Genomic DNA, 144,179 nt, shown 5'->3' with positions numbered 1-144,179 from the left:
CAACACTTCACAGTCTTCTACTGTCCAGTACTAGCTCTTTGGCAGATGTCAAGTTCAGGAGACTTGGACAAGAGGGACTATACAGCTCTAAAAACAAACTGCCATGTTCTACAAGCCCAAGATGCACTGATACAGCTTCTCTTTCCTCAGTGGGTTCATCCGTGGGATCAGATAGGCTGACATTGAGTGAGGAGCATGGTCCTAGTGTATGGGAGATGTGTGAGATAAGCAAGAGGTGACTGTGAGCTATTCCCCCACAAGGTTAATGGACAGATATAGCCCCTCCCATTTATCTTTCTGCCTCCGAGGCTCTAACCCTCATTCTGGATGAAGAGCTTTTGCCCAAAACGTCGATTCTCTGCTGCGCTTTTCTAGCACCACACTCTTGACTCCAGTTTCCAGCATCTGCAGTACTCACTTTTGCTGAGATATAGTCCTGCTCAGCTTGGCTCAGATACAGGATCACACAAGGCACAGGAAAGGAGATTCTACTTAGGACTGAGAGAGGTTCCTGTGATCGCTGAGGCCTGTGGCTCAATGGGGATTGGTTACGTTGCCTGTCAATCTAAATATTCAGTGTCTAAAGTAGCCAATCTGGTCTGTCAATCATTCTGACTGACTTATGCTTCCCCAATAGCACATATTGTCCTAGTAGGATATATCAGATTCCCTTGTTCATTTTTTTCTGGCCAAGGTCATGGACTGCTCAATATTGGCAACCTGGATGTTGTCAGGTGCTGCTACATCTGTTTGTAAGCTGTTCGAGAGAAAAACTCTCAGGACTTCACCTCTCCCTTTAATCTATCACGAGAAAGCCTTCCCTGATTATCTCCCTTAATGGTGTGCAGTGTGGCCATCTCACAAGCTGGTACATTTCAACTTGCAGCTCAGGCATAAAGCTGGTGATCCAGATTGGTAAATAAAAATCAGTGATTTTCATTACAGTTGACAAATAGTCTTATACTGGGCAGCAGGTTGAAAATCTAGAGTTCCATATGTATTTTTGTCACTCCATGCTAAATAAAAAAGCCTGTTTTCTGCAGAAATAGCATTGTTTTTTATTAGGTAGCTAATGTGATCAATCAGTTGTGAATACAAATGTCCATCCTTTTGGGGAGGATGTCAAATTTTGCAGAGTCCATCCGGTACAGGAAACTGTGTGACCTGCTGTTTTAAGCTGCTGTTGATGTTCAGAGTCTCAGCATCTACGCATCGTATGAAATTAACATTTTCTGAGTATGGGTGGGTTAGTGAAAGCGTGAGGCTTGTTGTTGAAGTCCCAGTTGCAGTCTGTAAAGTTTATAATAGAGTTTTTCCAGTTATTTTCTAATTTAATATACTACACAAAGGCCTTGCACACAGTTATTCAACTGAATCAAGTCTCTCTCAGAGGCCAAGCTTTGAGATTTTAAAATGGTGTCACTTTTATTTCATAACAATGGCTTCATCCATTGGGAAAGTACTTTGAATAAAAAAGAACTTCCATCAACGCTGTTGCTTTTCTTTTTTTTTAACAGGAAGGATTACTGGTGTATGGAGTTGAATAGCAATTTCTAATGAGTTTCAAAAAGGTTTGTAGCTCACTTGAGGTTCTGGATGTGAGTTTGCTCGCTGGGCTGGCAAGTTCGGTTTCAAACGTTTTGTCACCATACTAGGTGACATCATCAGCGAGCCTCCAGTGAAGTGCTGGTGTTATGTCCTGCTTTCTATTTATGTGTTTATGTGTAACTCATCGATTTGGACTCGACCTACCATCCTCTGGAAATTGGAAATGATATCACCAAACACCCGAAGAAACCTAAACACATAAATAGAAAGTGGGACATAACACCAGTGCTTTACTGGAGGTTCATTGATGGCATTACCTAGCATGGTGATGAAACTGAACCTTCCTGCTCAGCGAACAAACTCACAACCAGAGCAATTTCTAATATTTAAGGCTGAGAAAGGTAGACTTCTGGTCCCTCAGGAGCTGAGGGGGTGCATGAGAAATGGACAGGGAGGTGAAGCTGAAGGTCAAGATCAACAATCATCATATTGAATAGCCAAGCAGGTTTGATGGATTGTATCACCTATTATTCTTGTGTCGTGATAGTGAAAGATAATAGTGAGAAGAATTTAAACATGGATGTTGGGATTACTGTAATCCTGATGTGCTGATTTATTGGAAAATTTAACGAGGTTCCTCTTGCACTTATAATAAATGCAGATGTGATAAATGATGGGAAAAAAACATTGTAAAGAGGTACTTGACGACGGGATTAATGTTGCGCATCGCATTTTGCTAAGAAAACAAAAGCATTTGTGGCATTTTAATGGAGACATTTGGTGCAATTTTCCCCTCCTTGATGCAGTGAGAGTAGTGGTGAAGGTGGTGATGGCATAGGGTGAGACTGAAAAACACAGATTCTCAATGTCAAGAAAAATTCCTGCAATTTTCATCTCAAGCTTTAAATTGAGATTTAGTCTCATCCTTGAGTGGCGACCAACTTACATCCTGGTACTTGCATTTCATTAAAGCCCTAATTCACCTTACTTCCAACCCACTTCCACTTTCCCTCTCCAACATTCAGAAACTAGACATTACAAATTCCTGCTGGGTAGTTCAGGACAGGTATCTGGAGGCTGAACGGTCTTGGCTATCATCCTCCCCAACTCTTCAACCGTGCAAGTCCACTTCAGCAAACCACTAGCTTTGCCATGTCACTGAGCCTGCTCTCAGACCACCCAGGCACCAGTTCAGATTTCACTCTGGAGCTGATAGACATCTACAACGTATATCCTTCTGCTAATTCTTTTTATGTGCAGAGAGACCCATAAATCTCATGCATTGGATAGTTTTGCGTGGACATGAACATGCACACCTCATGGCTCATTTTTCTTAATGCCTATTCTCTTCGGCACAGGCTGTCAGCTGCTGACTAGTTCACTTTCTTACTTAACATGCAAGGTCTTAAGTACCCAGTTACAGGTTCCTAGCTTCTGTGGTTTCATCTGTTCTTTAGGACAGAGGGAGAGGCAGGCTGCCTGCTGCTTGCGACACTAGGGAGCACTGAACAGTCAATTTATCGATCAGACTTGTGTGTGAACATCAACATCTATAGTAGAGGCCAGCAGCTTACACAGCAAATACACCATTTATGCTGCAAATGTGTAAAAGTCAAAGGTGAAGAGTCTGCAATAGGGTGAAGGAGAACAATAATCAGTCACACAGATATTGCCTCAGCCAGTTAAGGGCCTCACCTGGTAACACCACTGAGGGTTGGTCACAGTCAGTCCTGCGGGTCAAGAGCAAACAGTCCAGGCATTTTGGGTAGGTCAGTTGAGAAACTGTTGATTCATCAGTCTGAGGGTTTGGCTGTTTTTCTCGACAAGGAAACAAAGAGGGAGGCTGAGTACGACGGGAGTGGATACAATAGCAGTTAGTGATGTTACATGAGCAGGAGAGGTGGTGAGATGCCTCCAATGAGCAAATAGGAAATGCAGAGGGCAGGAAATGTTAGCAGTTTGGGAGAAGAAGGTGGACATGATGCAGGCAAAACTGAGGGTGGTAGTCTGTGAGCCTTGGTGAGATGTGAGTGCAGTGGCAGATTTCGAGTGAGTGCTGGCCCTTTGAGTGGAAGGTAGGGGAGAGATCCTTGACCTTATTATAGAATTGCTGGGTGAGACATCAGTCCCACGCTGCAGTTTCTGTCAGTATAGTCTGAGTTTACTGATATGCCATGGTTGGCGATCAGCAGGATAAAGCAGGGAACTAACTTACTTTTCCTCTGTGACACTTTCAGTGTTAAACGCTGCTTTGTGAGGGGCTTTTGCTGGTATGTAGCTGTGTTTTACGCATGATGCAGAGGTGTGTAAGATAGAAGGTGCTTGCCAGTGGTGAGACAGTCATCTCTCTCATCACCCAATCACCTGTGAAATGTGCTTATTAACTTGGTTGCATAACTTACAAGGTGAAAAGTGGAAGATCATGTGAGACAATGACTCATGGTGAGCTGTTTGCCATGAAACTCCCCACACTTTAAGCTGAATTGTGCTGTTTGTTATTAAAATTTTCAAACTAAGATAAAAGCAAAGCCCTGGAAAAACTTACCAGGTCTGGCAGCAACTATGATTTAACATTTTGAGTCCAGTATGCCTGTTCTTCAGAGCTGAAAGTAGGGAATGATATTAATCTACCGTGTCTAAATTAACAGAAATTGTAATGAAATTCTATACAAATCTCAAATTTAGTGTAGATCTCTGCAAACTAAAATAAATGGCTAGAAACTGACATCCCTGTATTACACTGTGTTGCCACTAAAGATTTCAATAGAATTCATATATAGATATAGCTACGAATCTGCAAGATAGCTTTATATGTTTCAGTTACTGCATTGTGCAAGAGGAGGGTGTTCTAGGAAGCAGTAAATTCACCTCATGGTATAAACCATCAGGAGACATAGACAATGTAGGCTATATCAGAATGTTATGAATAATTCATAAAATTAGTGCTTGTTAAAAAACACACATCCCGAAGCTTGTCAAAATTGGCTTAATATTAAAATCTATTAACTTTAGATGTATTACCTTCAGGTTAAAATGTCAAACATAATTTGAATCAGTACAAAACAAATAATAGGTAAGATTGAGGAGGAATAGGGTGTAGTTAGGGATTTGGTTGAAGTGTGGCTAATGGAATAAAGAACCCAGGGAAGCACCTGAAATCATGACTTCTTTCTTGGCCTGTGGTTCTACTCGATCAAGCAGCAAACGTTATGTTCCTAAGCACAGCTTCAATCCAACTACCTGTAAAGCAGAGTTGTCTAAAAACAAGGCACTTTCTACATCAATTTTGATTGAGCAAAGTTTCTTAAAAGCTAGACAATGTGCTTATGCATTGGTGTGGTGTAACTCCAGACAAGCTATCTACTTTTCACATTGCTGTACTCCATGCTTCAAGTAACCTTTGAACTGACCCAATCTGATTTGATTTGAACGCAGTCAGAACTGACTAACCTGAAATCCATTAATATCTAAAATCCGGCATGGCTTTAGTCCTGAGGGCACGAGAGCTGAATTGGAGATCCCTGATGCAGTGAAGGTTTGTCGGCTGAGAATGGAGGTGTCAAAACATATGCAACATAATGGTTCATGACTTTGAATGGCTCAGGCTCCCTATTGAAAGCTTGGCTAATCTCATCAAGAACCATTTATGGCAACACTTGGAGTCCATGCAAGAAGATGCAGAAGTCGTAAGAAGTAACTGCTCAGTCATGCTGGTGACCCAGGGATATTTGAAGGGAAAGCTACCTGGTGGTTACCTCCAGTTATCCCGAGTGCCTGCCAAGGTCTAAGGATGTCACAGAAGAGTTAGAGAGTGCCGTCGCATATGAGGCATCATCTTCTTCATTGGCTTTACCAGAGGAGCTGGTTGTGCAACAGGGACCAGTGATGGATCCTAGCCCTGCATTCATGACAGAGACAAGTGCCAATGCATCTCAACTGCAAACTGTGTGAAGTAGCCAGGCTGCTTTCATCTCCTCTGAGGCCACAAGGGGGCACTCTATGTAAAAGTGGCCCAAGTGCAAACTGCTGAGTGGGTCACCGGAGTGTCTTCTTTGCGTCAGATAAATAATGGTGGATGAAGCAGAAAATGTGATGCTGTTTTTATTGATAATGGAACAAGGAAAGAAATACAGAAGATAATGGGATTTGCTGTGAAGTCTGGGACATTTGACTGAGATACATAGATTTTGAACTATAATCAAGAGTTATGGGGAACAGGCAGTTCAAGATCAGATCAGCAATGATCTTAATGAATGGAGCAGGTTCGAGCAACAGTATTCCTGCCCCTATTTCTTACGTCCTTATTTACAGGCGTCGGTGTGTCTCAGTTAGTCAGGTTCTTCCCTGAATCAGTGGCTTTTGAGTTCAAGTTGTATTTCAGAATTTTTAGTTCACAATACAGTCTGATATTGCAATGCTATACTGAGGGAGTGCTTTGCTTCACTCTCGGAAATGCATCTTGTGATAGCCCTTGAAACTGAGCTTCCACCTACTCCCCTCAAGTCGACGTAACAGCATCAATGGCACTTTTCAAAGAAGAGCTGAAGGAGACAATATTTAATACCCTAGCTACGTTGTCAAAAAAGACCACCTGATCAATATCACACTACTGCATCTCCAGTTTTTTGAAAATTATCGATAAATATCCATTTATCGTGTTTTTTTTCTTTATCCTTTCATGGCAATTTGTCAAGGCCAGCATGTTTTGTCCATCCCTAATTTCCCTTGAGCTGAGTAGCTTGCTCGGGCCATTTCAGAGGGCAGTTAAGAGCCCACTGTACTGCTGCAGGTAGAGTATATGTATTTAACGTAAGGTGGACACATTAACTTCTCTAAATGAACCAACTGGGTCTTTTCAACAATAAATAGTAGTTGTGTCCCTGAGTGAGTTGTCACTTTATCAGCCAACTGCATATATATTAAAGATAATTCTCTAATGCCCTTCTATCATTCCGTTTATATCCTTGTCTACAAAGCAAATAGCTCAGATCAGAAGTTTCACCTGTAGATATTTTAGCAAATTTGTTCAGACATGTTATAACACACGTTCGGAACAGGTAGGACTTGAACCTGGGACTTCTGGCCCAGAAATACGGACACTACTATTACATCATAAGTTCCCAGTTTTCAACTGTAAATTGGCAAGGACAGGCTTTTGAGGGAACAGAAATTGGCGTGGGACTTGGTTCACAAACTTTTATTGATTTCTGGTGAGACTGAATTAATAAATGGCTCTGGTAGTGTAAACTAAACTGCTATGGAATCTTATCACTCAAACTATTTCTCTCTTGCAACTGCAGTTAGGGTGTTTGGTTTGTTTTATTTTGTCAGCGAGATTACACTTTCTGCCTGATTTGTTTCTTCTATATCCCAATTTAAATTGCTTGGACTGTCTCCTTATATCGAGATTATGCTGTCTTAGTGTACAAGTGACAAATAACACCTTAACCTGAAAATCCTGAGAAGCACCAGTTTATTTTGTGACTTGGCTAATGAGATTCAGTCATTAAAATTTGTATTATCGTATCATACAATGTGTTAAGCAAGGTCTCCATTCTTTGTTCTCTCAGTTGAAATTTGTATAGCATTTGTGTTAGGTGTATAATACATTATATGACCCCATTGCTCATTATCATTTTTGCCTTAGCAACGCTAGTTGTAAAAGTCACTTATATGTCAGGTGTTGCTAAGGCCACAGAGAGTCTTTAAACTTTGAAAGGCAGTGTTTCCCAATTGCATTCAGTTTTGGATCTAGGGATATACAGGAAAATGACAACTGAGCTTTTTTTCCATGCAAAAAGCTTAGAGTATAGAAGGAAGCCATTCAACACATTGTACGAATGGATGCAACAGTCTATAGCCCAACAGTCTATAGTCGATAGAAAAGCATTTTATGCTGTAATAACCCCTTGAGAAAGAAACTTGCTCAACTAAACAACAATTTTAAATTTGTGATCACTTGACATTGATACCTCAAACTAGAGGAAACTGTGATGTGACATTCATTATAGCTTCATTTGATAGCATCCTATGTGTAAACCTGTGCTGTGCCCTCTCTAGCTGTAATATCCTTCCGATAAATGTGCACCCAATTATACCCATCATACTGTTAACTGTGGCCAAACTAACAGTTTGTACAAAGTCTTGATCTCTATTGGACACTATGGCACTCTCATAAATCTAAAATATTGTTAATTGGCTTATGATTTTATCTGCCAGCGCTCAAATCTTCAGGAAATTATGCATTTAGGGCTTTCTGATGAATTGCATCTTATGTGTCTCTTTATTGAGTGCGTGCTTTAATTCCTTGATTCTCCACCCAAAAATATACCAGCCTACAATTTTTCACATGAAATTCCATCTGAGGGCTGTCTAACTATTCCACTGAGTTAAAAATCACACAACACCAGGTTATAGTCCAACAGGTTTAATTGGAAGCACATAGCTTTTGGAGTACTGCTCCTTCATCAGATAATCGTCACTGAGCTAAGTCCACTGAGTTCACTTATTCCACTGAGCTAAGTCTTCCTGGTGCCTTGTACAGTTTTAAATTTCTATTTTTGCAAGGTCAGCAAATGTGGGAAGTGCTTGGAAGTGGGAAGGTGCTACACCTGAACTCTAACGCCACATTACCTCCACCAGATTTATAATTCAGGCAGAAGGGCCAGTGGTTGATATACCCAGACCATTGCCCAGTGAGGCCTTGGTCTATCTCCAGCTGCAGGCAAGTTATCACCATATGGCTTACATTCAGGGTGGGGTGGAAAGTAATTTTGATCAAATGTACTGATGGTTGGGACATTAAGGAGGGTATGGTGGGTAGATGCCGAGATCCACCCCTGTCCTTGTGACAAAGGCCCCTGCACCCGTCTCCCATGAACCTCACTTAATCACACACCATTTCCCGAATAACTCATTAGTCAGCGGATACTCACCAACAGATCAGCAGTCCTTGAGTCCCAGCATCTTTACTGCGCAACCAGATGAGCCTGGTTGATTGCCACCAGGACAGCTAACTGCCCTGTAGAAGCATTAAAGGAGTTAATTGCAGAGGAGGTCTACTAACCTTGAATGCATCTAGGAACAGGGGAGCAACAGCTGAGAAGAAGGCAAACTACAGACTGGAGATCTTCAGAAATGTAATTAATGTTAAGAATCTCAAGAATCTAAAGAATACCAATGATGTCACATCACTAACTTGAAAGAGAGTAAATTGTATAAGTATCCAACACCAGAACAAGTCAGGAGGAGAGCTTTGAAGGACAACACTATATAAGGATGGAATCGTGGACACTTCCAGAGCCAGACACTGTTGGTGGAATCTTGGCCAGATTCCATCATTAATCGAGTATTAGCCAAGTTGGGTTGTGAAGCTTAACTCGATTACTTGATGGGTCTTATTTTGGTTGCTACTTGCAAAAAAGTTTAAATAATTATTTCAGTACTCCACTGTCTATGAGATTTCTGAATAAGTAGCTGTATTAAAGGGGACTCGTGGTGATTTACTCACAACAGCATGGACCAGCCCATGCTTGTGCAATCCTCCCAAGAAAAGTCTACAGTTAGGTATGAGTCTGGGTAGCACTTACTGATCAGTCCTGCGTGCAATGATAGTAACACTAACAACTAATTTAAAATATCTAACTTACATACTCATCATCAACCTGAGCTACAAATCTTCTCAAAAATAGCTAATCTATCCATCTTGTAAACTGGCTTATTTGTGCTTGCTGGACACAATCATTTACAGGGACCCATTCTCTGCAACCAGAAAGATCCTGTTTGAGCCTTTTGTAACTTATCTGGGAAGTGTTTTTGTGTTTGACGTGCAAGATAAACACATTTTGCATCCTCTATTTGCTGCAAAGTTCAAGTTCTGCACTGCGAAGTGATTAAATATTGTATCCTTATCAAAAATCCTTATCATTCAAGTCCATATTACCAGCTCGTCTTTTTTGTTCTGCTTTTGTTTTTTTGGCCATTTTCTCCCCCCAGTACCTTCACTGCAATTTATGAATGACTTTTCCAAAGTGGAGTGATTGGAACTGCTCGCAAGACTCAAATTCAACTTTTCATCTTTAATGTCCCAATATATAATACCTAGCATCTTAGTCGCCTTTTTCATGGTTTATTAGACAGCAGTTCTCTGTTTGAAGATTTATTATCCGCACCCTCAGATCTATCTGGTCTTCCAGCCTTGTGAAGAATATTACCATTCAATGTATTCTTCCCTCAATGTATTACTTCACATTTCTCGCATTATTGAGTAGATTTATGAGCAGGCTTGCACAAATAATATGGACCTTGCCATAATTTAATACAAAGACATGTCATAGCTTTGAGTTACCAAATCATTATTTAACAATGACCTTTAAAATTGATCTCTGCAATTTGAATGTTTCTTTTACTCTGTTGGCAATGACCCGAATATACAGCTGTTGGAGAAGGAGAGGCAGGTAACCTATTTGTGCACAGATAGATACTTTGGGAGTGTTTTTTGAGAAACAGTGACAGATGGATCTATTTTGATCTTTCACCCTTGAAATTGCTTATTTTGATTTCTGAGAATTTCACTGCAGAATTGAGAGAAATAAACCATTTTATTGTACTGCTACAATAGACTGGGTAAAATCCCAAATGTGATAGGTTTAAATAGAATTTTATGAAGAGAAATCTTTTCAAAAGATTAAAGTCTCTTCTCGAAGCAATAGCCAGAGGGTACATATTACAGACGTAGTTCACACAACATCCATCAGACTGCTGATAGCATCCTGCAGGGAGAAAGACATTTGTAAAATGTTTTACCTCCAATCATCAAGTGTATTACTAACCAGATTGTTACTTATCTTAAAGCTTGTGATTACTGGTATCACAAGGCTGATTTGTACATTATTTTTAGCTAAGGGTCAGTTACATTGAATTCCACAGAGGGTTTCTCTCTGCAAGATCTCTTGCTGAATTCGCCTCATTCACTCCGTACAACACCCCTCTTATCTGATTCTAGCCCAATTCCAGCTTTCATTGTAGCTGGAAAAACTCAGCACTGCTAGGATCTCTTGAATGAAACTGGCATTCCTGGCACTTCTGAAGAAGGGCTCATGCCCGAAACGTCGATTCTCCTGCTCCTTGGATGCTGCCTGACCTGCTGCGCTTTTCCAGCAACACATTTTCATTCCTGGCACTTACACTATCTTGAAAAGACAGCTGTGCACTCAACACACACTGTTAGTCCAGAGCTGCCCAGCACGGTTCCTAATATTGTGCTGGACATGGCAGTGAGGGGGACGTTGTTGAACCTGGCAGATGGTCAGGCAGCATCGAAGGAACAGGAAATTGGACGTTTCGGGCATAAGCCCTTCATCAGGAATGAGGAAATTTTTCCTCATTCCTGATGAAGGGCTTATGCCTGAAACGTCAAATTTCCTGTTCCTTGGATGCTGCCTGACCTGCTGCGCTTTTCCAGCAACACATTTTCAGCTCTGATCTCCAGCATCTGCAGACCTCACTTTCTCCTCGAAGACCCTGGCAGATGGAATGGTACAGAGATGGGATATCCCCTTCCCCCAGGACTGGCAGAGGAAGGCACAACACTAACCAGACTGGTCTAAAGTTGCCACTTACGTCCATGTAATCTCAGGCACCTAGTGTAATGCACTGTAGGAAAACATCTATTCTTACTCCACTCTATCAACATAAATGCCACCAACGTCTCTCCAATACCATACACTCGATCTCTGCGATTATACCCACCACTCACAAAGGGTCGTGCTCTGCAACTCTTGTTATTGCCTGCGAGATCTACCCCTACTGCTTTCACTCAGTCCCAACCACTGACAGCAATAACCTTCCATGCTGTCTGTGCTAGGAAAAAGTGAGGACTGCAGATGCTGGAGATCAGAGTCGAGAGCGTGGTGCTGGAAAAGTACAATAGGTCGAGGAGCAGGACAGTTGACGCTTCAGGCATAAGTCCTTCAGCAAGAATTCCTGATGAACAGCTTATGCTTGAAACATCAATTCTCCTGCTCCTTGGATGCTGCCTGTCCTGCTGTGTTTTTCCAGTGGCAAACTTTTCGACTATGACCTCTGTGCTGTCTATCTAAATGGTGAAGTTCTAAATTGGAGAAAGGCTAATTTTGACAGTATTAGGTGAGAACTTTCAAAAGTTGATTGGATGCAGATGCTTGGGGGTAAAGGGATGGCTGAAAAATGGGAAGCCTTCAAAAATAAAAAAAAAACAAGAGTCCAGAGACAGTATATTTCCTGTTAGAGTGAAGTGTAAGGCTGTTAAGTGTAGCAAATGCTGGATGATTAGAGAAATTGAGGCTTTGGTCAAGAAAAAGAAGGAAGCATATGTCAGGTATAAACAGCAGAGATTGAGTGAATCCTTAGAAGAGTATAAAGGCAGTAGGAGTATACTGAAAAGGAAAATCAAGAGCGCAAAGAGGGTATTTGAGATAACTTTGGCAAATAGAGTTAAGGAGAATCCAAAGGAATTTTATAACTATGTTAAGGACAAAAGAGTAATTAGGCAGAGAATAGGGTCCCTCAAAGCTCAGCAAGGCAGTATATGTGGGGAACCACAGAGGATGAGAAGATATAATTGAGTATTTTGCAGTGTTTACTGTGGAGGAGGAAATGGGAGCTATAGAATATGGAGGAATACATGGTGACATCTTGAAAAATGTCCATATTATAGAGGAGGAGCTGCTCAATGTCTTAAAATGTATAAAGGTGGATAAGTCCCCAGGACCTGACAGGTGGACCCTAGACCTCTGGGAAGCTTAGGGAAGTGATAGCTGTGCCTCTTGCTGAGATATTTGTATCATTGATAGTCGTGGGTGAGGTTCTGGAACTGAAAGTTGGCTAACGTGGTGCCACTATTTAAGAAAGGTGTTAAGGAAAAGCCAGGGAACTATATACCGGTGAGCCTGACATCAGTGATAGGCATGTTGTTGGAGGGAATCCTAAGGGACAGCATTTACATGTATTTGGAAAGGCAAGGAGTGATTAGGGATAGTGAACATGGTTTTGTGTGTGGGAAATCTTGTTTCACAAACTTGACTGAGTTTTTTGAAGATGTAACAAAGAGAATTGAGGAGGGCAGAGAAGTGGATGTGATCCAAATGGACTTCAGTAGGCTATTCGGCAAGATTCCTCATGGTAGACTGATTAGCAAGGTTAGATCATGTGGAATACAGGAAGAACTTTTGGAATAATGTGTGCAATTCTGGTCTCCCTCCCACAGGAAAGATGTAAAACTTGAAAGGGTTCAGAAAAGATTCACAAATATGCTGCCAACATTGGAGGGTTTGAACTATAGGGAGAGGTTGAATATGCTGGAGCATCGGAGGCTGAGGGGGTGACCTTATAGGGGTTTATAAAATCAAGAAGGGCATGGATAGAGTAAAAAGACAAAGTTGTTTCCCTGAGATGGGGGAGTCCAGAACTGAAGGGCACAGCTTTAAGGGCAGAGGGGAAAGATTTAGAAGGGACCTAAAGGGCAACTTGTTCACGCAGAGGGTGGTGTACGGTCTGGAATGAGCTGCCAGAGGAAGTGGTGGAGGCTGGTACGATTACAACATTTAAAAGGCATCTGGATGGGTATATGAATAGGAAGGGTTTAGAAGGTCATGGTCCAAATGCTGGCAAATGGGACTAGATTAATTTAGGATATCTGGTCAGCATGGACAAGTTGGACCAAAGGGTCTTTTTCTATGCTGTACATTTCTATGACTACAACTCTACTCACTCACTCTAAAACTAATTGCTGTTATTCCAAGAGGACACCAGTTTAAAATAGGGGCAAGAAAGAGTCAAGGCAAGTTATGGGCCACCTGACATTTGGCTCCTTTACCCCTTACATGGAAAGCTTCTTGGCTCTAACCTTGCCAATGGGGATTACTGACCGTGACCAAGCTCCTGAATTGGTATCAGAGGCTGCTGATTATTGGAGGTCAATGTGCTGGGATCCTCCGACCGAAGGCTATCTCCTTTGAATTGACTGAGGACTGCTGACAATAATGGCAATTCTCTTGGCATTGTTTCTGAACTAAACAACAAGCAGTACAGCAGTGCTGAGTGCTTGGAGTCTCTGTCCGAGAGACATGGTGCAAAATATCAGGGCAAGGATATAGGCTCAGACAACATTCTGGGTAATAGTACCAAGGCCAACTGAAGACTTGTATTACAGGAACAGCAAAGCCTTTTGAAAAGTTGTTTGAGTACACTGAGAAAACTGGTGACCACCTACTGGATGTCAAATTCCCCGTGGATGTCATGTCCACAAACTCAGGACAATTCTAATTCAGCCAATTCCACTGCATCAGCTTACTTTCAATTATTAACCAAATGCTTGGAAAGGGTCATTGACAGTGCTAAGAAGCAACACTTACAACAACAGCCTACCTACCAGTCCTGAGATTAGAGACAGTCAACTCAAGAACACATTACAGCAGAAGTCCCAGAATTCCAGAGGTAAGTTGTGAGTAGCTGCCCTTGACAAAAGGGCAATGTTTGACTGTGTGAGGAATCAAGAAGCACTAGCAGAAATGAAGTCAATAGGTTTCGAGGGGCTAACTATCCTCTGGTTGGAGGCAGGCCTGGCACAAAGGAGGATGGCTATTGGAAGCCAATCATTGGAGTGATTTAGGAGTTTCTCAGGCTGGTTTTTCAGAGCAACAACCTTCAATTGCCTCATCAATGACCTTTCTTCCATCATAAGGTCAGACGTTAGGATGATGGCCAGTGTTTAGTATCAAATGAGACATGCACATATGCTGAGTCAATGTGTAGTCACCATTCAGTCATATTGAATTTGAAATGTTAGCTCTGTTTCTGACTTCACAGATTCTGCCTGACCTACTGAGTTTCTCCAGCACTTTCTGTTTGTATTTGGTCAACATTCAAGCTTGAGCTGGTAAAGCACAACTAACATTTGCACTACAAAAGGGCTGGACTATGGCCATCTTGAGCAACATCATTTGTTGATGTTTAATTCATTACCATCTCTAAATCACTCACTAGCAACCTGAGGACTATTATTAACCAGAAACTGAAATGGACCAACGACATAACGATAATGACATGAAGAGCTGGTCAGAGGTTGAGAATTTAGAAGTGTGTAATTTGTCTACTGACTCTCCAAATCTGTCCACCAAATGTCAAGTGCGCGATGGAATATTCTCCACTCAACTGAATAGGTACAGCTCCAAGGATTTGACACAGTCCAGGATAAAGCAGTTCACTGGTTCAGCATTCCATCTACTACTTCAAATATTTATCTCTCTGCTCATTTTGGCATGCAGCACCAACGATGCACACTGCGGAAAAACATCTAAAGCTCCATCGACAACACCTTCCAGACTCACAGCCTCTTCTGAATGACAAAAGCAGCAGACACACGGGAACATCATCTCCTGAAAACTGGCCTCCAAGCCACACAGCATCCTACCTTAACACCATATTGCTATTCCTTCACCGTCACTGGGTCAAAATGCTGGGACTCTTTTCCTCACAGTTTTGTAGATGTAACTGCACCTCATGGACTGCAGACATTGAAAAACATCACCACCTTCACAGGGGTAATTGGGATGGGAAACAAATGTGGTCTAGCTGACAATACACACATTCCAAGAAAAGAATAAGTAAGACCAATTTCCTGTAGCAAAATCTTTGAAAGGATGAAGCGATTTTAACTTTAACTGGATCCTTTTTAAATCATTAAGTGTAGAGAAGAGTTGTTTATAACCTATTTTGCTTGTAGCTAATTAACTTCATTTGCACTAAATTACAAATTGGGCCATACTATAGCTTGATTTATAGTTGAAACTCAAGAATTTAAATCACCATGGCACTGAATCACAAGTTTTGAGGAAACAACTAAATATTCCATGAATTATATGAGCCTTGCATAATCTTGTGGAAACACACTGCACGAAATGTGATCGAATAACACATAATAAGTAAATGATCAGTATAGATTGCATGCCCCTAGAAATATTACAGCTGAGGTTGGTAGTGCTGGAACACTTTTGCAGTGTATGTATTTAATAAAGTCCCTGAGCTTTTGAAAATGGTGGGGCCTAGGCATAAATTGACTCAATAGCACAGCTTTTACAGATCCATCAACAGAATGGCTTCAAACGCCGTGAAACCTTTAACTGTGGAGTCAGTGTTCCTTGGAAGCCATTCCCAGGGAAATGGGACCATATTCATTTGTGTTTTAGGGTATTGTTAAGCTTAGGGGAGGAGTGCCTTTGAGCCTTCAGGGTTAATTATCTTCACGGTGAAAATATATTTCATTGCAAGCATTTTAACGTTGAGGACTCTTTTAGCCACTTAACTCTGAAAAGCGATTCCCTAAAGAAGTTTTGCTTTTCACAGAAATCACAGCACGTCTGACTAATCAGCCACTCTTTGAATTGGGGGGAAAAGAAAGTTACCTAAAGCAAATAAAAACTGATGGGCAAAAATCTTGAATAAATTATCACTCAGTCTATTTATAGTGATCTGGCTGGAAGAAGAACTTGAGTCTGTTTAAGCCCCAAAAGCACAAAGTGCTGAAATACAAATGGACATGCCACTATATATTTAATAACACCCACATAGTTAGAAAGTATATTACATCATACAGGGGCAGCGACATTGTGAAAATGTCACTGGACTAGTAAACCAGAACCACTGGCTAACATTCAGTGGGCATGGATGGTTATGGTAACTGTGAATTTAAATTTGCTTAAAAGATCTAAAGTAAGAAACTAACTTAGCCTCATGACAAACATGTCCGATGTTCTAAAATCCAATCTACTACACTAATATTATTTAAAGAATGATTTCTGTCATCCTTACGTGGTCTGATATTAATGCCACTCTACACCCACAGCAACATGGACTTGATCTAAGCTCACCTCTGGGCACTTAACCATGATCAATAAGTGCTGGCCTCACCACCGACAGCCACATTCCATGACACAATGAAAAAAGCATAGAGAGATATTAGTGATATGACCTTCAACACTGCAGTAATGGTCATGCCAGACTGGTTTGCTCTGTTCACTTCACCAACAAAATACATAACAGACATTTGAACATCCATTGGAAATTTTTCAATTGCGTTCTACAACATGACAGTAGATCCATAGAAACTCTAGAAAAACAATGTAATAGACAGTGGTGGGTTAATCTTTTCATACCTTTTATTCTCAAACCCGTCTCCCTCTGTGTAGTTGAATGTTATCCTCACTGTTGCTGGAGCGTCTTCAAAGAAATATTCAATGTTTTGGTTATTGAGGCGCTGGTTAATGTTTGCTAATTCAAGGGGAGATGAAAACAGAATGTGAGGGAGCCAAGAATAGAAGTGGTGCTGATACATTTGCATTAAATAGGATGGGAAGATGAACACTGGCAAAAGCTAATTGGGTCAAAATGGCTACTGCTGTGCTGTTAATTTTTGCATAATTCATGAAATTTTATTGATGCCTGTGGTATTCCATTCCTGTGGGAATTGATTACTCCAATGTGCTATTCTGCCAAAGTGGGATACATACATCTGTTGTGCTGAGGTGTCGGAGAGTGAAGGTATCTCCAGTAAATCTCCAACTCAACCCAACATCCATTTCTAAATCCTTCCTCAAAGCAATTGTGACTAAAGAATTCCTTTGTGCCAGCAATGGTTCTGGGAGGCGGGGGGGGGGGGGGGGGGGGCGGTGCGGGAAATGGCCAGACCAAAGGCTAGTGATTGCCACAGATGAAAAGTGGTAAAACATCACAAACATGTAATTTTCTTCATTGTATTGAAGAGCATTGAACTAACATCGCTGAGTCTTCATTTTAAATGGTTGCGATTTATATTTGGTATCCTTTCTTTGGGTAACAGAGAAAAAATATGATCAAGATGGATACCCACTCCTCACCAATATTAGTCCTAAAATAAAACTGGCACTTCCTCCAGACTTCAATTTCTGCAATCTCAGTTCTTCCACTTCATTGTTTCCATTCTCCTTTTGATTGATCTGCTTAACAGATTAGCCCATCTTCCAGATCATTCCTCTCCTGGTCCCAACTCCTGATCTACCCCTCTACCCATTGTATTCCCAATTAGCTCTCTCTTCCAGTTGAACCCAGCTCCCTGCCTTTTCATGCATTGGCTCACCACCTGATTACCTTTTGATTAAATATTAGCCCAGGAGTTACTGATGCAGCGATCTGATATTGTAATCTGCCTGAGAGGGAAGATATCTCTGGATACCTAGCAGGTGTCTGCAGCTCAATCGAGACTACTAAATGAGACAGCAGCACCATGGGCTGCACTTCAAAATAAAATGTAGAGATTGTTGCATGTGTTCAGTTCATTCTAACTGTAGCATCAGCTCTGAGTAAATACTTGCTGATCTAAGTGAAGGTACTGGACATTTATCATCATTCTTTTATTGTCTCCGGGTCAAAACAGCACCATGTGATAGCTACATCATATGGAATACAGCAGCTCAAGAATGTGATTGTACACATACCTTTCAAGAGAATGACTAATAAGTGCAGTGATAGCAACATTACATAAATGGCTGGATGAAAAGAAACTGAGCAAAAAAGGAGACTTATAAGAGATGAAGGATACTATTCATGTTGACTTCAGCCAGTTGGAAGGCAATGTGAAAATGGCTAAGAAGCTTGTGCCAACTGATTAGATTGAGCTTCTAATTAACCTCATGTAAACAGTCTGTTTACACACTTGCTGCCTGGCGTAAGTATTCTCAAAATGTAAGCTTTGAGTTGCAGTACCCTCTGTATTTGGATTGCATCATGACTGTGTTGATTGGGAAGGCAACAATGAAGTTATTCAAAGAATTCTATCCCTTTTCCTAAAGTGCATTCAGTAAGTGGCCAAGTAATTTCAACTGTGTGGCTTCACATTCCTCATATTCTCAGCATCACTTTGTAGAACTGTTTTGGGTTTAATTCATAAGTGCCCCTCATCGCCCAAGAGCTGGTGGCCTTTGGGTTGATGAGACTGTGGAGGAGAGAACATTTATTATTAATGAGGAAGAATTCATAATCCTATTCTGCGCAAAACCTGAACAGCAACCCCCGCATTGGCATTCCTTTTCACTGACACACATGGTTAGTTTTTAACAAGGCTTTTTTGAAGGATGTGAATTAAGGAATTTCTGTATCATTAGAAATGTAGCAGTAGAATAGAATTCCTAATGCTTGACAGGTGTTATTTTTAGGGTAAAATAAATGAAATATCAAAGCTTCGATATCTTGCTGAGAATATTCCCCTCTCCTGTGTCAGCATGGTCTTCCTAATGGCTTGATAAGACACATTGTGAATAAATTCTGTAGCTGTTCTGACCTTCATCTTGACAAGAAGGACAGTAGGATTAGCAGAAATGTCCAAACCTAAAATTAGCAAATTAAATATCCTTTTCATGATTTCCTCCTCCCCTCCTTAATCAGAATTTCTTTACTCGTGGATAAACTAAGATAATTCATCCTTGGTCTGTAAATCCTCTTATCAGGGTAAGTTCTACTGAGTTATCTTGTCTCATTACTTGAACATGTTATATCTCCTGCTTGTCCTCAGAGAGGACAAAGTGTGCAGCTCTCCGGGATAAAACATTTCACAAAATGGTAAAGAGAAGAGCTGTGTAGCATTCAAACCTGGTTTGTCTGAGACCTAATTTTACATGTGGCATAACGTTAAATCATAATGTCAGTTCCCGGAGTTGATGTGATATGGCCTTCTGGGTTTCAAGATATGGGATCTAGTAAAAATTCCCCAGGCATCTTTGGTGAAAGGACAACATAGTGAACCAAGTGATCTTTACCTGCATGTCATTTTTGCCTTTTGGTAGGGCCAGCATGGTCACTGAGAAGGACTCATTTTCTACCTGATCAATGGAGGAGTTCTCCCTGTGAATTTCCACAGCAGGAGGTCCACTCGCCTGAGACAGCCCAGTACAATCCTGGATTCTACGTAGCCAGAAACAAACTTTATTGGGATTGAAACCACACCCTTTTTGCAGGGCGAGTCTTGCCCCATTCCAGGGTTTTAAAGACCTGTATCCACTTTCAGAACACTAACAGGAACGGTAAGTGAGCAGGTAAGGTGCAGCTGGTACCAGGTGGATAAAGTGGTTCGCAGGCCAGTTAAGTGAAACGTTGAGATACCACGCAGGTGAAGGAGTGCAGATGTGATGTGGGTGAGAGGATAGACAGCAGAGTAAAATGGGTGAGTGATTAGAGGAAGTTGGGGGAGCGGTGGTGGAGGAGTCAGGTCAGAGGCATTGGGTGCATAGTCAGTCAGGGAGTTTATGTTTTGAGAGGATGATGGGTAAAGGAGGGAGTTTGAGGCTATTGAGGGAGTTTGGAGATAGTTTGAGATTGCAGGAAGTTGGATTTTGGATGGGGGGATGATTAGGAGGGCGAGTTTGGTACCCATGGGATGTGAAAATGGGATGACTGGGTGACAGATGATTGTCCATTAGAAGTTCTCAGGAATCTCTTGCAAAGTTAGCTGCTTTGGGAATTCTCAAATGTCTTAATTAATCAAAGCTGCAGTGATAATTACCTTCTCAGCAGAAGATGTGGGCTGAGACATAAAGTTCCATGTACCAGCTAACTGGCCAAAAAGATCTCCAAACCAAAATCCATTGTTTCTCCATGCAATTTGGACCTAGAATGTTAAATGTTACCAGTTAACAAGTGGTTCCCATCTTGAGTTGTTATAATAAGAGGCATTCAAGACTGGATGCTTTCTCAAGAGGAATTGTTAGAGTTGGATTTCTGACAATTACTACAGCCCTGCTATATTTCACCTCTAATTTCTTGGTTAGGAGTGACCTCACATGCAGTGTGGGATGGTGTGATTCAGTTTTCACTAAGAGAAGTCCTTTACTCTCACTCAATCAACTTCAGGGGTTTACCGCCGTTCTCCCAAATCCTACTTTCCTGTTAATGGCCCTTGGGTTCAGAGGGAACAGTTGTGATTAAAAAAGGGAACCCAGTGGGAATAGGGAAGTTTCTGCCGGCATTTACTTAGGCAGACAGTTGTCTTCTTGTTGTAGTTGGTTAAAAGAGCGCATGATCTATGTAGGAGCCCAGTGGCATTCATCACCTTTTTGAAGCCGTTTAGAGTCATCGAGCTTCTCAGCATGAAAACAGACCTTTAGTCGAACTCATCCATACCAACCAGATATCCTAAATTAATCTGGTCCCATTTGCCAATATTTGGCCCATATTCCTCCAAACCCAATCTTATTCATGTACTCATCCAGGTGCTTTTAAATGTTGTAATTGTACCAGCCTCAACCACTTCCTCTGGCAGCTCATTCCATACATGCATCACCCTCTGTGTGAAAAGGTTACCCCTTAGGTCCCTTTTAAATCTTTCCCCTCTCACTTTAAACCTATGCCTTCTAAATTTAGAATCCCTGATCCTGGGAAAAAGACCTTGGCCTTTATTGTCACTATACACACAAATTTCAGGCAGGATGGTGGTGGAAAAATTAATCCTTGATATTGAACAAAAAGCATTTTATTTCATTTCGGGAGATTATTGTGGACAAACCTATTTACAGATATAAAAGTAGAGAATGTTTGTATGTTTTTGTTACAAATACTTTTATTGAAGTGGAAATTAGCTGTGATAATAAATGGAACAATGATGACATCAATTACTTTCATGTTAGGCTTGGTACAGTTCAAGTCCAAAGGGGAGATTCTCCCTCTGTGTTTGAGCAATGCCTTTTGACCTTGTCCTCAGAAAAGATTTCTGTGTTGTGCCAGTGTGATATTTTCCCTCCTTACATCCATTACTCTGATGGTCTCTGCAGGAGAGAGATTTCCAATCAATTCCCTTGCACAGAAAATCTTTGGCCATCTGTGTCAAGTTGGATTCATGCCTACTTCTTGAGGGGAATAGAGAGCATTTTGATATACCAGGGCTGACTTCCAGCAACTATGGACTATCCACAGTATTTTATGGAGAGAATGCAATGGCTCTACTGATTCACATCAGCATAACAACTCCCAGTCAGCTTGGTTAATGGTGAAGGGAATCTTTACTTAAAACATGTGAGAGCTTAATTTAAGTATTATGACGACCAACTAATGCACTCAAACAAATTCTTGCACAGATTCCTGACATTCATGCTGGGTCTATGATATGAATTCCAGCAGTCCATATAAAGTCAACATGATTTCTAACCACTGATTGAAAGTGGATACTTAAGTATGGGTTTAGCATTCTTTATTACAAATGCATTTCAAAGACATCAGGAAATGAATTTGGTGTTTTTCTTTATTGATGTGTATATTCCTGTTTGTGTCAACTGTGTTAGCACTGCCATTTTCAGTTGGTGCAACTTACACACACTGCCAGATGAAGTGGTGGAGGCTAGTAGAATTACAATGTTTAAAAGATATCTGAATGGGTATATGAATATGAAGGGCTTAGAGGGATATGGGCTGGCAAATGGGACTAGATTAATTTAGAATATCTGGTCGGCATGGACGAGTTGGACCAAAAGGTCTGTTTCCGTGCTGAACATCTCTCTGACTCTATGACCTTGCATTTCCTATGTTTTCACATCATTTAGAAGATGGTGAAGTGGAAAAAAAGAATGACAACAAGAAATCAAGGTTGCACCAGAGGCAGCTCAGCTGGACCTTTCTGGATTCAAACTGGCTTTCCAGGCAAAGTGCTCATGCCAAGGATAATTTGTCAACATGAAACATGGCCATGTTCTTCATGTGTAAACATCACTGAAGCCACATAGCACTACAGTTGCTTACTGACATTACCACACCTCTTAGCTTTTATCCATCAGATTCCCATTCCCAATCACAAAATCCATTCAAAATACTGCTTGGGTTGACCCATTGCTTCAGCCTGTTCCTACTCCATGGAGGTACCTCTCAAGGACACCATTAGCATTTTCACTTTGTCACTATATCATAACAATCTAGGTGTGTCACTGCACGTGAATTTATTTTCATCAAACTTATAAACTTAGCAACTCACACTGTTGAAGAGTTCAATTTCAGTAATATGACATATGGCCATAGTCATGTTGTCGCCATGAATTCTTTCTCCGGGGCAGCTCTCGCTAATCTTTACATTGATTTCAATGAGAAATGTATTCAATGGAGTGAACACTTATCTCCCATGCATTGCATGCTTCCTATATGTAGATGATCTGTTTGAGAGGTATGGATCTACATCTATGAATTTCCTTACATACCTGAATAGATTGAGCTCAAATTCAACATTAAAATGGAGCAGCCAAACAACTTTATTACCTTGCTAGTTGAGAAATCTGTAAATGGGTTTTCGATTACTATCTACTACAAGCCTGTATTCACTGTTCAATATGTACATTAGATTCCAAAACTTCTACACTCCAAAGATTTACATTATCAACAGCCTTATGAATAGAGGCTTTATCAACTATTCATTGTGTAAGCTGGATGCTGCAAGAGGATGTATTAAAACACACCATCCAATAATGGTGACTCTGATCAAATCATTGCTCTTTGTATATTTTACAAACTCATGATTGGTCTCATACCATGACTTTTAGTTCTGAAAGTTGTTCTGTCGACTCCAGATTATCTTGGAAGGAGAAGGAGTCTTAAACATTTGAGCAACTGCTGAAGTCATCTTACCCTGTTAATTTGCAGGAAATATGAATGTAGTAGTTTCCACAAATAGGATGCTGCTGTCAATCCAAAAAGATCCACAAATGCTTATTGCTGTGTACAAGGTTCCATGTCAGTGTGATGCCAGGCACCAGACCTTGTATGTGTCAATGATTGGCTGACTATATCAAACAGCACGTTGCTTTGACTGTCTGCAGTCAACATAGTCAACTGTATTTAACCTGCACATGATGAAGTAAAATATGGTGTCCGATACTAGATATAGCTATTGGCCAAAATTTACTAGATAATCCTAACTGTGCTAAGAATTACAACAGAAATTAATTTATGACTATCATTTGAGCTCATATACTGCTTCATTTATGCTTGCCAGAAGGTGCATTTATTCACATACAAAATCCTGTTCTTTGTAGGCCAAAGTGTATGTCCCACATATGAAATAATTTTCAATGAAGGGAAGGAAAAGCAATTGGTCCCTGCTGCATTGGAATGACAACGCACTGAGCAATCAGAGTCACTTTTCCTGCTTTGAATTTAATTGGTGCACTAAAAGTGAGTGCTCCTGCTGCATCTCCATGCAAACCAAGGAGAATTTGCTTTCACATTTTGTGTAAATTGTTGTTCCCTTTCTGACTTTGTTTCCCTGCATTTCAGTCTTTATGAGTGCAAGTGAAAGACTTCAAATTCATATCTCCATTTAGCAATGTCCATTTGCTTCAGTAAGCATTAATGCCTCCAAGCAATGAGGTTTGGCTCAGGACGTTTTTGAAATGGCAATTTTCCTCAAAGTGTGTCCTTATGGCATTATAATTCCTGCACACATCAATCTGATAACTCCATGAACTGCACAGTCACAAGTGAATCATACTCACTGCATCTGAGTCCAACAGCACCAAATCACACAGATCAATGTCCAAATCCAGAGTTTTACTGGAATAAGATCTAATAAAGTCACAGGTGACTGACTGTGTGGAGTTTGCACATTCTCCCCGTGTCTGCATGGATTTCCTCCGGGTGCTCCGGTTTCCTCCCACAGTCCAAAGATGTGTGGGTCAGGTGAATTGGCCATGCCACAAATTCACCTCACCTCCACACACATCATCTATTGCATCCGCTGCACCCGATGTGGCCTCCTCTATATTGGGGAGACGGGCCGCCTACTTGCAGAACGCTTCAGGGAACACCTCTGGGACGCCCGGACCAACCAACCCAACCACCCCGTGGCTCAACACTTTAACTCTCCCTCCCACTCCACCGAAGACATGCAGGTCCTTGGACTCCTCCATCGCCAGAACATAACAACACGACGGTTGGAGGAAGAGCGCCCCATCTTCCGCCTGGGAACCCTCCAACTACAAGGGATGAACTCAGATTTCTCCAGTTTCCTCATTTCCCCTCCCCCCACCTTGTCTCAGTCGATTCCCTTGAACTCAGCACCGCCCTCCTAACCTGCAATCCTCTTCCTGACCTCTCCACCCCCACCCCACTCTGGCCTATCACCCTCACCTTGACCTCCTTCCACCTATCACATCTCCATCGCCCCTCCCCTAAGTCCCTCCTCCCTACCTTTTATCTTAGCCTGCCTGGCACCCTCTCCTCATTCCTGATGAAGGGCTCTGGCCCGAAACGTCAAATTTCCTGTTCCTATGATGCTGCCTGACCTGCTGTGCTTTAACCAGCAACACATTTTCAGCTCTGATCTCCAGCATCTGCAGACCTCACTTTTTACTCAAAGAATAAAATATACCAAAGTTTGGGAGAAGATTTGTAGCTTGGATGCTCGTTGTTGTGGTTCTGTTCGCCGACCTGGGAGTTTTTGTTACAAATGTTTCGTCCCCTTTCTAGGTGACATCCTCAGTGCTTGGGAGCCTCCTGTGAAGCCAGGAGTGTGTGTTTTCACAGGAGGCTCCCAAGCACTGAGGATGTCACCTAGAAAGGGGACGAAACATTTGCAACAAAAACTCCCAGCTCAGCGAACAGAACCACAATAGTAAAATATACCATGGAAAAAGGAGAGCTTTTACATGTCAAAGTGTCACACAGCATGGAAGCAGACCTATCGGTTCATGCTGACCAGGTTTCCGAAACTGAATTAGTCCTGTTTGCCTGCATTTGGCCCAGATCCCTCTAAACTTTTCCTATCTATGTATCTATCCTTTTCTGCCCTGTCTTTTAAATGTAATTCTATTGGCAGCCTTGTTCCATATGTGCACCACCCTTTGTGTGGAAAAGTTGTCCCTCAGGTCCCTTTGAAATCTTTCCTCTCTCACCTTAAAGCTCTAGTTTTGGGCTCCCTTACCCTGAGGAAAAGACCTTCACTATCCACCCTAGCTATTCCCCTCATGGTTTTGTAAACCTCTAATTGGTCACCCCTCAGCCTCCTGTGCTCAAGGGAAGAAAGTCACAACATTTCCAGCCTCTCCTTATAACTCAAATCCTCCAGTCTTGATAGCATCCTGGTAAATTATTTTTGCACCCTTTCCAGTTTAATGACATCTAAAATAGCAGGACGACCACAATTGTACACAGTAATTCAAATGTGGCCTTACCAAATTTCTGTACTCAATGTACTATCCTTTGTCTTCCGGAAGGCATTTGAAAGGGTAACATTTTCAAGGTTAGTGCAGAAAATAAAAGCTCATGGATTGAAGATTAGCTGGCTGGCAGTAAAACAGACAGTATGGATAAAATATATCTTTGACTGGCACAATGTGACAAGTAGATTCCTGCAGGAGTCTATTTTGGGACTTCTATCTTTTAAAGTTTACACCAATTACTTCGATGAAGGGTGAAGGCAAACAAAATTTACAGACAACACTGAGATGGCGAGGATAGAATGTTCTGAAAGATGTAAGGAGGTTGTAGACAGACGTGGATGGGTTGAGTGAGTGGATAAAAATTGGCAGATGGAGTACAATGTTAGAAGATTTGAAACTGTTGTCAGGGAGAATGAAAAAGCAGAGTGTTAGTTAAACAGAAAATAACTCTGGATTCTGAGATGCAGAAGAATTTGGGTGTTTTAGCACATGAGTCATAAAAGTTGAGAATGTGAGTACAGCACACAATCAAGAAGGAATGCTAGCCTTTATTTGAAGAGGAATTGACTATACACTAAGGATGTTTTGCGTCATTTTTGTAGGGCATTGGTGAGACCTTTCACAAATACTGTGTGAAGTTGAGGTCCATTAGATCGATACCTGCCATAAATGTGTTACCTTATGAGGATAGATTGGATGGGTTGGGTCTACTGGAGGTTGTGAGAGGTTGCTTGACTGATGTGTATACAACCTTGAATAGTCTTGATAAGATGTTTATGGAAAAAATGTCTTTTCTTGTGGGTCAGTCCAGAACTATTTTGAAATTAGTGGTCACACTTTCAGGATACAGGTGTAGAGATTTCTTTTTCTCTCAAAGGAAGATGCAACTTTAGAACTCTCAGCTTCAGAAGGCAGTGGAAGGAGAAGTAGATAGATTTTTGTTCACAAAGGAAATCAAAGATCGTTAGGAAAAATGGGGCTTGGAATTCAAAACACAAACAGCTTAGCCATGATGTTATTGAATGGCATTGAGGCTCAAGGGGCTGAATGGTTTATTTCCAGTCCTCTTTTTGTTAATAGTATGTTCAAATGAAATAACATTATTAGATTTCTAATTGTCTCATGAAATTCGCCTGCAACAAATGAAATAAGATTGTTGCAAGATAAACTGTACTCTATCATTTTGGTGCAATGTCCGTTAGAGATATGACCATGGCAAATAGGTGTAAGTTTCTGTTAAGGTAAAAGTGAGGCCTGCAAATGAAGAAGGGCTTTTTCCCGAAAGCGATTCCCCTGCTCCTCGAATGCTGCCTAACCTGCTGTGCTTTTCCAGCACCACACTTTTGGCATAAATCTCTGTTAATGCTAACCAATACTATATTCCTAAATTTGAAACAATTTCATCCTGAGGGGTGAAAAGGTGGCACAGGGGAATAAGGTATTAAGTCTTTCCTGAGTGAGGGCTCAACATTTTAAAATCCTTCCATGATCATTAATCCCTTTTTTTTGCCAATTTACTTGGTATTTCTCATCTTGGTGCCTGGACCCTATGATAGGAGTTAGTATTCTCTGTGGGACTGGCTGCAAAGAGAATGAATTACAGTAGATCACATGAGATAGGAACAGTCTCCTGTGTCCTGGTTTCATGAAAAGCAAAATCAGAAACATAATTTCATTTCCAATTTCCAATTTGACTTTAATGTTGACTTTTCTTAACACCACAGAAATGTTTAGTATGGTGCTGCAAGTCATCATTTGAAGGTATCGCAGTTCAGTAATTAATTTTGTCATCTAAATATTCAGGTCATCAACATTTGCTTAATGAATGCATTCCTTTTCTATACCAAATCCAAATTTATGCAGCTGTCTCTGGTTTATGGAGGGATTCCTTTTAGTTTTACCCTATTGAAATTAAACATTAAGAATCACTAATGTAGCTGTGTTTGACAGTTTGGTTTATTCTCTCATTGTTTGCTAACCTTGTTGAATCAACTTTTTTTCAAATGGAAAGTAGCAAACAGTTTAATTTTTAAAGAAATGAGTCTAGCTCTTAACTAGTAAAAAGAGGACAGAGTATATTTTCCTGAAAGTTTAACCACATAATCCTTAAATATCATTCCTATTTCAATATTCTACTTCAAATTGGTTATTTCAAGCCAATCTTTTAAATGATGAAGACTCCTAAGTTCATCGGACCTTCATCCAATGTGTTGTTGATGATACCTTCATTTACCTCCAGATATTATTTCATATATATTAGTAATGAAATTATGTGCAATGATATAACATTTCATTCGACAGGACATACTGGATTTCCTAATCAATGGTGCTATCAACTACGCATTTGTAAACTTTTTTAAAAACGTTGTCAAAACTTCCCACTGATGATATTCTCCTGTTATAATCCTATGCGTTCACAGTGCAAATCGAAGTTTGATTCAACCCATTCATTTATATGTGCCAGTATTCCAAGATTGCCTGTTCCACCTGGGATTAAACCAAGACAATTTATCTTCCGTTTTAGCTAAATCCTCCTCCGAGAATCTTTTCCATCTTTATAATACTTAGTGCAGTCGCTGTGTCTGACACCTCAGTTTAAAAGCACGATGCATCACCAGAAAAACTCTTGTTCCTTTCTTTCATTCTCTCTCTGTCCACTTTTTAAAAGGGAACTCGATCACTATTAAACTATGCATAAGTCAGGTCTGGATTTTGTATCTGTCTTTTGATGTTGCTGGCAGATGAGGTAGAAGTTATATTACCTTCCTGTTGGATGTGTTCATGTGCAGTGTTGATGCTATCACTTTGCAACTCACTCATCCTGCCAGCTGAAGGTTAAAGCAAGGAGCAAAACAAATGCCTGAACCATTTCAATCCCTTTGCTAGATGCAGCTAACCAGAATATTACACCATGATTTAATGGTAGAAGCTAAATTAACATGATTGCCTCTAAGAAAAGATATTAATATAAAATAATAGTTCATTCATAAATGAATATTACCCCCTTGTGCCTATTCTATAATAGCATTGCCCAATGCAGCACTAAGCAAGAAAGATCAGAAGACTTACCTCAAATTATCCCATTTTCTGTATAGTTCTGGAGAATAATGGAACACAAATTACAGCTCTACACAGGACTTTGTTTCTCATTCAAAAAAACTCCCAATGAGATAGGTAAAGATAGTTAATCAAACTGTTGTAGGTAAAGAATATACAAATGAATTTATACATCAACACTTATAGTCTTAATAGTTATATGTTTCAAGAAAAATAGTGGCCAATGTATAGGAGCTATACAAGGTAACAAGCTAGAGTGACCTGCTTCCATCCAAAATATCTGATGGTTATTATGTCATGTGATCAGACTCTTAAACTGACAGTCCAACATACTTGTATAAATATCCTGCAGTAACCATAGTGCTGAGCCATGCAAATGAAGTTGATTTTCCAGTCTGTGTTGAGTTAGTTGATCCTAAGCAAGACAGCAATTGAGACAGTACAATAGGCCCTCATATACCCAGGCTACGGAAGTGGCAATCAGCTGATGCCCGCACTTGTTATGCTCTGAAGTGATTCCTAATGGAAAGAGCACTCGTAGCTGAGTAGGCACTTCAGTAAAGAATCGAAAGGCTTCCAGACCAAAGGGACAGTCATTCAATTAGAGCTTTTATTTTCAGAAATAAAAGGAGACAAAAATAAGGGGAGAGGCAAATTGTAAAAAATACACACAGTATTGTTTGAGTCTGCTTCCAAACGCTGTTTTACCTGATACAACAATGTTTTTATTAACCCACATAACAAACAACTGCATGTAAATGTAATGGCACTGAAGAATCCAAGAGATATTTATTCCAAATATCCATTATGCACAAACATTACATTCCTCAGGCACCTAAGTGTCTAGATTAATATTAAGCTGTTAGGTTTCCCAGAGCCACAGTAGAATGTCATAGTTTCAAGTCAGAAGAGGGGAGAGGAAGTATGGAGACCTTTATTACCTTAGGACACATGCTCATTTTTAGTGATGATGTCATGAGTAGATTTCTTAAGGGTACACTGACATATAAACTATGAAATATAACACAACATTTGGTATGCTTTCCTTTCTTGGTCAGATCATCGAGTATACAAATTGGGGGAGTCATGGTGCAGCTGTACAGGACATTGGTCAGGCCACTTTTAGAATATTGTGTGCAGTTCTGGTCTCCTTCCTATTGGTAGGGTGTTGTGAAACTTGTAAGGGTTCAGAGAAGATTACAAGGATGTTGGCAGAGTTAGAGAGTTTGAGCTATGGGGAGAGACTGAATAGGCTCGGGCAGTTTTCCCTGGAGCATCGGAGTTTGAGCGATGACCTTATAAAGGTTTATGAAACGATGGGGTGCATGAATAGGATAAATAGACAAGGTCTTTTCCCTGGGTTGGGGGAGTCCAGAACTAGAGTCCATAGGTTTTGGGTGAGAGGGGAAAATTTACAAGGGACATAAGGGGTAACTTTTTCATGCAGAGGGTGATGCGTGTATGGAATGAGCTGCCGAAGGAAGTGGTGAAGGCTGGTACAATACAACATTTAAAAGGCATCTGGATGGGTATATGAATCGGAAGGGTTTGGAGGGATATGGGCCAAATGCTGCCAAATGGGATTAGGTTAGTTTAGGGTATATGGTTGGCATGGACGCGTTGGACTGTACATCTCTATGACTCTGTGACAACAACATTCATTTTCAAAAGATATAAATTTAGAGTTTTACAGCTAGTTAGTCGTACAAGTACAAAGGTGCATGTTGTCAAGTTGATAATTATAAAAACAAGTAAATCACAGTTCTGGTGATGGTATAATTGCCTTGAGAGGTACTATCGTTCTCTGTCACACTTGTTTAGTAACTTAATTGCCTTCTGCTAATCATTGTCACTCAACATTGTCACATATTCATCATTGTCAGAGTGATTTTCTACACGCTCCATACACGGTTGGTGTGCCACACATTGATTTGAACTGGTTTCTGTTCATTTGAAATGAGGCACCTTGATCAATAATGATTTTGCGTGATTTGGATTGGTTGCATGTTTTAGAAAACTTTGCTGCCACTCAAGATTTTCCTTTTGGATTTGTAACTTGCACATTCTGCCCAGTGTACAGTTTTGATTCTTCTCTACCTGCTCATACGTTGTTTGTCTTATTTATTCTCCTGTCTTTGATGAACAATGTCCTGTGTTTTGGAATGGTTAGATAATTTGCTACTGGTAAAGGTTGTTCATACTTGTCTTTCGAGCATAAATTATGTTGGGGTTGGTAATCCCTTCTCCATTGATGTTGCAGAAAAATGCAACAATGTACTGTGAAATGCCTTCTTTCTCAACAGTTACTTATGATCGATTTGGTAGTACATGTTCCACAAGACTGTTTGACCTTAGATAGTTGAATGATGATATGATTGATATGGGTCACTCCCTGCTTCATAACACATTGAAGTGGGTTCTCAGTTGTTATGAACCAAACCAGACACTGTCAAAATATTTTAAGAAGGTAGCCTAGACCCTCACTTTTTCTTGTTTTAAAGGTAGATGTGAAGTGTTGTATCCTAGTGGCTGGTCAAACTACTCAGCATCAAGTAGAACACAATTTATTTAAACACTATAGTTAAAATACAAACAAAAGAAACAGGAGTTTCAAATAACTTAGCTCTGTTGGAAAACTTAGCTGATAATAGATCCAATAACTATGACTCATTAAATGTTCCAATATAGTAACATCCCACAAACACACCCCTTGTCAAAAAGACAAGTTATGACACAGATTCTCACAGGCAGTTCTCCAATCCAGGAGGAAAAATTATCAAGAGAAAATTCAGAAAGGGTAGCTGCTAGGAGACATTCAGTGAGACTTGCATCTCTTTTGAGACCCCAATAACTTCTGCTGTTACTCAGAAATCCTGATCTGTGAAAGCTAGCCACACATAATCAGGCTTTTGAAAAAAACAAGGCCTCACAAGTTGTTTACTTTCTTAGAGACAGCTTGATACCTCTCTTGATAATAAAAGCAGGACAATATAACCTCTTAAAGTGACAGCATTGTCACACAGTGTACTGCAGTCTATTGCCAATTGCTAGTTATTTCAGAGCATCCAATAAATTGAAAATAACACTTATTGTATCAGCAACAGGTGCATTCATTGTATTGCAAAGTCATCAAACAATGGAAAATTCTGAGAACTAATTGATCACAAGGATGTAGTCTACTACGAATAGGCTTGTTGTTACTTTGGTCCAAAGGATGGATGGAACATTTTATAGAAGTACCCTCAGCTGCTGGAGTTGATATGTTTGGCATGCCTTACGTGCATTCACACGTTATTGACTATCTTGATTCAAGCCTGTACACAGATTCATGTGCTGGCAATCTTGTACATTTAATACCTAGATGTCCTGAGTGAACATGATGTCTTCGCTCAATGCTTTTGGTATTAGTATGCTTTCCATTGAAAATGACTTGTCAAGATTTACTAAGATAATCTCTGTTTAGCCAAAATTAATGAATCTACTTGAGTACTTTTTAATACTTTTCTATATTTCACTGCAAAATCATGAGCATGGAGTTTATTGACTATTTTGATGTCATCAGATGTAATCTGTTCTGCTATAGAGCGTGTGGTTTGACTCCCATAAGTTATAGCTAGACTGGATTCTGTACATACTGTTAGCCCTGCCACTGCTGGACCATTTGTAGCTACTAGATAGAGGATTTCAGGAAGCCAAGATAAGCTTGTGCATTGGCACTGCAAAGTGGTTCTGCAAATCCATGGAATTGGTAAACCATTTAGGTCAACATGTTGGCTCAGTGGTTAGCACTGCTGCCTCACTGTGCCATGGATGTGAGTTTGATTCCAGTCTCAAGTGACTGTCTGTGTGCAACATAGAACATGGAATATTACAGCCCAGTACAAGCCCTTTGGCCCTCGATGTTGCATCGCCTTGTGAAGCCCATCTAACCTCGCTATTCCATTCTCCTCCATATGCCTATCTAATGACCACTTAAATGCCCTTTAAGTTGGCAAGTCTACAACTGTGGCAGGCAGTGTGTTCCACGCCCCTACTACTCTCTTAGTCAAAAAGCTACCTCTGACATATATCTATCTATATCTATCACCCCTCAATTTAAAGCTATGTCCCCTCATGCCAGCCATCACCATCCTAGGAAAAAGGGTCTCACTGTCCACCCGAACTAACCCTCTGAGTATATTACATGTCTCAATTAAGTTACCTCTCAACCTTCTTCTCTCTAACAAAAATCAGCCTCAAGTCCTTCAACCTTTCCTTGTAAGACTTTCCCTCCAGGCAATATCCTCTGAACCCTTTCCTATAATGCAGTGACTAGAACCTCATGCAATACTCCAAGTGTGGCCGCACCAGAGTTTTGTGCAGCTGTAGCATGACCTCATGGTTCCAAAACTCAGTTCCTCTACCAATAAAAGTTAACATGCCAAATGCCTTCTAAACAGCCCTCTCAACCTGGATGGCAACTTTGAGGGATCTATGTACATGCACACTGAGATCTCTCTGCTCATCTACACTGCCAGGAATCTTACCATTCGTCCAGTACTCTGCATTCCTGTTACTCTGACCAAGTGAATCACCTCACACTTTTCTGTATTAACCTTTATTTGCCACCTCTCACCTCGGTTCTGTAGCTTATCTATGTCTCTCTGTAACCTACAACATCCTTTGGCATTATGCACAACTGTTCCAACCTTAGTGTCGTCCGCAAATTTACAAATCTATCCTTCTACACCATCATCCAGGCCATTTATAAAGATGACAAACTGGAGTGGACCCAAAACAGATCCTTGCGGTACACCACTAGTAACTGAACTCCAGGATGAACATTTCCCATCAACCGCCATCCTCTGTCTTCCTTCTGATCCAAAACCAGACAATTTCTGATCCAAACTGCTAAATCACCCTCAATCCCATGTCTCCATATTTTGTGCAGTAGCCTACCCTGGGGAACCTTATCAAGTGCTTTACTGAAATCCATATACACGACATCAATGGCTTTACCTCATCCACCTGTTTGGTCACCTTCTCAAAGAGCTCAATAAGGTTTCTGAGGCACAAACTACCCTTCACAAAACCACGCTGACTATCCCTAATCAAATTATTCCTATCGAGATGATTTTAAATCTTATCTCTAATAATCTTTTCCAACACTTTACCCACAACCAAAGTAAGGCTCACAGGTCTATAATTACCAGGGTTGTCTCTACTCCCCTTCTTGAACAAGGGGACAACATTTGCTATCCTCCAGTCTTCTGGTACTATTCTTGTAGACAATGATGACATAAAGACCAAAGCCAAATGCTCGGCAGTCTCCTCCTTGGCTTCCCAGAGAATTCTAACGTAAATCCCATCTGGCCAAATTTGCACATTCTCCCTGCATCTGCGTGGATTTCCTCTGGGTGGTCGAGTTTCCTCCCACATTCCACAGATGTGCAAGTTAGGCGGATAGGTCATGGAAATGCAGTGTTATAAGGATAGGGAGTGGTTCTGGATAGGATGATGTCAGAGGGTTGGTGGGGATTTAATGGGCCAAATAATCTGCTTCTACACTGTCGTGATTCTATGATTCAACATTGTGTGATGATCCCTCTTCAACTGTATTATCAAGTGCCATTTGCTGAGGGTACGTCTCTCAGGATATATAGTGTAATATACTTTCAAGAGCTCCCATATCAATTTTAGCTTTTAGTGTGTGCTTTTCTGTCCTTTCAGGGCACATGATATTAATCTTGTGAAAGCTTCAAATTATCTTATACCTTGGATATGCTGCATGAGGTTAACAATAGGCAAAAGGTGGTTATTTTCTGAAATTTGCCATTTGGACAATTAAATTTAAATCTCATCAATTTGTTTGTGTTTTGGCAACTTCTTAATACTGTTCTTGCTGCCAGTTTTGTGATGTTGTACAACCTTTTTGTTATCTCTGCTTTGTTCTGGGATCTGGTTTGGTCTTTAGAACCAAATTTCCTGCCTACTTTCCCTGGGCACATGCTTTACAGATATAATTATGGACAACATGGTGGCTTAATGGTTAGCACTGTTGCCTCACTGCATCAGTGACCTAGGTTTGATTCCATCCTCAGGTAACTGTGTGGAGTTTTCACATTCTCCCCATGTCTGTGTGGGTTTCCTCCAGGTGCTCCGGTTTCCTCCCACAGTTAAAGGATGTACACGTTAGTTGAATTGGCCATGCTAAATTATCCAAAGCATCTAGGGATGTGCAGGTCAGGTGAATTGTCATAATAAATGCAGGGTTACAGGGATTGGTTAGGGAGCTGGGTCTGGGTCTGGGTGCAATGCTCATCGGAAGGTCGATGATGGGCCAAATGGCCTGCTTCCAGACCACAGATATCCTACGATTTTAACAAATGCACAAGAGTATGGGAAGAAAGGAAGCAATTGTCAGTCGGTAATGATGTTCAATTGAAGAGTTGGTGTCGATACAATAGGCTGAATGGCCTCCTTGTACACTGTAACAGTTTTGGGATTATGTGAACTTTTACAAATGTGAACGATTTACAAATTGCTGTATTGCACTATATTGGCATCAGTGCAAGAGTGAACTTCAGCCTTTTCATTTTTTTTTAGAAAAAGCAATCATAGAAAATTATTTTATTTCGAAAGAACTATAGTTTAATCAATAGGATATGAATTCTGATGTCAATGCTTTCTCAACAGGTCTATATAACTATTAATACTCATTGAAACTTTGCTGCTTATGGGTTAAAAATTCTCCCTTTGTCCGAATTCTCTGTTGTCTAAGGCTGTTGATCTTCAATTAGTTTTTCAAGTCTCTACCATCAAGGTATTGGAGTCTCTTATAGATGGCCACCACAACTACCATGATGTGAATTTGCCTTCAACAGGGTTCCTTTTTAACTGATGCAGATATGAGAATGTTATTCCTAGTAACATAAGGAACCGCGGATATTGGAACATTGATGAAAATGTTTTTTCTTCCTGTCTCGGCCAGTGTTTGCTGTCTGTCCATAATTGCCCTGTAGAAGATCATAGTGAACTGGCTTCTTAAACCGTTGCAGTCTTTTTGTTGTAAGGCCTTCCACAGTGTTTTTATGAATGGAACTCCAGGATTTCGAAACAGTGAAAGAATAGCAATATATTTCCAAGTCAGGCTAGTATGTGATAATACATACTATTGCCACTGTTTGTTGATGGTGAAGACAGTAAAAGTTCAAAGTATTATTAAACAAGTGAGCCACTTCTACCCTGCTGGTATCAAACTTCTCCAGTGTTGTAGGATTTGCCCCCATCTAGGCAAGTAGACAATATTTCATCATACCATTGACGTGCACCTTCTAGATGATGAATAGGCATTGGGAGACAGAAGGTAAACATTTATTGCAGCATTCCTAGCCTCTGACCTACTTTCATAGCTAGAGTATTTATATGGTACGTTCTGTTCATTTTCTGGTCAATGGTAACCCTCATTGATGTTAATCAATTGAAAATCAAGGGGTAGGGGTTAGATTGTCTCTTATTGGAGGTGGTCATTGCCTGAAACTTATGTGGCATGAATGCTACTTGTCACTTATCAGCTCAAATCCGGACTTTGGCCAGGTCTTGCTTCCGACAGTGATGAACTGCTTCTGTATCTGAGGAGTTGTGATTGGTGCAGAACATTGTTTAATCATTAGTAAACATCCCCAGTTCTGACCTTATATTGGAGGGAAACATTATGCGGAGATGCCAATGTTGGGCTATGGGTGGACAAAGTTAAACACCAGGTTTTAGTCCAATAGGTTTATTTGGAAGTACAAGCTTTCAGAGTGCTGGTCCTTTGTCAGGTAACTAGTGGGGCAGGGTCATAGGTCACAGAATTTATAATAAGAGATCAAAGTGTCATACAACAGATGTGATGTATTGAATAAATCTGTTGTGGTTCTGTTCGCCGAGCTGGGAGTTTTTGTTGCAAACGTTTCGTCCCCTTTCTAGGTGACATCTTCAGTGCTTGGGAGCCTCCTGTGAAGCGCTTCTGTGCTGATTCCTCCGGCATTTATACTGGTTTGAATCTGCCGCTTCCGGTTGTCAGTTGCTGTCTGCTGCAGTGGCCAGTATATAGGGTCTAGGTCGATGTGTCTGTTGATAGAATTTGTGGATGAGTGCTATGCCTCTAGGAATTCCCTGGCTGTTCTCTATTTGGTCTGCCCTATAATAGTGGTGTTGTCCCAATCGAATTCGTGTTGTTTGTCATCTAAGTGTATGGCTACTAGGGATAGCTGGTCGTGTCATTTTGTGGCTAGTTGGTGTTCATGGATGCGGGTTGTTAGCTGTCTTCCTGTTTGTCCTATGTAGTGTTTTGTGCAGTCCTTGCATGGGATTTTGTACACTACATTGGTTTTGCTCATGTTGGGTATCGGGTCCTTTGTCCTGTGAATTGTTGTCTGAGGAATCAGCACAGAAGCGCTTCACAGGAGGCTCCCAAGCACTGAAGATGTCACCTAGAAAGGGGATGAAACGTTTGCAACAAAACTCCCAGCTCGGCGAACAGAACCACAACAACGAGCACCCGAGCTACAAATCTTCTCACAAACATTGTTAGATTGCTGTTAAGTCTTTAATGACTTAGAATGGGGATGCAGGTTTTGATTCATTAATATGTAAATCCTAGAACTTCTTTCAAGTCACATTCCCAAGATAACTTAAGGCTTTATTTAAAAAGTGCTGAATGCATTAAAGGTGTGTGGTTAGAGTCTGTCTGAATCCCAAACTTGAGTCAGTCTGGTTCTATTTCGAGAGTAGGAATTTATAAAGCGTCACATGGACTGAGTGCCTACAGATTATGTGCCTTTTGAACAAAGTAGAAAATATCTACAAATACAAATCTGCAAATGCAAATTCACTCCATAGACTTATTGCCTCAGCTGTATGACATTTTGACCTTTTACTATAAATTCTGTGTCCTATGATCCTGCCCCACTGGCTACCTGATGAAGGGGCAGTGCTCTGAAAGCTTATTCTTCCAAATAAACCTGTTGGACTATAACCTGGTGTTGTGTGATTTTTAACTTTAATGGAGGGAATGCCATTGATGAAGCAGCTGAAGACGGTTGGGTGTAAATCACAACCCTGAGGAATTTCTGTCAAGGTGTCTTGGAGCTGAGATGATTGCCTTCCAATAACCACTACCAATGTCCTTTGTGCCAGCTATGACTCCAATCAATCGAGAACTTTCTTCTGATTCTCATTGACTCCAGTTTTGCTAGGTCACTTGAAGCCACACTTTGTCAAATGCTGCCTTGATGTCAAAAGCACTCCCCCTTCCATCACCTTAAATTCATCCAAGGCTGGAATGAGGTGAAGAGCTGAATGACCCTGCAGAACCCAAAATGAACATTAGTAAACAGGTGCTGCTTGATAATACTTGACTGTCACTGACCCCTTTCATCACTTTACTGATGATCAAGTGTAGATTGAGAGATAAATAATTAGCTGGGCTGGATTTGTCCTGCTTTTCTTGCATAGGGCTCATATGGGCATTCATTGACAGATTTGGCTGGATGCCAGTGTTCTGGCTGCACCAGAACAGCTTGGTGAGGTTAGCAAGTATATTCTGCAGCATGTTGGCCATAGTATCGAGTCTGTTTAGCTTTTTCTTGATATCATGTGGAGTGATTCAATTTGGTAAAAGATCTGTGGTGCTGGAGATTTCAGGAAGCTGAGTTGGATTATTCACTTGGCACTTCTGTCTGAATGTGGCTGCAAATATTTTAGCCTTGCATTTTGCACAGGACTCCTCCATCACTGAGGATGAGCAGGTTTGTGGGCCATCCTCCTCCTGCTTAGTTATTCAGTTGTTCACTGCATTCATGACTGCATGTGACAGAACCGCAGGTTTAGACCTGACTTACTGGTTTTGGAAACATTTAGCACGGTCATTTACATAGCGAGCCCTGTGTTGTAGCCTTGCCAGGTTAGCACGTATTTCTAAGTGTTGCTGCTCTTGACATGCCCTCCTACACTCTTCATTGAGGCAGGATTGATCTCACAGATTGGTGACATTAATAGAGTGGAGAATATGCCAGGCCATGAGGTTGAATTCAATTCTACAACTGATGATGATCCACAGCACCTCAATAATGCTCACTTTTAAGTTACATTGAGCACAGTTGTTGTGACACACCACATGATGGAGGGTTATCTTCAGTGTGAAGACTGCCTCTTGTGAAACTTTGTGGTGGTCACTCCTGCTGATACTGTTATGGGCAGATGCATCTGCAATAGCTAGATTGACAACAATGTGAATAAGTGAATGTTTCCTTTTTGTCAGTTCCCTTACCACCTGCTGAAGACCAGTCTAGTAGCTATGATCTTTACGACTTTGTGCACTGCAGAGTAGATGCTGAAGTTTTGCATCCTACGGCTTGCAAAATACAATTGCTTCTTCCAGTGACACAGTAACTAAATACACAATGGGGTATTGATCTGAACCAATCAGAACAGCCAGGTACCAGGGTTTGATCGTCAGTCTGTGCTCAGCTCAGTTGCCTTTTATAATGAACCATGCCTATGCCAGTTGTACTGGCCTCTTATGTGCAGTTCGCATCGAGCTGGCTGTAAACTCACTTGGTGGGCCCAGGCCAGTGATCAGGATAATCATGAAGAAATTACTTTTTCTAGTTATCAACTGGAGAAAATCCTATTAAAATAACTTTCAGGTTGTCAAAGTTTCTCAAGACATGGGTGTCTGAAACAGGTGACACTGGAGTCATTCTGATCTTTATATAAAAGCAGCTTTAGGTGATGTCAGTACTGGGATGATGGGAATTCTTCTGATTACAATTCAATGACTCCAATGGGAAAGAACAGTACTGATCGTGTTGATCTGTTCGCTGTCTTTATCTCATTCATGACATTGCATTATTGACTCCTAACCTTTTGTTATCTTATCATCTTTACAATGCATAAAATAATATTCCTTGGTAACTCACAGCATTATATCCCATAATTGCACAGTAAAGAAGAGGCCCTTTAGTCCATCGAGTCTGGACCATCAAAAAATATACTAAATCTATTCTTCAATTACTTAATGGAAAATATCAATGGTCTTTACATTGTTGCACCCACATAAGTAGTTTATAGACTGACTGGTACAACTTTTAAAAGACACTTAGATAAGTACTTGAATATGAAAGTTTTGGAGGGATATGGGCCAGGAACAAGCAGGTAGGACTAATTTATTCCACATGGTATTATATTCCACATGATCTAGTTGGACCGAAGGGTCTGTTTCCATCCTGCATGATTCTATGACTATGACTCTATGAAGGATGTAGAGAGGAGGCTTGTGTTTAGCATACCACCCGCAGAAACCAACTGCCTCCCCTAGTTGGGTCAAATGGTTCTATTTCCAGGGAGCAAACTCTGTTACTAATCTACAAAACAGTAGCTAATTGTTAAAAATCACACAACACCACCTGATGAAGGAGCGGCGCTCCGAAAGCTAGTGCTTCCAATTAAACCTGTGGACTATAACCTGGTGTTGTGTGATTTTTAACTTTGTACACCCCAGTCCAACACCAGCACCTCCAAATCATGGCTAATTGTGTTTACTATTTTTCAGAACTTCAGTTCAATGGAACTTCCCTTGGAATTACCTGCAATCAGCTCTGTATTCTATTCTTTTTAAGCTTAAGGTTGTACATGAGTTTAACTTTGGAATTTTGATCCATTGCAGCGTCAGAAAGTTTGAGAGCCACAACTTCCCTTTCCCTCAAGCACAGCAGTTTAGTTTGTGCCAGAGCTCAATCAGCTCAGCACAAACACTAAGCTAGTACTCAATTCCAGCCCAATCTATCACCTGCTTTCCACTGCCATGTATTGATTTGCCTATTCAAGCGAGCTTTGTAGATCAATAACTGTTTTTAGAGCAATATTGTGCGGGGCTAAATAAATTAGTTTATTTTGTAATAGGAAGAAACAAGGTGTCACTCAATAAGGCTGGTGCTACAGTTTCCTTTCATTAAAACCTCAGCATTACCTTTCAGTAAACTATTTCTTTTTTTTTAATTTTGAAAGGTAACTGTTTGAATTTTCCCCTTTGTTAATGTGAAGTGAACACAAAGACTTAGGCTCTTCAAGAGGTCTGCCCTTCCTAATTTGATGCCACGTTTTTCAATGTTATGGAGAGAATACATTCCAGTGTCAGTTGTGAGACATATTTTAGGTGAAGCATGTATTGTAAGATTAGAAGAGTTGCACATGCAAATATATCTGAAATATAGAATCATTTTCATTGTTAAAATTGGTTTGAGTAGATCATCCATGAAATTGCCTAAGGAAGGTGACAGTTCTGTTGCTTTTACCTAATGTCTGATATATTGCACCCAGTATAAAATGTACTATTCAATATAAGCAGCCTCGCTGTGCACTCCAGGACGTTTGCCTGCTTTCCAACTGTTCTCTAAAGAGAAAAACAGAAAGACCTTTGAGGCATGGAGACAATTTGCGACTTTTGAGCCCACGACTGAGCATAAGAATCTGGGGTACAAACTTGTCTCGAGGTGGAGTAGGGAGTGTATAAGAGAGTAAAAGCTGTATAAGAACTATACTCACCACTTGACATTCAATTCCACTATCATTAATGGCACTGAAAATCAAAGTGGATGAGGCAGTGCTGTGTGCATCACTACCACCAACCCCAAGGTGACTTTCCACCCTTTTATCTGGTCTCTGAATGCATTAAATAGAATTGAGATTTTCTAGAAAAAGTGGATAAAAGTCATTTTTATACCAAAATCCTCAAAGACTATTGTGTAAATGTTTGCAAATGCAGCTTTTAGTACAAAAAGTACTAAATGGAGGCAAATTGTACAACCACCTCCCTGAACCATTAATAGAGGATGATTTTGGTTTAAAGATTAAACAAGGAATATTGACACCAGGCACCTGCAGACACATACAGTTGTACATCTGCAGTAGCAATGGCTGTGCCTGACATCAGGTGCCTCAAGCCTATATGAGGAGAGATCCCTTGCAGGAGACTGGGATTGTTTTGGGTAAGTGCCATTCCTCATTCCACGAGTGGCTCGCTGTCAGTGAAGATTGCTGAAGGTGATGTGTCTTCTCAGCCCCAGGCAGAAGAGGAGCTTGTGGGTGTCAGCAATCAGGGCATCAACTCCATGAACAGGAGCAGCGGACAGGCACTCTACTGGAGGACCACCACAAACAGTCCACCCAGAAGAATCTTATCAGGATACGTCAGAGGTGGTTAGACCCTCCATGTCTACCCTGCCAGTCCTGTTCTGACTCTTGGTACCTCAAGATGAAGAAGGTCCTCTGGTGAGAGAACCCACAGACTGTCTGGGCCATCCTGATACTAACTCCGGGATTACCCAACCAAACCTTGAGGGACAATGGGCTCCACTACCACGCAGGATCCTTCCTCCTCACTTATGGAACCTGGGACAACACTATGTCGTAATGGAAAGAAAAAGGGAACAAAAAGCCTTTTGAAGGTATTTTGGTGGAACAGTCACAGCACACTCCATGTAAAAATACTTGTTTGCATAAAACTGATAGGTTTTGCAATACAGCTGAGCCAGCAAGATGCTTAACTTTATGACCATACTGGATGCACCATGGATCGATGTCTAGGTCGAGAGGTTGTTGTAGCATGTGGAAACAAGGAGAACCAGGTGTATTTAGGGCAATGGTTTCTGCTGCCATCATTGCCCCTTGTTGGTAAACATCCTTACTCTTTGCCTGGCTGTGTGCCAATTGTGATGGCATGAATGAAGTGGGTCAATAATGGCTGGAGCACACAGGAAGCCAATACATTAGGATTGCCAGTTATTATAGACCCTGCAGATCTCTGTCCTGTGTTTGGCTCTATGTCTAATGTGGTTGGCCTCTAATGTATCTCACATTGGTGGGTCTTGCAGCCCCCTCCCTCATAGATCAAGACAGTTACCTGACCCCGCTGGGTGTGATCATACCTATTTTATTCCCCATTGCGCATCCAGTACAATGAAAGGCGACAATGAAAACTTTTTGACTAGTGGCTTCCAGTCCTCACCTCTAAATGTTGATGAGGCTCCAAACATTGAGATCTTGTAAACCCCATTGGCTTTGCATTTTCCTGAACTCATCTACATGAGCCTGGACCTGCCCATGTTTTCCCCACTCCTTCCCTGACATATGAGGAGACTACACCAGATTGAGTCATCCATGGCTCACCCCATCCCCGCTTTAAGGCAAGATGACAGTGGATGAACCTCCCTCCCACAATACCTCATTCCTATGCATGCTTTACCATGTTTCCCTCCTACAAATACAATTGGTTCCCTTCACAATTATCACACCTGCCCCCCCTCCCCACCCCACCAAGCACCACAAACTGATTCCCGAGTCTCCTTCCCATGACAGTGCACCCCTCACCCTTGCCCTAATCCCTCATCTTCAAACTTCTTTCTCCTTAGTTTTTCTGGTTGGATCGAATGGACTGATCACTGTCCATTGTCTTGTGTAATGAAACAGGATAGCCCCTGACTGATGCCAATACATCTCCTTAATTGCATTAGGCCTGGATCCTAGACTGGCCATTATGAAAAAGGGACCTAAGGGGCAATTTTTTCATGCAGAAGGTGATGCATGAATGAATGAGCTACCAGAGGAAGTGGTGGAGGCTGGTACAATTGCAACATTTAAAAGACATCTGGATGGGTATGAGAACAGGAAGGGTTTAGAGGGATATGGGCCAGGTGCTAGCAAATGGGACTAGGTATGGTTGGGATAGGACAGCATGAACGAGTAGGACTGAGGGGTCTGTTTCCATGCTGTACATCTCTATGACTCTATCTATGACCCTATCAAATCATAGGACTTACTCCCTGGACTATAGACCCTGACCAACAACAGCCTAACTGAATGTCTGACTAGAATGGTATTGATGGTTGCCCTTGATATACTATCAAGAGTGTGGTGCTGGAAAAGCACAGCAGGTCAGGCAATATCCGAGGAGCAGGAAAATTGACGTTTCAGGCTAAAGCCCTTTATCAGGAATGAGTACTCGCTTTCGCCTTGATTTACTGTGCCAGGACTCACTGAATGATGGGTGCCTCCATGAACTTTGGTGAGGACTATTCCCCTTAGACTCTGCAATCTGGCTGTTTGCTTACTGCACATGCTGTGTGTTTGTCATGTAAGCTAAAGGTTTAGATGTGAGGTTGATGTAGCCAAATACTGTAACATAAAATGTGTTCCCCTGTGAATAAGGACTGGTGATCAACAAGGCAAGTTGTGTAACTGTGTTTACAGGCACAGCAAGCTATTGTAAGGTAACACAGGGCATGGTAGCTGTGAGCTTGCAGGTAGGTGCTAACTGAATGAGTGCTTAGAGAGCAAGTGAGCAGTCCAGAGATACAGACAAATCTAATCTATGGGCTGGTTGCCTCTCCCTGCAGGAACAGTATAATTTCAGCAGCCTTTCACTGCTAGTTGCTGGTGCACACTGCAGTGCAAATCTGTGCTTCTAGAATGTTCTGTAAGTAGAATGGAGAAGTGCCATGATGATCATGAGGGGTTGAACAATATCGGATGCCAATCTCTTTGGACTGGTGCCTATGAATCACACCCTGAAATGTTACTTTGTGCTGAGCAGCATTGAAGTTGTCCACAGCAAACAGTGAACTGAAGTTGTCTGTAACCTTATCTGACCGGAATATTGGCAGACCTTGACATTTAACCTCATTTGTACATTTAAAATGACAAGTGACAAAATAATGGGGTAAGTTGTGCTGTTAGCAATGGATTACCAACAAAAATCCCCTTTAACTGGCAACTTGTCACTGCCTTGCAAGTTGCTCACCTCAATGTCCAGCAGAAGCATAAAAGTTGCAGTGAGTTGCTCCCAGCGTCGATATTGGTCTCCTTGGACCTCTTGCCCAATTTTGTCACAAGTCTCCCATCAGCTATGCTCTTCAGGCCCTCAAATGATTCCACCCAAACTTAATGTTTCAAGTCCAAAGTCTCTTCTTCGGAACCTTGTCTCAGGTGTTAATTAGGACTTTGGTTTAGTTGCGTCTTGATTCATGTCAAACATTTTTGGGACAATTGAAAAAAACACTTGGTGACAACTGATCATCAACTTCCTCTGCAATCATACGGTGTGATGTGTTATTAAATAGTACGAACAAAAATGTTTTGACATTTACATTATGGAGGAGATTTGCACCTCTTTCAATTCAGAGAGAAGTTTTGAATTCCAAAGTTGCAATAGAAACAGGGGCATTCATGTATAATATTACATCATGAATGTTGCCAATGATCGTTCTATCCAAAAGTCTGTTGCTTATCAAATAGTCCAAGCAATATGCTCTAAATGTTGTTATACCAAATCCATATGGGGTGATTTATTTTTATGTGTTTAAATGTTGCATTCTTACTACATCTTCCAGTTTAATGGGTAGTTTAATTTAGAAATAAATGTCTCCAAAGTAAAGTACCATGCATACATTGTGGAATGTTATATCATCTTTTCCTCACTTCATTGAAGCTCCTTGAGCTAGAATCATAGGGCAAAATCTTATCGACACCTGAATGCCATGGGCTACGATATGAAATCTGGGATAATTGCCTCCACATCGCCAACCCTTCACTATCATTATGGAACAACTCCAGTCCATGTACAGTCTAGTTCTGATCTTTAAAGCTGCACCTCAGGATGTATCAGCAACTGTCATTGCCATCCTGCTGCAAGGACATTTTATGTGTGGGAAAGGAAGCCAACTCATGGATTGGACTAGGCTGCACCTTTGGCTTTTCACTTACTTACTTAGTGTTCACTAATTTTGAGCTGACTTGGATACTTACGACATCTCTGCCTTGCCTTTTCGCACTTTGTCTTTCTCGGCCAGAACTACGAGTACTGGCTTGCCTTGCTGTTTAGTTCAAACACAAAGCCATGTAGCTTCAACTAAAAGCAAAACACTGTGGATGCTGAAAATCTAAAATAAAAAAACTGGAAGTACTGGAGAAAGTCAACAGGTCTGGCAGCAGAGAAACAGAGTTAACATCATGGAAAGCCATATTAGACCTGAAAGAAGTCCTGAGTGCAGAATCAGGGAGCCCACCGCTAGCTCCATTAGATTTCTTATCACTAGCTTATGATAGTATTTGTAATTATTCCTGACTAGCCAATGTAACTTGCAACCATTGCTGTCAGGCAAAAATGACATCTTGTTAAGACTTATGGGTGGATCACAGTTAACCAAACAGGCTCCACTTTATTAAGGAGTTCTTGTAATGTACTGGTAGTGTCCCTAGCTCTGAGTCAGGGTCCCTGGGATTCAAGTCTCACCTGCTCCAGTGATATGTAACAACAACTCTGAACAGGTTGGTATGGAACAGCTTGTCAGACTGCATCTGAATAGGTTGATTCAAAATAACTGCAAAGAAGGGTTGGTGGCATAATGGTTGGTTGGTTCCATAGACATACAACAACTTGTTTAGGGAAGGTGATGGCTTAATGGTGTTATTGCCAGACTATTAATCCAGAGACCCAGGTAATGTTCTGGGAACCTGTGTTCGAATCCATTCCAAATGGTGGTATTTGAATTCAGCAAAATCTGGAATAATAAGTCTAATGATGAACATCAAACCATTGACAATTGTCATAAAACAAAACATTTTACTCACTAATGTCCTTTAGAGAAGGAACGTGCTGCCCTTACCTGGTCTAACTGACACATAACTCCAACCCACAGCAATGTGGTTGACTCTTAATTGCCGAATTGGAGATGGGCAATAAATGCTGTGGCCTGGCCAACAATGCAAACATCCCACAAACAAATAATGACAACATGGCACAAAAGGTTAAAATATATATAGCACAGCATCCAATCCAGAAGGTGCAGTCACAAACCTGCATATATTCCTTACGGAGCTGGTCTGCTTGAAATGTCCAGATCTGACAGCAGCTTCAGGAGACTCCACGTATGCGGAAATGCAGACATTCTCCAGAGTGTAATGTATTCAGGTCATCTGGACTGCAATCAATGAAAATCAAATGAATTACCAAGAACTTCCACTTTTATGCTGTTGGTCTCACCGTAAAAGTCTTCCAAAAAATTTAACTACATTGAGTGAGGTGTAACTGAGTTGTAAAAAATGTTAACTTCACCATCACTGCTACATGCCAACATTGATTCTACAAAGGTCATTTTCTGGTTGTGAAATGTCAAACTTCCTAATAATATTTGAAAAAATAGTAAGTTCACCTTCACTTCTAACAATCCAATTGTAGTGATTTATTTTGCCACATGTGAATTTGAAGCTATTAAATGCTTTTAATTTCCTGGTTTGCTGTGAGTGTACCCGTCATTATGATTGTCTCATTATCTGCTTGACTCATGATAAGACATAACATCATAAAATCCCTACAGTGTGTAAGCATCATCAAGTCCACACTGATCCTCAAAGAACATCCCACCTAGACACACCCTATCCCTGTAACCATGAATTTCCCATGGCCAATCCATGTATCCTTCATATCCTTGGACAGTGTTGCATGGCCAATCCACCCAAGCTACATATCTTTGGACAGAGGGAGGAAACCCATGCAGGCTCATGGAGAATGTGCAACCACCACACAACCTAAGAGTGGAACTGAACCCAGATCCCTGGCACTGTGAGGCAGCAGTGCTAATGACTGAACCACTGTTCCACCTTAAGACATGCCCTTGACTTGGTATCAGATGTAACCTGCTTTTAGTAAAGAAGAGGCCTACACCACAGAGATTACAAGATGGCAGTGGGCCTCTTGAGGTCAGTGGTAAGTGCCTTGTTTCACTGCTGACTATCCATCACATTATATATTACTTGGAAAACCAGTTCCTCTGTCTCGATCTGCTTAATTGCACCAGGATGTTGTAAACAAGCTCTTTAACACAAGCTCTAATGTTTAGTTGAGAATATTGGTCTGTGTCGTAAGAGTTCTAGAGGCAACAAAATATTATTTTATATATTTTTAAATATATATTTTTAAAGGGCTCTGTGATTTTAAAGATCTCTTTACAAAGACACATTTCTAGATTGTTCCACAATTCCACAGTACTGCTGGAACTCACTGTCCATTTAGTATGTGGTTAATATCAGCCAAGATTAGCAATGTGGAGATAGGATCAGAAGTTGCAGCAAGTGGAGGGCTGAATGTGTCAAGAATGGATCTGCAACCCAACTATCAGTGATCACTAATTCAGCACTGTCTGGTGGCTACATGTCAATATGGAAAGGTTACATAGAGGTAAAATAAATGGTCTGAAGGGAGTTAATATTTTTTATTGGATGTGACAGAAATGAACATTGGTTTTGGAGCACAGAAACAGGCTGGATATCCTGAAAAGTTTATTCTGATGTTCATGCTCCAAACTGCCTCCTATCATTTTGCTTTATTAGCATATCCTTTATTTCCTTCTCAAGTTTGTGCTTTAATAAGCTTCCCTTTAAATCCTTCTACAATCAGTCTGTCAACAGAACATAGCCAGATGTAAAACTGCAGTTGCTGGAAAATTGAAAGAGAAACATAAGTTGTTGGAATATTTCAGAAGATCATTTGGCAATACTGGGCAGAACAGGGACAAGTTGTTGTTTCAAATCGGATTAACAGAAATTACACCAATGGACCCCTTCTACCATTTTCTATACTTGTTATGTAAATTAAACCAATATTACTGATGATACAGTAAAGATTCTTTGAAAACTTTAACATTATTGAAATGAATAAAGACACAAGAGCCATCAAATTATATCATTACAAGAATAAATCTCTGAAATAAAAGCCTGTTTACTGGTTGTTGAGGGATATAACTTGATAGGTTTTGTTTACTCCCGTGATAAAATTACAAGAGTAAATGGATGCTAGCAATGTTTATTTACCTTTTTTTCTATAGATGTTTTCATGATGGTATTCATTCCTTGCCATGATGCAGTTCCATCGAATCAATATAGTAATCATATAGTAATGGATTCTATGGTTCTAAAAAGTTAATAGGAAGAATATTTTGCAATCATTAGAACATCAATGTAAGATGTTACAACTACACACACCTTGTCTTCAACCAATGTCAATACATGCACTTTTCCTAATGTTTTACTGATTCATATGACAAGGTGGGCAGTTGAAATTCAATGTGGAGGTCAACAATCTGCGAATAAGTTAAAGAAGATGTTTAAGAAGGCATTTAGCATCCTTGTCCTTATTGCTCAGACCGTTGAGTACAGGAGGTTGTACAGGATATTGGTGAGGCCTCTTCTGGAATACTGTGTGCAGTTCCAGTTAGAGGATGAATATTATTAAGCTGCAGAGGATTCCAAACAGATTTACAAGGATGTTGCTGGGAATGGAGGCTTTGAGGTATAAGGAAAGGCTGGTCAGTCTGGAACTTTGTTTGCTGCAGTATAGGAGGTTAAGGGCTGATCCTATAGAGGTTTATAAAATCATGAGGGGCACGGATAAGGTGAATAGCAGGTGTCTTATCCCTAGGGTAGGAGATTTCAATACAAGGGAGCAGATTTTTAAGGTGAGAGGAGAAAGATTCAAAAGGACAAGAGGGGCATTTCCTTTTACACAGAGAGTAGTTTGTGTGTGGAATGAACTGCCAGAAGATGGATGCATGTATAGTTACAACATTTAAAAGACATTTGGAGAAGTTCAGGAACAAGAAATGCTTGGAGAGATATGGACCAAGAGTAGGTAGGGAGACTAGTTTAATTTGGGATTATGGTTGGCATAGATTGTTTGAAAGGAAGGGTCTGTCTCTGTGAGGTATGACTCTATGACTCTATGAATAGTTTCAGTTGATTAAGTTTGAAAGCTCTGATGCCACAACAGCTCATTGCTGCATCTTGCAGAGTATGACTACGGTGAATGGGCAATGACACAGTCACATTTTGAACTATTCCTCATGCTCCTCTTCATAGAATCATAGAATTGTTATGGTGCAGAATATGGTCATTCGGCCATCTAGTGCCTATCTCCTGCCTTACCCTAAATCCATACACACCATTTCTATTCAAATGATCTCAGCGATCTGTAAGAATAATAGGGTGGTTATGGTAAGGGATTTTAACTTTCCGAACATAGACTGGGACTGCCATAGTGTTAAGGGTTTAGATGGAGAGGAATTTGTTAAGTGTGTACAAGAACATTTTCTGATTCAGTATGTGGATGTACCTACAAGAGAAGGTGCAAAACTTGACTTACTCTTGGGAAATAAGGCAGGGCAGGTGACTGAGTTGTCAATAGGGGAACACTTAGGGGTCAGCGACCAAAATTCTATTAGATTTAAAATAGTGATGGAAAAGGATAGACCAGCTCCAAAAGTCGAAGTTCTAAATTTGAGAAAGGCCAATTTTGACAGTATTAGGCAAGAACTTTCAAATTGGGGACAGATGTTCACAGATAAAGGGACTGCTGGAAAATGGGAAGCCTTCAGAAATGAAATAATAAGAATCCAGAGAAAGTATATTACTGTTAGGGTGAAAGGGAAGGCTGGTAGGCACAGGGAATGCTGGATGATTAAAGAAATTGAGGGTTTGGTTAAGAAAAAGAAGGAAGCATATGTAAGGTATAGACAGGATAGATCGAGTGAATCCTTAGAAGAGTATAAAAGCAGTAGGAGTATACTTAAGAGGGAAATCGGAAGGGCAAAAAGGGGACATGAGAAAGGGTTTTTACAAATACATTAAGGACAAAAGGATAACTAGGGAGAGAATAGGGCCCCTCAAAGATCATCGAGGAGAAAGTGAGGTCTGCAGCTGCTGGAGATCAAAGCTGAAAATGTGTTGCTGGAAAAGCACAGCAGGCCAGGCAGCATCCAAGGAACAGGAGACAAAGGGCGAAACGTCGAATCTCCTGTTCCTTGGATGCTGCCTGACCTGCTGTGCTTTTCCAGCAATACATTTTAACCCCTCAAAGATCAGCAAGGCAGCCTTTGTGTGGAGCTGCAGAAAATGAGGGAGATACTAAACAAGTATTTTGCACATGTACAGCATGGAAACAGACCCTTCGGTCCAACCTGTCCATGCCGACCAGATATCCCAACCCAATCTCGTCCCACCTGCCAACACCCAGCCCGTATGTTGACTATCCCTAATCAGTCCTTGCCTTTCCAAATATATGTACATCCCATCCCTCGGGATTCCCTCCAACTTCTTTAATCAATTCTCATATTGGAAGTTTCTCCTTCCTGGAGTCATTCTTGTAAATCACTTCTACACTCTCTCCAAAGCACACCATCATTCCTCTAAGGTGCTGACCACAACTGTGCACTCATTGAGTGAGTAGCTATAACTTCCCACTTCCATCCTCAAGCAGTTGAGGGATGTGCAGCTTATCTTTGGAGAGTAGAAACCGGTGACGTCACCATTCAGGTTGGATACCCTAGCTGGTGATGTTTTCATTCAAACAGGAAATTCCCTATCAAGAGATAAGTCTGACATCAGATTGTGAGGCATGCAGTGTGTCCTAGTGGGAGCTCTGGGATTTCAGACAGGTGGATGGGTTTTTATTTTTCGAGGTCCTGCATCAGTGGGAGTTCTTTGTTACTGGTCAGCCAATGCTATTCCTTCTGGATGTTGTTATTTCTGCAGATATCAAGCGATTTGATGTACACGTGTACTAGAATTCACTCAAGTTGCTTTAGTTTCAACATCTGAAAAATTATCCTCATAAATTTCAGGAGGTGAATGTCTGTCATGTTGTAATGATGTCTCCTGAGCCAGGGTGAGCAGTAGTCTGCAGATGGAGAGTGTGACTAGGGGAAGCAGAGTGCACTGTGTTGACTCCTTTGCCCCAGGAGGTGTCTACCGGTTTCTGCATGATTTGCTCTCATCTTGACCTTGGCTCTGATGTTTTACTTTAGCAAATGGAGAATTTGACCAAACATTGTTTAGACTGTTGTTCCAGCCTGCAGCCTGAAGATCTTTAAATGTAGCAAAGAACTTCATATCCAATCTATACTGATCACTATTGAAAATTGGGATACCCTTTCAAATTATGTTGTTGTAGATGTTCATTATTCAGTATTTCCTGTGTGGCATGAGACCTCATTTAGATATATTATAACAGAACTAGTGGCATACTACCCTAGAGAGCATTTTATCATATATCAACAACCTTTAGCTCTAAATTAACAATGGTTTCCCAGACTTCATTAAGCACAGCTTGATGATAAAAAATCTTCCATAAACTCAGGCATCTGAAAATCTTTAAAGCTAATGGTGTAGGAAGGGTACTTGCTGAAGTAATGAGGAAACATTAGAATAACGTATTGATTAAAATTACAGCATGTATCCTTGAAACAGAATGCTTTATTTGTTTCAAAGCACAAGCACTTATTTACTTTGATTGTGATTTTTAATATGGTTGAGTTTGAAAGCTGGACATTGGAATTTGTTTAGTAGCACTTTGCTTGCCTCAGTCTGAAGAGATGTGGCATTGAAATTGTATTGGTTAACGTGATCTCTCAATGATTTGTTTGCAGTTTGCCAATTAATTGAAGTGAGAGCCCATACAAATTTTATTAGCTACCATTGAAACCTTCTGGAGTTTTAATCCATATTTGTAGCCACCATTGTATCCTGTTTGGTTACTACTGTGCTTTTGTGGATTAAGGTATTGCTTTGTGCTGCTGTAAGTTTTCGTGAGTGATGAGCGTAAGTGATTGTGATTTTGTAAAGCTCAAAGCAGGTGGTTGGAAACGACAGGTCAACAATACTTTAACCATGTTGAACATACGTGTACCATACTGAAACCATGCCACTGTCCCTACTATCTTAATTATTCTTCATTTGTGATCCTAGAGAATAAGGGATAATGGAATAATGATGAACATCCATTTGCTAGGGCCTCTATCATGCTAACTTGATGCTCCCAAATTTGACTTGAAAAGTTATGATTGTGCATAGCAAAAGGAATTGAGCAAATGGAAACAGATAATCAATTAACTCTATGTATGTATGATTGTTAGTCCTACATGGTGTGTACAATCCAGTTCCATGTTACCTAGTGTTGTACATTTAGTTACTGAAATAGCAAACCATTGCAAACTTTTCCCGAGTAAACTTTTCGTAATAAGTGGCAATTACTGAAGGGTACCACAGCTTCACAGCATGGCTACAGACATTTGGTGGCAGGTTGATAGCTCCTACAGGTAAACAAACAGAATAAAAATTGCAAGATACGTTTGAAAATATAAGGACGAATTTCAAAGTAACGTGGTTGTGGAATTCAAATAACAGCTAAAGCATGACTGGAAAACTGATCATCATCATTTGAGCCTATTGATGAAATTACACCATGCTAATCTGACTGAGCTGACTCCATTGTCACCTCTTTAAACCTGGAATGGTGGGAACAAGCTTTCATCCTTTGGTATTGATGTGCTGACAAATCAGATGGAATGCATCGACAAACAATGTCAATTAAGACATACACAGCTGACTGAGGAAGACCAAGCATTGAATCCTTTATATATTATTATAAATAATAGATGTCACATCAGTGAGTGCAAGGTTATAATTTCATCTATCAGTTTGGTGGTCACTTCATATTGTTCTCAGAGTTTACAATGTTGTCAGCTGAGATTTCTGCTCAGCGGTCAGCTTTGAATTCATCTCTCTGAAATCTCAGGCCACAGTGTATAAAGTTTTGCTGCCAAAGGCAATTGGCAAAAGAACCAGAGGGGAGTTGATAAATACAGAATTAATGTGAGCCGTGATCTGAAAGGATGTGAAATCAGATGCAACAGCAACGTTCAAAGGAAATCATCTACACTTTTGAAGAGGAGGGATTTGTAAGGCTTGGGAGAAACATAATGACATGTGTATAATTGGGTTGTACTTTCAAAGAGTCTTGTTCTGGTATGATGGATTGAGTGGCCTCTCCCTGTGTTATATTATTCTATGATCTTATAATTTTAAGACTTATTTGAAATTTCTCTCAAAAGGGATTATAGGTTCACATTAAAGCAGGCACATCTTCCAGGGGCATTTACTGTCCTGATGCATTCTTTAACACAGTTCAATGTGCTACTCTTTGAATGTAATTACCTGGAAAATGCTATTAGCATTTTTTGCACACATGTTAAACATTGCCAGAAAATCTAATTAAATGTTTATTGACTAATCTAATGAGGTCATAACTAAACATTTCCATGCTTCATATAATTCACTAAAAGTTTAAGCTAGTGAATAATTGCCTCTGGGATTCCCTAAACTTTAAGTACTTGAGCAGAGAGGAGTTAATGTGATGGAATACTTCAATCTCTTCTTTGGAATCTGAACTTTAAAATCTTGTCTGGTCAAGGAAGTAACATTTCCAAACCCTCAAGAAAGCAAAGGATGGCAGGTTTTACAAATTGGCTCCCCTCTGACTTTTTAAAACAATCATTTTCATGACCTGTGTGTTGTTTTCATTTGTTGTCCATATCTAGTTGCCAGGAAAAGGTTATGGACCTACTTTTGCTCCTGCACTGGCAGGATCATAGACTAACATCTGTACTTTGACAATAATTTTTATTATGAATGTAGTTAACAGTGTGATAAGACCAGTTAATCCGGTTTCTTCTCTGATGTTGATAGAGGAATAGATGGTGACCAAGATTCTCGTGTTTTTTTTCACATGTACTTGAACAGGTAGGTGGGACCATTGTTTAAAGGTGTCATTCATAAGACAGTATCTCTGGCAGTGTAGTGCTCCCTCAGTACAGTACTGAAGTGTCAACCTTGGATTCATGCATTCATGCCCTTGAGTAAAGCTTAGAATCTGAAATCATTGTAGGTCTGAGGTAACAGTGCTAGATATTGAACCAGATCTGACGGCATCCTATTTTTGGTAACCTGAATCACTTGCATACAGCTGTCTAGAAAATCCACATTGTCAAAGGAGTGGGGTGACTGGAGAGATGGTGGCTTAATGGTAATGTCACTGGACTATTATTTCAGAGGCCCAGATGGATAATATGAGGACATGGGTTCAAATCACACCAAGACAAATGGAGGAAATGGAATTTAATAGAATCCCTACAGTGCTGAAAGAGGACATTTAGCTCATTTAGTCTGCACTGACCTTCTGAAGAATGACCCACACCCCCATCCAATCCATCTCCGTAACCCTACATGTGGCCTTTACCATGGTTAACCCGCCAAACCTGCATATCCCCAGACACTATGGTGCAATTTTTTAGCATGGACAATCCATCTAAGCTGCTCATGTTGGAACTCTAGGAAGAAACCAGAGTACCCAGAAGAAACTCATGCAGACACAGGTAGAACATGCAAACTTCACACAGACAGTCACCCAAGGTTGGAATTAAACCCAGATCTCTGGTGTTGTGAGGCAGCAGTGCGAACCACTGAATCACTGAGCTGCTCAAATGAATAAATCTGGAATTCTAGATTCATTATCAATAATGATGACTATAAAACCATCATCTAGTTGACTAATGTTCCTTAGGGAAGGGGGTATGTTGTTCTTATGGGAGCGGGTCTACATGTAACTCCAGACCCACAGTGATGTGGTTGTCTTAACTGACTTCTGAAATGTCCCAGCTAAATGCCATAATCAAGAGCAACTGGAGTCGGACAACAAATCTCAGCCTTATCAGTCACACCTCCACCCTGTTAAAATGACATTTACTATTATACAATACAATATGGGTACAAGTGTTTTGTTTTCATATTTGATCAGAACACGATTTTCAAATTCCTCTTCGCTGGATTACTAGTTTAGATGCAAAACCATTACATCTTTGTATCTGACATTGATGCAAGCTTATAACATATCTTAGATGCCAGTGAAATCACAAAGAAGCCCAAGATACAAGAACATAAAAGGAAAGTCTGCTCACAAATACAGCTTTGTGGGGTGCATGATTCTCATTCATGCTGAGTTGCCCTCAATGGAAGGTAGCAGAACAGATCAGCCAGCACTTTCAGCATCCTGGGATATCAGTGGTCAGTAAGGGGCTTTTACACTGAAGTAAAATGAGACATGAAATATGAAAAGGGACCCGGAGCAATATCATTGTCGTTTCATATCAATGAAATTGCTCCCCTGCCACAGACTGATCTGCTTAGTTGTATATGCAATTTGACATATTTCATAAAGCATGCCAAAACATTTTAGTATGATAAATCCATTATACTGTTGGGTAAAGCATATGGCATCTGCAACTGCTGTGACTTCATCACATCAGTATAAGAAAATGCAAGAGGGTGTCAAAAATGTCACTCAGAGGACTGCTATGTTGAATTTTAGCACTGTAACAAGGGAAAACATCTATCATCTGAGCTTTCGTATATATCTTGGCTGATAACCACGTATTGCGAGACTAATGAGACATGTAATGACAAAGGAAGACACCAGTTTAGTGGAATGTACGGCACAGAAGACCATTTCTCCTATCATGGTTGTGCTAGTTCCAATTCTTTGATTGACCATAATCCTATTTCCTTGCCTTTTCCCCAATTCTTTATGTATTTCATTTTCCAATACCCATTTACATTATTGTACTCTCTGCCTCAATATTTAGCAACAGTAGGACTCAACATACCGTGTGAAGAACGATGTCTGCTTCCCCTCTTCATTTTTCTCATGATTTGCCCGAGTCAGCACTAGATGCAATTTTTTTTCAAAGTTGCCTTCTCAGAAACTTTCATTTTGTTTAACAAATCTTTATTAAACCAATTAAACCTTCATTTTCACTGCAAATTGTCAAGCCTTTCTTCACAGCTACCAAAATGCTATTCTGTGCTGTTAATTTTTTTAAGATTAGATTCCCTACAGTGTGGAAACAGGTCCTTCAGCCCAACCAGTCCACACCAAACCTCCAAAGAGTAACCCTTCCAGACCCATTTCCTTCTGACTAATGCACCTAACACTATGGGCAATTTACCATGGCCAATTCACCTGGCCTGCACATCATTGGATTGTGGGAGGAAATCAGAGCACCCGCAGACATAGGGGAAATGTGCAAACTCCACACAGACAGTCGCCTGAGGCTGGAATTGAACCAGGGATCCTGGTGCTATGAGGCAGCACTGCTAACCACTGAGCCACTGTGCTACCAAAGATTCAAGATCATCCAAGATTCACAGCAGAGCCCGGAGGACAATTTCCGTCCATCCATTACTTCCTAACTCCAGCACACATTCACTCTCAGTATAATTCACTAGACCTGTACCATGCCAAAAATATGCTGCATTTAATTAATGCCAGAAATTGCATGTAATGCTCTAACTGCACCGTACATGGAGTTTTATTTTGAATATTTACCATTAACAGTTTATTTATATTATTTAATTATTATTGATCATACAAATCCTGGAATTCTAATTACTATTTGTTATAATATTCTTTACCCTCTTTACTCTTTACCTTTACTGATTGATGTATGTGCAACGGGGGTCTTGCTTAGGTCAGCTGGTTGTTATATGAATCAGATTAATGGTAAATGCTCAGGGTTTGATCCCTGTTTTGACAGAAGCAGACTTGAGACTTGCATCAGCACCCTAAGTGTGGTAAAGAATTATTCACTTTGCAATGGTTCAGTGAATAATCACCAAGGATCTGCTTTCAGTCAGAAATCTCAAAAAGTATCTGAAATCCTGGAGTTCCCTCCCTAGTGCCAATGTGGATCCACCAAAAACATATGGATACAACGGTTCAAGAACGCAGCTTACCACCCCCTTCTCAAGGGCACTGGGGATGGGTAATAAATGCCCACGTCCCACAAGTGAATAAAAAATCCAAAAAGGAGTCTTTTTAACTTTTGATGATAAGTAAAACAAGTGTGTCATCCTTTGAAGCCCATTAGCAATATCAGGATGGACAGTAGGTAACTAATCTGACATTGTCTATTTGCATTATTATCAAATGTTAAATTTAGACCTACATAGTTCTATGTTCCTCACCTCTATTAGGAGTCAGATCACTTAAAGTACACAAACGTTTAATATTCCTTCCTCCAGGTTTTCCTATTTATTTATTGATCTGCATCAACCACCTGTTTGCTTACTCTTCTATTATATTCTTCTCCATGGTTTACCGTACCCCCATTTTAGATATTTTCAGCAAAACCACTTCTTCTACCCACACCAAATGAAAAGCAGAAACTATACATCCCCACAACGTAAAATAAATATCCATTTACACTATTGTAGCTACCTAGGTTCATCAGGCTTCATTCCTTGTCCTATCATGTATGTTGATTCTTGCAACAAATGTTTGTGTTACATTTTAATAAACCCTTCCAGAAATTCACGTGTGTAAACTCAATTGCATTCCATTTGTACAGTATGCGATTTTTAAACCATCCAAAAGCTTGTTGTCCATGATTGATTGTAAGATTTTTCCTGACCTCATTCAGGCTGTCTGCATGTGAAACTGTGAAAGATGAGCCAATTGGCAAGAATGATCAAGTTTTCCCACTTTGTATAACTCTTCAACAGGGGGAGAGAAATAAATGTAAACATTGCAGTGATGCTGTTTCTTTGTTTGAAATTTTATAGAATATTGCCAATTTTTGATTTTCCACTATTTTGCTTGACTACCTTTTGACAATAAAATGAAAATTTGGATTATAGTGTAATATAAGAAAACGGAAGCATGCAGCTGTGATTTGTTTAAACTCCTAATATTGTCGCGATAAAAGAGTGAATTTGAACAACCATGATATAACTGGGTTTTTTTTGACTGTATGAGGAACCTTTTAAAAAGTTTTCTGCAATGTTATTGAACAATTTCTGTACCTTTTCAGTAAAGCAGACAATAAACTCCACAATACACACATGGAAAAATAAATTACACTGCTCTCTGCTTCTCATGAATCTTAGGATAGAATAAAAAGGGAACGTTTTCTAACATTAGAGAGGGACAATGTTAATGACAAATGTTTTCAGTTAAAGAAGAAAGGAGCTCGAAGAGCTGTGTGTTACTTTGTGACATGATGAGATGATCAGTTCTGACATGATTCATGATTAGATTGTGTTTGCAAACAAATGGAAAAGGATTCACCAGATATTCTCCCCTTAACAAGACTTGGCAATTGTGATAATGCTGAATATTATTGGCTTCTTATACTAGTTTTTCCCTTGCCAGACATCCTTAATTCAAATGCAAGAATGCTTACCTCCTGCTCTCAAGTGTGATGACTTCAGTTTGACTTCCAACTTAGAAATGCACCATTGTCATGTTGCAAGTGCTTTGTATTTGATTGCGCTGCACCTAAGTTATACAGTTTTCGTACATTTATCAACTGTTTCGAGAAAGGTTGCCGATAGACACTGTTAAATTGACTCCAGTCAGCTAATCTCCATAATTAAATAATGCTGACAGTTTATAATTCATGTGCTGTGAGAACAACACAGTTTCACATTGTTGGAAAATCCTGCCCCTGTGATTCCTAAGTGGCTGCTAGCACTAGGTATGGCTGTAGCTCACCTGGAACGAAGAGCCAACCCGCAAATACTCCCTATTTCCCCATGTCATCTCTCTTGTTGGCTGTTTGCAAAAATCATGTTCAGGAAAGTGGGATCTGATTTCATTGATGATGAACTTGTAATAGAGCCTCCAGTAGATGGCTGAAATAGTGAATGAGGGCATTGAGCAGAGGAGTTTGAGCAGTTGAGCAGAATTTTTCCTGAAGAAAAGAGTGTCTTTGTTAGAAAGATGCCTCATACAGACAGGGAAAGTCAGACAAAGGATTTCCTCACCAAGATGTGAACTGCAGGCTTAATTCAGGACCAATACTCTGTTTTCCTAGTTCCACTTTAGCACCTACATATTTGTAAACACATGATGCCAGTGTTTAAAAAAAAACCCTGCATTGTGACATCTTTCTGTTTCAATTTCATTTCACAACATTATACACGGGAGATTATACACACCCATTTTTGGACCACCTGTAGCATTCTCAAAATCTTTATATTATCTCCAAGGTTCTATTTGTGAGTGTAGTGAAACATTCACCAAGCTCCTGCATTGTGCAGTTCCAAGTAGGTCATAACATCCAAGGCAAATTAATCAGCTGAATTAGTATGCAGTAGTTAGTTAATTATTCCAAAATTATTGAGATATGTAAACAACATCCATTTATATATTTTACCATCTTTCATTTCTCCTGTTTTGATATTCCAACTTCACTAACTTCTATTCTTCATTGTTTCCTTCTCTCCAGTTCCCCTTCCAGATTTGATTCCTTTGAAATGATCCAACAGTTTACCTTTCTGACTCTTTTGGTATTCCCTGCTAAGCCCAGTCAGGCACCTTTTGTCTCCCCTCACCCTTCCCACCTTGCAGACCTATCAGCTGGTTTCATGCCAATCTTCACCTCATACCTCCTATCATTCACAGCTCAACCCCTCTGGACTCTACCAGTAAAAGTTAGTATATCAGTGCATCTATTTTTCCAGAATATACGATTCTTTGTAAATAGGGGCTGCAGAGTTCACATGGTCATCGTGGACAATTATATTGACATCATCACATTGGCACATACATGGTTGAGGAGTGATGACATTTTGCATCTTAATAAAGTATCCTAGTTGAGGTATAGTTTTGAACAATTGCTCTATTTGATCAGCCATGGCAGTGGCTATTGTATTTGGGACTGAAGGGGCTAACATTTGATTGAGTGCAGTAAACACCCATCCATTGTGATGATACAATGAGGAATTGGTCAGAGGAAATAAGGAGCTTGTATAAGATAGACCTGGGGTTTGTGTGCTCTTAAAAATATCTGTAGTAATGTAGGCCATATTCATGTCATCTGTAAAAAGTCTCTTTAAATAGTTAGCACTTTGGGCTTGGAGAAAACCAAACACACCTTTGCTGATGCTTCTTTATTTAAATTATTCTTGGTTTCCCTCTGGTCACTACTCTTTTGAGTATCTTTTTTTACTCCTCCCTCCCGTCACCATTCTTAAATCCTTGCCCTGTACCATGTACACCCAGGTATCACACCAAATTTCCCACTGAGCCATCTTCCCTGCTTTCCTATTTCTGCATCTGGGATGAGCGACTTGGTGATTTCAATTTCATCACAATCAGTATTCCCTTGAAACTGTAGAGTTGCACAGAATCTACAACAGACAATGCATTAAAAAAAACAGTGGTGAAATTCTATTTAATATGTGCCAGTGCAGTTGTTCAATGATCTTTGAGGATTATGTTATACACAATAAAGAAATTTAGAGGGAATGTTGATTGTTAATTCTCCTTTTCTTGCTAGATCTTCATCTCCTTAAGAACTCTTCTACCTGCTGCCAATCTCTCAATCATGTTATTTTATGTGGCCTCTCTGCTTCCATTATAACCTCCATGCTTAATGCACTCACTGTTCATTTCCTACATACTTTACAATTCATACTCTTCCCTCCAAACCCGATTTTATTGTATTCACCTCAAGAGTAAACTCTCCCTCATGTCTCTCAGCGCTGCATTTTCAAATCCCCAATTAGCTCACCTTTCACTTCTGTTTCATCATAACATTTCTGCAACTACGGATTTGCCTAATCACACACTATCCACCATCTTTGAAGTATTACCATCATTAAAACTTTAACACACACTGCTAGTCAATCTCATCAATTTTGATCACTTAACTCCAACAAACCTGGATTTGAACATCATTGGCAGACAGCCATCACATTTGGTTTGATCACATGAAGCATTGTCAGATCTTAATCTCCATTAGTCAAGCTCCTGTTATTTATTTGTTTATTCAGGAAAGCAGAGACAGCACCTGATTTTCCTAACTGCCGCTGACCATCTATGGTCTGTTATTCTGTTATCTGTTAGATGAAATGCTTAACAGACAATCAATTTTTCAATGTATAATTTCAGTTACATCATACTGCAAATTTTTGCTATAAATCCTGTGTAACGATCGAGCCCTCCACAATCACCTGATGGAGGAGCGTCGCTCCGAAAGCTAGTGTGCTTCCAATTAAACCTGTTGGACTATAACCTGGTGTTGTGTGATTTTTTAACCATCGATGAAACCATCCTCCTCTGCCTACGCTATTCTCACGTCCAACAGTAAGTATGCAAAGCTCACAAAGGCATTCTTCATAGCACAGGGCACTGTGCAGTACAGGCTATTTTTATTTCTTTGTAGCTTCCATAATACAAGCACCAGTTACATTTTGGAGCCCAATTTCACAGACATAACATTGTTAAGGGGCTTGACAGAATAGAAGCTGGGAAGATTTTTCTCTCCTTACTGAGAAACCTAGAATACAATAGCACACACTGACAATAAATTACCCCCTCTCTTATCTCTGTTTCATATAATACATTCTAATTAGAGTAAGTTTTAGTGAAAGCATTTCCAATTGCAGAAAGTCACTATTCATGGGCAATAAATGAGTTTTCTTCAGGTTCTTACCTTTTTCAGTGCCAACATGAGAGGCCATCAAGGGCAAGACGTGCATAGAGCTGCCCATCCTTTAGGACCAAGATAAAGATAAATTTCTTTACTCAATGAATTGTAAATCCTTTGAATTTTCTACCATAGACAGATGCAGGTACTCAGTCATTAAGTATATTTAAGACAGAGATTGATAGAAACTTGGGAAGAAAAGGAATTAAGGTAGATGGGGATAATGTGAAAAAGCCTAGCTGATGCAAGAAATCAACCATCAATTAATAGAATGGCAAAGTCAAACGGTCCCCACTTCTTTTACCATTTCTGAGGTGTTTAAGTTCTCATGACAGCAAAGTTGGCACTGGTATGGTGGAATATATGGAACACCTCACAAACTGGCTAAAACACTTGAATCTTCATTAAGGAGTATGAATACTTTGGATGCTTGTGCTTTATGAAGCTTCTAAAAGTGGGTTAAACTCATCCGCAAAGTAATTGTGCATCTTAATACAATTTTTAATAGAATCCCTACGGTATGGAAGGGGGCCATTCAGCCCAATAAGTCCACACCAACCTTTGAAGAGAATCCCATGCAGACCCATACCCACTAACCCTGCATTTCCTACAGCTAATGCACCTAATCAACACATCCCTGATCGGTCTGGGCAATTTAGCATGGCCAATCCACCTGATTTACACATCTGTAGACATTGGGAGGAAAGCCAAGCTGACCCATGCAAACTCCACACAGACAATTGCCTGAAGGCTGAATTGAACCCAGGTCACTGGTGCTAACCACTGAGCCACCGTGCCATCCCATTGTGAGCGGGGATAACAATATTCACAGTTTGAACCTGCATAGTGTTTATACTCCATAATAGAAAACAACTACTCTTTCTTGACATGAATAAAGAAGCTGAGATAACAATCAGTTCAGATCAAGTTAGTCTGAAGAACATTGGCTGGGCTGTACTGGAAAAGAAATAGAAGGAGTTGATGTAAATCTTTGAAAAGAATATGTTGCTAACTTCATAGTTTTGATGAGCTGAAGGTTTTATCACTTAGAGAGGGTTTTGAATATTTATTTAAGCTTACAAACCTGGTGTTGCTGACAATGATGCATCACTGGGTTCTAATAATTATAAGCAGCTGGAGCTCTGTGCGAGTTGTTTGTTCATTCATCAGAATTGATTGTGTTGCCATTGTGCAGAACAGGTCCAGACGGCCATTATATTCTCTCTGTATAACTGACCAAGTTCATGACGTTATAAATGTTGTACGGATTCCAGACACAAATTGCTTCCTCTATTATCTCCATTTTATATAATACATTCTAATCAGAGTAAGCTTTAGTGAAAGATTTCCAAATGCAGAGAGTAGTGAATATGTTTTCCTCAGGTTCCTGCCTTTCTGAGTGCCAAAATGAGAGGCTGTCAAGTCTCAGAGGTGCATGAATACAGAACAAAGGGTTATGTTGCAGAAGAGGGCCTCAATATTCTGATTTTGTCACCAGGATATGGTGCCCCTTGAATGAGTCAAAGACAGGACTTGTAGTTTATCACAACAAACAGGCCCTATCACAAAATGTTCATTACATGAGGTTAATTAGTGTTTACAACACAGGAACAAGCCTTTTGGCCCAACAAATCTGTGCTGATGGTCATGCACAGCATGAGCCTCCTATCTAACTTTATTAACTTCTAGCAGCTCGTTCTATTCCCACCCATGTTATGTAGTGTTCCTTTAAATATATTTTTTCTGTTCATCTCAACTGCTCCACCTGGCAGCAAACATCATATCCTCAGCACACTTGGCGTCAGATTTACTGATGATGACCTTATATTTTCAGTCCCTAGTTTTCAATTGATCAAACACGTGAAAATGGAGTCATTGAGTCATAGACATGTACAGCACGGAATCAGACCCTTTGGTCCAATTTGTCTGTGCCGACCAGATATCCCAACCCAATCTAGTCCTGTTTGCCAGGAATTGGCCTATATCCCTCTAAACTCTTCCTATTCATATACCCATCCTGATGTCTTTTAAATGTTGCAATTGTACCAGCCTCCACCACTTCCTTTGGCAGCTCATTCCAAACATGCACCATCCTCTGTGTGAAAAACGTCTCTTTGTCTGTCCTACCAAACCACATCATATTGTTTAAGGTGCCTGTTGGATCGTCTTTCAGTCTTGTCTTTTTCAGGGAAAGGAGTTGCAGACCAATGTGTGTTCCCTGATATTGTGCTACAAACCATTCGAATCATGTCAACTTCTTCTCTGCATAAAATCCAGATCAACCATGAAACACTAATCTGTCCCATACCCTTTGGAGTACAGCTAAGGCTGTTGTTTCGGTTTTGTGGTCAGGTCTTGATGTCTTTTGTGACTCTGCAGTAGTGTGTGTATATATTTAACATGCCTTTTATTTACAGACTAACACTTTATACATTCATGGATCTACAAAAGCTCAAAGAGTCTCCATCATGAGATCACTCTTCAGCTCCTCCCTTGCTCAGCTGTGTGCTCTTACATCTGCATTACATTACGATCCCTTAAGTTCAAAGCCATTACTCCACAGATGTACTTCCTAATTTCACCCGAATGGGAAAATAACAGTGTGCTCTCCATAAGTGTATAAAACACTTTGGAAACAAGATGCATGTTTAAGAAGAAGGTAATGTATCATTCTGAAAGAAATGCAGAAAACGTGGCAACAGAATATGGCAGATGCTGGAAACTGAATATTTTAAAAAACAAGATGCTGGAAACTCTCACTAGCCTAGCAGCCTCTGTGGAGAGAGAAACAGAGTTCAGGTTGATGACCGTTCAGCAGAGCTGGAAGAAGTTAGCTATAAAACAATTCTCAGGGGCATGGAAAGTGGGAGATGGGAAAGACAGAAGAGAACAAATAGGAAAGGAGGGCAGAAGTGATCCCTGATTTTCACAGAAACAGCAAAGGACAGCTATCATCCCTTTTCAAAGGACTGAGTGAAATAAATGATCAAATTTGAAATTCTCATGAGTGTATCCTTGACAGCATTATGACAAGTTTGCGAAATCTGGATGGCCTGTAAAATCATATCCTGGGGGCAAGATGACATTGTGTTTTAAATCAATTTGTTGTTCTTTCCTCCATTGTACCAAATGAGTAAAATAAAGCTCTGTTTTACATTTGTGGAGCAAAGTGAATTATGATATTAAGCCAATATGTCTTATCAGGTTTTGATTATATTCCCTTTTCAAAAAAGATCTAGTGCTTTGGATTTTCAGAACGATTTAATTTATTCCTTTTTTCTTTCTCATTATAATTTGAAACATTTATTCTTTCAATGGCTTTTTTATGAAATGTTGCATGAAAAGATTATCATTATTTCCAGAATCTGTTTGAGTTTGGCCTTTTTGGCTAACAGCAGAGGATGAGAAATGGTCACTGACTTCAAGCAACCCTTTAAAGATTCTTCCACCTGCTTGGCTGCAATAAAAATAACAATTGAAAAACCCAAGTTGAACAAGTCTCCATGTGCAATCACTAATGTTCTTGCACATAATGGTAACACTTCATGAGTTTTGTGCTCTTTCTGGAATAGATTGACTAGAATGGAATAATTCTCTGCAGGTTTCTGTTGGACAGCTGCTCAGTTAGTTAACCAAGCTGGTAGACAGGAAGGAAATTTTGGATTGGGAACACATTGGGGGATCTTACCCCAAGAGTCAGAGGACATCTCTGATGGTGATTGATGGAAGGAATAAAGATTTCCAGCTTCAACGGGGAGATGGCTGCCCTCATGATTTGAGCAGGCTGTAGCTTTCCTTCTGGGACCTGAGTGGTTCATATTGAACCACTAAGAGATTAATACCAGAACAATTCTAATGTTTTTCTGCACCACTTCTACCCCTCCTGATGTTGTCATTTCTGAAAAGCAGACTGTTCAGATTTCCCCCCACCCTTTGTGTTAAGGTGAAAATAAGTTCCGCACCAATCAAACAATCAGACCATGACTCTAGCATGGTAAGTAGATCCAAACTGGGCTGCCATAGTAACACATTAACACAGTAGGTAGCACCCTCATCTCTAAGTCAGGTAATGGATTCAAGTTTCACTGCAGGACTTGAGAGCAATCAAGGCTCTCACTCTAGTGCAGTCTGCACTGCCAAGGGTGTGACCTTTCTAAAGGGACTCTCAGCTGAAACACTGCCTGCCCTATCAGGTGGATGTAAGGGATCCCATGACAATATTTCAGGGAAGGGTAGGTAGGGCTAGTCAATATATAGAATGCAATCCAAGTCACAAAAACATCTTGTTGTTATCACATTGCTGCTTATTAATCTTGCTGTGCACAAATTATCTGCCATGTTTCCTGTTGTGCAAGTGTAGATTGTGGAGAGTGAGTGTGAAGTGGTGTCATTTGTGTCTCAACTCTGCTCGGAGCAATGCACTGGAAATTAAGCCCCACTCTTTCATGAGTTGCCACAAACGTGGAAAATGATCAATTTAATCTCTGGGATGGTTAACACCTGACTCTGGCACTTGTCTTAAGATGAAAGAAATACATCAGGTTTTATGAATGAACAGAGCTGAAAATGTGTTGCTGGAAAAGCGCAGCAGGTCAGGCAGCATCCAAGGAACAGGAGAATTGACATTTCGGGCATGAGCCCTTCTTCATGCCCGAAACGTCGACTCTCCTGCTCCTTGGATGCTGCCTGACCTGCTGCGCTTTTCCAGCAACACATTTTCAGCTCTGATCTCCAGCATCTGCAGTCCTCACTTTCTCCTTTATGAATGAACAAGCGAACCAACACTTGTTTGTTAGAACAGCTTTATCTTCTCGCATGTGGTAAAAACAGATTATTCATTATTAATGCAAACTTGAACCATACTGACTTGAAATCCAAAAATGTATACACTCGTTTATAAATAGGAATGAACAGAACAGATGAGCCAAACAGTTTTATTTAGAAATATCATGAGTGGAAAATATAGGCAAAAAGATACAAAGGCTTTGGATCTTTGTCCAAACCACAACAGGAAAATGAGATGACTTTCTCACAACTCTTTATTTTGATTTTTGGTGTTGATACCACATTTTGTAGTAATCTTCAATTCAATCAGTAACTGGTCAGTTAGACCTAGGACTTGGTTTGAATTAAAATTTATTTTTTTGTTTTGCGAATTCCTTGAGGGTTATTTCTATTCCAATTAAAGAGAAAGAGAGATAGAGACAGTGTGTGATTCCATTTGACACAAGCTTTTTGGAGGTTTGTGTCCCAAGTATTTTACTCCTCTCAGTTCTGTGACAGACTATGCTTAAACCAATCCACAAGTTGTTAATGGGCAGTTACTTGTGTTTCAAAGACAGCTGATGTCATCATGTCTCACAAAAATAAACAAATCCAACCTTAAAAAAACACATATTTGGGTAACCCCTAAGTGATTGCACAGTTCCATTTTTTCCTTCAGGTATTATAAATAAAAATTGGTTCATTCTCTGCAACAAGATGCCTAAACTTGTAGTCTATATTTCCAAACAATATATTTGCAATCCTTTCACTTGAACAAGGATAGCCACTTTCCTGATCTGGACTAGTCTGGTTGAAGAAACAGTGGCAAGTTCATTACATTACTGCAACTGTTCACGGATTACATGAATATGACCTGCACTGTGCTGTGCTGTTCCATGTCCTAGAAAAAAACAGGTTATTAATTATTAATGAAAACTTAAATTATTAGAGATTGTTAGGAGGACACTAGCATCAGGTCTGTCCGTATCTGCTCCCACACATCTATCCAAATCTCTACTGCACTCAATCAAGTATTCAGCCTTTCAGACCTATATATAACATTTCCAATATTACAACTGTAATATATCAAAACTATGTAAACCATTTTAAGACATCTGAGGTTGCTAATATAAATGGAAGTCATTCTATTATTTTTCTTTCGACAGGAGCCTCCCCCATGATCTGACTTACCAGTGTTAATATTATAGTGACCAGCAATGGCACCAGGTTAGAAATGGGTTATTTGATTCAGATATTTTAATCAGACATTTTTCCAACTCTTATGTTGGGGTGAGAAATTTAAAACAAAGCCATGGAATCAAGCAAATTAACAGAAAATTTGGAACTGTTGGGAAGAAATTCTTCTATATGCAGAGAATCAGTGCATGATATAGGCTCCAAGGTAGGGTAATTGAAGTGGGAATGTTAATAAAATTTGATAAATAGTGCATACACATGTAGGGGAGTGAACCTTCTTTCTTAGATGGCTTACTGACTGTAGGAGCTTCTTTACCATATGGGCTGCAGCAGTTCAAGAACAGCTCACCACCACCTTCTCAAGGGCATTTAAGGTTGAGCAATAAATACTGGTCTTACAAGCAATGCCCACATTCAAAGTGTAACTGAAAAGAAAATGTTCTTGTCATCTCTTGGTTATCTGGTGCAAATGATTGCACCAAAAGAAAACTAAATACCTGTATTTGTGTAATCACCTTCCATCATTCCAAGATTGCCCAAAAGGTTTATAACCAATCAAGTACTTAAGTGCATTTAATGTTATGCAGAAACATTATGCTAATTTGAAAACAATAAGATCCCACCGACAGCAATGTTATAATGACCACATAATCTGATGCTGGCTAAATGATAAATATAGCCCAGGCCATTATGGAAACTCCTTCGGTTTTTTTTACACAATCAGTTGGGAATGTAGGCGATGCTTTGGTTTTAAGTCTGATCTGAAAAGTGATATCTCTGATGATACACCCTTCCTCATTATTGCACTGGAAGGTCATTTCTGCTCAGGCCTTTTGACGTGACACGAATTAACAATCTTCCGAGGTTGCAGGGCTTCCCATTATTGTGCTGTTATAATGGCTGTTAGGACTATGCTATCACCTATTTAAAGTAAGAAATCCAATGAAATTGGAGATAGTTCGTGGAACCCAACATCAAGCAAAACATGAGTCTGATTTGGGTCATATCTGCTGCAGTTAGTGTCTCAGAAGATGTTCAGGTGAAAGTCTACTCCAGTCTCCACTACCATACTCTAGATTAGAGTGATGCTGGAAAAGCACAGCAGTTCAGGCAGCATCCGAGGAATACCTGATGAAGGGCTTTAGCCCGAAACATCGATTTTACTACTCCTCGGATGCTGTCTGACCTGCTGTGCTTTTCCAGCACCACTCTAATCTAGACTCTGGTTTCCAGCATCTGCAGTCATTGTTTTTACCTAGTTGATTTTAACCCTACTGTGAATCCTCTTGCAAGGGGTATTCCTGATGAAGGGCTTTTGCCCGAAATGTCGATTTTCCTGCTCTTCAGATGCTGCCTAACCTGCTGTGCTTTTCCACCACCACTCTAATCTAGACTCTGGTTTCCAGCATCTGCAGTCATTGTTTTTATCTACTACCATACTGCCTCAGCCACAATATTTTCATCAGATCAGTAACAGGAAGGCAAATGTCATTAATATTTCTCAACAATGAGTAACTCAATTTTTCTGACACGATCCCAAAATGCAGACTATCTGCTATAATTGAGCTTGTGTTAATTCACAAATATAACAAGCTTAATAATGGCTGCACAATATCAAAGGTCAAGGAGAACTGAGACTGTTTGCTACTTGACTCTCCACACTTGTACATTTATCTTGACATCTAGAGATCATTCTGACACTCAGTGATGGTGTAGATAGAGCATTGAATACTATGGGAAAGTTGAACTCTATAACATCGTGACCTGAACAGAGAGCTTATCACATGTGAAATGGCTTGCTTTTATCCAATTCTGTTTAAAAATAAAACTGGGCTTGCTAATTTTTTCCTTGCTCATCTTTCAAACTGCCAAATTAATTTTGCTCACTAGGCTTAATTGAGGTGATGCTTCCATAATGATTCACTATAATTAAGCAGGCTCCCTCTTGGTGGTAGCATCACTGAAAAGCTCCACAGAGATTATTCGGAGGAGCTGGCACGCGAAGGATTTGAAAAAGACCAGACAATATTCAAAAAAGAAAATGATATCATTTGATTTAGCTAATAGCTAATCAGCAAGGTTTATATAATTTTGTCTCTGACATTTTCCAGCACTCACTAAATCCTGCTGTGCTTCATTTGCTCTGGTACAGTATTTAACAGAGTAAAAGGGACGCTTCAATAATGTTCAGAGCTGCTTGTCATTTCTGAAGCTTCACTGGTGTGAAATCACGTGCAACTGAACGCCAGCAAAACTTCAAAGCATTCCAGCACCTTAATTTGCAGAACAGAGTTGGCTGTATATAGTGATACCATTATACCCAGTCACAATGAAGCTGACTCAGGAAATTTCACATTCTTAGTCATAGGTGATTGAATTTGTTTTTAAATCTATTGTGTGTAACTATCTTTTACCCGCCGTGCTGTACTGGAGAAATCACACAGATAAAATTAAAAATAAAATAAAAAGAAAAATTAGGAGTTATTGCTGCAGTTTGGTCATGACTTCTGTTTGCTGTAGTTCATAGTGTCTCTTTTCTGAGTAGATTCTGTAGACTGTTTGCTGTAGTCTGTCAGTTAAATAGACAATTCACTGAGTAAATTAATTTGCTAACTGCAAAATAAATTGCTCTGAGCCCTGCCATATATTCACTTCACTGCCAACCCTTTTGAAGTCACTTACACTCAGCATAAAAAGGAATTTTCTTTTTATTAATGCAGGGACCAGTGTCAAATGAGAAATTTTCCATAATTAGACACCTTTCTCCAAATTTAGTTGTCATTCATTAAGCTAAAATTTACAAACACATGCAAAAAATATTAGAAATCATTTTAATACACAATTTCCTGAAATCAGAAATACTGCAGTTATTATGTAAACTGTTTAATCATTCTTTGGATCATTGTAAGACAATCTACCAAGATATAGAAACTGTGCAACATAAAATAATAGAATGGTCATGACATAGAAAGATGCCATTCAGTCCATTGTGTCAATACTGGCCCGCTGCAAGATAAACTCAGCTTGTCCCACTCTCCTGGTCTTTACTTGCAACCTGATAATTCAGAAAAATGATTCAATTCTTTTTTGAAGGCCCAGTTTGACCCTGCCTGCACCACTCTCTCAGGCACCGATGTAAAATAGCTTTTCCTCATATTGTCACTGTTTCTTTCACCAAGCGCCTTAAAACTATATCCAACAATAGGCACAATTTGTCCTGATCTCCTCCACCCAAATTTTGAATATATTTGCTAAATCTTCTCTTAACTTTCTTTGCTCCAAGAAAAGAGTTCCACATTGAAACTGAAGATCCTCCTCACTGGACGATTGTTGTGAATCCTTTCTGCGTCCCCTCTGAAAAAAATCATACAATCACGACAGTGCAGATTGAGGCCACTCAGCCCATTGAGGAGAAAGTGAGGTCTGCAGATGCTGGAGATCAGAGCTGAAAATGTGCTGCTGGAAAAGCGCAGGTCAGGCAGCATCCAAGGAGCAGGAGATTCGACGTTTTGGGCAGAAGCCCTCTATCAGGAATGAGTAAAGTGTGTCCAGCAGGCTAAGATAAAAGGTAAGGGGGAGGGACTTGGGGGAGGGGCGATGGAGATGTGATAGGTGGAAGGAGGTCAAGGTGAGGGTGATAGGCCGGAGTGAGGTGGGGGCGGAGAGGTCAGGAAGAAGATTGCAGGTTAGGAGGGCGGTGCTGAGTTCGAGGGATTCAACTGAGACAAGGTGGGGGGAGTGGTAATGAGGAAACTGGAGAAATCTGAGTTCATCCCTTGTGGTTGGAGGGTTCCCAAGCGGAAGATGAGGCGCTCTTCCTCCAACCATCGTGTTGTTATGGTCTGGCGATGGAGGAGTCCAAGGACCTGCCCATTGAGTCTGCATTGACCCTCCAAAGAGCATTCCACCCAGACCCATAATTCAGCATTTCCCATGGCTAATCCACCTAATCTGCACATCCCTGGACACTATGGGAAATTTAGCATGGCCAATCCACCTAACCTGCATATCTTTGGACTGTGGGAGGGAATCAGAGCACCTGATGGAAACTCACGCAGACACAGGGAGAACAAGCAAACCCCACACAGACAGTTAGCCAAGTTAAGAATCAAACCCAGGTCCCTGGTGCTGTGGAGTAACAGTGTTAGCCACTGAGCCACCATGCCACCCAAAAAGGGTGAGTGTAAATTTTTATTTTCTCTTCAATCAGGGTTTTTCGTTCAAATGGTTATTTATGCATGCTGCACATCTCCAAAAATCTTGTGCCTAAATTAGCTGTCAATCTTCTGCATAACATTAATGCATAAGTACTTGATTGATTATAAAGGCTTTTGGGACATCCTGAAATTGTAGAAGGTGATTCTATAAATACAAGTATTTAGTTTAGCTCCGTTGGCTGTGTGGCCATTTTGGGAAGCAATGTTGTGCCTATAGTGTGGTTCAATTCCCATCACTGGCTGAGGTTAATATGAAGGACTCTCCTTCTCAACTTCTCCCCTCTCCCGAGGTATGGTAGTCCTCAGGTTAAACCACCACCAAACACTAGATAATCACCAGCTGATTAAAAAACAGTTTGCCTTTCAGTTACTCATTGAATATGGGCATTGCTTGCACGGTCAATATTCCTTGTCCAATTTAATGCTTTCACATTCATCCTAAAATGTACAAAGTTAAAAATCACATAACACCAGGTTATAGTCCAACAGGTTTAGAGGGCGGCACAGTGGCACAGTGGTTAGCACTGCTGCCTCACAGCGCCTGAAGACCCGGGTTCAATTCCCGACTCAGGCGACTGACTGTGTGGAGTTTGCACGTTCTCCCCGTGTCTGCGTGGGTTTCCTCCGGGTGCTCCGGTTTCCTCCCACAGTCCAAAGATGTGCGGGTCAGGTGAATTGGCCATGCTAAATTGCCCGTAGTGTTAGGTAAGGGGTAATGTAGGGGTATGGGTGGGTTTCGCTTCGGCGGGCTGGTGTGGACTTGTTGGGCCGAAGGGCCTGTTTCCACACTGTAAGTCTAATCTAAAGGTTTATTTGGAAGCACTAGCTTTCGGAGCCCTGCTCCTTCATCAGGTGTTTGTGGTGTATAAGATCGTAAGACACAGAATTTATAGTAAACATTTACAGTGTGATGTAACTGAAATTATACATTGAAAAAGACCTGGATTGTTTGTTAAGTCTCTCATCCTTTAGAATGAACATTTTGGTTTCAGTTCTTTCATATGTAAACTGCAAAACTTTTTTAAAAGTTATATTCTCAAGTGAACTTTAACAATTGGTGTCATGTCAGCCCAGATAATGCATTTAAGGTGTGAGGTGCCCTCTGTGAGGCTGTGCTGCAATGTTCAGACCAATTTACAGAACCTTACATGAATTCATGCAGTTTTTGAGCAAAATAAAATATAATTCTGCAAGTACAAATTCAATCCATGAACTTGTGTGTGTGTGTGTGTGTGTGTGTGTGTGTGTGTAAAGGAGTATAAGTCATTGAGAGGGTACATTTGTGGGTGTGAGCGTGGGAGCTTATGTGTGAGTGTATGAGAGAAGGCTTGTGTATGAGAGAGGATCTGTGTGAGTGTATGGTTCTGTAAGAGTGTGTGTGTGTATGTGTGTGTGTGTCTGTCTGTGAGCGTGCATCTGTTATTGTGTGTCTGTCTGTCTGTGATCATGCATTTGTCTGTGTCTGTGTGTATAGTGCAATAGGGTCACCTGTAGAGTGACATGAACCCAAGGTCCCGGTTGGGGCCATCCCCATGGGTACCAAACTTTGCTATCAGCCTTTGCTCGGCCACTTTTCGTTGTTGCCTGTCTCGAAGTCAGACTTGGAGGACAGTCACCCGAAGGTCCGATGTCGAATGTCCTGGACCTCTGAAGTGTTCACTGACTGGGAGGGAACATTCCTGTCTGTTGATTGTTGTGCGGTGTTCATTCATCCATTGCCATAGCCTCTGCTCAATCTCACCAATGTACCATGCCTCAGGGCATCCTTGCCTGCAGCGCACTGTGCTATGGCAGAAGCTGCTACATTTGCTGGAGATTCATCTCCTGAATTCAGCTTGCTGCTGAGGGTTTTATGATGTCTCTGTGAACTCCACTGCTGTGGTAAAATCAATTAACCATGAATAAGCTTCAAAGAGATATTTCACAGGGGTTGAAATTAAAAGCAATCACCTTTAGGGAGAAAAGTACACCAATTTTAAAGGCCTCAGTCCTGCATGCAAATGGTACATTAGCTAAATATGCCCAAACCATCCTGATGATCACCTTAAATAGGCATTGCTGTTGAAACACCAGGGACCCTGCCCCACATCTGAGGAAAGTTAAGCAGAGAATTGAGACACTGAAAAACAAATAGTTTTTAAAAAAATCAGAAAGGTGTTATGACCCAGTTAAGATGAACAACTTATTCACTTCATTTTCAGAACCTGAAAACTACAGGTATTTTATAAAAGAATAAAGCTACAAGGTTCAGAGATTAAAATAAAAGAATTCTATTACAGAAAAATCAAAACGATATGAACATAAATAACTGTGCTTTAATTCACATTGTCAGTTATGTAAATCATATTAAAAGTACAACAATCCTAGTTGTATTCTAAACTGAACCTTAACTCAAAATGCCTCCTATACCCATTAGACAGTTGTCAAAATTGGAAGAATAACTGTTTGGTCTGATGACTGTTTCAAAGATTCAGGTAATGATTGAGATTTTTTGGGTCTTCATCAATTTCTGGCCAGGCTATCCCATCAAATCTCCTTCAACTATCTCAACATTTCAAATTCTTTATTCAATTTGAGCATCATTGGTTTCTTAAGGATAGCCATTTCTGCTCAAGTATTCTACAATTCTGGAGTCTTACACCTAAGAAATCTCTCTGCTCAGCTTGGCTGCTTAAGAGTACATCATATAGCAAGCAGAGTCCTTCAATAGCAAGGACATCTAAAATCAAACTCTTTTAGCCAGCATATACATAATTTCAACTGAACTTTATTGGAACTTTCTTTTCCTACATTCAGCTTGTTTTAAACTTACTAACTTCAAACTGCTTCCAAAACAAACCACATCTAGGAATCTACTCACTCCCTTCATTACCCTCTTGTTGACCCTGCTTCCATTGTTTATCTCCCAGACAACTTTGTAACATGATCAATTACTAGGAGCTTGTTACTTTACCAGAAACCCCCAATTAGAGAAATGGAATTTTTAAAAGGATCATCAGCTCAACATAAAATATTGGTTTCTCTCCAAAAGTACATGGACCATTCCAATAGCAAAACCAATCACATGTTGCAAGGAGAAAGATTACCTGGAAAGATGAAAAAGGGCAGTATTTTTAAAAGCAACTCAACCAATTATTTTTCTTCAAGAAAAATGCTTGAAGAGCTTAAACTTTCTTAGTATTCATTCATGGGACACATGTGTCACTGGCAAGTTAGGGTATATTGCCCGACCCTTGTTGCATTAAAGAAGTTGGTGGTGAGCTGCCTTCTTGAACTGCTGCAGTCCACGTTTTGTAGGTTGATGCACAATGTCCTTCAGGAGGTAATTCCAGGACATTGACCTAGTGAAAGTGAAGGAACAGTGATACATTTCCAAGTCAGGATTGTGTGTGTCTTAGAACTACTCAAGTACTTCATCTCTTATGAAACAAACATTTATATTCTATGAGCACTTAGGGCTGCCCATGAAACTGTATTGAACAGGCACTAATTAATGACAATGATAATTTGAGAAACTGGTCTTACAGCACAAATCCTATAATAACTTATGCCAGCAGGACACTGAAATAGCAAGCGCTGGTTTTAAGCAAAGTTAAAATCCTTGACAGTTTTTTGACAGCTTGACAGTGCTTCAGTTCCAACGGACTGAATTTTCCAGCACTTGAACAATGTGAGCAGTGGTGAGATCAGAAAAATCAGATTTTTGTTGGTGACAGACCATTTAGCTCAGTCAGGGTTTCTCCACTACTTTTGTCAATAAAATTTCACGTTATCTACAGTTTTGCAAAAGTCGTGATGATGAGGTAAAATCCAATCTTCCTTCAAAACAATCAGTGTGGACAATAATTGTGATAGGGACAATGCAACATATAAGCTTAGTGGTAGTGTATTTAGCTCTGAGCTAGAGTTGGCCAAGTTCAAGTCCCTACCACCCTGGGTGTGTTCATAACAGGACTGTACAGGTTGAATAAAACAAAACTGGCTCAGTGGGACCACTCTCACTTCTGAGTCAAAAGGTTGTGTGTTTCAGTCCCAAAGTGAACACTCGATGTTTCAGACTAAAGGAAGACATGCTTTTGTGGTGCGGTGGTATGTCCCTACATCCGGGCCAGGAGACCCAGGTTCAGGCCCCTCCTGCTCCAGATGTGTTTATAATAACATCTCTGAACAGGCTGATTAGAAAATATTTGTAAGTGTGAGACATGATGAAAATGGAATAGTGTAGGATAGTTCGGCTTCAGATTGGTTCCACAGGTCGGTGCAACATTGAAGGCCAAAAGGCCTGTACTGTGCGGTATTGTTCTATGTTCTGTATATGACAGTGCATTGGAGGACATGAGTTACTGTTGGAAAGTCCATCAGCAATTGTCACTACCTCCCTGGCTTCAAAAGTTCAACAGTGCATCATGGTGATTAGCATGGCCAACCCAGGGATTGGGGACTATTGTTGGGAGATACAGAATTAAATGAAAGAGTTGGGGAGAACATTGGGAAACTCAATGGGTCACAGGAAGTGCAAGGAAGAAAAGAGTCTGAATACTTTTAATATTTAGGGTTGCCTTAGATGGGAGGTGGGGAGGCTCTTGCAGCAGTGTGTACCAGACAACCATTGCATGCTGTGCTCTGCATTACTGGAGTAGTTGAAGAGAGATGTATTGGAGATTGAAGAGCTGGGAGAGTAGATGCAGACTTTTGAGTCGCATGATGAGGACATTTAGCAGCAGGAATATCACCTTTAACTATGATCAAGTGGTGCAGCATTGAGTGCAATAAGCTAGGCAGGACTCAATTGACATTTACTTTCAATGTGATGATTGACTGCAGATATGTTGTTCTTCAAGCCATCCCTGTTTGTTCCCAGAAGCAAATGCAACTTCTAATTAATCTGTTTGCATCTTCTTAGCTTGTTCAATATTTTTTTTTAACTGTTTGAACACTTTCCAGCATCTGATACTTCTACTTTGAACAACAAGAAGATGTTATGCTATGCTGGGTATAGGGGAAAGAGTAGCACCCCTATTGACAGGGTTCTGACATGGTAAGGCACTAAGGACAAGTAACCTGGCTAACTTGACTCCTTCAGCTACAGTTACTATAACAGTTGATCAGACAGGTGATGATGTAAAGTAGCAATACATTTATGAATGTGAGGTTCTATTTCCAATGAGGAACCACCAGTGGCACCTGTGTGCCCTTAAAGATTGTTCTTATTCATTTCCCTCCTGTTGCATGTTCTGTGACATGCTACTTCATGGCTGGCAGTGCATAGTCTGGTGCACAGCTGGGCTTTAAACATGGTTCCTGTGAGGGGTATGAATGCCACAAAGTCCTGGCATTGGCAAGTACTTCTGCTGCTAGTGAGCACACGATAGCATAAGTGGAGTGTCACAGAAGTATACTGCATACATAATAAAGTGGGCAGCGGTTAATTATGACAACAAATTCATTATAGCAAACAGAAAGGAGCCCTCCAGGAAACTCCCTGAGACTGAGACTTAGCTGACATTTGGTGAAATTCAGCCAAATAAGTTTTTGCATGTTATATGAAAATTTATATATATCATAAACACCGAGAAGGATTCTGCACCCACCCCAATGCAGCTCCTCAAAAGTGCCACAGGATGATATCCAAAGGGGTACTCTGGTTATCCAAATGAATGTATAAAGTGAAGACCTACTCTTCTCTGTGCATTTTTCTGGTTCCATGCTATGGCAGCACAGAAGGGTCAAAGTCCCACTGAGAAACTAGGATCAGGAGAAGGCCATTGGGTTCTTTGAACCTGCTTCACCATTCAGTATGATCACTGCAGATCCTCAATCTCAATGCAATATGTCTGCTTTCTATGGCAGTGGACGCAGCTCATGTTTTAAGTCTTCCATTAACCATACATGTGTAAAATCTGGCATGAGTCCACTCATGATCCCATGACGTTGGGGAGCCCTGCGTTCAGGAGTGGGACTTCTGATGTCTGGTCACATCTGTCGTTCTCACCACAGAGAGAGGCTCTCAGTCAAGGCAAAAAAAAACTAGGCCCATGCTATTTTTTTCAAATCAATAACCTTACATTTGAATAACCAGGTACTGATCAGCCCCCAAAGCCTGAGGGTTCGCCTTGCATTTGTAGGGACAGACTGCTCTTCCCCACTCTGAGCTCTCACTGGCTCCCCAGTGCACCTCAAAATCTGACAGCGTATTCACCTGAATTGCTGGGCCTAGATTTAATCGCCCTTGTTTAAATTTGGCCATTTAACTTTTAATCCAACCCTGCATTATATTATCATCAATCACTTGCACAAATTTGTTGGTGCAATGTGGATTAGCAATACACTGTCGAAAATGGTTAGAAAATAACTCGAAGTGTAAAATAGATGGAGAAACGATGACTGCACACTGCCCAGAGCTGGCATATTACAGGCTTGCCAAGATTGTGACTAAATCCTTAACAATCTGGGTCAGGAATATTGCCAAAACATCATGTAGCAAATTTAATAACCATATAAACACCATGAAGGAAACTGGATTTCAGATCTGTAATAAAAACTCATTAAATTTGCATGAACAACATTGGCTCATGGTAATTCCCAGATGTACAGCACAGTTTAATTCTTTTTTTTTTACTAGCTGCGGAGTGCTCATTTACTGTCCATTTAAACGCAGCTGCACAGTTAAGAGGACGAAAGGACTAATGCATTTTTTTTTAACCAAAGATTTTATGGCCTTTTCTATAAACAGAAAAAATAAATCATTCTGAATGGTTCCAAAAAAAAATGTGTTGATGTATATTTTTAATCAGTTTCGCAGTTTGCCAATGAAGACACCATACAGTATGTTGGCAAAGCCAATGCTGAACTGCCAGCACAGTCTGTGCCCCCTTACTATCTGTCAAGGCACAGCACATTGTAGCACCATCTGCCCCCACACGCAAATGAAGGAGATTAGATTTCATGGTGAAGGCATTCTCTGCAATGGAATTTCAACATGAAAACATTTAGAAACATCAATGTATCAATAATATGTGTCTGCTTCTTTGGAAAAAAATAACTTGCAAGTACCGTTTCCGACTTATTTCTGACAGATCATTTGCATGTCATTATGGTGACAATTTGGAAGTTGAAGTTGACAACTTCAAGTTAATCTGTTAATGTCCACCTTCAAGTATCGGTTAGCAAACATCATTTACATGGACAAAGCAAGGTCAAAGGAACTTAGGGTGAGTGACTGTAGCATGCATTGAACATAACAACAAAGGTGTGCATTTTGCTCATTTTATTAAATATCTAGAATGAATATTTTGAAGTATTGGTAGATGCAGATAAATGGTAATTTTCAAAATAGAAATGGATAAATTCTCAAAAGGGAAAATAGAACCATAGAATCCCTACAGTGCAGATAGATAGATGTAACTATTCTATGCTCACTCTGTACGGATTAAGATGTGGGAATCTATACTTGGTGCATAGATGGGATGATTGAATCAAACAATGAATTTGGAATCATACACTTGTACAATCTGATCTCCAATTAGCCCAAAGACAAGCTAAGGCTATCTCACTAACCAACTAGAACATCCATAAACAATTATCAAAACAAGAAAAAGTGTCCAAATGTGCACATTTCAGTAAATATATCCCAAGTACTACAGCCAAGATCATTATCGAAATTTAAACAAGAATCCTAGTGTATTTCTTGGATTTTGGTGAAATCACTAGAAACTAATTGACAATATTGTACAGGAGTCAGTAGGCATCTTTGTGTAGTGATTGGAACCAACTAGATCTTGTTGATTATGAGATCCTTGATTGGGGTTGTTAACCTGGGATAATTAGGAAAACCCAAGCTGACCAATATCGACACTCTTGAGATTTTCAGGGAGAGGTGGGCACAGTGGGGTGTGAAGTGTTTTATTTTGATTTACCCCAGGTCCTCCCCTTCACCTTTTTGATCCCTTAGACATTGTCCTTTGTTGAGCAGAGCTTTGCCTGTCACTGGACACTCGGGTGTCTCCTTTCTTCCTGGAGGTGGAGTATGAATAAAACTTTCTGCACTTGTTCTTCGCTGTGTCCTACACCTGCACACAAGGCATGGGTGCTGGGAAGCAATGAGCACTGCCGCTGTTTGGCGAAAAAATATATAAACAGGAGGTACCAACATTTTCAAGGTGTTCAGGGAAAGGTGGGCACCGTGGGACACGGAGTGTTCTGTTTCCCCCGCCAACACTATTTTGGCTTAAACCCTGACCTCCCCTTCACTTTTTCGTTCATGTAGGCATTGCCTGTGAGGAGAGGGGCACTGCTTGTCACTGGCCACTCAGGCATTTTGTCCTTCTGGTGGTGGATTGCAAATAAGGTTTTTTGCAATCAATGTTTCTTCACAGTGTCCTACACTCACACGTACACGACATGGATACTGGGGAGAAATAAGCACTATTTGTGTTTGGCAGTAGTGTGGGGAAGGGATTTAAAACAGATAGAAAAGAAAAAGAAAGAAAAAAAAAGGTTTAGAATCTCCTCAGTGCAGGGGACAGACTCTAAACTGGCTGGCTGCAGCCAGTGTACTCTGCACAAGTAAATACTCCACAATCACCTGATGAAGGAGCGGCACTTCGAAAGTGAGTGCTTCCAATCAAACCTGTTGGACTATAACCTGGTGTTGTGTGATTTTTAACCAAGTAAATAAAGCGTGACTTGGTGATGAGATACTGGTCTCTGTGCAGTTATTTCATTTTGTTATGCTGTTTGAATTGTACACTAGCACATCCAGATCTGATTAGATTAGAATCCCTACAATATGGAAACAGGCCCTTTGGCCCAACAAGTCCACACCGACCCTCCGAAACGTAATCCACCCAGATCCATTTACCCCTGACTGATGCAGCTAACACAATGAACAATTTAACATGGCCAATTCATCTAACCTGCACATCTTTGTGATTGTGGGAGGGAACCGAAGCATCTGGAGGAAATCCACACAGACACGGGGAGAAAGTGCAAACCCCACAAACAGTCACCTGAGGCAGGAATCGAACCCGGGTCCCTGGCACTGGTGAAGCAGCAGTGCTAACCACTGAGCCACTGTGCCGCCCCAAGGCATAGTGTATCCTAAGGTATTAGAATACATAATCTGAGGTATTCTGATGTATGATCAAATTAGAAACTTCTTTCTGCTATTCGTAACTTTCTAAACGATCAGTAAACAATGGTTGCATTGTTTATGCCAAACAGTGTGTCAGTGTCCACTGTAGATGTAATGCAGATTATCATGGTGGCTTGAAATAAGCCCAGTTTGAAAGGCTAAATTGCAAAGTTGTGAAGAAGTTAGACAGTCTGAAGCAAATTTGCTGAACAAATGCACAAGGAAGAAGCATTGAAATACTTTAAAATACACAGCATCTACTCACAGTTAACACCAATATCCAAGGTGCAAGCTGGAGGCTCACTTCCAACAGTTATTCTATTCAGGTATTCAATATCGGGAGCACAGTTCAAGAAATCCACATTCACTGAGACTTTGCTGCAATTACCAACATGTTTTAGCCTCTTAATGAGCCTGATGCACAATGCATATTCAGGCTTTCAATACTGGAAGTACTTCTGACACGTATTATCACATGCATTGGGTATTTGAGTCTGAGCATCGCAACACTCTGCAGGGCAGGCACACTCCAGCTGCTGAAGAGCGTGCTATAAGCTGAAATATGTGAAATATTAAATCTACAAATCTATATGCCACTATAATTAGACTGCTGGATGGCGCCAATTAGCTTTTGATAATTTGCTTCTAGGTATCTTTGACTTGCAGCTCAGTCATTACATTTAATTGGAAAGTTATGTAATCAGCATCAGGGCACTCTTCTTTAATTTGGCCTAAAGAAATGGCTCTGCTAAATTAAATGTAAAAAGACACAATGTTAGAATCCAGATATACACCTCCTCCAACGACTGAAATGTGGAAACTGCACCAATGAACAGTGAGTTATTACATGTAAGTTGGGTTGGTCAATGCTGTGGTTTATTCATCTGATTTTCTAGTAAAATGAGGAGCTCATTACTGAAAGCTGGAAATTGCAACACTGACTCATTGGTCACCTGTCAATTATTCTTTTCTCTGAAAGAATTTGTGTTAATATAGTGCACATCATGATTTTGTAACAACAAAAATAACTTATAATTATATCCCATCTTTAAAATTGTAAACCTCTTAAAATGTTGTATTAATAATTAAATTTGGCAGTGAGTAAAATAAATGGATATTAGCTCTAACAATAAAAACCTTGGTGAATTAGGTAGACTTTAAAGAGCCTGTTAAGATTAGATTAGATTGTTAACAAAAGGAGAAGTAGAGAGATGGAGGAGTTTAGGGAGGGAACCCTGGGCCATCGAGCTTAAACCACTCAAGGCATGCTGGCTCAGTGGTTAGCACTGGGCTTGATCCCAACCTCGAGCGACTGTCTGTGTGGGGTTTGCACATTCTCCCATGTCTGCGCGAGTCCACTCTGGGTGCTCCAGCTTCCTTCCACAGTCCAAAGATGTGCAGATTAGGTAGATTTGCCATAGTGTTCAGGGATGTGTAAATTAGGTGCATTAGTCAGTGGTAAATACAGAATAATAGAGTAGGGGAATGGGTCCAGGTGGGTTACTCTTCAGAGGGTCAGTGTGAATTTGCTGGGCCAAATGACTTGTTTCTACACTGTAGGGATTCTATAATTAAAAAAACAAATAAGGCTGCCAATAATGCAATGATTAAAATTAGGGTTGCTCAAGAAGCTAGAATTGGAAGTGTGCAGATATTTGTGGGATTGGAGAAAACTGCAGATGGGGAGAGGCAAGGCCAAAGAGGAATTAGAAAATAAAGGCAAGAATTTTAAGATCAGGATGGCTGCTGGGCTGGGAGCTGTGTAGGTGAGTGAGTACAGGACATCCCCAGGTAATTCAATATCAATTAAACACTTTCAAAGTTTAAAACTAGTTGTTGTATTATATCTGGTAGTTCTCGGCCCAGCATGCTTGTCTGCTGGCCTGGTATGGCTGTCTCTCAGCTTGGTGAGGATGCCTCTCGGCTTAGACAGGATGGCTCTCAGCCTGATGTGGCAGGGTCTTGGCCTGGCGTGGCTGACTCCTGGCCCGATCTGGCAATGTCTCAGTCTGGTGATTATGTCTCTCAGTCTAGATCAGAGTGGTGCTGGATAAATGGCTCCATTTATCTCTCCACCCTGGAGGCTTCCCGCCTCTATTCCTGAGGGACTTTTGCCGATTTTCCTGCCCCTCGGATGCTGCCTGACCTGCTGTGCTTTTCCAGCACCACTCTGATCAAGACTCTGGCTTCCAGCATCTGCAGTCCTCACCTTTGCCTGTGTGGCTGTCTCTCAGCCTGGCGGGGGTGTCTCCTGGTTCAGAGTGGCTGTATCTTGGCCTGGCGTGGCAGTATCTCGGCCCGGTGTGGTTGTCTCTCGGCCTGACGTGGCTGTCTCTTGGTCTGGCAGGGATGTCTGCTGGTTCAGAATGGCTGTCTCTCGACCTGGCATGGCTGTCTCTTGGCCTGGCGTGGCCTAATGTGGTTGTCTCTTGGCCCAGCATGGTTATCTCTTGGCCACGGCATGGCTGTCTCTTGGCTTGGTGTGGTTGTCTCTTGACCCGGCGTGGCTATCTCTTGGCCCAGTGAGGCTGTCTCTCAGCCCGGCGTGGTTGTCTCTCAGTCTGGTGTGGTTGTCACTTGACCTGCTGTGGCCGTTTCTCGGCCCGGTATGGCTGTCTCTCAGCCGGCATGGTTGTCTCTTGGCCCAGTGTGACTGCCTCTCGGCCCAGCTTGGTGTCCCTTGGCTCAGCATAGCTGTCTCCCAGCTTGGTCAGGATGTCGCTTGGCCTGTTGTAGATCTCAACATGGATGTCTGGCCTTGAGGTGAAGCCTGGCTTGGTTTGGAGCCTAGGTGCCAGTGTGGGCCAGGTTGTAAGGATTGTTATTTTGAACTTTTATTTCTTTATTTTCCTAATTTTTTTTCCTTCAGAGTTTATATTTAAGAATCTATCCGAAGGTACCTTTTCAACTAAGGTGGCGCAATTGGTGGAGGCTTGTAAACTTTTCACTATACTCATTCAGTACATGTGGCAATAAAGTTAATTCTAATTCCAAATTTCTGTGAATTGCTTTGGGCCTTCCAACTTTGTGTGACAACATTATAGAAATGCAAGTTATTATTGTAATGCATTGAAAAATGGCATCCGGTCACTCACAGCAAAGACCCACAAGTAGCAACCAGATAAATGTTTTTGTAATTTTAGGTAAACAATAAATGGCGCCCTGACCACCAGGAGAACCACTTGCACTTCATCAAATAATGCTCTTGTTTATCTTTTACAACCTGAGAAAGCAGATGGTGCTTTAGGGTTTTTTTTTTGCCATCACCAAATCACCCGTTTTTGTTTGTGAAGAGAAGTCCGAGTTATTATTTTGGGTCCGGTGCCCCTTTCTCAGAACTGGGAAAGGTCCCCAGTTGTAAGGAAGGTTTACTAGACCTCAAATATTAACTCTGATTTCTCTTCACAGATTCTGCCAGACCTGCTGAGCTTTTCCAGATACTTCTGTTTTTGTTTCTGATACACAGAATCCGCAGTTCTTTCGATTTTTACCTGTTTTCATTTTATCTATTAACTGCCACCAAGTAAATTACCCGTGTTGTCCAATTGGGAAATTTACATGCAAAGCCCATTAAGAGAAATGCAGACCATCAAAGGTGCGGGAGAGCTAGGAAGAAGGGGAGGAGTTCAATCATGCCTTACATGTTTAACATTGATGCAAAGCTCTAGTTGAGGAAACTCAGGTTAGCAAAGCACCAAAAGCAAAGCAGCCTGGCTCAGTCCGTGAGCTGGCTGCCTGTCCGAACATACAAAGTATCTTTGCAGCAGCATATCAAAGGTAGTAGTCAGTGTGCTGCAAGTGGAGTTGAAAGGGGAGATAAGACATTTCACCTCCTGCTGTGCTCACCTCACTCTAACGGCATCGAGAGTATCAGCAGACACTGTTTGCTCCCTCTCCAATAACAGCTGGGCATGAATGTAGCCACAGAAGAGGTTGCAGACAGTTGCAAGTATGACCCTTTTCACTCTCCGCTGCCTGGACCTGTTCATGACCAATTTGGCCAGGACTAGGAGAAGAACACAAGGAGATCCTGCAACTGCTTTTACCCCTCTGCACAGGATGTCCAAAGGAGCATGGGGCTGAATTGCAACGAAAAGAACATAAAGCCTTTCTTGAAACTACTAGAAAGGAAATGAAACCGCCGCAACCAAAGCGTACATGGACCATAGAGTCTGCAGCACTGCAAAATAAACAGTTAGCTGGAGGTCCGTGAATCACCTTAAACTGCACTTACATGGGATGACTGCATGCAACACAGATGGAGCTTTAAAGAACTGTGTGTAAATTAGCACAAATTACCCCAATTCACCTACTTATTACTTGAACTTTATTAGCAACTAAAGTAACCACCCTCAAATAAGCAAGTTATGCCTCACAAACAGTTTATTCCAGCCAGAGTTATTGCTGATATTTTTTCAATCCATGAACAGTTATTAAATTTCTAAAATTTACAGTCTCACATTTGCACAGTTTAGGAATGGTTGAGATGCAATTAATGGGGTTGTTGCTCATTATCCCCTTACTTATACTGACCCGTGCACTATTAATATGCAGGTTATCTTATATAATGGAACAAATAGAAATTAGACACCAAGTATGTCTGACACGAGAGTTAGAGTGGTTACCTGGCAACTCCAGCTTGGAAACTGCTTCTCGGCATTGCCATCTTGGACGCATGGCACCAACATCTTCGGGTGTGCTTTATGGGCATGGTCACACGCATCCCCTTTTCTATGGATGTTGGGATCCAATGCATGCCAGCCTTTCAGTAACATCATACCACATTTCCCAAACGCTTACAGTATTGCTGCACTTGTAGCACACTGACTACTACCTTTGATATGCTGCTGCAAAGATACTTTGTATGTTCGGACAGGCAGCCAGCTCACGGACTGAGCCAGGCTGCTTTGCTTTTGGTGCTTTGCTAACCTGAGTTTCCTCAACTAGAGCTTTGCATCAATGTTAAACATGTAAGGCATGATGGTAGTAATATGAGATCATAGTAAAAGTTTCTTATGTCCCAGTGACAGTGTTCATTCCTCTGAGCCTGGAGGCCTGGGTTCAAGTCCCACCTATCTGAGATATGTGTGTATCATAACACAATCTGAAAAGGTTGATTAAAATAATTAAAGGTTCTCAGGATTGCAGTTATGTCTCATATGTTTAAGCACTGATGCAAAGCCAGGTATCCTGTCATGGTTCTCAGCAGTGACCAGCCAAGGCAGTGGACACATTTGCTGTACAGTACATTGCTCGTTTAATATCACACTTACCGTATGTGTAGCAAACACACTGCACATGCTTCAAGCAAACAGACATGTCTCAAATTCTTAGGGAGTAGTGCTAACTGATGTCCAGAGAGACCCCTGTTTAATTCAGGGTCTCAACACTACAAGTCAAGAGACGCCTCTGATATATACAGGGACTTGGGCATGGCCAGGTGTCCAGTCTGAGCAGTTACAGACATAGGGTACCTCTACACCCCAGGGAATGGGTCATGGTCAGCCGTGTGGGTCTAGTGCAGCAAGCCTGCGAAGTCCTGGGAAGATATTTGGGGATTTGTGGAGATATCTGTCAAGTCGCTGATCTTTCATTGTTGGGGAATGCCTAGCTATTTTGCTCAAAATGTTGAATTACCTTTATTCCAATTTATCTGTCCACTAATTGACAAGCAGGTATATCAAGGGGATGGTTCTGCAGGAAGGAGACTAGGAAGTTTGGGAGTCGGAGCAGAATGCGGGGATGTAAGACCATAAGACCATTAGACATAGGAGTGGAAGTAAGGCCATTCGGCCCATCGAGTCCACTCCGTCATTCAATCATGGCTGATGGGCATTTCAACTCCACTTACCAGCATTCTCCCCATAGCCCTTAATTCCTTCTGACATCAAGAATTTATCAATCTCTGCCTTGAAGACATTTAGCGTCCCGGCCTCCACTGCACTCTGCGGCAATGAATTCCACAGGCCCACCATTCTCTGGCTGAAGAAACGTCTCCACATTTCTGTTCTGAATTTACCCCCTCTAATTCTAAGGCTGTGTCCACGGGTCCTAGTCTCCTCGCCTAACGAAAACAATTTCCTAGTGTCCACCCTTTCCAAGCCATGTATTATCTTGTAAGTTTCCATTAAATCTGCCCTTAATCTTCTAAACTTCAATGAATACAATCCCAGGATCCTCAGCCGTTCCTCGTATGTTAGACCAACCATTCCAGGGATCATCCGTGTGAATCTCCATTGGACACGCTCCAGTGCCAGTATGTCATTCCTGAGGTGTGGGGACCAAAACTGGGCATGGTACTCCAAATGGGGCCTAACCAGAGCTTTATTAAGTCTCATTAGAACAACGGTGCTTTTCTCTTCCAACCCTCTTGAGGTAAATGTGGAGGAGATTACTATAGCATAGGGGGACAATTCAATTTATAAGGGGAAGGGAAAGGCCATGTGGTGGAGACCTTTGATGGTGAGCAACAGTCTGGTTTCTGGGGGAAACGGGAACAGTGAACCACAAAAACCTAACATGGTCACTTAGGCCTTTGACTGGGATGGACAGGAGGGGAAGATGGGAAAGTGGAGATTCACATTGATGGTTTGGGTGGGTATTTGAGGAAGTGTATCAGCTATGTGTTTGATATGGAGGGTTACTTGGAGAGGAATGTTGATATTTGGGTATTCACCTACACAACAAGGTAAAGCCCAAACTCAACGTCTGAAGAGCAGCTACTGTTTCTTTCCATTGTCCTGTAAAACGCAAGAGCACGATGGAAATGAAAATGGCTCAGTCACACCTGGGTGGGGTAAGTGTCGCCATATAAAGGCCCTTTAAAGGGTAGCAGCAGTGAACACACACCCACAGCTGGTGAAGGTGAAGCACACTTGTGAGCTCAGCATTCCTTATGCTCCATAGACATTATCCTCCTGTGTGTAGCCCCGTGATCTGCTGACCATTTCATGCAGGTAAACAACTGAACCCCACTCAGGTCTGCAATGTGATGTGATAGCAATCTCTGGCAACCTGGAGAAATAGACCCTGATTACCAAGGTTGTATTCACCCATTGCCTGTTCATGGAGCAGCTGCTACGGTCTTCATTCCTTGGGGTAGAGAAAGTTCTCTAGAGGTAAGGATTGGTGGCTTCAGGACCTTATGTTGTGGCTACATAGAGATGCGTACAAACAGATGAGAGTGAAAAGTGAACATATATTGACCAAAATGCAAGCACATCTACCAATAAATGTCCCTGGGCCACCAATGTGCCCTGAATATATTTTCCTCTTTCTATCCCTCCCATTGTGCCTCAGTGCAGTCCCAGGGTCTGCAGCTGAGGTGGAAGGAAGTTGCCCTGTGGTGGATTCCTTTGGCTTTGGAGATTTGGTCCGGCGATTCCAGCGCTGCATTGTCCTGGGGGGCGTCGTTGGTTCCTACTCTGGCCCAGTGAATGCTTTTGCCACCATATCCCATTGTGAAGAATGGGCACCTGGGGTGAGGGTGAAGTTCCTCTGTCTGCTATCATCGCACCATTGGTGCTGATCACCAATAGCTACACTGAGGAACTGCCAGTTCGTTCACATATCCAGAGGTTCTGAAATAGGACTTGACACATAGCTTTCATACTAAAAGATTTGATTGCTAATATAATAATACTGCATATTAAAATCTAGTAAAATAAAACGTTACTTCTTGCAATTTCATGTGTGCTTTCATCTGATTTCATTTGAAAATTAATTTCCAGTCACCTTGCAAAGTTTCATCTTCCTGCTGTAATTTATCTGCTGAGATCTGTTCTACTGCATGTCCATCCAATAATCCCAATGCATTTAATAATAAACTCATGACATTTACTGCTGTAGATTTAAAGTTATTAAACAAGCATAGCTTTTGCACCACTGGATTTTTGGAATTTTCCAGCTTTGACAAGTATAATGTAACCTCCTGCCTGAGGAATAGCACCTCTTTTTGATTGGGATATTGCGTAAACTCCTTTACGGTTCACAGTTCTTTTTATGAATGTTGTGGCTGGTAGTTTTGTTTTGCTTTTTATTGTTACATTTCAAGCAATAATCATTAGAAATTGTTGCAATTGCCTAAAGCCAGTTATATTCATCAAGTGGCAATTTAGCTGTTTGAGAATCTGAAAGGACAGTTATTAAAGGTGCACTTTGACTGACTCAGTTTCTTTTGTTTGTAATAAAAGATTCATATTTGTTGAAACGACCTGCATCTGTCACTGGGATTTAGGTCCTTTATAACTGCTGTTTGTAAGAGTAGTCCATAATAAATTTACAAATAAAAACACGACCTTCAGGTTAACATTATTTGTTTTGGACCAACATTGCTGTAAAAGCTTTAATAGTTCAGTCCCAATATAATATTCAGCAGTAGTGTAATAGGAATGGAGGAACCTATACATTTCCTAAATCTACTGTACCCATCGAGAGATAGCTGCTGTAATTACCAACAAAGTCTCCTCTATGGTTGGGACTGACTGCTAACAATGATAGTGTCACTTGGTCATTTGGGAAAGGGAAAGATCCAGCAAAACTGAATCACTATATAAGACATCTCTTTCAGAATGCTATGGATGAGGAAGACAGACAGAGTGAATAAAAGCAAAAATCTTGTGTTACCACTGAATGTCCACAATGAGCTAACTTAATTTAAAACTAAATAATTGGGAAATACATCGGAAAGAATGAAATAAACTGCATTTACGTCTGAAAAACAGAGATAGAAATGTTACTTTTAATTTATTGGAAAATTACTTTGGTGTCACGCATTCCATTGCCATTTTATTAAGATGTTAGATATAGGAAGTTGAGTGCTTTAGAAAATAATCTTAGTTTTTTTGGATAAATTGTTTGCAGCCAATATTTTACAGCAACGAGTTACAGATGCTTGAATTAATTGAGCATAGGTACATTTAGTCCTGTTCAGGAGGACAGTGAGAATGAATAAAATTAAATGATATCATCTGTTTCATCCGGCAGTTTGCGGCATCAAATTCTAGACTGAGAATTTTATAATTGAAATGCTGCTCAGGTCATGTTTGTCACTATAAAGATTAATTCGGATTTACTCAGAATCCTCTGATGTTTCTGGCAGTGTAATTCTGATATGAGATCTTTATGAAATATAATACGTGGATGTGCAGGGATTTCTGTCTCTTGGCAGAAGGTGCATGTTGTTGAAAAGATTACTGTTATCCACACACTCTACAGCCAGAGGATGGTTATTTCAGGTGATTTAAACAAAGTCAAAGTATTGAAATCTTGAAATACATTCGTAAGTATTACACTGCTGATGGTTAAACGAACCATGAATTCCAAATGGCATTGTGAGATCCCTCATAACAGGAACTGAATTGTACTGTGGTTACTAAGATTACAAGTTAAATTCATGCTGGAAAATTTTATTCAAGGCAAAGACAAGCATGTCTTTTTTTTTGGGAATGTCCTCACTCCTCATCATCTTAGAGATCTTAAAATCTATTCTTCAATAGTGACCAGTGGTGTGCCATAAGGATCGCTGCTGGGTCCACTACTTTTCATCATTTATATAAATGATTTGGATGTGACTATAGGAGATATGGTTAGTAAGTTTGCAGATTGCACAAAAATTGGAGATGGAGTGGACAGCGGGAGTACAACGGGACCTTAATGTACTGGGCCAACGGGCTGAGGAGTGGCAGATGGAATTTAATTTAAATAAATGTCAGATGTTGCATTTTGGAAAGGCAAATCAGGGCAGGGCTTATACACTTAGTGGTAAGGTCCTAGGGAGTGTTGCTGAACAAAGAGACCTTGGAATGCAGATTCCTAGTTCCCCCTTGAAAGTAGAGTCACAGGTAGATCAGATAGTGAAGAAGGCATTTAGTGTGCTTGCCTTTATTGGTCAGTGTGCACAGGAATTGAGAGGTCATGTTGCAGCTGTACTGGACATCGGTTAGGCTACTTTTGGAATATTGCATGCAATTCTTGCCTCCCTCCTATAAAAAAGGATGTTGTAGAACTTGAAAGGGTTCAGAAAGGATTAACAGCAATGGTGCCAGGGTTGGAAGAATTGAGCTATTGTGAGAGGTTGAATTGGCTGAGGCTGCTTCCCCGGAGCATCAGAGGTTGAAGGGTGACCTTGTAAGGGTTTATAAAATTATGAGGGGCATGAATAGGGTAAATAGATTAGGCCTTTTCTCCAGGGTGGGGCAGTCCAGAACCAGTGGGCATAGATTTAGGGTGAGAGGGGAAAGATTTATAAGGGACTAAGGGGCAACCTTTTAATGCAGAGGGTGGTATGTGCATGGAATGAGCTGCCAGAGGAAGTGGTGGATGCCGTTACAATTACAGCATTTTAAAGGCATCTAGATGGGTATATGAATGGGAAGGGTTTAGAAGGACATGGGCTAAATGCTGGCAAATAGAGCTAGATTAGGTTGGGAAATCTGGTTAGCATGGACAAGTTAGACTGAAGTGTCTGTTTCTGTGCTGTACATCTCTACAACTGCATGACTCTAATACCATGCAGTGGATGAACAATGAGCCAGTTAGCAATGAGCCACTTAAGAATTCTACTCTGTCTCGTGTCATTTTGGAAGATGGAAAATATTAGCTACGGCAGACAATTTTGTGACAAGTTAAATTATAAAATCAATTTACTCACATTAGTGCTATCTGCAACATTGTGAAATATGGGGCTTAATTTTCTCCTGTGATCCGACCCCAAATTGGGTGATATGATAGGTGAAGATATGTCTAATTGAATTGGTTCAAATATGCAATCTGTCAGAGTGTAAGTGCCCAATCTTAAAAAAGGGATAAATATGACAGGCTGCACCGAAACAAAGAGTAAAATGTTCTTCAAAATTTTAATAGTAATAGATTAGTGAAGGATGACATGGAGCCCTTAAGGAACAAGCAGGGTAAATTGCTCAGTGGAAAAAGTGGTATATCAGAGATACTAAATAGAGTCATAGAGATGGACAGCATGGAAACAGACCCTTCAGTCCAACCCGTCCATGCCAACCAGATATCCCAACCCATCTAGTCCCACCTGCCAGCACCCGGCCCATATCCCTCCAAACTCTTCCGATTCATATACCCATCCAAATGCCTCTTAAATGCTGCAATTGTACCAATCTCCTTCAGGCTCATGCCCGAAACGTCGACTCTCCTGCTCCTTGGATGCTGCCTGACCTGCTGTGCTTTTCCAGCAACACATTTTCATCTGATCTCCAGCATCTGCAGTCCTCACTTTCTCCATGAAGTGTATCAGTCCTGCTAAGATTTGCTTTCCCGAAACGCAGCACCTTGCATTTATCTGAATTAAACTTCATCTGCCACTTCTCAGCCCAATGGCCCATCTGATCAAGATCCTGTTGTAAATGGAGGTAACCTTCTTCACTGTCCACGACACCTCCAATTTTGGTGTCATCTGCAAACTATCTAACAGTACCTCTTATTCTCACATCCAAATCATTTATGTAAATGACAAAAAGTATGTAAATGACAAAAAGTAGAGAACCCAGCACCGATTCTTGTGGAACTCCACTGGTCAGAGGCCTCCACCTTTATGCGTTTCAAGACATCCAGCACTTCCTCCTCTGTAATATGGACATATTTCAAGAATTCGCCATCTGTTTCCCTACAATCTATATCTTTCATATCCTTTCCACAGTAAATACTGATGCAAAATATTCATTTAGTATCTTCCCCATTTTCTGCGGCTCCACACAAAGGCTGCCTTGCTAATCTTTGAGGGGCCCTTTTCTCTCCCTAGTTACGCTTTTGTCCTTAATGTATTTGTAAAAACCCTTTGGATTCTCTTTAACTCTATTTGCCAAAGCTATTTCATGTCCCCTTTTTGCCCTCCTGATTTCCCTCTTATGTATACTTCTACTGCCTTTATACTCTTTTAAGGATTTATTTGATCTATCCTGTCTATACCTGACATATGCTTCTTTCTTTTTCTTAACCAAACCCTCAATTTCTTTAGTCATCCAACATTCCCTATACCTATTAGCCTTTCCTTTCACCCAAACAGGAATATACTATCTCTGCATTCTCGTTATCTCATTCCTGAAGGCTTCCCATTTATCAGCCATCTCTTTACCTGCGAACATCTGGCTCAATCAGTTTTTGAAAGTTCTTGCCTAATACCGTCAAACTTAGCCTTTCTCCAATTTAGAACTTCAACTTTTAGATCTGGTCTATCCTTTTCCATCACTATTTTAAATCCAATAGAATTATGGTCGCTGGCCCCAATGTGTTCCCCCACTGACACCTCACTCACCTGCCCTGCCTTATTTCCCAAGAGTAGGTCAGGTTTTGCACCTTCTCTAGGAGCTACTTCCACATACTGAATCAGAAACTTTTCTTGTACACATTTAACACATTCCTGTCCATCTAAACCCTTAACACTATGGGAGTCCCAGTCTATATTTGGAAAGTTAACATCCCCTACCATAACCACCCTATTATTCATGATTTGGAGATGCCGGTGCTGGACTGGGGTGGACAAAGTTAAAACTCACGCAACACCAGATTGTAGTCCAACAGGTTTAATAGGAAGCTAGTGTGCTTCCAATTAAATCTGTTGGACTATAACCTGGTTTTGTGTGATTTTTAACATCCTATTATTCTTACAGATAGCTGAGATCTCTTTACAAGTTTGTTTCTCAATTTCCTTCTGACTATTAGGGTTTCTATAATACAATCCCAATAAGGTGATCATCCCTTTCTTATTTCTCAGTTCCACCCAAATAACTTCCCTGGATGTATTTCCGGGAATATCCTCCCTCAGCACAGTTGTAATGCTATCCCTTATCAAGAACACCATTCGCCCTCCTCTCTTGTCTCCCTTTCTATCCTTCCTGTAGCATTTGTATCCTGGAACATTAAGCTGCCAGTCCTGCCCATCTCTGAGCCATATTTCTGTAATTGCTATGATACCCCAGTTCCATGTTCCTAACCATGCCCTGAGTTCATTTGCCTTCCCTGTTAGGGAACTGCATTGAAATAAATGCAGTTTAATTTATTAGTCCTACCTTGTCCCTGCCTGCTCTGATTATTTGACTCACTTCTGTTCTCAACTGTACCAGTCTCAGATTGATCTCTTTCCTTGCTATCTTCCTGGGTCCCACCAACAACCACCACCACCAACCACCTCCCCTCCCCCACCTTACTCATTTAAATCCTCCTGAGCAGCTCTAGCAAATTTCCCTGCCAGTATATTAGTCCCCTTTCAATTTAGGTGCAATCCGTCCTTTTGTACAGGTCACTTCTACCCCAAAAGAGATTCCAATAATCCAAAACTGTGAATCCTTCTGCCATACACCAGCTGCTCAGCCATGCATTCATCTGCTCTATCCCCCTATTCCTGCCCTCACTAGCTCGTAGCACTGGGATTAATCCAGATATTATTACTCTCGAGGACCTCCTTTTTAAATTCCTGCCTAACTCTCTGTAGCCACCCTTCAGAATCTCAACCTTTTCCCTTCCTATGTCGTTGGCTCCAATGTGGACAATGACTTCTTGCTGGCCCCTCTCCCCCGAGAACATTCTGCACCCTCTCTGTGACACCCTTGATCCTGGCACCAGGGAAGCAACACACCATTCTGATTTTTCGCTGCTGGCCACAGAAACGTCTGTCTGTACCTTGGACTAGAGAATCCCCTAACACAATTGATATCTTGGAACCCGACATACCCCTCGTTGCATTAGAGCCAGTCTCAGTACCAGAAACTTGGCTGCTCGTGCTACATTCCCTTGAGAATCCCTCCCCCCCCCCACATTTTCAAAAAGCAGCATATCTGTTTAAACACACCTGCACCTGTTGCCTACCTCTCTTACCTTTCTGGAGTTAACCCATCCAAGTAACGGTATCTGAGAATCTCCCCCCTTCCTATAACTGCCATTCTTATAACTGTTGTTGCAAATTCCTCATTGCTTCTAACTGTCTCTCCAACTGATCCATTCGATCTGATAAGATTCGCAACCAACGGCATTCATTGCAGATATAATTTGCAGTAACCCTTAAACTCTCTTTAAACTCCCACATCTGACAAGAAGCACATATCATTCTATTAAATATCATGTTTGCTCCTTCACAATCTACAGACCCAGAAAATAACATTGCCTTGTTCCTCTACAAAACACTGTCCCAGGTTAGATTAATAGTTGTGGCTTATATTTTAAGTTTAATCAAGAGGCACGGTGGCACAGTGGTTAGCACTGCTGCCTCACAGCACCAGGATCCGGGTTCAATTCCCACCTTGGGCAACTATCTGTGTGGAGTTTGCACATTATCCCCGTGTCTGCATGGGTTTTCTCCGGGTGGTCTTGTTTCCTCCCACAGTCCAAAGATGTGCAGGTTAGGTGAATTGGCCATGTTAAATTGCCCATAGTGTTAGGTGAATTAGTCAAGGGTGGATGTAGGGGATTGGATCTGGGTTAGTTTGCTGTTCGGAGGGTCAGTGTGGACTTGTTGGGCCGAAGGGCCTGTTTCCACACTGTAGGGAATCTAATCTAATCATATCTCAAAAACATTTAATCAAGAAAGAACCCACTCTATTCACTACTGCAGACTTTCCGTAGGCCACTTAAAATAATTAACTTATTTGCTTCTGTGCTGTGAACTTAGTCCAAACAGTTCCTCCAAGATCAGTTGTGAATTTCACTGGTTGTTAATTTTCCCAGATGCACTCCGATGTCCAGCGATACATGAATTCAAACATTAAATGCAGTAACTGCGCAAGTTGACTGTGGTGTCCATTTCTTTCTTTCTCTCTGTCCCTCCTGCACTGACCTCACCTTGTGCTTCCTTTGTCTGTTCTTCTCCCTTTTAAAATAGCTCTTGTTTTGACGCTTTTTCCAAAGTTCCAAAACAGTGCAACAGTATATTAAACAGTAACTGCTGCTCCTGGAATTCGAGGAAATCACCTCCAGCACCTAAAATACCTCAAAAAAGGAGCAGCTGTTACAGCCAGAAATTTTACCCAGAATTTTGAGTACTCTGCTTCTGTCTTTATCAAATTAGAAGATCATGACAATAACCCTGTTGAAAATGTGGATGTTGATTGACTGCGCAGTATAATAATAGATAAGAAGAGGCATAAAAAAGTCTGGCAGAATTTCAGGGACAGAGGTTATCAGGTCTGGATGCATCCTATATTTCTGAGAGTGGTAAGGGATTCCACATGTCTCCGAACACAGGATCAGTCCCAGAGGAACTGGATGATTGCAAATGTGCCATTGTTGTTTAAGAAAAGGGCAAAGGATTATCCAAGAAATTACAGACCTGTCAACCTGATGTCAATAGTGGGAAAACTTATGGAGATCATAATACATGTTGAGGTAAATACACACTGAGAGACAAATAAATTAATACTGGACAGTCAACATGGCATTGTCAATGGCTGGTCGTGTCTGAGAAATTTAATTGAATTCTTTGATGAGGCGATACAGGCAGTGGATAAGGGGAGACAGTAGATGTATATTTTGAATTCCAAATGCATTTGATGTCATGTCACATGGCAGATTAGTTAGCAAGTTAGAAATATTTGAGATTGATGGGCCTTTGACAGCACAGATTGGAAGTTGGGACCCTTGCTGATTTATGTACAATTTGGAAATGGGTATTGAATACAAAATCTCGAAACTTGCAGATGATAGTAAGCGAGGGAAAGTGGTGAGTTGTAAGGATGATGTTGAGTGACTTCAGAGGGACATTGACAGCTTGGCCAAATGGGCAGACACCTGGCGGGTGAATTTTAATGCAGTGAAATGTGAGGTAATACATTTTGGTGGAAACATTTCAGACAGACAATATAGTCACAACTGTACAGTACAGTCACAATGAGGAGTAGGAGGACCTTGAGACTCAAGTGCATGATTCTCTGAAGGTGGCCAGACAAGTTGAAACAGTTTTTAAGAAGGCTAATAGGATCATTGAGTTTATAAATAGAGGCAAAGTGTATAAAATCAAGGAAGTGATGCTACACCATTACAAAACATAGATTGGACCGCATCTGGAGTTCAGGTTGATCTGCTCTAACATGTGTTTCGTCAATGTGTTTTGGTTAAAATGTGATTGACAAATTGTGGATGCTGTTTGGATAACACAAACTTTCTACTGAATGGTACAGTGATTTTCTATTAGCGATCTTCTACAGCAGGGTTTTGTACAGGTGTTTTCCATAGCATGATTTTCTATACCATGAGGTTGTAGAGAAACACAACTGTTGCATTATAGCAGAACGGCCTGTATTGTGTTCAGTTCCGGGTACCTTATTAAAGAAGAATGTTAAAGCACTGGAGAGAATGTAAAGGAAATTTGTGAGAATGATACCAGAAATTAGGGATTTTAGATACAAGGAATAACTAGAGAAATTGGGCTTATCCTCCTTGCAGCAGGGAAGATCAAGACGTGACATTTTTCAGGAGTTCAAATTTGACAGGGGACAGGAAGGTATTCTGTTTCCACTAGTTGGTGTGTCAATAACAAGGGATCACAATTCAAAGATTGTCAGCAAGAGAGTTGGGAATGAGAGGAGGAGAAATTTCTTTACTCAGAGAGTTGTTAGGATTTGGAATGCGCTGCCTGGGAGAGTGGTGGAGGCAGATTCCATAGGAAGTTTCAAAAGAGACTGAAGATATATATTTGAAAGAGATTAGAGGGCTGGAGAATGGATGAGCTGTGTAGCTCTCTCAGGAGCCATTATAGACATGATGGGTCAAATGGCCTCCTTCGGTACTGTAAGATTCTATGATTCTAATATACATTTCACGTATATTCAAGTTGCTTCAACCTTCAATGCATCAGATGGGAGGGCCTTATAGACAGTGACTTTTTCTTATTTGAGCTATATATATCCATTGAAGCATGTTCCCCCGTGCTCATGTAACTTGCTAGTGAGACATGAAATATATAGGATTTTTCTACTTCAAAAACTAATAAAATTTCTTGGGAGATTGGTTTAATATACTGATGAAAACATGAAATTACACAATTGACTAACTTTGAATGAGATAAGAGCAGCCTTAGATTACCATGATTGTTAATAAATTGCACACCAACTTTTTTCCAAGATGCTTGCTTATAAAACAACCTGTGGTATAGCAATTGGCATGTGTTATGCCCATTTTTCATGCATATAATAGAAGCTACATATACAAAAAACAATGGCCTTAGCCCAATCCGCACCGGCATTGGTTCCATTGATAAATGAGACAGAAGTTTTTTTAATTGGTCTAAGAGCTAATTTGAAGTTATTGCCAAATATGAATGAGGCCCCAGGCCTAACTGTTCAAGTGGAGTAGTAATTCCATGTGCCTAGTTTGTCTTGGTAATTTGCTTCATGCAATTTCTATCATGTGGTCCCTCCCAAGAGTTAATTCATGGCTAGAATTTCTGTGGTGTTCTTCCTACCTCTTGTCATAATTTTGACAGTAGTTCAGCAGAAATTGTAGTGAGCAGCTATTTTTGCTACAGTACCTTGATTACCAAGGGGATAAAAGATTATCAGGGATAAACAGAAATGTCGAGTTAAAATCACATCAGCCATGATCTTATTGAACAGTGGCGTGAATTCAAGAGTGGAGTGGCCTACTCTTGTTCCTTATTCATATCATTTTATTTCCTCATTCCTTCTGTTGACATTACAGCAAGAAATCAGGAACAGCCATTGGAAATTCTAGGCAACTGCATTGGTTTGCAACTGAGCATGTGCCAAGACTTTTAACCATAAAGTTCTCAAACTCATTTGAACTAAAGGCATGACAATAACTTAACCACCTGGCAATAAATTCATGAGTGACTCAAAAGTGAATCAAATGGAGCAGGGGGTAAATGGGAAGCTGTTTCAAGCTCATGAATGTTCATAAGCATGGATTAGGTTAAAATTACTCCTTATTATTTTGTATAAAACGTGACCAAAATTGCTGTTTGTCTTTTTTGATAAGGTTCATTTCATCATAATTAGTTAAACTGGGAATTTGCTTCTTGAACAGTAAGCAATATAACTCAAATCAATTATATGTACTGTGAGTTTGACTCAAGCAAAGTAGAAATAAAGATTGATGCTAAAAATACTTTATTTAGTTTAAGCAAAGAGAAAGGGCAAATAATTAACTGTTAACAATATTAAAAAGATTTCATTCTTCATAATATTCTGTGTGATGCATTAGTACAGATTTACATTTTCTACTTGTTGTAACACTGAGCTCATTATTTCTCGATTGCATCCGCTCATACAGGCAAAATGTATGATTAACTGAACAACAGGGAAATAATAAAAAGGAAGGTGGAAACTGTATTGATGAATCTGACTTGCATTTATACAGCAGGTTTGTACATCTCTAAGAAATACCTTTCAGCATTTCAAAGAAATGAACACTAAAATTCATATAGTGCCTTCCGTGACTACCAGCTGCTCCAATAGAATTTAAAGCCATGAATTACTTTTGAAATGTTGTCATTGTTGTAATGTGGTTAACATGGCAGCCAATGAGTGCAAAGCAAAGCAAGGTGATAGTGGCCCAATAATTTGTGGTTGTGAACTTGGTTGAGGTACAAACATTAGTTCAAACTCTTGGGAGAGCTCCACTGCTCTTATTTAAAATAGAACCATGGGAGCTTTTAACTATATATAAGAGGACAGACAGGTAGGTAAATCAGATAGCCTTAAATAATGTACATCCAGAAAACAAAACATTTTACTGTGTGCACATAAACCATACTAAAAACATCAATGTCTTGGAACTCACTGGCCCCAACGTTGACATATTAAAATATCAAACTTTCATGCTGATTTCTTAGACCAGAACTTAAATCAACAACTTTTGGATTCTAAGGCAAGAGAGCAACCAATTGAGCAACAAATAACATTTCAAAAGCATAGCATCAATTCAGAGTGCGGTGCTGGTTGTTGTTAAGAAGGTGAGGGTCACCGCACTTTATTGTCCAGAGACAGAATAATAAGGAGTAATGGGATTATGATAATTGTTGAGAGTTGCAGTAGAAACGTACACTGTCCCAATATTCATTTGGAGCCAGGAAGACAGCAGGATGGGGGGAGGTGGTCATTGAATGAAAGGAGAATACAGATCTCGGGTTTCTCAGAGAAGATCCTGTAGGAAGGTTTTTCAAAATGTTTATGGCTTCACAGATTTATTTTTGGCATTGTGAAGACATCATTTACTGAATGGATAGCAGATAAGTTTGCTCCTCCGGGAATAGAACTGACTGAGATTATAGTTCATGGAAGAAGATGCATGTGAATTAGAGGGATAGAGAACAAATGAAGATCTCAGAGACTGTAAACAGGTTAGTTTGAGATACCAGGAGGAAACAAGCATGGATCTTACTGGTCCACAGGGTGTGCTAAAAATACATCTGGAACATGGGCAATTGAGAGATGACCTTATAGAAGTTTGTAAAATCATGTGGGATATAGAAAGGGTTAGTGGTAGGTGTCTTTCCGCTGGGATGGGGGATTTCAAGACTTGGGGTCACATTTTTTAGGTGAAAGAAGAGACATTTTAAAAAGATAGGAAGGGTAATTTTTTTTTACACAGAGGATGGTTTGTGTGTGGAATGAACTTCCTGAGGAAGTGGTAGACGTGAACACAATTACAACATTAAAACACATTTGGATAGGTACATGAATTGGAAAGGTTTGAAGGGATATAGACCTGGAGCAGGCAGGTGGTACTAGTTCAGTTTGGGATTATTTTTGGCATGGGCTGGTTGGACTGAAGGGGCTGTTTCCATGCTGTATGACTCTATGATTATATGAATCCAGCCCTTATTGCCTCCTTTGACACATTGGAGTTCCCAAGGGACCCAGCCTCTCCTTGTATAGTAGTCATAGAATCCCTACAGTGTGGAAACAGGCCATTTAGTCAAACAAATTCACACTGACTCTCCAAAGAGTAACCTGCACAGACCTATTCCCCTACCTAATGCACCTAACCTGCATATCCGTGAACACTATGGGCAATTTAGTATGGCCAATTCACCTAATCCACACATCTTTGGACTGCAGGAGGAAACCCACACAGACAAGGGGAGAATGTGCAAACTCCTCACAGACAGTTGTCCGAAGCTAGGATCGAACCCAGGTCCCTGGCGCAGTGAGGCAGCAGTGTTAACCACTGAGCACTGTGTCGCCCTTAATGAGAGCAAGTTGCTTACATTGTCATCACTCCTCATCCCTAACCCTGACTTGTTTCACCCAAAGGCAGGTGAGAATTGAGTTTGAGAAAGTTTATTTATTTTTGCCCCTTAACTGCCCTCGTCCTTTAAGTCAAATGTCATCTCAGTCTGTCTACCTAGAGCCGCATTTGAAGTCTGTGTTATGCCTGCCTGTACCAGAAAATTCCTAGTCATAGATCTGTCAGATATAATTTGTGACACTGCTGTGATTTACAGAGTAGATTCATTTTTATTGATTCAATCATTTAAGCATTTTATGATTTTAGGAAATTATCGATCGGAGAGAAATGGTATCTTCAGTTACATTGTTGTATAGAGGGCACTTTAACAAAATCATGTTCCAGTTCACTTTGAAGTTTAATCCAGCAGAAGTAACTGTTTGTTTTGAAGATGGATTGTTAAACCTGTCGTTACAGTAATTAATGATTAATTTGCTGGTGGAGAAGTCAGCACACCCTGGAAAAGAGAAGCAGGAACCACAGCCAGCAGCATGTATAAGCAAGGAGGTTTGGTAGTAGGAATGGCTAGCTCTACTTAAAGCCAGCCTACACCTCTTAAAGGAAAGGTGCATGGTAACTACGAGAAATGGTCATAGACATTGAACATTTTGATACATTGAGAAACAGCTGAAAATGGGATAAAGCATGCACTATGCTGGAGGTTTGTTTTTGAAATGAAGGGGAGACATCCTGTACTTGCGAACACAGGATAATCTCAAGCCTCTCAGGAGGCATGAGAGATCAAGGACCAGAGAGATCAATGTTAGGAATGTTGCCTCAAGAACATGGATGCACTACATTAATTGGGAGAGTGTGCCTGGTGACTGTCTCAAGAAATGGGGTGAGGGAATTGGCAGAAAAAGAAGAGTTGGCAGTTGGTGCACACTCTTTCTGATGCCAGATCCCTCAATCAGGCACTGAATGCCTTTGAATGAGAAACACTGACTGAAAACTGGCGTTCAATCCTGATGGGCCTCTCTTTTCAGGCTTCCCACTCGGCATGGCCCTGCACACTACTGGGTGAATTGAACTGTAGATGAGGTTGTTAGTGTAACTGTATTTATTCAGTTTAACCACTCATATCAGATCATTGAACATCTTCCCATCACTCAGCTGTACATGGGTCATGAAAATCGACGTTTCAGGCAAAAGCAATTCCTAATGAAAGGCCTTTGCCCGAAATGTTGATTTTCCTGCTCCTTGAATGCTGCCTGACCTGCTGTGCTTTTCCAGCACCACTCTTATTTAGAATTTAGTTTCCAGCATCTGCAGTCCTCAATTTTGCCCTGTACATGGATCATGACTATCCTCGATTTGATGGATATAATACCAATACCAGCCACTGCCTCCTTGGGGGAGTTACTGAGCAGTGAGCATGCAGGCCTTGGTGGGTGGGACTTCTTCTCAGGAGAATATTAATCAGGCAGTTGCCTCAATAGCATTAGTTCAGCGGTCTCCTGCAAAGAGACGTTGGGCAGTCACTGTATCTCAAGCTCGAGGGAGGGGTTGACAAATTTGCTGAAGGAAGCTTTCCCCCTGCAGTTGCACTTTAAAGGTTTAGTACATCAGTCTTTGTGTGTTTCTCACTTGTGCAAGATCACACTGTGCTCAGGGTCACAGTGTGCTCAGGGTCACTGTGTGCTCAGGGTCGCAGGGTGCTCAGGGTCACAGTGGGCTTAGGATCACAGTGTGCTCAGGGTCACTGTGTGCTCAGGGTCACTGTGTGCTCAGGGTCGCAGGGTGCTCAGGGTCGCTGTGTGCTCAGGGTCGCAGTGTGCTCAGGGTCACTGTGTGCTCAGGATCACAGTATGCTCAGGGTCGCAGGGTGCTCAGGGTCACTGCATGCTCAGGGTCATTGTGTGCTCAGGGTCACTGTGTGCTCAGAGTCACTGTGTGCTCAGGCTCGCCGTGTGCTCAGGGTCGCAGTGTGCTCAGGGTCACTGTGTGCTCAGGGTCGCAGTGTGCTCAGGGTCGCAGTGTGCTCAGGGTCACTGTGTGCTCAGGTTAACAGTGTGCTCAGGGTCACTGTGTACTCAGGGCTGCAGTGTGCTCAGGGTCACTGTGTGCTCAGGGTCGCAGTGTACTCAGGTTCACTGTGTGCTCAGGGTCACTGTGTGCTCAGGGTCACTGTGTGCTCAGGGTCGCAGGGTGCTCAGGGTCACAGTGTGCTCAGGGCCGCAGTGTGCTCAGGATCACTGTTTGCTCAGGGTAACTGTGTGCTTAGGGTCATAGTGTGCTCAGGGTCACAGTGTGCTCAGGGTCGCAGTGTGCTCAGGGTCGCAGTGTGCTCAGGGTCACTGTGTGCTCAGGATCACAGTATGCTCAGGGTCATTGTGTGGTCAGGGCCGCAGTGTGCTCATGGTCGCAGTGTGCTCAGGGTCACTGTGTGCTCAGGGTCATTGTGTGCTCAGGGTCACTGTGTGCTCAGGGTCGCAGTGTGCTCAGGGTCACTGTGTGCTCAGGGTCGCAGGGTGCTCAGGGTCACAGTGTGCTCAGGGCCGCAGTGTGCTTAGGATCACTTTTTGCTCAAGGTAACTGTGTGCTTAGGGTCATAGTGTGCTCAGGGTCCCAGTGTGCTCAGGGTCGCAGTGTGCTCAGGGTCACTGTGTGCTCAGGGTCACTGTGTGCTCAGGTCGCAGGGTGCTCAGGGTCACAGTGTGCTCAGGGCCGCAGTGTGCTCAGGATCACTGTTTGCTCAGGATCACTGTTTGCTCAGGGTAACTGTGTGCTTAGGGTCACAGTGTGCTCAGGGTCACTGTGTGCTCAGGGTCACAGTGTGCTCAGGGTCGCAGTGTGCTCAGGGTCGCAGTGTGCTCAGGGTCACTGTGTGCTCAGGATCACAGTATGCTCAGGGTCATTGTGTGGTCAGGGCCACAGTGTGCTCATGGTCGCAGTGTGCTCAGGGTCACTGTGTGCTCGGGGTCATTGTGTGCTCAGGGTCACTGTGTGCTCAGGGTCACAATGTGCTCAGGGTCACTGTGTACTCAGGGCCGCAGTGTGCTCAGGGTCACTGTGTGCTCAGGGTCGCAGTGTACTCAGGGTCACAGTGTGCTCAAGGTCACTATGCGCTCAGGGTCACTGTGTGCTCAGGGTCACTGTGTGCTCAGGGTCGCAGTGTGCTCAGTATCGCAGTGTGCTCAGAGTCACTGTGTGCTTAGGGTCGCAGTGTGCTCAGGGTCGCAGTGTGCTCAGGGTCACAGTGTGCTCAGGGTCACAGTGTGCTCAGGATCGTAATGTGCTCAGGATTGCAGTGTGCTCAGGGTCAGCATCACTGTGTGCTCAGGATCAGGGTCGCTGCGTGCTCAGGGTCACAGTGTGCTCAGGGTCACAGTGTGCTCAGGGTCATAGTGTGCTCAGGGTCACTGTGTGCTCAGGCTCGCAGTGTGCTCAGGGTCATAGTGTGCTCAGGGTCACTGTGTGCTCAGGCTTGCAGTGTGCTCAGGGTCGCAGTGTGCTCATGGTCACAGTGTACTCAGTATCGCAGTGTGCTCAGAGTCACTGTGTGCTTAGGGTCGCAGTGTGCTCAGGGTCGCAGTGTGCTCAGGGTCACAATATGCTCAGGGTCACAGTGTGCTCAGGATCATAATGTGCTCAGGATTGCAGTGTGCTCAGGGTCAGCATCACTGTGTGCTCAGGATCAGGGTCACTGCGTGCTCAGGGTCACAGTGTGCTCAGGACCGCAGTGTGCTCAGGGTCGCAGTGTGCTCAGGGTAACTGTGCGCTCAGGGTCACAGTGTGCTCAGGGTCACAGTGTGCTCAGGGCCACAGTGTGCTCAGGGCCGCAGTGTGCTCAGGGTCACAGTGTGCTCAGTATCGCAGTGTGCTCAGAGTCACTGTGTGCTTAGGGTCGCAGTGTGCTCAGGGTCGCAGTGTGCTCAGGGTCACAATGTGCTCAGGGTCACAGTGTGCTCAGGATCATAATGTGCTCAGGATTGCAGTGTGCTCAGGGTCAGCATCACTGTGTGCTCAGGATCAGGGTCACAGTGTGCTCAGGGCCGCAGTGTGCTCAGGGCCGCAGTGTGCTCAGGGTCGCAGTGTGCTCAGGGTAACTGTGTGCTCAGGGTCACAGTGTGCTCAGGGTCACAGTGTGCTCAGGGCCACAGTGTGCTCAGGGCCGCAGTGTGCTCAGGGTCACAGTGTGCTCAGGGTCACAGTGTGCTCATGGTCGCAGTGTGCTCAGGGTAACTGTGCGCTCAGAGTCACAGTGTGCTCAGGGTCACAGTGTGCTCAGGGTTGCAGTGTGCTCAGGGTCACTGTGTGCTCAGGGTCGCAGTGTACTCAGGGTCACAGTGTGCTCAGGGTCACAGTGTGCTCAGGGTCACAGTGTGTTCAGGGCCGCAGTGTGCTCAGGGTCACTGTGTGCTCAGGGTCATAGTGTGCTCAGGGTCAAAGTGTGCTCAGGGTCACAATGTGCTCAGGGCCGCAGTGTGCTCAGGGTAACTGTTTGCTCAGGGTCACTGTGCGCTCAGGGTCATAGTGTGCTTAGGGTCACGTGCTCAGGGTCACTGCGTGCTCAGGGTCACTGTGTGCTCAGGGTCACAGTGTGCTCAGGATCGCAGTATGCTCAGAGTCACTGTGTGCTCAGGGTCGCAGTGTGCTCAGAGTCACTGTGTGCTCAGGGTCGCTGTGTGCTCAGGGTCGCAGTGTGCTCAGGGTCACAGTGTGCTCAGGGTCACTGTGTGCTCGGGGTCAGCATCACTGTGTGCTCAGGATCAGGGTCACTGCGTGCTCAGGGTCAATGCGTGCTCAGGGCCAGGGTCACTGCGTGCTTAGGGTCACTGCGTGCTCCGGGTCGCAGTGTGCTCAGGGTCGCAGTGTGCTCAGGGTCACTGTGTGCTTAGGGTCACTGTGTGCTCAGGGTCGCAGTGTGCTCAGGGTCGCAGTGTGCTCAGGGTCACTGTGCGCTCAGGGTCACAGTGTGCTCAGGGTCACAGTGTGCTCAGGGTCACTGTATGCTCAGGGTCATAGTGTGCTCAGCGTCACAGTGTGCTCAGGGTCACTATGTGCTCAGGGTCGCAGTTTGCTCAGGGTCACTGTGTACTGAGGGTCACTGTGTACTGAGGGTCACTGTGTACTGAGGGTCACAGTGTGCTCAGGGTCGCAGTGTGCTCAGGTCACTGTGTGCTCAGTGTCAGCATCACTGCGTGCTCAGGGTCAATGTGTGCTCAGGGTCGCTGTGTACTCAGGGTCAGGGTCACTGCTTGCTTAGGGTCACTGCGAGCTCAGGGTCAATGTGTGCTCACGGTCAGGAACACTCCGTACTCAGGGACACTATGTGCTTAGCATTGGGGGCACTCCATGGTCAGGGTCAGGGTGACTGCGTGCTCAGTATCAGGGTCACTGCTTTCTCAGGGTCAGGGTCACTGTGTGTTCGTGGTCAGGATCACTGTGTGCTCAAGGTCAGGGACACTGTGTGCCCAGGGTCAGGGTCTCTGTTTGCTCAGGGACAGGATCACTGCGTGCTCAGAGTCACTGTGTGTCCAGGGTCAGGTTCACAGTGTGCTCAGGGTCACTGTTTGCTCAGGGTCACGGTCACCGTGTGCTCAGGGTCAGGATCGCTGCTTGTTCAGGGTCACAGTGTGCTCAGGGTCAGGGACACTGCATGCTCAGGGTCACTGTGTGTTCAGGGTCAGGGACAATATGTGCTCAGGGTCAGGGACACTGTCTACTCAGGGTCAGGATCACTGCTTGCTCAGGGTCACTGTGTGCTCAGGGTCAGGGACACTGTGTGCTCTGGGTCAGGGAAACTCTGTGCTCAGGGTCACTGTGTGCTCAGGGTCAGGGACACTCCGTGCTCAGGGACACTATGTGCTTAGTGTCGAGGGCACTCTATGCTCAGGGACACAATGCTCAGGCCCACTGACTGAACCAAGAGGCATTTCCAAGCTTTCCATTTCCTGACATAGTATTCCCTCACTCAGAGCCAGAGGTACCAGGCTGAGATTACACTTGTCTTGCCTTTCTGTTTGGCACAGACACAAAACCAGAAAGTTAGTCATGGCTTTTAGCAGTCCTCAGTCAATTCAAGGCAAAAGCACTTCCCAGTTCCCCAAGTCAAGGCCCAGAAGCCTGCACACAATTAGTCAGCCATTTGATGTGGTCAGAGTCAGGTCCCTCTCCTCAGAGAGGGTGAGGAGCTGAATGTTGGATAGTCCACAATCTGTGTTGACTCTTACTCCCTATTGCAGGATGTTTTCCTCCTGGAAATGATTAAAGGGCAGGTATAATGGGTGAAGAAAATGCATGGCATAGCAGTTGTAGTTGGTGCAGGAAGGGAGGTGTCCTGTATGCAGACTGCAGAATACATGCAGGGTTAGTCATATGGGGATGAAAATGAGTGGGGGGGATTTTACAGGCAAAAAGGAGATCAGTAGAGCAAGAACCTTAGTTGGAGATGAGTATAGCAACAGAGATAGACTGAGTGTGAGGCATCAAAAAGAAGGTGGTGTAATTTATGCTTGTGAAACGGAGAAGAACATTGATCTTCTTCTCAAGCTGCTGGGCATTCCCCTGGACAGCAGAGGCTGCATTGACCTGTGTGGCAACCTCTGATAAGGTTGACGTGGTCTAGCGTTGTGGCCTCCCATGGGGGAAGCAGAAGGTTCCAGATCTGCATCAGCCCATCCAGCGGGACCTCCAGATCCCAGCCTGGAGAGCCGGGAGCCAATTTCTCTGTTGGCACATCCAAGGCAAATGCCAAAACCATTTGGTCAGCTCCAGACTGCCAATACCTGTCTGGATACACAACTTTTTTTTAAGCATAGCATAGACGCAAAAGATGCCTGTCTTTGGGTATATGGTGAGTGGTGGGTTGTTCCAGGAGCATGTTAAGATGGTGGAAAAGCAGATGTGATGCCTGCCATAGGGGCAGAGGGGATTCACTAGTCTCTGACAGAAAAAATCTTCTCACCACCATTTTAAATGGGTAAACCTTTATTTTTAAACTGTGTCCCATAGTCCTAGTCTGTCCCACAAGAGGAAACATCCTTTCAGCTTCCATCTTTGCAAATCCCCTCAGGTTATTATTCATTTCAATACATTCAATAAATATTTCTTTCTGAATTCCAATGGATTTAGGTTCAGTCTATTCAATCTTCATTCATAGGATTATCCCCTCCTTCCTATCACCATGTGCCATCCCAGGTATCAGATAATACTTACCAATTGCCTGACATCTTAGTAAGCAGTTCCTCAATCATTTCAGCCACTTTAAACAATTTGTGCACTTGAGCTTGCAGGTCCCTCTGTTTCTGCATTGCTATTAAAATCTTATGTCATATTGCCTCTCTTCTTCCAACCAAGCTGTAGTATGTACTATCTATAAGATGCACTGTCTTAAATGATCATCTGCAATGTGCATGCCATTCAATTAGTCTGTCGATGTCTTAACAAAATCTATCATTATCCTCCTCATATTTCATAGCTCTTTCAAGTTTTGTGCAAACTAAAAATTTTGAAAATATGCCCTGAACCTCAAAGTCTCGGTCACCAATATGCATTCATAAAAGCGGTGGTCTTTGTACACACCCTCTCTTACTTTCTCTTCTCTCCTAACCCCCAGGAGAAAGTGAGGACTGCAGATGCTGGAGATCAGAGCTGAAAATGTGTTGCTGGAAAAGCACAACAGGTCAGGCAGCATCCAAGGAACAGGAGAATCGACGTTTTGGGCATGAGCCTTTCTTCAGGAATGAGGAGAGTGTGCCAAGCAGGCTAAGATAAAAGGTAGGGAGGAGGGACTTGGGGGAGGGGCATTGGAAATGCGATAGGTGGAAGGAGGTTAAGGTGAGGGTGATAGGCCGGAGTGGGGGTGGGGGCGGAGAGGTCAGGAAGAAGATTGCAGGTTAGGAAGGTGGTGCTGAGTTCGAGGGTTGGGACTGAGACAGCGTGGGGGGAGGGGAAATGAGGAAACTGGAGAAATTTGAGTTCATCCCTTGTGGTTGGAGGGTTCCCAGGCGGAAGATGAGGTGCTCTTCCTCCTGCCGTCGTGTTGCCATGGTCTGGCGATGGAGGAGTCCAAGGACCTGCATGTCCTTGGTGGAGTGGGAGGAGGAGTTGAAGTGTTGAGCCACGGGGTGGTTGGGTTGGTTGGTCTGGGTGTCCCAGAGGTGTTCTCTGAAACATTCCGCAAGTAGGCGGCCTGTATCCCCAATATAGAGGAGGCCACATGGGGTGCAGCGGATGCAGTAAATGATGTGTGTGGAGGTGCAGGTGAATTTGTGGCGGATATGGAAGGATCCCTTGGGGCCTTGGAGGGAAGTAAGGGGGGAGGTGTGCGCACAAGTTTTGCATTTCTTGCGGTTGCAGGGGAAGGTGCCGGGAGTGGAGGTTGGGTTGGTGGGGGGTGTGGACCTGACGAGGAAGGCACGGCGGGAGTGGTCTTTTCGGAACACTGATCAGGGAGGGGAGGTAAATATATCCCTCGTGGTGGGGTCCATTTGGAGGTGGTGGAAATGACGATGGATGATACGATGTATAGGGAGGTTGGTGGGGTGGTAGGTGAGGACCAGTGGGGTTCTGTCCTGGTAGCGATTGGAGGGGCGACGCTCAAGGGCGGAGGAGCGGGAAGCGGAGGAGATGTGGTGGAGAGCATCGTCGACCACGTCTGAGGGGAAATTGCGGTCTTTGAAGAAAGAGGCCATTTGGGTTGTACGGTATTGGAACTGGTCCTCCTGAGAGCAGATGTGGCGGAGACAAAGGAATTGGGAATATGGGATGGCGTCTTTACAGGGGGCAGGGTGGGAGGAGGTGTAGTCTAGGAAGCTGTGGGAGTCAGTCAGTTTATAGTAAATGTCCATGTTGATTCGGTCACCCGAGATAGAAATGGAGAGTTCTAGGAAGGGGAGGGAGGAGTCTTAGACAGTTCAGGGTAAATTTGAGGTCAGGGTGGAAGGTGTTAGTAAAGTGGATGAACGGTTCAACCTCCTCGTGGGAGCACAAGGCAGCGCCGATACAGTCATCGATGTAGCGGAGGAAAAGGTGGGGGGTGGTGCCAGTGTAGCTGCGGAAGATGGACTGTTCCACATATCCTATGAAGAGGCAGGCATAGCTGGGGCCCATGAGGAGTCTGATTCTTCACTGGACGGTTTACAGCCTTCTACTGCCTTGCTGCAGCTACAAGGGAAACACGCCGAAGGAGCACTGAGAGAGAGAGAAGTCAAAGGAGGCAGGCTCTGAAGCAGTACACAATGGCAATTTGTTTAATTATGAATAATTACATTATGATTGCATTCATAAATTCAGATTTGATTTAAATTTACATTCTATTGTTGGTTGATCAGAAAGAGTATATTGTTTTGATCAGTAATAGATGAAAGGTATGAAACATATGACTGTGGCTAAATGGGGAGGTGTGGTTGACTTACTGGCATCACTCACTAGTTATATTATCACAAAAAATCTGGGCAAGCAAATGTCTGTCTCCATCTCTTCCACTTTTTTTCTCTTCCTGAAAGTAAGCGTTGTTGCCTCATCATTTCCAGTTTGTGCAGCATGTAGCATAAGACTTTGGATCCATAGCTGGTTACTACAGGGCTCACTCAGAGTGGTTCAGGTTGTGGAAAAACAAACTCTCTACATATATATGCTGTGCACATGTTTAGTTTAGTGTAGCCGTGAACTGTATTGCTAATAAAGAACCATTAGTGTCCAATGGCCAGCCTTTGATTTTCGGTGGTGGGTTGCACACAACTGGCATAGAAAATTGTCACAGAGTGCCTTTGGTGTCACATAAGCTGAACAATAAAGGAATAGAATCCCATTTCAGTTCATGAAACTGGCCATGCAGACATTAACCACATGCAAGGTAATGAGTGGCATTGTGACGTGAAAAAGTGGTGACAACATGACACAGGTCTCCAGCTGCTGGCTGAACACAATGATGTATTAGCTGGGCAAGTAGAGGTAGTGATGTGTGTGCATCATCCCACCCCGCACTGGATTCAGAGAGTGCTGCTGATCAGCTGGCCAAGAGGGCTGGAGGTGAAGCTGGTGCCAAAACAGCACTGAGAGTCAGAGAGATTATTTAAACTGAAGGCTTGTGTTGATGGAAGTGGACCTGGGTTGACAAGGTCTGAACTGTGGGGTAAAACCTCTACCTAGCACTTTGCTGAGATATTTTTGTGAAAATTTTACTTTTGACATAAATATGCTTGTCGAAGATATATTACAGCTTGGAGACAGGATAGACCCAAAGTTCAGTGATGCCTCACTTACTGATCTGCTGTAGGTGGTGCAAGAGCACTTATTCCATTCCCATCAGCTGGTTGGAAAAGATCTTTTTGCATGACTAAGGAAGACTGGACATAGATTGCAGTGGAAGTGAGTAGCTTAGATATACAACAATGAGACCAGCTCCAAGGATAGACAATTTACTTCAAACTGCAATTATGTCCCTCAGTGAATGCTTTGCAAACTATGGTTGAATGGTAAGCAGGGGGCAGAGGAGTCACTCAATTTATAATGGATTGATCAGCCCTTTATGTTTACTTTATGCCAACCTTGCCAACTGCTTATTGGATACATATGGGTTTTAGATGAGCCTCATTGCCTCCTGCATCTCCTCCACCTCCAAAGAGTGTAGGCATGGCATTGGGGGCACAGTCAGACACATGGACTCTTCACTGACTGTGGCTGCAGCAGTTGGCATGATCAGAGACAGGACTAGCAATGTCACAGTAGCACCACAACATAATCTCGTCCAGGTGTTACAGGCTTCTCATGTTGGAAATTAAAGATAGGCAAACAATTTATGTTCCTGTATTAACTCCTGTTTGAAGCAAAGCCCACTGACAAGCTCATTCCTTGTCCATAAATTAGGTACAGTTTGGGGTATAATGGGATATGCAAATTCCGATAATGTAACTGATGATACTACTAAGATTTCGGATGAGCAGTTCAGAATAGAAAAATGGGAAGGAATTTGTTAAGACAGGACATGAGAAAGATGTACCAAGTAACCTGCAGTGCACAAATGTAAGCATTGTTACAGCGCTGAAGGGAGAGAAGAGATACTTACAGTATGATAAAGGTAAAGTAGTGATACTAAGGAGAAGTATCTAAGGATGCTGGTAGTGGGGTTCACATGAAGTATCTGTTGGTCAGATGTTGCCTCTTTCTTTCTTAGCACATCCACCTTGCTTTATTTCACTTGTGATTTGTGACTCATCGCATTGTACATTTCTCAAATGCAGTGCATACCATTGCTTGGATATTTGTATTTGAGTTGCCAATTCAACACACAGAATGCATGACACAGTTTGCTAGGAGATACCTAGTCCGTCAGATAATTTATTCTGAATTCCTAATCTTTAGAATAGAAAAATGAAATGGAATTGATCATGTCCTGACATTCATTTTAATAGCGTTCATCATCATCAGGGATTCTCTGCTTCAGACTCTACATAACCTCTAGGCTGCTGATGGACACTCCTTAATTAGCCTGCCAGGAAGAGTTTAGTTTTATTCATGGTAAGGTGTGGCCATCACTGGCTGAGCCAGCATTTAATGCCTGTCCCCCCTAGTTTTTTTTTAGATTAGACTTACAGTGTGGAAACAGGCCCTTCGGCCCAACAAGTCCACACCGACCCGCCGAAGCGCAACCCACCCATACCCCTTACCTAACACTACGGGCAATTTAGCTTGGCCAATTCACCTGACCCGCACATCTTTGGACTGTGGGAGGAAACCGGAGCACCCGGAGGAAACCCACGCAGACACGGGGAGAACGTGCAAACTCCACACAGTCAGTCGCCTGAGTCGGGAAATGAACCCGGGTCTACAGGCGCTGTGAGGCAGCAGTGCTAACCACTGTGCCACCGTGCCGCCCATTGTCCTTGACAAGGTTGTAGTGAAGAGTCTTATTGAACCACTGCAGTCCAACACCTGTGGATTGACTGACAATGCCCTGAGGGAGAAAGTTTCAGAATTTTGACCCAATGACAGCAAAGGAACGGTTATATATTTCAAAGTCAGGATGGTGAGTGGCATGGAGGGGAACTTACAGGTGGTGGTGGGCCCATATATCTGCTGCTCTTGTCCTTGAGATGGAAGATGTTGGAGGTTTGGAAGGTGCTGCGTACGATCTCGAGTGAATTTCTGCAGTGCATCTTGTAGATAGTACATACTACTGCTGTTGAGTGAATGCTTGCAGCTGTGGTGCCAAGTCAAGCTTCTTAAAGCACCCATCCAGGCAAATGCGGAGTATTCCATCACAGTCCTGACTTGTGTCTTGTAGGTAATGGACAGGCTTTGGAGGGTCAGGCAGTGAGTTATTGCCGCAGTATTCCTAGCCTCTGACCTACTCTTGGAGGCTCTGTGTTTATGTGGTGATTTCAGTTGAGTTTCTGGTCAAAGGTAATCTCTAGATGTTTTAGATTAGACTTACAGTGTGGAAACAGGCCCTTCGGCCCAACAAGTCCACACCGACCCGCCAAAGCGAAACCCACCCATACCCCTACATTACCCCTTACCTAACACTATGGGCAATTTAGCATGGCCAATTCACCTGACCCGCACATCTTTGGACTGTGGGAGGAAACCGGAGCACCCGGAGGAAACCCACGCAGACACGGGGAGAACGTGCAAACTCCACACAGTCAGTCGCCTGAGTCGGGAATTGAACCCGGGTCTTCAGGCGCTGTGAGGCAGCAGTGCTAACCACTGTGCCACAGTGCCGCCCACAAATGTTGTTGGTGTTGCATTCACTATTGAATGTCAAGAGGTGGTGGTTATATTGTGTCTTATTGGAGATGGTCACTGCCTGGCATTTATGTGGAGCTAATGTTATTTGCCACTTGTCAGTCCAAGCCTGGATGTTGTCCAGATCTTGTTTTATTTGAATATGCATTGCTTCAATATTTGAGGAGTGGCAAATGGTGCTGAACATTGTGCAATCATCAGTGAACATCCCCACTTCTGACCTCATGATACATGGAAGGTCATTGATGCAACAGCTGAAGATGGTTGGGTCCAGAGCATGGTGCCGCCACCTCTACTGGGTCTGTGCTGCTAGTGGGACAGGATGTATCAGGGGATGGTGATGGTAGGGTCTGGGACATTGCCTGGCGGGTATGATTTCATGCGTATGACTATGCCAAGCTATTGCTTGACTATTCTATAAGACAGCTCTCTCAATTTTGGCGAAAGGGAGGACTGATGCTGGAGATTAGAGTTGAGAGTGTGGTGCTGGAAAAGCACAGCAGGTCAGGCAGCATCTGAGGAGCAGGAAAATCGACGTTTCAGGCAAGAGCCCTTCATCAGTCTCAACAATGGCACTAGTGCCCAGATTGTTAATAAAGATGACTTTGAGGGGTAGACATGGCTGTTTGTTGGCCAGATGGTCCATTTGGTTTCATGTCTTTGTTGATGCTTCATAGCGACAGACACACCTGAATGGCTCGCTAGGCCATTTCAGAGGGCAGTTGAGAGTCAACCACGTTGCCGTGGGTGTGGAGTCACATGTAGGTCAAACCAGGTGAGTTGGGCATATTTCCTTCCCGAAAGGACATTAGCGAGCTTGCAATACTAGGGGATGTAGCAATGGTAGCTGGCATTTCGAATAAGCCTGTTGGAAGTGGCAAAACCAACATAAGTAAGTGTTCCTTCAGAAAGACAGTTTATCACTGGCCTCCTGCACAGCAGGACACATTGGAAGTTTGTTTAAAAAAAGTATCTCTCAAGTCTTAAGATTCCAGGTCTGGCTTGATCCCTACAATGGGCTTATAATTAGCAATATCTGTTTACTTCAGTCAAGAGATATTTACTGGTTTGCTGGTGTAATTATGAGATGGCCATTTCTCTTGGATGGAGGCCCATCAAACTGGCCTTTCAAAATTCTCAGAACCGATCTTGTGGTGATGCCTAGAAAATAACTGTGAACTGGTGTGGTATTAACATGTGATCCCATGGTTTACAAGATGCTTGAGCGGGACTACAATATTGTTCTGCCTGCACTGTAATGAATAAAGCTAAATATGCTGACTACCATCATCCTTTCATGCAAGGTAAATACCCTTTAGGCGTTTGCTAAGTTCTCAGAACCTAACTTAGAAAACCTCATAGAATCACAGTGTGAGACAAAGTAAGTTTCAACACAACATCATGTACTTTTAGTTCTATTGCTTAGATGTTGGTTGAACAATTCCAAATTGTTTTATGTATATTCTACACAAAATATTGTTCCATTTTTCTCTGATTGACAGAAAATTAATAAAGTGGCATCAGTTGCATAATATTAGTTTATTTAATGGGTATTTGGGTTGGACTGAAAATCATTATAATTTTGGCATGCTGTGAGCATTTGGTAACTCCTCCAAGTAAATTGTGCACTCTGATTTCATTATGGTGCTCTGTCATATCAGGAGCAATAACACTGCCTTGGGAATGATTTGTGTTCATAAGTAACCGTCAGCTCGCCAGTCATTTTTGAAACATCTGATTGAACACTGGTTTTAATGTAATACAGTCTGCATCACCTTGTTAGGCTGGCTGGAAGTTTCTGGTCTTCTCACTGTTTATGTAGTTGCTGTTGCTAACAAGGATACTGAATAAATCATGACTGGATGTCTCCTTGACCTACATTCTTAGGCTGACACTGAGATGGAGAATTTGTCTCTAATCCATTATATTCTGTACAAGTTGTAGCAGCCACACAGCTTCTGGGATTAACATAGTGGTTTGTGTGAAGAAAGACATTTTCTTGACTTGCAGTGACAATGCTGAATTTCAAGCCTACCTATAGATTGGTGAGTACCGACTTTGAACAGCAATTCATGCTTTTGACATTATACTGATTTTCAATGTTAAGAGCCATCAAACTCCAATAATAGTGTCTTTGATCCTCTCATCCTTTATACTTCAGCTAAGTATAAGTTCTCTAACTGAACTTATTGCTGTCAAATAAGAAAACAGGATAATCTTTGCTATCTGATTTCGGAAAGTGACAACATGCACAAATCATACATGCTGCACTTCAGCAGAATCTAACCAACATGTACAGCTACATTCCACCCAAAAACATTAAAATTAAATAATCTGAGAATGCAAAATTTCAATCATTTCTTTATTTTGGCCACAGTACAATCGGACATGGCATTGGGCATGTTAAAGAAAGCAAAGCACAATCCCAAGAAGATTAAATCAAATCTTAATCCCTTTTACCTGTTTTTGTACACATGATTTTATTATGTAGTGTATACATTGTATATCTTGCATCACCTTCAGGAGAAGATGAAGGAGCTGATTACTGGAGCAGAGGACAGCAATAAATATAACATTGTTTCTCCAACTGGCTGTGAATTTTTGAGGTAACACTGCATTGAGATACATTATTTGCATTTCCCTTTGCTCAACATAAATTTGAATCCATATAATTGCTCAAAAATAGTAAGAACAAGAAATAAATATGTAAAATAAAAACAGCAATTTAAAAAATTCTCAAGTATAATATTCTATTGTAAAGCATACTTCTCATAGAAAATTAATGAAGGTATTACCTGAATTAAGCTGTAAAGCAGGTCACAGAAACACTTTATGTTGGCTGCATGGGTTTGAGTTTGAAACCTGGTTTCTCAACTTTGTGTCACATGATTCTTTGGTTTCTTTCTTTCCAATCAATGCTGCCCCAAATGCAAAAACATAATTCGCTGATCATGTACTGTGCAATTAAATGTGGTACCTTGCCTGAGGTTATTTTCCAGATCTTTGCATTTTATCGCATAGTGTTAAAATGGCAGTTAAAGTTTTGGAATTATGTGAAAATGAACTAGATTTGTTGGTGGCTGTAACATATATATACTTATGTATAACTATAAAATATATACTGTTATGCATTTGATACAGTTGGTAGTTCATAGGCATAGTTTACATCCAAGAAAGAAAGTAAAACTATTTGCATTTTTATAATATTATCTACATCCTCAGGACATCTCAGTACTTCATGGCTAATTAAAACATCTTGTGGTGTTGGCACTGTTGTACTAGAAAGAAACATTTCAGTCAGTAGGAATTAAAGTTCAAATTCAACAGATGGAAATTTTTAAAAAATCTTTCAGTTATTAAGTAAATTTCATCAGCAAACAATTAATGGAAACTTATCCATACTATTTATGCAGAGATTGTTGGCTACCTAAAGTGTCATGAGTGAATTTCCACGACCTCTTTGTGTTGTTGTGCTTAACTGCCAAATCTATAATTTTACTGTGCAACAAAATTAGGCCTGGCAGTTTCAGTCAAGTGACAGCACAGTAACTGGAAAAAAATCTAACAATAATTTGTTATACTGCAGGACCAGGTGAGGCTTGAGATGAAATGTGCTGCGAGTGTAAATATTATGGTAAGATGGAAACATGAGCCCAATCTGAGATAAGACTTGAAATGTGTTGTCAGCATTATCAGTGATCTGTGCTATACTTGACCTTGTGCACATTTGAGATATGATGCTATTTCTAACAATGCTTTATTCTGAACATTAATGAATTCTGACTGGCTATCATAGAAGAGTTCTTGAAATGTGACTTTAAAAGATTCCAAGTCAGCTGGATAACATAATGCATTCTAAAATGCTGAGATGCAAATTAGAGATCACAGGTTAATTAATTATTCAAATGCATATCTCCAGCTTGGAAAGGGGGTAGGTTATGGAGATAGGGAGAGAGAAGACTGTGTATTTAACATATAATTTTCCATATGCTGAAAGGAGAGAATTTTAATTCTCAAACAATTGGTGCAAAGTTGAAGTATTATGACTGTCAATGTCAACCACCTCAATGACATTGATGAAGGAGCAGTGCTCTGAAAGCTAGTACTTCCAACCAAACCTATTGGACTATAACCTGGTATTGTGTGATATTTAATTTTGTACACCCCAGCCCAACACTGGCATCTCCAAATCAATGTTAACTCTGCTCACTTTGATTTTCACAGAGGTAGAAAGGTGGAATAGGAGTGAACCTGCTAGCTGGAAGCTGGTTGTCAATTGAAGTATTCTAATGAGGTTGTGTGCCTCATGTTTGTACACCATTTTAATTATCATTCTGGATACAAGTTTCCCAGAGCCTGAGATCAAGCTCAGTGGTTAGCCAGGGACAGTTCAATTCCATTGTCACTGTTCAACATTCAATTCCTGCCTCAGACGACTGTGTGGAGTTTGCACATTCTCCCCTGTGTCTGTATTGGATTTCCTCTGAGTGCTCCGGTTTCCTCCCACTGTCCAATGATGCGCAGATTAGGTGGATCGGCCAGAAATAATTGTCTGTAGTGTGCAGGCCAGGTGGATCAGACATGGGAAATGCAGTTTTACAGGGATACAGTAGAGGGATGGGGATAGGTCCAGGTGGGTTGTCCATCAATGGGTGTTGTGGGCTTGATGGGCTTGAATGGCCTGTTTCCACACTGAAGGGATTCTGTGATATTCAGGAGGTAAATGTCATCTGCTGGATTCAGTGTAGCCATATCTCCAACCTGTTCAAGACTGGAAAACCACTGCAATCCTAACAAAAGCAAAGTACTATGGATGTTGGAGATTTAAAATAAATACAGAAACAGCTGGAGAAATTTAACACGTTTATCAGCATCTGTGTAGACAGAAGTAATATTGAATCCACAAACAGCATTTATAAGATCAGAATGATTCACTTTAGCCCAATAAGTCTGCTCCAACATTTGATTATGCCTAATATGTTCCTCAACACCATGTTCCTGCCATCTCCTCATTACCCTTGATCTCCTCACTAATTGAGAACCTACCTTCTGCACCAGTGAGTTCCACAGATTCACCACTCTCTTACTGAAGAAATTTCTCTTCATCTCAGTTCGAAAGGGTCGTCCCTTCACTCCGGGGCTATGCTCTCGAATCCAATTCCTCATCTCTCGTATAATGGATACACGTTCTCCACGTCCACTCTATTCAGGCCTCTCAATATTCTGCAAGGTTCAGTCAGGTTCTCCACACCATTGAGTACAGACCCAGAGTCCTCAACCCCTCTTCCTATGCCAAGACCTTCATTCCCAGGATATTTCTTGTGAACATCCTCTGGACCCCTCTAACGCTAGCTTATTTTTCCTTAGATATTGGGCAGAAAACTGGTCACAATATTCCAAATATGGTCTGATCAGAGCTTCATACAGCCTCAGCAGTGTATCCATGATCTTGTATTCTCACCCTCTAAATACAAATGCAACCATTGCATTTACCTTCTTAACTGCTAACTAAACCTGCTTGTTAACCGTAAGAGAATCCTGAACTTACACTCCTAATTTCCTTTGTGCTTCAGAGTTTTGAACACTTGTCCTGTTTAGAAAATAGTCTATGCTTCTATACGTCCTACCAATCATATCATCTTATACTTTGCCACATTATATTCAACCTGCCACTTCTTTGCCCACTCTCTTAGCCTGTTCAAGTCCTTCTACAGCCTACCTGCTTCCTCCACATTACTGTCCATCCACCCATCTCTGTGGCATCTGCAAACTTAGCAACAAACTTAGCCCTCATTTCATTTATCCAGATTATTAACGTATAATGTGCTCCCAACATTGAACCATAATAGTCACAGGCCACTGCCCTGTAAAAGACCCTTTTAATCCCACTGTCTGCCTTCTGTCAGTCAGCCAATCCTCTATCCATGCCTGTACCTTGCCCCGAGCACTATGAGCTCTTATCTTATTTAGCAGCTTCCTGTGCGGCACCTTGTCAATAATCTTCTGGAAATCCAGGTAGATAGTGTCTACTGGCTCTCTCTTATGTAACTAGCTCGTTACCTCCTCAAAGAATTTTAATAGATTTGTCAGCCATGATCTCCTCTTGATGAAATTGTGCTGACTTAGCCTTATTTAACCAAGCACTTCCAAGTCCTCTGAAATCTCATCCCTAATTATGGACTCCAAAATCTTACTTTGGATTAGTGGTGCTGGAAGAGCACAGCAGTTCAGGCAGCAAGCTGACGATCAAGGTCTGTGGAACTGGCCTATAACTTCTTGTCTTCTGCCTCCCTCCCCTCTTAAACAGAGATGTTACATTAGCCATTTTCCAGTCCCGTAGGACTCTCCCTGAGTCCAGTGATTCCTGAAAGATCACGACCAATGCCTCGACAATTTCCTTAGCTATCTCCTTCAGAAAGCTGGGATGCCATCCATTTGATCCAGGTGATTTATCTGCCTTCAAACCCTTCAGGCTCCCAGCACCTTCTCCTTACTGATGACCATTGCAACCTCCTCTGCCTGCTGACTGCTCCCTTGAAGTTCTGGTTTGTTACTAATGTCTTGCACCATGAAGATCGATGCAAAGCGCCTACTCAGTCCCTCCGCCATTGCTTTGTCCCCCATTACTTCTTCTCCAGCCTCATTTTTCAGTGGTCCAATGCCTAATCTTGCTTCTCTCTTCCCTTCTTTATTTCTAAAAGAATTCTTGCAAACTTCTTTTATAATACGAGCTAGCTCCCGTGTGTTATTCTTTGGAACGCCTAAATCCCTAAATATTTCTGAATTCCCTTCCTGCCCTTCCACCAACAAAACATAGGTCCCTCATGATTCTCTGAGGCCTTTGGTTTGCATCTCAAGCCTTGAGCCTCCTCTCTCTGCTGTTGCCTCAGCACACCTACCACCCCGGCCAGACCACCAGACTGTGGCTTGCACTGACTTGGTCTTGTTACCTCTTGGATTCCCCTGCCAAATGGATGGAAAACCTATCAATCAGAGTGGCATATGGGCAGGGTTGAATATGAGTCAATACCCTTCCAATGAGTATGGGCAGAGGGCAGGATTTCAGATCAGGCTGAGATTGGAGAGGGGGCAAGACAGGGCCCGAAATTAGCTGCACCAGCTGGTATGTCTGGGGCTTAACACTCTTAAAAAAGGGCAGATAATTGAACTAATTAAGATCTTTTGCTGACAGTAAGTCAAAAAAAAGAAGTTAACTCAAATTCTCCAGGAGACCTCTCTAATGGAGAGTGGACAGATGGAAATGCTGCAAAACAATTACTGGGTGTCAGTGCTTCAAACTGCCCAATAGATCTGCCATACCCAATAGATGTGGGTGCAGTTAATAGTTAACCTCTTCAAATAGATTAACCACCAGCAGTACTCCTGTATCCCCACAGTTGTGGTTATTGTTTTTTCATCTTCACTGAAAACTTACCTACGTCTCACCAGGACACAGAAACCAAATACAGGATCTGTTTTTCTTTGAAGATATTTTGAAGAATTTCTCAGTAGAAAGATTCACTAAAAAGTTTTTGTAAATCAGTTGCAACCCGCACACACTACATGCTGCAAACTAGCCTGTGGCAGCTGGTCACATATTCTACATCCTGGTTACGTTCCTGGTTAGCATATTTCCTCTTAAAGTGACATTGCAACAGTGGCTTGGCTGCTTTTTATATTTTGTAAATAATATTTTTAAAAATTGTGGAGTGCCCTCTCTTTCACTTCCACTTCAATCCAGCCCACAGCACTCTGAAGCTGGAAGGCTTCTGATTGGCCGTTCTGCTCCAAGAGTCCACTTGTTCCCCTTACTTGGAGAGGGGACCTACCTCCATGCACATTAAGGGGGTCTACATCCCAGTCAAAGCTCCCATGTCTGACTGCTTACTCCTTCCCAGGTTGGTTTGGGGACACTGAAACATTCTCAGCTCCTACTCCACGATGGAACGAAGGGCCTGTTTCCATGCTGTGAAACTCAATGACTCTATTTCCCAGTTCCAATGTGAAAAAGCAATCCAGGTTCTCAGCATACTGTAGGGATAATAGTATATGGCAGCCTTTTATACCTTTAATGCAAAACACAAGGATAACGTTTAATGGCAGTAATTTTACAGCTCAAGCAAGGTTACTATTGATAAGGTTACTTAAGAAATGAAAATAAGGAAAAGAAAATGAGAATGCAGCAACATTATCCTATATGTTTTCAAGAGCATCCACATCTCTGCTATGAGTGACAGTAATCATTTTTGGAAATCAGCCTGTTTTGTACAAAGGTCATATTGATCTGAATAAGGTAGAGTGCTTAATTCAGAACTGAGTTTTATTGCTCATTCAGTTTGTAGATGTGGAGATTAAAGATCCATTTATATCTTGAGTCCATGAAAGTGCTCTTAAACACTCTCAGATCCTTCCGGCATTTTCACAGAGGCACTTTTAAGTCTCTTTTGACGTTTCCACATCAGTGATCTCAGATGTCTGTAGTACAGTGTTGGCTTGTGGTAATCACAGTGTAGCAGTACATTACATAGGAACGTTTTAAAGACCAAACCACTACAAGGACAATTGTGCAGATTCTTTTACAAATTTTTTTTATGGAATGTTCATATCAATGTGTACTGTGGTGTGTGAAAAATAATGCATCAGATATAACAGCTATGTGAACTAAAAAGTATATTACATGCGAGAAATTGTGGACAGTGCATTACTCAAAGATAAAGTAAGAAGTTAATGGAACAATTCTTAATGGTGTATTAACTGGAAAAAACCTGCTACAAGGTTATATGTTGTAATGTGAAAATAAAATTCTAATGCACTTAACCTGTCTAGGGTTTTTTTTGTGCTATGGCTCAGCGTATTGGCTCTGAATATCTAGCTACAGGACTAGAAACAGCTGCTACCATTGTACATGAACAAACTCCTAAAACATTCACTGACACTGCTGTTTTACCAGTGGCATTAGTCCTCCACTGACCCCATGTTCTGCCACAGGGTCAATGCTGAACATTTCCAGGTAGGGCAATGACCAAAGCATAGAATCCCTACAGTGCAGAACCAGGCCATTTGGCCCATTGAGTCCACATCAACCCTCCAAAGAGCACTCCATCCAGACCCATTCACCCTACCCCTGTATTTCCTATGGCTAACCCATCTAGCCTACACATCTTTGGATTGTGGGAGGAAACCAGGGCACTGGAGGAAACCCATGCAGATACAGCGAGAATGTGCAAACTCCACACAGACAGTTGCTTGAAGGTGGAATTGAACCCACATCCCCAGTGCTGTGAGGCGGCCGTGCTAACCTCTGAGCCACCATGCCACCCAAATTTCTGAACATAAAGTTCATATGACTTTGAGTACATTTAGGGTACTACTTCTAAACATGATTCAGGTATTCTTGGCAAGAGACATAGAGTAGAATCTTTCAGCCCATCAAGAACATGGCCATTGGTGAGAACATTGGGGAATTTGTGTGAGACGAAAGTGAGGATGTTGAGAGCAAAAAGTTCCATTTGTCAACCAAATGTTGAATAGTGAGAGAAGATTCTTACTCATAAACATTAAGAGGTCTGATTATATGCATTTAGAATACCTTAATATCTCATTATTACCTAATCTTGCCTCATTTATATGCAATTTTCCATTCTACCACAGAGAAACCAGATGGTGACAATTCCTGACGTGAAAGTCAAAGCAGTTTCATAGCAACCCCAGCTCACTGCTTGCTCCTCTGATTCTCCATTTTGGATACTAGTTACCAACATCTAAGGGCACACCTCAGGTGCAGTGATTGTATGCATTCCCCATCCATGGACCTTGGCATCAGATATATACATCGAACTGCATTCTCACAGCATGTCTTTATTCTATTTGCAAGACCAATGTGTATTTCCATGCTGCACATTGAAGTGCACCAGCAACTTTCATTGCAATGTTGCTATCAGGACTTGTTGCATACAAGCAGTCTCATAGATGGACCAGGCTACATCTCAGTGAACCTCACTTGCTTTTTTCAGCACTCATTCACTTTGCACCTACTTAGGTGCTGACAGTAATCTTGCCTTGCCATTTTATGATTCAGCCCCTCAGCTAGAGCCCAAATGCTTGCAGTACTTATTTCTTGGCTTGTATTTTAGTGTAGAGACAAAGCCAGGCAGCTTGTCATGGTTGTCAGCAGAGATCAGTCAAGGTGTTGCTGAATGGCACCATTATACCTGAAGGTCAAGTCCACATTTGATAACATCTTTTACAGCAAAACGTTGCATGTGCATCAGCCAAATGGCCATGTGTCCAAATCTGTAGGGAGTAGTCCTCAGAAAAGTCAAGGATACCCTTGAGTCAAGGCCACCCAACGTAGTGAGTCAAAGGTAGTGTCTAATATCAGCTCAGGGGCTTGTACACATGCAGTTGCCTGCTTGTTGCATGCAGGGTCAGCATGTCCATATCAATATAGTTCAGGGAGTAGGCCATGGTCAGTCCTTCTGATCCAATGCAACCATTCTTGAGACTTGTGGTAAGTCATTTAGGAGCCACACAAAGATCAGTCAGGGCTGTCCGTATAAGTCAGTCAGTGAGAGGGCCAAGGTCAGTCTTGGGTCATTTACTAAAAATCAAGGGGGTTATCAGGGGTCACTGCTTTTGTACGGAAGTTGGGCAAGTCAGATCTGAGGACTGGAGACAGCAGGCCGGGATACAGGGGAACAGGGAGCAAAAATTGTGAGGCAGGGAACCACAACATACAAGAGGCGAAGAAAATAGTTGCAATAAAGGATATGGGATTCCGTGAGCAGATGTCACTGATGGTGACCCTACCACTCTGGTCTTAATACAGGGCACAGTACAGCAGAATTGTTGGCATGACTAAATTAGAGGGCTGAAGCTGAGGGGCTACTGTTGACAGATGAAATTATGATTCAAAGTGATGTGGAGGAATATTTGGAAGTGCAGCATTAATCGGGTCAAAGGACAGTGCCAGACAGAAAAGAACATGAAAGATCCAGAGAAGTCCTTTGACAACCAGGCTGAGCTGGCAACTCACTGTTGAGAGTGTAGTACTGGAAAAGCACAGCAGGTCAGGCAGCATCCAAGGAGCAGGAGAGCTGACGTTTTGGGCAAAAGCCCTTCATCAGGAATCTGAAGCCATTTCTGATGAAGGGCTTTTACCTTAAACATCAACCCTCCTGCTCCTCAGATGCTGCCTGACCTGCTGTGCTTTTCCAGCACTACACTCTCGACTCTAATCTCCAGCATCTGCAGTTCTCACTTTCACCTACAACTCACTGTATCAATTGCGACCTGCATTAATCCATTAAGGTTCAGCAGCTGGAACTTGGGATGAGCCTACAGAGCCAAGACCCATTTCCTTTTATCAGGACTGGTTTTCTCTGGTCAGGCCTTGCAAATCAACAGAGCTGGCGTGATTCTCTCAAGGCCGTTTGTGCTTGTGCCTGATCAAGGGAAAGGTAATCAGTCGTGGATGTAATTCATTCCTTGATTCAGAATGAGATAGCATATCTCCCTCCAGAGCACAAAACTTCTTTACCTTCAGGTCCAGAGGTGTAAGGAAATAGAGTGCTCTCAAATCACTCTGTATTTCAAGAGTAGACCTGACCATGCACCATTGAGAAACTGGTGAGGCTAGATTGTTGAAAGAACACTCATAGCACTCCACCTCCACCGCCCTTCCTGTTACTTTCGACCAGTTGAACAGCTTTGGGTTGGGATGGGCAGGGATTCTGCTTTATGATTTACAACATAGTGATCCCATAGAGTTTGATGACCAATGCATGTTCTTATTAAATGGCATTAAGTCGTCTCGGGAGCCAGCCTCCATTCTGGTGTGTAACAATCCTGAAGAAATCGGCAGTGAGAATGGATGGATGTGGTTCATTCCACACCCAGAAATAAAAAGAAGAATTTGATTATGTAAGCACAACCAAGAATGATTTGTGGATAAATTGAGACAAAGATGAGGAATGTAAAATGCAATTGCAATTACTGACTTCTCTCCCATTGAAGTTTTATGCCGGGATTCTCTGAATTTTCCATAGGCATTTTCTTTTAAAGGGAACTTTTGCTGAGGGAGGGATTTCCTCTCCAGCAGCTGAAACTAAAAAGGGTACTGGTTCATGAGTGCAAGCTACTTGGAGGTTGCTGCATTATGGGTTTTAATCAGAAAGATCCCAGCAGCTGACCAACTACTTTATTCCTAAGCAATTGATTGAATGTGTATTGCATGTTTATACTATGTGTCCATCCTGCAATGTGTGACATTGCTATAAAAATTGACATACATTATTTTTACAAGGAGAAACAGTAAATAAAAAGGCATGCGAAAAATTAACATCTTTCTTTTTGTTTGTAGTGATATGATTCAAGGGAAGAAATTGTCCTTCCATCATTTCCCAAGCAACTATATTAAATTTAGCTGAACCATTCACAAATGTTTACCTTCTATTGAGTTTCAGGTTCTAAAGCATCACAACCACTAAAAAACTCATTTAATTCTAATTCTCAAAATGGTCCACCTTCGTTTCCACCTCCGATCATTCAGTGCAATAACCCTGAAAGTATCACCTATAGTCATTGTGATGCAAATGCTCATGTCAGTGGCCCTCATTTCATCCTTCCACTTGTGCAATCCAATCATGTACCAAGTCATTCTCAGTCATCGTCCAGACACCTACACAGTCCTCCCTGTTAGTAGCTTTTTACAGTTTTCAGGAGACTGCATACTCATTGCAATTTCTTCCCTAAACATTTACTTCACTGTACTTTCATTTCATACCTTAAAAATCTATTGGATGAAATGTTCATCAACCCTCCAAACATCAGCTTCTTAGTTCATCTGTAAACCAACTTTTGTTACTGGCATTTTTACTTCAGAATTAATGCACTGTAAAAATTAAAGTTGCTCACTGTGCCATTGATTAGACAAGCAAGGCGCGTTTGGTTTTAGAAACAGGATTGGATATCCAGCTTGTTAAGACTGCTCTACTATTTAATATGATCATGGCTGATCAAATACCTCAATGCTTTTTACTCGCATTATCTCCATCACCCATTGGAAATCAGAAGTCTGCTAATGTCTAATTTTGACAAACTCAAATGTAAACCTTTCACACCCATCTGGGGTACAGAATTCCAAATATTCATAAACCTCTGAACAAAATGAATTCTCTTCATCATGGTCCTTAATGGCATCCAATTTTATTTTTAAATGGTGCCCCTTACTTTTTGACTCCCCACCCAGGTGAAACATCTTATTTGTATCTAACCTCTCTATCCCTACAGGTACATGTCAATGAGATCACCTCTCATTTATTGATAGCTGCAGAACACAGATCCAGTTTGCCCAATCTCTCTTCATAGGACGGTTCCCCCAATCCCAGGAGCAAGTCTGGTATTGCACTCCCTCTGTGGTAATAATATCTTTCCCAAGAGAAGGAGACCAAACCAGCACGTGTGCCTGTATGCCAGCACGTATCCAGTGGCCCTGAAATCACAAATAGCTTGCTGTCTCTGTATGTTAGCTTTCAATGAGTTATTGACACGGGCAACAACACTACACTTTCTGAACTTTTACCACTTAATAAGTCCTCTGCACAATAGTTCTACTCACCAGTGTAAATAACCTCACAGTTTTCCACATTACATTCCATCTGCCACGGCCTTGCCCATTCACTGAGCCTGTCAAAATCCTGAAGCTGCTTTACATCTTTCTCACAACACACAATCCCGATTAACTTTGTGTCAACTGAAAATTTGGAAATATTCTGTTTGGTGCTCACATCCAAATCACTGCTAGATATTGCAAACAGCTGGGGCCCAATCGTAGATCACTGCAAAACACATTATTCACACACTGCCAATGTAAGAATGATACACACTCTCCTACAGCCACATCCACTCACACAGATCCTCTCTCATATGCTCACACATACACACACAATCACACTTGCACCGTCTCACAGACTTATGCCCCTTTACACTTACACACATACACACACTCTCTGACAGACACTCATCACCCCACTCCTCCAACCGTCCCCCACCTTTATGCGCGCGTGTATGTGCACGCACGTGCGCGCGCGCACACACACACACACACACACACACACACACACACACACACACACACGTTTGTAGGGTGAATTTGGACTTGCAGAATTACATTTTATTTTGCTCAAAAACTGCATGAATCCATCTAAGATTTTGTAAATCCATTTTTTAGATTAGAATCAGTCTGACCATTGTGGTACAGACAGTCTCACACACGGCAGCTCACACCTTCAATACATTATCTGGGCCGACATGACACCAATTGTTAAAGTTCTCTTGAGAAAGTAACTTTCAAATATTTTGCGATTTACATATGAAATAGCTGAAACCAACATGTTCATTCCAACAGATGAGAGACTTAACAAACAATCCAGGTCTTTTTCAGTATATAATTTCAGTTACATCACACTGTCAACATTTGCTGTAAGTTCTGTGTCTTAAGATCTTAAAGTCCACAACCCACCTGATGAAGGAGCAGTGGTCCGAAAGCTAGTGCTTCCAAATCAACCTGTTGGACTATAACCTAGTGTTGTGTGATTTTTAACCGATGTAACAATCACTTGTTAATTCTAGTCTATTTTGTGCCTATTGAGCAATCCATCATCCATGCCAGTGTGTTACTGCCCATCCTAAGCACCTTAATATTGCTTATCAACCTCGTTTGGGAGAATTAATCAAAGCCTTCTTAAAATCCAAGTACATCATGTCTATATATTCCCCTTTATTAATTTACAGGGATCAGTCCTAAATATTTACAATTTATATAAATGATTTGGTTGAAGAGATCACAGGCATGTATGGCATGGTGGTAGTGGTTAGCACTGCTGCTTCAGAGCACCAGGTACCTGGATTTGTTTCCAGCTTTGGGTGGCTGTCTGTGTGGTGTTTTCAGAATCCCCCTCCCTTTCCAAAAGCCTGCCCCTCTGCATGGGTTTCCTCTGGGTGCTCCAGTTTCCTTGCACAGTCCAAAGATGTGCAAATTAGATGGATTGGTCATGTTGAATTGCTAGGTGGGTTAGCCATGATAAATGCAAGGTTATGGGGATGGGGTAGTTCTGGGTAGGATGCTCTTCGGAGGGTTAGTGCAGACTTGATGGGCCAAATGGCCTCTTTTTGCAATCTTTTTGATTCTGTGATGGTAGCTTAATTTGATGATGACACTAAGAAACATAGGAAAGTGTGTTGTGAAGACAACATAAGGAGTCTATAAAGACATATAGATAGGCTAAAGTGAAGGGCCAAAGATCTGGCAAATGGAGTACAATGTGTGATATTGGCCATTTTGACAGAAAGAATAAAAATAAAGTAATTATTTAAATGGTGAGAGGTTGTGGAGTTCTGAGATGCAGAGAGATTTGGGTGCCCTATTTCATGAATCACAGAAGGTTAGAATGAAAGTATACCCAAGTAATCAAGAAAATTAACAAAATATTGTGGTTTATTGCAGGGGGAATTGAATGCAAGAGTAGGGACATTATGCTTCAGTTACCTCGACCATTAGTGAGACAGCATCTGGAGTTCTGTGTTCAGGAAGTCAATGTTAGAAACTGTTTAGAGAATGTTTACAAGACTAATACATGGAATGAGCAGATTGTCTTATGAAGAAAGCCGAGACAAGCTACATGTATCCTCTGGTGTTTAGGAATATCAAAGATGATTTAATTGAAACATTTAACACAACAAGGGGACTTGACCGGGTCGAGGATGAAAGGATCTTTCCTGTTGTGGGAGAATCTAGAACTAGTGGTCATAGTTTAAAAATAAAGGGTGCCCATTTAAAACAGAGAAGAGGATTGTGGGTCTCTGGAATTCTTTTTCTCAAAAGGCAGTGGATGCCCAATCTTTAAATATTTTCAAGATTCTCGATTACCAAGGGAAGAAAGATTATTGAGGATATGCAAGTACGTATAATTGAGGCTAAAATCAGATCAGCCATGACCTCATTGAATGGCTGAGCAGGGCTGAGTGGGCTACCTTTGTTCCTTGTTCTTATGTCCATAATTTTGTTAGCAGCATCTTCAAAAAATGCCAAATTTGTCAAATATGATTTCCCATTCATAGATCAATGCTGACTGTGCCCAGTCAGATCATTACTGTTCAAGCATTCATTTATCACATCCTTTTAATGCAATGGAGTCTAGCTGATGGAGAGGAACCCCTAATTGACAGGATAGATGAAGTGAAAAGTCCCATCCCATGCCCTCTGGTTGTGTACATTTGGGTTTGGGTGGGAGGCCTTTCAGGTGAAACAAATAATTATTTATGGTCAGCATTGTGGCAATGGAAAAGCACAACAGGTTAGGCAGCATCCGAGGAGCAGGAGAGTCGCTGTTTCAGGCATAAGCCCTGGTGAAACATCGATTTTGCTGCTGTTCAGATGCTTCCTGACCTGCTGTGCTTTTTCAGTACCATAGTCTGACTCTGACTCTCCCGCATCTCCAGTCCTCACTTTCTCCAAATAACTATTCACGACTTAGTGGAAAAACAAATCATCATGAATGACTACTCAATGGACTGGCAAACAATTGATCCTCTTGATAATAATGATGACATAATTCTTGATCCACTCAAACATTGAACTGACCTCATCATTTGCCCAAGCAGTGCTGCTGGGGACAGACAAGGAATTTTGAAAGAAATTCAATTCTGCTTAAATCTCTCAGCAGTCAATTACAGAGAAGCTTTGGTACAGATTTGAAGGAAGGTAACATGCATATAATAGTTTGTGTTTTGATCATTGCTGGAGCAAGAATAGACCATACTTCTTCCAAAAGAAATGATTACAGTTTCTGCTAAATTAATCTTTCGCAAACCATCCTCTACATATGCACCACAGTCATTCCAGACATAATTACGCACAGGCAGGCATGTGATGGTGACAGAAAATAATTTAGTTATCAGTATTTCATTGGTTTCTTCCTTCTATTAGTTTTCTTTGAGAACAAGTTCAGAGGCTGCACTGACGCAAAGGATTGTGATGTAGAGCAACAATGCAAAAGCCTAGAACAATGCTATTGTTCCTCTGCATCGTTTCACATTACGTCAAACTAATTTTTAAAGGTACAAGCTATCTTGCCCATAGAGCTTTTTTGGAGGGAATTAACTTTGTGCTGATGTTCTGCATTAAAGATAAGTGCAACTAGTACTTATAATTAATTGTTTGCATTGCTGCTGGTTGCAGCATGAGGCAGTTTGTTTCTGTTATTTCTTGGCTAATTCATGATTACAGCAAACTGTCAAGCCAACTCGCACAAAATGAAAATAGCTAGACATCCAAATCAGAGAATCCAAATTTTATTAATTTAGTTACAAAACAATGTAAAAAAAAAAATCCTTGAAGCATTTCTTGAGGTCAGATGAACATTTATTTTTCTCAATTCTCTGTCTTCTTGCCATTCACTTGGATATAATTGTCAGTATATCAACTTCTTCCATGAAAATTGCTGTTTCTCATACCATGAGAAAATGGAGTAGAATTAGGCCATACATCCCATCATGGCTGATGTGTTTCTCACCCTTTTCTCCTGCCTTCTTCCTGTAACCCTTAGTCCCTTTACTAATACAAGAAATATTTAGGCCCAGGTTTTTGTTGAGTCAGAATTACTCTGAAACTATCAAAATATAGAAACATCGAAACATGAGAATATGAGAACAGGAGTAAGCCATTAAGTCCTTTGAGCCTGCTCCACATTCAGTAGGATCATGATTCTTTATCTAACTGTGTAACCTGTTCCCACTTTTTCCCTTTATCCTTTACTTCCTTTAACCTTAAGAATGTTCACTAACTCCTCGTGTTCTGTGGTAAAGAATTCCACAGGGCTACCACTCTCTGGGTGAAGAAATTTCTCTTCAGAGCAGTCCAAAATGACCTACCTCATACTTTTAGACTGTGACCCCGGTCATCTGGAGCATCCATTCTGCATTTATTGAGATTAGTCTGTTAGAATTTTATAGGGTTCTTTGGAATCCTCCCTCTCTCTTCTAAAATCCAGTAAATATAATATTAACTGATTAACCATCTTCAGCTCCTTCATCAGTGACCTTCCCTCCATCTTAAGATCAGAAGGAGGATGTTCGCTGATGATTACACAACATTCAGCACCATTTGCCACTCCTCAGATATGAAGCAATCCACGTTCAAATACAACAAGATGTGAACAATATCTATGTCTAGGCTAATAAGTAGCACTTAACATTTATGCACACAAATACCAGGCAATGACCATGTCCAACAAGACAGAATCTAACCTTCCACAATCATTATTGCATTACCATCACTGAATCTTGCATAATCAACATTCTAGGGGTTACCATTGCCCAGAAAGTGAACTGGAACTGCCATACAAGTTCACTAGCTTCTAGAGCAAGTCAGAGTCTAGGAATACTGCAGCAAGGAATTCAGCCCTTGACCACCCAAAGCCCAAAAGGCACAAGTCAGGAGTGTGATGGAATACTCCTCCTTTTCCTGGATGGGTGCAGCTCTAACAACACTCAAGTAGCTTGACACCATCCAGGCGAGGGCAGTTCACTTGATTGGCAAAATATCCACAAACATTCAGTCTCTGCATCATGGATCCTCAGTCACCGCAGTGTGAATGATCTACAACATGTGCTGCAGATATTCCCCAAAGATCCTTAGACAGCATTTTCCAAACCTCACAACCACTAACATCGAGAAGGACAAGGGCAACAAAGAGATCTTGAACAATTGGGTCAATGACTGAGGAATGGCAGATGGAGTTTAAATAAATAAAAGGTATTGCATTTTGGTAAAACAAACAAGGACAGGCCATGGGTAGTATTGCAGAACAGAGAGACCTAGGAGTTCAGGTTCATAATTCTTTGACATTTGTGTCACAGGTAGATAGGGTGGTTAAGAAGGCACTTAGTAGCCTTGCCTTCATTGCTCAGAGCATTGAGTATAGAAGTTAGGATGTCATATTGAGCTTGTACAGGACATTAGTGAAATCTCTTCTGGCATACTGTGTGCAGTTCTGGTTGCCTTGTTACAGAAAGGATACTATTAAGCTGGAGGGGGTTCAGAAAAGATTGACCAGGATGTTGCCAGGAATGGAGGGCATAAAAATAGACTGGAAAGAGCCATGTTCAAACAGTCCATAAGTACCTTGGACAAGGACGCCACCACCATCACAGACTTTATCAGCAAGTGTGTGGAGGACTGCATCCCGAGGAAGTCAATCCAGGTGTTCCCAAAGCTCAGATGAATCAGGACATACAGAACCTGGGCCTTCAGATCAGAAGATCCACTGAAGTATAAGGAATCCAAATGTGACATTCGCAGAGCCATTAACACAGCCAAGGACCTATTCCAATCCAAACTAGAGACCCTGACAGACACCCGGCGACTATGGCAAGGACTGAATGACATCACAGGTTCTAAAAAGAGACAGTGCAAGATAGCAGATGATGACACATCCCTTCCCGACCGTCTCAATGCCTTCTATACTCGTTTTGAGCAGAATTTCAGTGGAGAATTAACACCTATTCCAACAAGTCCTGATGAACCTATCCAAACAGTCACTGCATCAGAGGTCAGATCAGTTTTCCTTCGTGTGAATCCAAGGAAAATGATGGGACAAGACGGAGTACCAGGCCGTGCATTCAGAACATGCGCAGGTCAACTGGCAGACGTCTTCTCGAATATCTTCAACTTCTCCCTGCAGCAGGCCAATGTCCCTGTCTGTTTCAAGAGGGCCAATATTCTCGCTGTGCTTAAGAAGGCTCATGCAGCATGTCTCAATGACTGTTGCCCAGTGACCCTAACTTTGGCGGTTATGAAGTGTTTTGAAAAGCTGATCATAGTCTTAATCAAGTCCAGCCTCCCCATATCTCTTGACCCACTCCAATTTGCCTATCGGACCAACTGATCCATTTCTGATGCTAGATCAGTTACCCTTCACTCCACCCTACAACACCTTGACAACAAGACCAGCTACGTAAGAATCCTACTCATTGACTACAGTTCAGCCTTCAACACTATTATCCCCTTGAGACTGATTACTAGATATAGTGACCTTGGACTAAGCCCCACTATCTGCAACTGGATCCTCAGTTTCCTGTCCCACAGGCCACAATCAGTGAAGATTGGGAACAATATTTCATCCTCACTAACACTCAACACTTGACCCCCCCCGAGTTGCTTACTCAGCCCGCTACTGTAACCACTATATATCCATGACCACATTGCCAAATACCAGACTAATGCCATTTACAAGTTTGCTGATTAAACCACCATATTCGATTGAATCTCAGATGGCGACGCAACGGACTACAGACGAGAGATGGAGGGCCTTGAAAAATGGTGCACTGAGACCAACCTAGCTCTCAATGGCAGCAAAACCAAGGAAGTCAATATTGACTTTTGACAGGATGCTACTCATGCCCCCCTACAACATTAGCAACACAGAGGTGGAACGAGTGGAGAGTGTCAAGCTCCTGGGAGTGGTCATCAACAACAAGCTTTCTTGGACCCTTCATGTGGATGCACTAGTTACAAAGGCCCAACAACGTCCCTTCTTTCTCAAGCAGCTGTGGAAATTTGGCATGATGGCGAATATCCTTGCCAACTTCTGTATGTGCACCATCGAGACCATTCTGTCTGGGTGTATCACTACCTGGTATGGCAACTGTACCATTCAAGATCGGAGACAGTTACAGAGAGTGGTGAACTCGGCCTGGACCATCACAAAGGCCCACCTCCCATTGATAGAATCCATCTACCAGTCTACCAGGCCCCCTGTCAATGAAAGGCTGTCAGCATTCTCAAAGATCCATCCCACCCTGCTTTTCTACAACCTCCACCATCAGGGAGAAGGTACAGAAGCCTGAATGCACGCAGCAGCCGGTTTCATAACAGCTTCTATCTTACTGTTGTTAGGATACTGAATGGACTCACAAACTCTTAACGTTTGCCTGTACCTGTGTTTTTGTTTTTGCCACTGTTTACCTATTATTTACTTATCTATGCTACTTAGCTCTGTGATCTGCCTGTATTGCTCACAAGACAAAGCTTTTCACTGTGCCTCGGTACACGTGACAATAAATTCAATTCAATTCAATTCAATTCAATTGCAGAAAGGGCAACACAAAGGGGAACACTTACTCACTAATGCAGTGATTGGAGTGATGTCAGCAAGGTGGACCTCATAGAATATGAATTCCCTGACTGGGAGGTTAAATGGTCCAATCAGGGAGTCCTGGCTGACAGATATAACAAGGCGTGTCAGAGATTTGTTTCAGTCTATGAGCCGGCTCTGAGCTAGCTGGGTCAATGTCATGTACAACGCACGTGTCAATAAAGGGATGGGATACTGGCCTTCCTGACGTTATTTCAACGAAAATTCATTGTCTGGGATATATAGCTTTTAATAAGATCTTCAAAAGTTCCTGCATGGGGCAAAACTTTTCAACTACAGTTAAGACTTAAACTCAAGTCTCATTCTTTGTCTACAGCTAAAGATAACAGTGGAAATCTGACAATGGATCATCAAACTCTTTCAAAATGCTTTGCACCATTGTGGGCAATTTAATCTTTTCAAGGTCTTAGGGAGACATTTACAAATCAAAATATTGGATCTTGCTACAAAAGTTTTCACAGACAGATCCGCTTAGAACACATGTTGGAAATTCACACCGAAACTGATATTTCAAGAAAGGTCTGCAAGCATTTTTTGACAGATAATTGAAGAGAAGTTTCTGTTTGCATTTTCTCTTTCTGACAATGTTAGCATCCAAAACTCACAGAAACAGGTATTGAAAAATCACCAAGTATTGAAGAATTTTCAAAACTGCAACAGTTCTTACAAGTGGCTGCATCCAAAACAATAATTAATCAACATCAGTCTCAGATTAAAACTATATGCCTCAAAACACATCCAAAAGATTCTAAGATTTATATTCTTTTATCTTCCTTTCTGTTGAAAATTATTTGTGAATGTGTGTACACGCGTGCGTGTGTGCGTGTGCGTGTTTGAGTGATTGCACAATTGGCGTATGCTTGACACTGTGTTTTATTTGAAACTATTTTCCTTAGTTTTAACAGTTAATAAACTTGCTCTTTCTTCAACTCAAGGAAACTTTGATGATGGACTCGTTATTGCTCACAGCAAAAATCGTTAACTGAATTATTCATTGGAGAGAAGTATAACCTCATGCAAAAATAACTTAAAGTTTTGTGTTGTGATCAAATAGCAAAGTTGAACAATTCATAGCCTGAAGAATTATAATCATTTGCTTTGGTGCCAGGGAGCTATATTAGCAGTAATGAATAATTAACACATTTTTTGAAGAAATTAATTCCAAATGACGAACCATCACTATCTGTCCTAGGCTTAGTTTGTACCTACTGCCCAAATAAAATAAATGGCAGACTGGTGTAACTCAGATTGCACCTTTTGGATACTCACAATTAACCTCATAATGGTCTGTTGCTTGAAATTGCTGCACTACCTGTGCTAAACAATAGAGTACCATTAACTTCAGTGTTAGTTTACCAGTAAATGTTTGCTCATCATTTTAAAAGATGTTCTCATTAGCAGAAAAATTACAAACACATTTCATTCATTCTTTTTAACAATGATGTTATAATCAATGAGTTTGTAATGTATTTTCTAGCTTCCTTTGCTGGTACTGAGTGACCTTGCTTTCTAACCTAGCTGTTCACACGAATTTGTGTAAGGAGCTCTACGTAATGTCTTCCAGTACATGTACATGTACAGCCTGACATTCAAGTCTTGACCATTAATAGATTAGATTCCCTACAGTGTGGAAACAAGCCCTTCGGCCCAACCAGTAACCCACCCAGACCCATTTCCCTCTGACTAATGCACCTAACACTATGGGCAATTTAGCATGGCCAATTCACCTAACCTGCAATTCTTTGGACTGTGGGAGGAAACCGGAGCACCCGGAGGAAACCCAAGCAGACACGGGGAGAATGTGTAAACTCCACACAGACAGTCGCCCAAGGCTGGAATCAAACCCGGACCCTGGCACTGTGAGGCAGCAATGCTAACTACTCAGCCACCGTGCCACCCCTAAGCAGCACAGTTTTAAAAATACAATTTGGAAAATAACTATGTCTTACAAATTATGCAATCAGTTCCTTTTTAAACCTAGGAATTGTGCAAAGTAACATTATTTTACCATTTAAAGAAATATATCAGCTTCTGCAGTTTTTAAAGTTAGAACAAATAATTTTGAAAATTCAATTCAGTGAAAATTCAAAATGGACAACTGTCAATGCAAATGATTAAGCAGCAAGCACTTCAAGTTACCACCAATAGGTTCCTCTCGTTATTAATCATCAATATCTCAGTGTTTAGATGGATTCAGATACAATTCATAAAATCTGAATTAATAAGACTTGGTTGTATGTCTCCAGGAAGCTGAGTTCTTGACTGCATTCATGACACAAGCCTATGTTGCTAGTAGGAAGAGCTGACTTATTAATTTTGTGTAGCAGGTTTCCTGAGTCTCTTATTAACCTGTGCTCCACATGGATACTATACAAGGAGGAAAGTCAGTTAGTCAGTTCTTAAATTACTATGTTAATTCTTAAAAGTGAATGCTTGTGAGAATTGCAGGCCCAGAAAATATGCGAAAGATGAAACATGAGCAATGTTTTCCATTCAGTGACCAGGCTCTGGAGATCCTATTACTAGAGCTGTAAAGATAAATGTAGTCTCCTGGATGTGGTGAACCTGGGAGAAAATGCAGTCAAGGCTTTTTTGCGGGTCCAGAGACATATTAAAGGATAAAAAAAACTCCTCAAAATGAATGTATGATCTTTTTTCTATCAATGCTTTGATCCCAATGGAGATGGAGCATAATAGTTTTCATTTTGCACAGCAGTTTTGCATATAACATTAGAATGTGCAATTACATGTAAAACACAGTTTCAGATGCTGTTTGTTTTAAATGCTCACCAGAAACAGCATGCATGGTCAAATTCTCAATTCTGCAAGAAAGTGGCACTTTGGTCTTCGAAGCAGTGTTTGCAAAATAATGGGGAGTACCCACTTATGCTGTAAGGCCATATGAAAATTTGGGTGGGAAAGGCACCAAGTATAGCGGCTCAGTGAACATCAGAGATGCCTTAAGATGAATAGAGTGGAGTAGATTTCAAGACGATGTAGAACTATAGTGCAATTGCTTAGTAAGTATTCTCCACTCATTATGATTAGTAGTTCTTGTATCTGATTTCAAATCATTTTTTCAGACCTTAATATGGAAATACATTGAAAATGGAGCACTTTTGTCTTTCTGTTGGTTCCTTGCAAGAAAGAAGAAAAGAGTTTTTCACACATCATAGCAGCTTTTGACAAACAATCTATTTTCTGAGCACCAGCAAAGTTACTAGAGCCTTGGGGACTAGCTTGTGAGTTTATCTCAAGGATATCCACTTACTTAGATTCGGAGGCTTTCTCAAAGAGGCAGATAAAGCACATACATTTATCTCCTTTCATAACCAGTGTTCTGGAACAGTTTGCTTGTTGCCAGAGGCTATAGCTTGAGGGGTGCTGATTCATAATTAAACATGACTGACCCATAAAAGTCCCAATTTTAGCTCCTGCCTTATATATATTGGAAGGATTTACAGGCTGGTAATCACACTGGCAGGCCAGGTTAAGAAAGCACCTTCAATACCCATCATGTCCTTTTGGCTCAGAAATCATAGAATCCCTATGGAAACAGGCCAATTGACTGACAAGTCCACACCAACCCTCCAAAGAGTATCTCACCCAGACCCATTCCCTTACCCTATTATTTTACATTTCCCCTGACCTGCCTATACCTGACCTACACATCTCTGAACACTATGGGCAATTTAATATGGCCAATTTGCCTAACCTGGACATCTTTGGACAATGGGAGGAAACCAGAGCAAACCCACGCAAGACACAGGACAAACCTGCAAACTCCACACAGATAGTCACCTGAGGTTGGAATGGAATCCCAGTCCCTGCAGCTATGAGGCAACAGTGCTAACCACTGAGCCACTATGCTATCACCTCAACTTCCCTCAAGGCACTAAATACACAAGTGAGAAATGGTAAGTAGAGGCATGAGAGAAAAAAAATAAAGATCTGCACAAGCTGTGAGCCTCCACTGTCACTTAGTTGTGTGAACAAAGTTTAGTCTCCTACCGATGGTGAATTCCAATTCATATCTGAGACTGTGTGAACTCTGACAACACTGGAACCCTGTGGGACAGGGTTTTTGAAACATGGCGTACACAGAGAAAGTGGCATTTGTACAGTTCTTTCGGGGAGAGGAGTCGCCAAAGCAATGCTGAAACTAATTCAGAATTGTATATTCTTGTAATCATTTTGACTGACTTCTTGGACACCCAGTCACATAAATCTGTAGATTTAATTTTAAAATGCCTTAATTGGCAACTAACTGGCATAACCTGGATGGTAGCAACATGTTTATTGAATGTTGACCTTCCTGCCTGTTTCCAAAATTCAGCTATCGTGCAGTACGGCCTGTTTCATTTCTCTCAAGCAGAAACAAAAAAGTGAGAACTTCATGCATGTATCGAAATATCCGACTTTTGGCTACACAATTCTAGATTCTTACCTTCATGACCCTATCCTGAAGCTCAGTTATTTCTCTTTGCAAAGTATCTGCAGTTGTCTTCCTTGTATCATTCTTCTTCTCAAGGCATAACTATGGGAATGTGTCAAGATGTTGCAATATATGGACTATTAATCTTTAACTTCATGGGTTGATTTATTACCTGGGACTTCCATTTGAAAAAATAATCAACTCAAAATGAACCAATACTGTGTTTTAAAAATGAATTTCACATTTGCTATTGTGTCAACTATTGGGAAAAAAAGACCTAAGAACATAAAACAGCTGCTGACTTGTTTACAGAAACTGCCAGAGCAAAAGGAAATCTATGAAAATCCATTGTATAAACACTGTATCTCCTGCTCCCACAATGGAACAGCAACTTGTTGCTGCCATTGTCGTCATTGAGCACCCACACCATGCTAGAATGAGAGGTTAGTGCTGTGCAACACTGATGTCATTGTTGTGTATCCATTGTTGCTGGTTCCCACTCACCTTCCCCCCCGCTCTCTCTCTCTCTCTCTCTCTCTCTCTCATGTTTTGACTCATGCTCCCTGTCCCATTATTCACTTCATTTGCTGCCTCACTCACTATCCCCTTTCTTCCTTCACTCAACACCTCCTGTTCTCCACCCTGTTCTCCATCCTGTTCTCCACTCCAAATCAGGTGCCAATAGTTACCTATCACATGACCATAACAGTCTTTGTAAAAAGCTGCCATTATAATGTTGTCTGTTCATTAAAGATGGGAGTAACATCAAGAATCCCTGCTGGATGGTACATTGACAGCATCTGTCTCTCAATTGTTTCTATTCAAGCTCAAAATTGATCTCTGTTTAGTGAAATACATCACAGAGATGGAGGATTTATAAATAAAATAAATGTAAATTGTCATGGCACTCTCTGGAAAAGGATGGATTGCAATTTGAAAGAGACTATCTCCAGAAAAACAAACAACCTCAGCACCACTGGACCTTACAATCACCGAAGGAAAATCGGAAAGAAAATTCTTTTTACTTGGGTTTATTTTGCCTGCATGTGTGTATGAATTTCATGGGATTCAGAATAGATTTTACCTTCATAACAAGTTTTATACTTTACTTAAATGAGTTCACACTAAAACTGACTCCTTATTTTAGTTGGTGAAAGTGAGTTGTTTGATTTATTTCATTATATCGCTTTTCACAGGGTCAGTACACAGTGAATTGAAATATCACACCTTTGTAACGATTCGGACTCTGTTATAAATAACATCAGAATGTAAAGAAAGGTTTTATTCATCAGTCCAGACTTAGCTGTAACAGATGACTTTGGCAATCCCACTATCATGCACTGTCCTTCAAAATGAATAAAGGGTGAATCAGAACATCTTAAATATAACAGAGATAAAATAGGAAAAGATCCAATAGGCAAATCTATTTAATGTATTGTTGGTTTAGTCTCTGATTCAGGCAGCTTTTATTAATCCACAGCCTAATTGTCTTCATGATCTATACTGTTTGTGATATTGTTAAGATCTTGCCCCATTTTCCTCTCCAGCTCACATTCTAAAATCTCAATGCAACTTCAGCAGATTTTTAAAATCCAGTACAAATTTGTCTTGCTATTTGGCAGAGAAGTTGCAAGTATAGACAGCTGGATAAACTTTGCCAACAAACTGATGGACCGTGGCAGTCCTTTCTGGTGTAATACTGACCTGATGAAGCCAAACAAATTCAAGACAAGACAATCAACCAAAGCGATTATGAAATCATGGAATGATGGAAAGACACAAAACAGAAGGAGGCCATTCAGCTCATGGTGCCTGCCCTGCTGCTTTGAAGGATCAAATCAATTCATTCTACTCTTGTTGTTCTATAGCTCTGCAATATGAAGCCCCTCAAGCATTCTTTTCAAAAGTCTTTTTGATTCTGTTTCTATCACTCTTTCATGCAATGCAGTCTAGATCATATCAACTTGCATTTCTTTCTTCAACCAATCACCTCACATCCTTTGCCAATCTGTGTCCTCTATTTACTGTCTTTCAGCCACTGGGAACGACAGTGAGACGACATATCTTATTGCCTTTCAATGCCTTCATGATCCTGAACGGTTCAAAACCTTAACCTTCTCTGATTTAATGAGAATGGTCTCTCTATTCTCTCCATATAATCTCTTCAGCACTGAGTACAGGGATAGATCACTTCCAAGGTGTAGGGCAAAGAATTCAAGCATGGTCTAACCAGTGTTTTATGAAGGTATTGCAAAACCTCATTGCTCGTATACCTCATAGCTTTCTTTAAGAAATCCGGGATTCAATATAGCATTTTACCAGGCTCCTCAGGTTACCCTGACCCCTGCAAATATACAACTAAATACCTCTGTCTTTTCAATTGTAAACATAGTACATGGCTTATGCCTGAAGTGTTAACATGGAATAGTTGGCAATTCATTGAAAATAGTTAGAAGGTTGGTCCATCAGCCAATAACCTTCATGAAACTTATTTTTCCAAAATTGTCATGATGAGACAAGTGCATTGATAGGTTTGGAGACAGCATAATATTTTGTTTGCATGGTGAGCTTTTCTAAGCAACTACCAGAAGAACTGAATATTGTGGCATATTTTAAACCAATTCAAAGGAAGCGTGACAATGTCTTGCACTGGTCATTTCCACAGCATTAAAAGACAAATTTAATGGAATTAAGAGTTGGAATTAAGTGAGACCTATCATAGTTGTTCCATTAATATTCTAACTATTTGCAAATCAAAACAAAGTAACATTTCAGTGTACAAAGAAGGGTTGGTACTCCTTCAAGCTTTTAGTTTTTGAAACCACTGCGTGTGACCATGTTAACTGTCCCTTTACTTCTAAGATGAAAGGTAGTTGGGATCAGAGATAACTAATTAGACTTTATAGAATCATAGGATCATGTAATAATGAAAGGCCCTTTGGCCCATCAAATCTGCACAGCCATAAATATACTGTTATCTACACTAGTCCCACTTTCCCACACCACGCTTATAGCCTTCAGTGTTATGATGTTTCAAGTGCTCATCCAAGTACTTATTTTAAAATTGTAAGGTTTCTTGCCTCACCTACTCTCCCAGGTAGTGCATTCCATGCCTCTGATCACCCACTGGGTGAAATGGTCTTTCCTCAAATCCACTCGAAATCTTTCCTTTTAAAATTTCTACACTGATACAAAGACAATGTGTTTCCCATTGCCAATTGGGAAGAGTTGAAGAAGTCATTCTGGGATAGTGTTGCTGGGTTCCCTAAAGAGCCAACAAGGTCACAGAGAGAAGGGAATTGGTTTTGTGTGATCCACAACCAATTGGGTGGTGGAGAAGGAAAAGGTTGAGTTAGCAAGCCCTCCAGCTAAAGCAGAGAAAGTAATGACAGCATCATTCACGAAATGGGGTGGAAGCAACAACTCTCACTTTGAAGATGTAATTCATGAGGAGTTAAACCAACCTGGGAGATTTGTTTAGTTTGGAGCAAGAGGAAGATATCTACAGTGGGATCCCTTTGTAAGATCTGAAGTAACCCAGCTGGGAAGAGGAAAGGGAGTAACCTACTGGAAGCTGGGATCAACTGTGAGCAGTTTGTACTGAGACTTGTAATTCTGGCGACAGTGATAAGTAACACAATCTATCCATCCCAGTAGTTTAACATATGCATTGAGTAAACAATAAAATGGTATTTAGTCATAGAATCGTAGAAAGCGGGTGGCGCAGTGGTTAGCACTGCTGCCTCACAGCATCAGGGACCCGGGTTCAATTCCCACCTCGGGCAACTGTCTGAGTGGAGTTTGCACATTCTCCCTGTGTCTGCGTGGGTTTCCTCCTAGTGGACCGGTTTCAAAGTCCAAAGATGTGCAGGTTAGGTGAATTGGTCATGCTAAATTGCCCGTAGTGTTAGGTGAAGGGGTAAATGTAGGGGATTGGGTCTGGGTGGGTTGCTCTTCATGGGTTGGTGTGGACTTGTTGGACCAAAGGGCCTGTTTCCATACTGTAGGGAATCTAATCTAAAATGCACAGCATGGAAGCAGACCCTTCAGTCCAACTTGTCCATGTCGACCAGATATTCTAACCTAATCTAGTCCCATTTGCTAGTACATTGACCATATC

This window comes from Hemiscyllium ocellatum, chromosome 31, assembly GCF_020745735.1.
Source record: "Hemiscyllium ocellatum isolate sHemOce1 chromosome 31, sHemOce1.pat.X.cur, whole genome shotgun sequence".
Taxonomy (NCBI): Eukaryota; Metazoa; Chordata; class Chondrichthyes; order Orectolobiformes; family Hemiscylliidae; genus Hemiscyllium; species Hemiscyllium ocellatum.
The sequence above is the reverse complement of the archived record's forward strand: the minus strand, read 5'-3'. Positions refer to the sequence as shown.